Here is a 144179-nt window from a genome sequence, read left to right on the forward strand (position 1 = left end):
TTTTCCGCAAAGGTTTAATAAATACGCATTGGACTCAGTGTGCAAGGTTTCTGTGCGTGACAAATTTTAAAGCTGATGAACACGAAAAATGGTTTTAGTTTATTTGTAATCCTTCAGGACGAACAGATTAAATTGTTTCTTTAACAATTCCTTCAGACTCCAGAGAAAGGACCAAACTTATACTTTATTAATAGCTCCTACATGAGAATGGACCAAACCTCTTTCTTAAATGATTATGGATATCTTATGATCTTATTTTATCTTATCTTAATTTAATCAAATAGCATGTCTTAAATAATCTGACAAATCGTCACGGAATTCACTCCACTGCTAATACAAATATTAAAAGTGAAATCAGGATCATGTTTTGATAAAAAATACATTTTGAAGAGAGAACAAAAAATAAAATAAGATTTTTATATAAAAATTGCATTTGCTCACCATACTGTAACTGTCATGGTGTGGTTCAGGCAGAGGAACGAGGAGTCCGGAATATCGGTAAAGATCAGTTTTAATATATATAAAACAGGCAGGAAGGCAGGAAGACAGGAACACAGGAACACAGGAACACAGGAACACAGGAACACAGGAACACAGGAACACAGGAACACAGGAACACAGGAACACGGGCGCCACACGGGCTAACAACAAACATCGACCGACAATGACTGAGTAAAACTGAGGGAACTAAATACACAGATGAATCAAACATAATGGGGTGAAAACAGGTGAAACAGATGATCAAGACGAGGAACAGGTGGCTGATGAGGGTGTGAACACGGGATAGGGTGACGAGAGGATCCTGGGAAGTGTAGTGCTGAAGACAAGACAGACTGGTGCAGACGGAGGACTGTGACAATAACAGTGACATTATTTAAAAAACATGGACATTAGTTAATATTTTGCAATAATTTCTTTAATATTATTTTTTTTGTAAATCATGTATTACTTAAATATAATTGTCCAAAATTAATTGCCATCGAAAGTAGAAATATTGTTAGGTGTAACTAATTACTAAGTAATTAGTTACTGTAATTTAATTACTTTTCCCTTGAAAATGTAAAGTAAGGGATTACTCTTCATTTATCTGTAATTTAATTACAGTTACTTCTGATGTAATTGAGGTAAATACTGTGTATAGATGTCACGTTGTGGGTTTTGTTTTGCTTTGTGTATCACGTGTTTCCTTGTTTGTCATGTGATCCTACCATGTGTCTTGTCTTTTGTTATGATGTTGCTCAGTGTCCACAGGTGTTTCTTATTTACCACACCCCCTTGTTAGCTTGATTAGCTTGTTTGTCTGTGTATTTATACCCCTGTGTTTCAGTTGTTGGTTGTCGGTTGTTGTTTAAATGTTACTTGGTTCCTGTCTGTTTCTCTGTCCTGTTCTGAGTTCCCTGGATTATCGGTTAGTGTTATTAATAAAAGCTTGCGATTGGATTCACTCTCTGTTTCGTTCCTGACTCGATGTGACAGAACAACCGACCGCAAATGAATCCAGCAGCACAAATCCGGGAGTTTGCTGGTCAGATCGCGGCCTTGGCCCTGAATAGTTGTGATTTGTTCCAGTATACCTGGGGGTTTGTTCCTCTCGCTGCCTCCTGCTCTCTCGGTGATGAGGCTATTAAGCTGTGTTACCAGCTAGGGGCTAAGGAGGTCAACCCGAGGGAGCTCCCCAATCTCTCGGGTCTGAACTGGAGAGAGGCGATCTCCGTTTGTGAAGAGAGTTTCATTCCAAAGCTCACCGTCAGCCCTGCCGAGCCTGCGCTCACCGTCAGCCCTGCCGAGCCTGCGCTCACCGTCAGCCCTGCCGAGCCTGCGCTCACCGTCAGCCCTGCCGAGCCTGCGCTCACCGTCAGCCCTGCCGAGCCTGCGCTCACCGTCAGCCCTGCCGAGCCTGCGCTCACCGTCAGCCCTGCCGAGCCTGCGCTCACCGTCAGCCCTGCCGAGCCCGAGCTTTCAACACTGGTTCCGTCCAGCTCTCCAGAGATTGAAAGCTCTTCACCGCTGGTTCCGTCCAGCTCTCCAGAGTCTGAATGCTCTTCGCCGCTGGTTCCGTCCAGCTCTCCAGAGATTGAATGCTCTTCGCCGCTGGTTCCGTCCAGCTCTCCAGAGATTGAAAGCTCTTCACCGCTGGTTCCGTCCAGCTCTCCAGAGTCTGAATGCTCTTCGCCGCTGGTTCCGTCCAGCTCTCCAGAGTCTGAATGCTCTTCGCCGCTGGTCCCGTCCAGCTCTCCAGAGATTGAATGCTCTTCACCGCTGGTTCCGTCCAGCTCTCCAGAGATTGAATGCTCTTCACCGCTGGTTCCGTCCAGCTCTCCAGAGACTGAATGCTCTTCACCGCTGGTTCCGTCCAGCTCTCCAGAGATTGAATGCTCTTCACCGCTGGTTCCGTCCAGCTCTCCAGAGACTGTATGCTCTTCGCTGCTGGTTCCGTCCAGCCCTCCAGAGACTGTATGCTCTTCACTGCTGGTTCCGTCCAGCTCTCCAGAGACTGTAGGCTCTTCACTGCTGGTTCCGTCCAGCCCTCCAGAGACGGTAGGCTCTTCACTGCTGGCTCCGTCCAGCTCTCCAGAGACTGTATGCTCTTTACTGCTGGTTCCGTCCAGCCCTCCAGAGACCGTCCAGCCCGTCCAGCCAGAGACCGTCCAGCCCGTCCAGCCAGAGACCGTCCAGCCCGTCCAGCCAGAGACCGGCCAGACCGTCCAGCCAGAGACCGTCCAGCCCGTCCAGCCAGAAACCGTCCAGACCGTCCAGCCAGAGACCGGCCAGACCGTCCAGCCAGAGACTGTCCAGACCGTCCAGCCCGAGACCATCCACTCCCCATCTGCCCTTCACCCGGGGACTCAACCCAAATATTTTTTGGGGGGGGGCCCAGTGTCCCAGCCACGGCCGCCCGAAGGGCTCTCACCGCCGTGGCCGCCCGAAGGGCTCTCACCGCCGTGGCCGCCCGAAGGGCTCTCACCGCCGTGGCCGCCCGAAGGGCTCTCACCGCCGTGGCCGCCCGAGGGGACTTCACCGCCGTGGCCGCCCGAGGGGTCTTCACCGCCGTGGCCGCCCGAGGGGTCTTCACCGCCGTGGCCGCCCGAGGGGTCTTCACCGCCGTGGCCTTCGCCTGGTCCTGCTCCGCCCTGGCCTTCGCCTGGTCCTGCTCCGCCCTGGCCGTCGCCTGATCCTGCTCCGCCCTGGCCTTCGCCTGGTCCTGCTCCGCCCTGGCCTTCGCCTGGTCCTGCTCCGCCCTGGCCGTCGCCTGATCCTGCTCCGCCCTGGCCTTCGCCTGGTCCTGCTCCGCCCTGGCCTTCGCCTGGTCCTGCTCCGCCCTGGCCTTCGCCTGGTCGTCTGCTCCAAGTCTGGTCCTGTTCCCCTGCACAGACTTGGCCCTCCTTCCCTCCCCCAGGACCACCTCCGTCACCACCCTCCTGAACTTGTGTTTTGGGTTTTGTTTTGGGTGTTACACTAGGGGCGTCGGGAGCCGCCCATAGGGGGGAGGCTATGTCACGTTGTGGGTTTTGTTTTGCTTTGTGTATCACGTGTTTCCTTGTTTGTCATGTGATCCTACCATGTGTCTTGTCTTTTGTTATGATGTTGCTCAGTGTCCACAGGTGTTTCTTATTTACCACACCCCCTTGTTAGCTTGATTAGCTTGTTTGTCTGTGTATTTATACCCCTGTGTTTCAGTTGTTGGTTGTCGGTTGTTGTTTAAATGTTACTTGGTTCCTGTCTGTTTCTCTGTCCTGTTCTGAGTTCCCTGGATTATCGGTTAGTGTTATTAATAAAAGCTTGCGATTGGATTCACTCTCTGTTTCGTTCCTGACTCGATGTGACAATAGATCAATCCGATCTCACAGCGATTCATATGCATTTTATGAGGTGTCTAAATTGTACGACCACACTCGTACAAATTCGTATGAATTATTGTAAAATATGTATGAAAAAAGTGTGAAATGTCTTGAGATCAGACATAAAACAAAAGTGGGTTTAACATCAAAATGTATTGTCTGTTGTTAAAAAGTATATTTTTATAATGTAACCTTCTCCACCTTGGGCTGTTTAAGGATAATTCATGCACTTTTGTAGTATTTATTTGAAAGAATTAAAACAGATTCATGTCTATCCTTGTATTATTCAGCTGGTTGAGATTGATATGGGATTTTGAAAGAAATTAGTAATTAAAAGTAATTAAATACTTTTTAGAGAGAGTAATTAGTACAGTAATCTAATTACACTGTTGAAGAGGTAATTAGTAACTAGTAATTAATTACTTTTTAGAGTATCTTACCCAACACTGAGAAATACCATCTACTTTCAACTCCATTCCCCAATCCACTTATATTTACTTTTAATTAGTGTGTGTGCATATGTGTGTGTGTGTGTGTGTGTGTGTGTGTGTCCATCCTACATGTATACACAGACAGACAATTTCACACCTAAATATCTTTCAATCACATTATGTATACATTTATTTGCAGATTTGTACGATTGAGACCAAAACTTCCGTCACTCATTGTGTTTTCGAAGAAAATGCGATTGGTAAAAATCATTATTTTCATATATTCTATAATATCCTATGAGTTTTTGTGCTTTGTATGCATAAACAAAACATAGCTTTAATTCCAAATTAAATAATTGTATCTGTCATAAATAACAGAAACTCAATAATAAGCCTAGAATGTGGTGATTTGTGTTAACAGAACGCAGTGAGCTCCGCGAGCTCCGCGAGCTCCGGATTGTCCTGGTTGGAAAGACCGGCGTTGGGAAAAGTGCCACTGCAAACACCATCCTGGGAGAAAAAGTCTTCAAATCACATTTCTCACCTTCATCTGTAACCCGAGAGTCTGAAAAGAAATCGAGGATTATTAATGGAAGAAAAATTTCAATTATTGACACTCCTGGTCTTTTTGACACAAGCTTAAGTCCTGAAGAGATAGAGAAAGAAATTAAGATGTGTATTTCTTATTCTGCTCCTGGTCCACATGCCTTTCTTATTGTTATTAAATTGGAAAGATACACAGAAGAAAATGCTAAAGCAATAGAATACATAGAAAGATTATTTGGTAAAGAGGCATTAAATTATGCCATAGTGGTGTTTACTCATGCAGATCAACTAGAAGGCCAGGACATTAAAACATTTGTGCGCAGTAGTCCAGAATTACGAGAATTTGTCAAGAGATGTAGAGGACAATATTTTGCGATTGATAATAAGAATAAGGATTCAGAACAGGTTATGCGGCTGCTGTATAATATTGATGAAATGGTTCTTGATAATGGTGGAGAATATTACACTAATGACATGCTTCAGGAGGCAGAGAGAGCGATTGAGGAAGAGAAACAACGGATCCTGAAAGAGAATGAAGAACAACGACAGAGGGAATTAGAGGCTCTAAAGTACCAGTTTCAAGGGGAAGAACTAGAGAAAATGCGAAAAGAAATAGCAAAGAATCAAGTGGAAATGGCAAGAATGCAAGCTGAGCAAAACAATGGTTTCTTTCACAATCTAGTAAAGATGATTAAAGAGATCATCAGTTCTTTTAAATAAATGTTTAGTTTTATTGTATCATCCCAATTTATGCTCTTCACTAAGATATCTCAGTATAATAGCAGAGGTTTTAAAACTATTTTGTTTAAAAAGCGGTATTGATAATTTAAGATCTGATTCTGCTGAAACATCCATAAAGTGAAGATAATTCCTGACTTTTTCGATAGTACTGTATCCCTCACAAAGCTATAAATAAGTCTGTCTCTACTTTCAAATTTAGTGGAAAGAGTAAGCTTGTTCAAATGCATTTATAATGTCTCTTATTTTTTGTCCATCTATATCTGCTTTTAAAATGAGAAGGTTTTACACTGTAAAAATTGTACTCTTTAGCTTTTAGCTTAGCTTACTATGTGTATGTAAACAGTCATGCTGTGATAGTTGGTGTCTTTTTCAGGGTTTTTTATGTCTGAATATTGAATATGATTTTTCTGTAACACATGCAACAGTTATACATATTAAAACATTTTGACATTGTTATATATCTTTTGCTTTGATTAATGTTCCCCTCTTGGACAATTGTGTCACTGCACCAGCGGTTATCTAAAGCTTGAGCAGAAATATCCTGCATTGCTGAACTGATGGGTCCAATGAATGATCTGAGTCAAGTTAACAAGAGAATAGTTGTGAGATTTGCACATGCAACAACTCTGTGTAATTATATAATTTAGCTATGAGGTAGCGCTACCCAGGTGAAAAAAGTACACTAAAATACATTTTATTTAAGTGCACTTAGTACACTTCCAAATGTACTTAAAGGGGGGGGGGGGGGGGGGAGGGGGGGTTGACTGCGATTTCACTTTTTTCATTTTAAATAGTGTGTAATGTTGCTGTTGGTGCATGAACAGTATCTGCAAAGTTGCAGCGCTGAAAGTTCAGTGTAAGCAGAGATATCGTCTTTTAAAAATCAGGAAGTATATTGCCTACAAAATCGACTGGATTGGGACTACAGCTGGGTTATGGTACGTCACTAACCCACACATTTGCATCAACCACTCCCTCCGGAATAAGCAGAAAAGGGCATGGCCATATTTCAGCAGCTCCAGCTCGTCGAGTGTGTTGTGTTCACGCAGCTGTCAGGTCTTATGTCTTCGTACTTCATCAACAATGGATACAATTTATGTTTGATTATGTTCCTGAAAATGACGATCGTATAGCTCAATGTGCTGCGCATTTACGGAAGACTACGGTGGCCGAGAGAGCTCACCGCGCTGCAACCTGATGAAGACGAATGCAAATTCAAAAAAACGTGTGCAACTATGAAAACGCACTCAAATACAAAAATACATCTGCAAATTAAGAAAAAAAATCTTCATCAGTTCCACAACACACCTGTGCTCCAAGTAGCCTACTCACAACACAACCAAATACAGAAACGCGCTGCAAATAACACTGTCCACAACGGAAATGTTTCCGGGGAACCAAATAAGTGACGGACCCGACTGGGACTTGCTTATAGAGGGAATGCGCGTGACGTCACCGTCGGCCGGAGTGCCTGCAGTTCCTCACAGTGAGTGGCAAAAAGACTGAGCGGCTGTATGTGTTCAGCGTGAATGCTGCGAAAAACAAACACAACACACAAATTAAGTGGGAAAGAGCTTTGCGGTTGACTGTAGGCCTACAGCTAGATTTGACAAAACATCGGAGGTATATTTGTACAGACTGCTATGGAAAGAGGAGCAAATGGATCGCAGCAATTCACAGAAACAACTGGACTCCAGTCAGCCAAAGGTGGATTTGCAGTTATCATTTTGTGTCAATATGCTGAATTTAGCTGTAAAACCATACCCATATATTTTGTATTGTTATATACATTATCAGCTCATCAATTAAATATTTATCTTTTTTTTTTACATGACAAAGGGCCTGATGTTTTTGTTATTGTATTTTCAATATTATAGGCTTTATTATCTGTGCATAAACATATATCTGGTTATAGTAAACATACCGTTTGTTTGAAAACAACATATTTTGTCCTCCTTGCTGCAAGCTTACAAGAGCGATAATATCATTAAATGTGGAGGGGGCTCTAAAATATTTTTTTTGGAAAAAGGGGGTCTCTCAGGCCAAAAAAGGTTGGGAACCACTGCGTTACACGGACCATCTTTAGTGATGTAGTGCCACTATAAACCACGAGATGGCAGCAGAGCGCCTCATTTTCAATTCATTTAATTTTTTTTATTTCATTTCTATTATTAATCACTTTAGTGTCAGAGCAGTTTTTAGATTGCAAATAGTATTTTAATTTGGAGCGTGAAAACTAGTGTAAGAATCCCCTCTGTGTTCATATTCCCTAAGCTTTGTGGGGGGGCGTGATGTTTGATGATTGATCGCTTCCAGCAGCCAATCACAATACAGATCAGCGTCAGTGTGGGGACAGATCTCTCAAAACCCTTCCCGACTGTTCCACAAACTACACAGATTCACTCTTCTCTGGATTCTGGGGGAAAATACAAATTACGGCCTGTCTTTTGCATACTGTGATTTTAGAGCAATCACCGGTTCCCTCGTTTTATGGATTGCACGAAGTAGGGGCAAATCTTGCTGTCCGTTCTGCTGGGCCACGTCGTCATGTTTCAGCATTGAGTTCGGGTGGGGGATAGTAACGCCTTCTCCAGTCAAAGTAGTGGAACCGTGATCCCAAGCTATAGCTCTTAATCACTGTAGATAAAACCAAAGACATGATTGTTACCTTCTCACCCAAACAAAGACAATTAGCAGAGGCTGTCACCACTATTATTCAGCAGGAGCCAGTGGAGATAGTGGCGACATACAAATACCTGGGATCGACCTTCGATAACCTGTTAAGGTTTTCCACCAATACAGAGGAAATCCTTAAAAAGTGTCATCAGAGACAATATCTACTTAGGAAGTTGAAGTCATTCGGGGTTAACAAAGTTATTCTTAAGACATTTTATTATTCTTTCATTGAAAATGTAATAACTTTTTCATTTACTAGCTGGTTTCATTCCATCACTCTCCTAAACAGGAACCGTCTGTCGAGCGTGGTTAAGGTCTGTTCAAAGATCATTGACCAGCCTGTTCGTACTCTTAATGCCTTATGCGACCAACAGACTGTAAAGGTGGCACGTAGGATTATTAATGACCCCTCTCACATTCTGTTTTCGGAGTTTGAATGGCTACCCTCGGGAAGCAGACTCCGTTGTCCGCTTTGTCGGACACAGAGGAGGAAAGTAACCTTCATCCCGAGGGCCGTGCAGCTTATGAACTTGAATTTTAATAGGAGTTAATGATTTTTCAGGTTTTAGTTTTTTAACGATATGTGCTGTGTAGTGTTGGTTGTGCAATGTGCTTTGCTTATGTAAGCTACTGTAATGTGCCTTTAAATTTCCCCCTGGGGACAAATAAAGTTGAATGAATGAATGAATGAATGAATGAACTGTAGTGTATTTATCAGATGAAATGACTGATGTGACACGTTCAGATAACTTACGGGCTTGACTGTCATTATTGTTGGCTTCTGGTGGTAGCTATTATGGACATTAGACACTTTTTTAAAAGTAAAATAAAAAGTCATGAACGATACGAGGCGGATGAGAGGCAAGAAGAGTTATCTAACTTACTGGTGCCGTTCCCTCATCATTAAGCTCAGGTCAGTGAAGGCTTAGCAAACCAAACCCTGGTTGTCTAACTTAAGTTAGGCTACCTAAGTTAGCCCTGTACTCACTGTGGTATAGAGAGCCGGTAACACTTTAGAATACGGTTCCTTCGTTAATGAATAACTACACAAAAACTAATGAGTAACACAATATTAACAATCTAGTAACTATTATTAACTAACAAGAAACTCTGATTAATGAACTAGTAAGTAATAGCGCACAGACGAAAGTGGTAGTTCACGATTAAGTAATCAATAACTACTATTTTTTTAATACTTCCCAGAGAACTACTGAAAAAGTTTATTAAGAATCTAGTAACTACTATTAACTAAACTAAATTCTTATTAACAAAAGTAATAACTCACAGATGAAAGTATTACTAGATACTTCTGTGGGAGTTACTAATTATTTGGATTCGTATAATAAAGTGAAGATCATTGGAACTAACTAAATTACTCAAGTGTTACTAAAGACATTTTCTAAAAGTATACTAAAGTTCACCAAAAATCTCAAACGGTTGCACAAATCATGACTAGATCCACTTGAGTAATTACTAGTTAGTTCCAATAATCTTCACTTTATAATACGGATCCAAATAATTAGTAATTCCCACAGAAGTATCTAGTAACACTTTCATCTGTGAGCTATTACTTACTAATTATTTGGATCCGTATTATAAAGTGAAGATCATTGGAACTAACTAGTAATTACTCAAGTGTTACTACATGATCTAGTCATGATTTGTGCAAACGTTTGAGATTTTTGGTGAACTTTAGGCTATAGTATACTTTTAGAAAATGTCTTTGAGTAATTACTAGTTAGTTCCAATGATCTTCACTTTATAATACGAATCCAAATAATTAGTAATTCCCACAGAAGTATCTAGTAACACTTTCATCTGTGAGCTATTACTTACTAATTCGTTAATAAGAATTTATTTTAGTTAATAGTAGTTACTAGATTGTTAATAAACTTTTTCAGTAGTTCTCTGGGAAGTTTAAAAAAAATAGTAGTTATTGATTACTTAATAGTGAACTACCACTTTCGTCTGTGCGCTATTACTTACTAGTTCGTTAATCAGAGTTTCTTGTTAGTAAATAATAGTTACTAGATTGTTAATATTGTGTTACTCATTAGTTCTTGTGTAGTTATTCATTAATGAAGGAACCGTATTCTAAAGTGTTACCTAGAGAGCCTATGTCCCGCCCCTCCGCTTCCGGCTCATGGGACCTTATTTCGGAAAAAAATATGAATGGCGAGAGACAACTTATCTTTTTATTTCGTCTGAACTGTGCCCTAATTACACATATGATGTTTGTCAATTTAAAAGATAATTCTGAAAGTCAAAAACGTCGCAGTTTGTCATACAACAGTAGGGTAACATTTAGTTATATGAAAATCGCTGTATGAACTCTCCCGGGAAGAGAAACGATCCGCTGCTCGTGTGTGTGCAGTCTGGTACAAAACACTCACGCCCGTTTCACACATACTCCGTTTGCAGTGCGTATGCGGTCCGTATTTTTTTCCGTACCCATGTTAACAGGTTAGAGCTTTCACACTGCACGCGGATGCAGTCCGTCGATCCGTTCCAGTTGCGGTGCGTATACAGCAGTGCAGAGATCGTTTCCGTACCGAGTCTATTTCTGCTGTGCTGCAAACGCAGAAATAAAGTGACAGCGCACGGTTCATGGTCAAAATGAACTCAGATTGACCTCGAAATGTAGTAGTTTCACCATAAATGCATTTAATTCAATAAAATGTAGTAATTTCTCCATAAAGGTATTTAATTGTTTCATATTTTTACTTTAAGACATCTTAATATATGCATGGAATTGTATATTCGTTGTTTAAATCGTGTTTAAACGAGCATGCGTCCATTCAAGTTTGTAAAAGAGAATCGCAAAGCCATGGCAAAACTTTTATTTTAATAAAAGTTGCTGCATATGGTGAACATATTTTGATTACCAAAAACCAGGACACATGGCCAAGTTTACTCAAAGATGCCTTATTAATTTCAATACAATTAAAATAGGCTATGCCTCCTCTGTGGATAGAAAATTGTTATATAAAGACACAAATTCAGATAGCTTCTCAGAGGATACTCAACATGTTTTATTATGACAGGTTGGTTTAAAAAATAATGAATGAAATAATGATTAAAAAATAATGTCTCTTCTGAATTAGAAAAATAAATATATAAATATTAATTAACTAAAAGAAATACCTTCAAATTGAACAAAAATACCTCTCACAAACGTACAGAAACGAACTAGTTTTCTTCCTCTTTATCCTGTTTTTCTTCCTCATCCTTGTAAAGACTCTGGGTCGGTTCTGATCAGGGGGGGAAATTTGCATATCATAATTAATAATTGATAATTAATAATTATTCATACAGATTTGGATCAGACCGGTCTTACATATTAATTTATTAATTTTACCCATATGCATACATGTGCATCCCCGCAATCCACCACAACTTAATTGTTATTGATTGCAAGGACCACGTTTTACAAGACAGGCAAAATCAATTAGCTCAATTAAGTTATATAGCTTGTGAAAACAAATTCTGTGGCCACTAGAATCTGCCTTCCCTGCTCTATAACCAAGTACCCTCTTAGGTATTTATAGTTCTGTAAAGCGTGTAGCTTTAAATTGACATTTCATTGACCCGTATTATGAGCAAGACAATCAGTCAAGGTAAGCATATTTTGTATTTAATAAAGTTACTACTTAAGCATTTACTACGTTACAATGATACATGTATTTACAAACATTAAAACACAAACTAAGACGACGCAGAGCGTTGAGACAATGGATACGCGTAAGTTGAGTGAGTTGGAGAGAGAGAGAGAGAGAGTGTGAGATAGAGTGAGTTGTAGAGCAAGTGAGAGAGAGTGGGTTGTTTGCCACACAGTCAGTTAACCTTTCTGAACACCACGAAAACACTTTAATGCTTCTTAGAAGCTCTAAAAGAAGGTATACTTGCAGGACATATTTGGTCTGTGTGAGTCGCGGGCTCGTTGCTCGGCCCGTTCTGGCCACGTGTCGGCTGGAGGTGCGCCGTGAAGCGCGGCCGCGGCGTGTTTGCGCGGCCCGTCCCGGCTCGTTCATGGCTGCTTTGTTCCGTGGGGAGTCACGTGGCGTTCGTCGGCATTTAGCGCCAGTGTTTGAAAGGCTGAGAGTCTTTGAGGTGACGTTACCCGAGGAGATAGTTCGGTAAAGTCCACTACCTTTCCTGGAAGACGAACTTGGTAGTCCACTTGAGGAAAAGATGAAACTTTTAGACGAACAAAAGGAAAGATCCATGGTTGGATCAGAGTCCCGTGAGGTTTACATGTTGAGCGCTGGAAAGTTCAGAAGAGAGCGAGGGCGGACCTGCGTTCTCACATTTATCACCTTGGATAAATCCATCCCCTTCCTGTTGGCTTGAGCCAATCGGAGAGTGGATGTTACACGCGAGAAGCCTTCTTTTATGGTCCTTTGTTCCTCAGCGCGCGCTTCTCGTGGAAGGGGGTGCGTTCGATGAGGGTTCTATCATCACAATTTGATCTTCATTGGCAGTAAAATGAATTAAAAATACACTTTACTTTACATCTCTATGCATATTCGAGTGTTTCATTCAATAAGCATTCTAGAGATATCAAGGAACATTATGTTATATCAAAGGAATATACACTTATGTTTCAAATGCATGACGAAGGTATTTTTAATTCCTATTTAAACTGTGACCAAACAAAGTTATTTCACTGTGACATGGGGAAGACACATATACATAAAAACCATTGAAAACATTTTGTTGAATGTTTTTAAACACCAAAAGTCCTTCTCTTTGTTCAAAAACATTCCACACATTCCGATGTGTGGGGGAAGTGAAAGGTTTGTGTGTGCGTGTGCGTTTCAGAAATTCGCCTGGCCAAAATCCTTACATCCTCCTTGTTTGCTCATCTCCTATATTTAGCTGTAAAGCTGATCTTTTCCAGCGTTTTTTTATTTTATTATTATTATTTATTTATTTTTATTTTTTTTAAACCAGGACATCACTTTTTAAAAAACGGCCAGGACAGGACGTGAAAACAGGACTGGGATAACAGGACTGTTGGTCACTGTTCACGGTATTGCTGCATAACTTCTGATTTTGAAATAAAAATAGCCAGTGTTTGTGGTACAGCTCACGCACTGCAAACGCAGCATATGTGAAAGCACTTTAGCGCGTGCGGCTCCTGTACCGGATACGCACCGCAACACTCGCACTGCAAACGGAGTATGTGTGAAACGGGCGTCAGGTATGACGGCGTTACGTTACGATTATAACGGAAGACTGTAGAAACAATGACAGACATTAGCCTCAGTAAAGTTAGCTTCATTCATTGAGAGAAAATGTGCGCCTGGTTTGTAGTCTTTGTAATTACGTATTTTCACAGTCTTCTACCTCAATGGTTTTACATCAAACTACGACTTTCTTTACTTTAAAATGTTTCTTTTAAATTGACAAACATCATACGTGTAATTCAGGGCACAATTCAAACGAGATCAAAATATTTGTTGTCTCTCGCCATTGACTACCATACAATATTTTTCAGGTCCCATGGTGGTCGACCGGAAGGGGAGGGACTTACGCCCGTTTCACACATACTCCGTTTGCAGTGCGTATGCGGTGAGTGTTGCGGTGCGTATCTGGTACAGGAGCCGCACGCGCTAAAGTGCTTTCACATATGCTGCGTTTGCAGTGCGTGAGCTGTACGTACCACAAACACTCGCTATTATTTCAAAATCAGAAGTTATGCAGCAATAGCGTGACCAGTGACCAACAGTCCTGTTATCCCAGTCCTGTTTTCACGTCCTTCCTGGCCGTTTTTTATAAAGTGATGTCCTGGTTTTCAAAAAAAAAAAAAAAAAAAACGCTAGAAAAGATCAGCTTTATAGCAAAATATAGGAGATGAGCAGACAAGGAGGATGAGGAGGAAAAACAGGATAAGGAAACGAGTTCGTTTTTGTACGTTTGTGAGAGGTATTTTTGTTCAATTTGAAGGTATTTCTTTTAGTTAATTAATATTGATATATTTATTTTTTCTAATACAGAAGAGACATTATTTTTTAATCATTATTTCATTCATTATTTTTTAAACCAACCTGTCATAATAAAACATGTTGAGTATCCTCTGAGAAGCCTATCTGATTTTGTGTCTAATACAACAATTTTCTATCCAGAGGGGGCATAGCCTATTTTAATTGTATTGAAATTAACAAGGCATTTGAGTAAACTTCGAGTATCATTTGTTTTCTGGGCCATGGTTTTTGGTAATCAAAATATGTTCACCATATGCAGTAACTTTTTTAAAAATAAAAGTTTTGCCATGGATTTGCGATTCTCTTTTACAAACTTGAATGAAACACGATTTAAACAACGAATGCATACAATTCCATGCATACTTGTATATTAAGATGTAAACTATAATAATAAGTAAAAATATGAAACAATTAAATACCTTTATGGAGAGATTACTACATTTTATTGAATTAAATGCATTTATGGTGAAACTACTACATTTCGAGGTCAATCTGAGTTCATTTTGACCACGAACCGTGCGCTGTCACTTTATTTCTGCGTTTGCGTTTGGTACGGAAACGATCTCTGCACTGCTGTGTACGCACCGCAACTGGAACGGATCGACGGACTGCATCCGCGTGCAGTGTGAAAGCTCTAACGCCCATTTCACACTCTCTATTATTGCAGAACATGTAGCCTATAAAATACGTGAGAGCTTAATATTTCGCCTATAGCTATCCATTTTTATTCCCTTCAGATGGATAGCTAGCTAGATATCGGGCCGTACAGGAAAGATAGGATTTTAACCAAGTGGTATTACCGAAGCAAATACTAAATATCTTCAGGAATCCTATCTTGCCTCCTCCTATCTTATCATATCCCTAGCATCAACTTTTCTGTCTACCTAGCAATCGATGTCACTTTTCATCTCGCGAGGTAAACGGCTTTTAATCGGCGTTTTTTTTTTTTTTTAAAGAAACACACTGAAAATGAAGAATTAACATTGTTAACTGCTGCGCAGTCATGTGATTTAGTCAGCTTGATTAAGATTATTACAATATATTCCTATTTAACACAGATGTTATTTGCTTTTACAGAAACTATAAGAGCTCAATTCATATGTATAAATATATATTTAGAACATAATAATTTGTATGATCCTCGAATGTGTTCGAATATTTCACCAGGATCAGATTTTCACGGTTTGTATCACTCCGCTTGTCTGTGTTTGCCTAACTTGCATCATTAAGCCAGTAGGTGGCGACAAGCGACTGTGAGTGAACAATTGAACTTTATGAGTGAACAATTGAACTTTAACTTAACTGATTAGTGTCAAAAATATTGATTAACCTTAGAAAGAAACAAGTTGCTGAAACCAATCTTTAATGCTAATATATAAATTGCTAATTTTCCTCTGGACACAAAAATATTGCACTGGTGTTTGATTGAAATGTCACATCTATGTTACATAAACATTCTGCATTTGCATCCAAGCTTGGATCATTCATTTCAACATTTATCCTCATTCTCAAACTAAGAATCTGTCATCTTTTTGACAAATAATTTATGCTACTGCCCACTGGCATGCTTTTAAAGCTATTGTTATGCGATTTTATGACCTTCATACACATTATGCACACATGTAGGTCTGAGAAATCAAAATTTTCTCAGGGAGTTTGCCCCCGAACACCCCGTACCTCACATTTGAATGTGCGTGACTATTGTGGGCAGGTGAGGTTACAATGCCAGGGATGTTTTTTTATTAACCAGTCTGCTCCTGCATATAGGCCTGCAATATACATTATTCTCTGTATCAAATCATGTTATCTTATTACCCACCCCAGCCCCTGATGTTTCAGGTTTAGCCCCTGATGTTTTTAAAACCTAGAAACGCCCCTGCTGTAATGTTTGCGGAGTAACAGTGAAAAACTATAAAGATTTGAGTTGAGTTAGTGTGCCGTTCTTCTGCCCTGAAGGACTGACAGTAAATCCCAGTTCAACAAGATTTATTCATAAAAAGTGTAAATAAAGCAGCTCAAAAGGAAGTAAAATATGCTTCAGTAGGAGAGAAACAGCAAAAGTACTCTGTACTACTTTGTTACAAAGTAAAAATGCTATTGTCTAGTCAGAGAAAAGAAATGAACAACATAAATATTCACTTAATATTCACGATTCTTAGCTCAAATAAAGGGAATATAATTTTAATAACTGGTCATGAATATGTGTAGTAATCGCATACATAGATGCATGATTGTGTTTATGGGGTGCAATATAACATGTATTCGTGGTTTTTCTTTTTTTAAAAGTCTTATTTTTCATAAACTTCACCTCAGCCGCGCTCTCCTCTGTCCCCCGAACAAGCGGTTGACTTCCTGAGTCTATGAAACCACTCCCTCAGAAACAGGCAGTGGGCTCAGATTGGTTAGTTTGGGCCGGTGTGTTGTGATTGGCTAAACTGTCGCTCACGTTGTCCGGAAAGTTAACGCCCATTACCTTTACTGGCGAAACGTGCACGTCATGAGCTCCGGTCCAGATGTAAATATGTGTCAAACTGCAGTATCATTTTGAGGCATAATCAGACCGAGAAAGCGGCGATGAAGAGAGTCAAGCAGAACATCACCACACACGGCTCTTACTAAACTTTTCTGAATGATAATTTGCTACATTTTTTTTTTACTTTATACATGTTTGTTTTACACAATAGCATCAAACTGGCAACAATAGCAACTGCCTGGCTACTAATGTTAAACACAAACAGAGTGGGCATTAGTTTACGTTCTTGATCATATGGAAAATAACGTCATACATATATACATGAAAAATACATTTAAAACATTAGTACTTATAGAAAATTCAGGTCCATAATGTTTGTATGCTTTTGTCGTAGACACAAAATAGCATAACTAGTAGCCTAGTGGCTATAAAGCCAGCGCTGACATTTTATAAATCTAAAACACAAGGCTAGGTCTGGAATTATACATGCAAATACATTTAAAATGATGAAGTCTTAGCCTACTTACAGGTTGTGGCCCAACAACTGCTGCCTCTGGTTTTAAAGTTGGATCTGCTTCATGTTTCAGTAACAGTTTCTTGTTGAATCCGGTGTTGGAGATTCTGGAAGCTGTCGTCCGTAAAATGCGCAGCACAGAGAGCTAGATTACGATCGTCATTTTCAGTAACATAATCAAACATAAATTCTATCCATTGTTGGCAAAATACAGTGTCCGCGGGAAGCCCGAAGACATAAGACCTGACAGCTGCGTGAACGACACGCTTGACGTGCCGCAAAAATATGATTATGCCCTTTTCTGAATATTCCGGAGGGAGTGGTTGATGCAAATGTGTGGGTTAGTGACGTCTAAAACCCAGCTGTAGTCCCAATCCAGTCGTTTTTGTAGGCATTATACTTCCTGATTTTTAAAAGACGATATCTCTGCTTACACTGAACTTTCAGCGCTACAACTTTGCAGATACTGTTCATGCACCAACAGCAACATTACACACCATTTAAAATGAAAAAAGTGAAATCGCAATCAGCCCCCCTTTAAAATTACTCGTAAAGGAAATACGTTACTAACGGTCATATGAACAACTGAATACAGCGAATTATAGTCTCCAGACAGGCAGACAAAATTAGATCAATTGTATATGTAGTAGGATGAGTTAACATGTAACGTTTAACTAGGGTATGTTTGGCCAATCCCTGTGGGAGGCTCCGTCCTATAAATATACAACGCATTCTCATCCCAAGGCATCATATTCGACACTTTTGCAAAAGCGTAAACATCCAACGCACATGACACCCTTTAGTGTCAAATGAGACCCTTTGTTTATATGAGTAGGTTTAGGTCTGGGGTAGGGGTTAGACCTCTAGGAGGCGCCGCATATTTATCTGCGTCTCATATTGACGCTACAGGGTGCCATGTGCGTTGGATGTTTACACTTTTGCAAAAGCGTCAGTATATGACGCCTTGGGATGAGAACGGGCTCAAATATAGCGAGTAGTCCCTCTAACGCCCTCTCTCGCTCGTCAGTGACGGAAGTTGTGTTGTGCTTCCGGGTCGCTCTCTCCGTGTGCTCTGCTGTGCTAGCGGCTTCGTTGTCTCTACGGGAATATTATTGTTATTATCTGCTGTGATGGTTACTATGTGTTGGATATTCGTAGATCTCCGGTTGGAGGCCAAGTTTTCCATCTCATCATTCAATAAACAGACTCACTGCATTATTGGTGCCATTGGCACGCGTCAAGCTGTCTCCCTCGGGTGTGCATAAATGCTGCTTGATCGGTATGTATCACTGATCTATATGACTGGATAGCTTGTGACGTTCTAAACTGCCACCAGGCAGTGAATCCACCGGAAGTGTTCGAGCGGACATCTTACGAGTCCCTACCAGCAGAGGGCTCCAACGGCCGTTATACAGAGATTGGTAGCTAGGGATGGCAAAATGAGGCTTCCTGAATCACTGAGACCTCACAGCTAGTGATGTGAAATTTGAACCGAGGCGTCGGAGCTCATGTCGAGAAAAAATGTGAGTGCCAGATGAAGCCGTGATTCGAGGCTTGTGTTGTTAACGTGAAAATCATGTGACTAATGACAAACGAGGCCTCGGTTTGTGTGAAAATGTCATCGGTTCAGTCTGAGTGTCGCTTCCAGATAAAAGGGGTTCGAAACTCGCGCCAGCTTCTGGGTGTTGCAGGAGTAGCAGAAGGTGTGTAGTGTCAGAGAGTCAGAGAAATATCATTGGTGGTGTTGTTATTGTGTCATATAGGTGTTAGGGCTGTACATTATAACATTATATCAGATTAGAAGACTTAGTAGGCCTTTTTGTGACCTTTTTTTTCCTTTTTCCTCTTCATGGAGCCAACAAGAAAGAGGAGATCCTCACCGGGCGTCTGGGCTCAACAGAAGCATCAGTATCCTCATGTATACCAACTGAAACTGGCATTTTTATGTTCCTCTGTTCCTTGCAAAAGAGTTATCATCTAAACCCAAACATTTTTTGTTTCTTTATAAAAATATATTGAAATCCTTCCGTCTCCTTCCCCAATCTGCAGTGTTGCAGTTCCTGAATCCCCAGTGCCATAAGCACAAACTAGCCACAGTTCACTGCACAAAACACACCAGAAACTAATCTTAACTCTTCCCACCCCAGATTCTGTGCAGTTTACTTTATTACACTCCCTTCCCCATATACACTGCACTCAACACACAGTCATACTGTCACTATCCAAACAATTTATGAATAATTAATGAACTGTGTGTGAGACAGTTGTCGCTTCTCAAGTAAATTCAGACAGAGAAAGATACACATTTTATTTTATACCCAGACAATGGACAAATATCTACTCAGGTCTTTTTATTATTGAAAATGAAAGGTTACATACTGTGACAAGGTTCAAGGAGGTGATGGAAGAAGACAAGGGGTCGGCGAATACAGGAGCTTGTGTGCTTTATTAAGCAGAAACAAAAAAACTCTTTCCACAGTGTCTCAGCACTTCACAATAAAATGATGTCTACAGTCGGACAGCCTCTTTCCCGCTGATTCACAGCTTCCTTTTCTCACTCGAATAAATCGCTCCTTCCACAGCTTCTCCTCCAGCTCTGCACACACACAAGCTCCAGTCTCTCTCAGTGCGGTGTCCAACTGGCCCGCTCAAATACTCTCCCAACGCCAATCACTGGAATTACAGACAGGTGTTTATCATTTGAACTTGACCCGCTTACTTCCCGCTCGACTCCTCCCCCGCTCTCCCGCCGCAGACAGCGCTAAACCACACCCCCCATACCACATACCCCCACCGCCCGACTCAGGCCAGGGAGCCGTCCGGCCTGCTGCCTCCCCCCCCCCCCCTCCGGGAGAGAAAGTCAGCCACAGCCATCTGCGCACCCGGCCTGTGGATCACCTTGAATTTGAAAGGTTGTAGTGCCAGATACCAACGGGTGATCCGCGCGTTGGCATCTTTCATGCGGTGGAGCCACTGCAGGGGAGCGTGGTCGGTACAGAGGGTGAACTCCCGACCCAGGAGATAATAGCGGAGAGTGAGGACGGCCCATTTGATGGCTAATGCCTCTTTCTCAATGGTGCTGTACATCGTCTCCCTCTTAGAGAGCTTACGACTGATGTACAGCACCGGCCGCTCCTCGCCCTCTATCTCCTGGGTCAAGACCGCACCCAATCCTCTGTCTGACGCGTCTGTCTGCAGAGAAAAAGGAAGAGAAAAATTAGGAGCCTGTAACAGCGGGCCGCCACACAGAGCTGCTTTTATCCGGGTAAAAGCCTGCTGACACTGCTCCGTCCACTGGACGGTATCTGGCGCCCCCTTTTTAGTTAGATCAGTCAGCGGGCTAGCAAGGTCCGAATAATCTGGCACAAATCTCCTATAATATCCTGCCAGCCCCAGGAACTGTCTAACCTCCTTTTTGGTCTTGGGACTCGGGCAGGTCGCAATCGCTGCTGTCTTGTCAATTTGGGGACGCACCTGCCCGTGGCCCAAGTGGAAGCCCAGATACCTGACCTCCACGCGCCCAATCGCACACTTCTTCGGGTTGGCCGTGAGCCCCGCCTTCCTCAGCGACTTGAGGACCGCTCGCAAATGCTGCATATGCCTCGGCCAATCATTACTATAGATGATAATGTCATCCAAGTACGCCGCAGCATATGCAGCATGCGGCCGTAGAATCCGGTCCATCAAGCGCTGGAAGGTGGCAGGTGCCCCGAACAAGCCGAACGGAAGGGTGACAAATTGGTGTAATCCGAACGGCGTCGTGAAAGCGGTCTTTTCTTTGGACATTGGAGATAAGGGGATCTGCCAATATCCCTTCGTTAAATCCAGTGTCGAATAAAAACGAGCCGTGCCCAGCCGATCGAGTAACTCGTCAACCCTTGGCATTGGATATGCATCGAACTTCGATACAGCATTCACCTTGCGGTAATCCACGCAGAACCGGACGGTGCCGTCGGTTTTAGGCACTAAAACTATCGGGCTTGCCCAGTCACTGTTGGATTCCTCGATTACTCCCATATCCAGCATCGCCGCTAATTCATCCTGAACTACCTTTTTCTTGTGTTCAGGTAATCTATACGGCCGGCTGCGAACCACCACGCCCGGCTCCGTCTCAACGTGGTGCTGTATGAGATTCGTTCGGCCAGGGAGGGGCGAGAACACATCTGCGAAACCCGCTTGTAACTGCTGAATGTCAGCGACCTGGGACGGCGAGAGGTGGTCTCCGCAAGTGGCCAGAGGGAGGGATTGCACTTTTACATTCGCCTCTGGCCGAGATCCTCCTCCCCACTCACCACCGTCGCCAGCATCGCTGACTCCACCTCATTCCATCTTTTAAGGAGGTTGAGGTGGTATATTTGATGCGCTCCCCCCCTATCTGAACGAGCGATTTCATAGTTAAGATCATTAACTCGCCGTGTAACCACAAACGGTCCTTGCCACTTGGCGAGTAATTTCGAGCTGGATGTGGGAAGTAATACGAGCACTTTATCTCCCTGTGCAAATTTACGTAGCTTAGCCCCCCTATTGTACAGCCGACTTTGTTTGTCCTGAGCCTGTAACAAGTTCTCCATAGAGAGCCGCCCCAAAGTGTGGAGTTTTGTTCGCAGGTCCAGGACATATTGAATTTCGTTTTTGCTATTAGAAGGTCCGTCCTCCCAAGCCTCCCTAAGGACATCCAAAACCCCGCGGGGCTGGCGGCCATAGAGAAGCTCAAAGGGGGAAAACCCCGTGGAGGCTTGGGGGACCTCCCGTACAGCGAACAAGAGGGGTTCTAACCACTTATCCCAATTTTTGGCGTCTTCCCGCACGAACTTACGAATCATGGATTTTAACGTGCGATTAAATCGTTCCACCAGGCCGTCTGTTTGTGGGTGATAGACGCTGGTGCGAATCGATTTAATGCCCAATAATTCATACAGTTCGCGTATCGTACGTGACATAAACGCCGTGCCCTGATCAGTGAGAATCTCTTTTGGGATTCCCACCCGGGAGATTAATTGAAACAGCGCACTCGCAACGCTTTTAGCCGAAATATTGCGTAGTGGGACTGCTTCAGGGTATCGCGTTGCATAATCCACCAGGACTAATGCAAAGCGATGCCCCCGTGCTGATCGCTCTAATGGCCCGATGAGGTCCATGCCAATTCGCTCAAAGGGGACCTCGACTAACGGCAGGGGGCACAATGGTGCTTTACTATGGGCCGGAGGGTTCACTAACTGACATTCATGACAAGACGCACACCACCTGCGCACATTCTCATGAATGCCCGGCCAAAAGAATCGGGTCATTAAACGATTTAACGTGGCTGCCTGCCCGAGGTGTCCAGCCATCGGATTACAATGAGCCGCCTGGAAAAGCATTTCCCGACGGCTCTTAGGAACTAATAACTGGGTTGTATCTTGTTTTGTCTGGGTATCCTGGGTCACCCGATACAACCGGTCTTTAATCACGGCAAAATACGGGTACGTGAGCGGCTGTTCTGGCCGAACCTGCTGTCCGTCGATGACGCGGACCTGCTCAAACGCGTTTTTCAGCGTGTCATCTCGGGACTGTTCCAGAGGAAAGTCATCACGGTCTGAAAAGATGTTATTTTCAGCCCCGCTCTGTTCCCCTGAAACAGCCGCCGACGGTCCCGGCACAGCTTCGCCCACCTGAACGGTCGCCCCCGCCCGTTGCCGTTGTTTTTGCCCAGGAGCACCCGCACACAAATATGCCAATAAAGATTGAAACCCCGGCCAATTAGTTCCCAGAATCAGCGGGTGCCGGAGGTGCGGATTAACTGCCACCTCCACACTATGCTTTTGTCCCCTGAATTGGATCATAACTGGCACGACGGGATATCCCATCACCTCGCCGTGCACACACCGCACCATAACCTCGCGGCTCTTATCCAATGCCCCAGGCTGAATCAAACTTTGGTGGATGGAGGTTTGGTTACAACCTGAATCCACCAAAGCTTGATACGTAACCCCCTCGATACTTACAGGTATCTGATACAGCCCAGTCTGATCGGGGGCAGCCTGTGGCGCATAGGGGACCCGAATGAAGGTGTCCACCTCCATCAGTGGACACCTATCAATAAAGTGCCCCGGGTCCCCACAACGCCAACAGGCCGGCCCAGGCCTCCCCGCCACTCCGGTGGCGGGAAACGGGTCAAGGGATTGGCGAGGGGAGAGCGCGGGGCCAGAAGACGGAGGGACGCTCCAAGTCAGGGTCCCACTTCGAGGCGGAGGGCGGGGCGCCGGGACCGCCTCAGCGCTGGGCCCGGACCTCCAGCGGGGCGCCGGACGCGGAGGACCTCCTCCTCGGGACCTGGGAGCGGGGACAGGGCGAGAGAGAGAGGGAGGGGGAAGAGAGAGAGAGAGAGAAGATGTTTGGGGTTCGCCGACCCCCGGGCACGCCACCAGCTGATCCTCCGCCAACGTGATGGCCTGGTCCAGCGACGTCGGCCGGTGGCACTGGACCCACTGCGCGGTCTTCTTTGGCAGTTTCGCAATGAACTGCTCCAGCACCACCAGCTCGATGATTCCGTTGACGTCGCGTCCCTCGGCCACCAGCCATTTGCGGCAGGCGTCCCGGAGCTGCTGCGCGAAGACGAAGGGCCGGCCGATCTCCCCCAGCTCTAGGGACCGGAACCGCTGGCGGCTTTGCTCCGGAGACCGACCGACCCGCTGCAGGATGGCGCGTTTAAGGTCCTGGTAGACCAGGAGGTTACTAACGGCCAGGTGTTGGGCGGCGAGCTGCGCCTCTCCGGACAGCAATGGAATGAGGCGCAGCGGCCAGTCATTTTCCGGCCATTTCCCGGCCGCGGCCGACCTCTCGAAGAGGTCCAAGAAGGCCTCCGGGTCATCCAGCGGCCCCATCTTGTGCAGCATGGGGGCCGCGGCCGGGGCCCGGACCCCCTGGTCCACCCAGCTCCGGAACTGCTCGCGGGCCTCCTGTTGTTCCTTGAGGAGCGTGTCGAACCGACGTTCCTGTCGCTCCTCCATCTTCAACAGGGCTGCCTGGTGTTGTTGGTGCAAGCCCGCGAGTCCCTGGATGATCTCCGCAAACGGCGAAGACAGAGGATTCCTGGCGGCGGCTGCTGCTTCTTCCATCCCGGGTTTCGGCACCAGTGTGACAAGGTTCAAGGAGGTGATGGAAGAAGACAAGGGGTCGGCGAATACAGGAGCTTGTGTGCTTTATTAAGCAGAAACAAAAAAACTCTTTCCACAGTGTCTCAGCACTTCACAATAAAATGATGTCTACAGTCGGACAGCCTCTTTCCCGCTGATTCACAGCTTCCTTTTCTCACTCGAATAAATCGCTCCTTCCACAGCTTCTCCTCCAGCTCTGCACACACACAAGCTCCAGTCTCTCTCAGTGCGGTGTCCAACTGGCCCGCTCAAATACTCTCCCAACGCCAATCACTGGAATTACAGACAGGTGTTTATCATTTGAACTTGACCCGCTTACTTCCCGCTCGACTCCTCCCCCGCTCTCCCGCCGCAGACAGCGCTAAACCACGCCCCCCATACCACACATACATTAACAATTAAAAGAAAATAATTAATTAGTCTTTATACTGCCACAAAAAAAATGGCGTGTTGTGGTTCCGGTACACCAGCTCTGTCAACGAAACGAATGAATGAAAATTTGCTTATCAATGTATTGATTATCAATTGACGCCTACATCTTTGTAGAACTTCAAAAAAATAAACAGAAAAGATTCTGTCACACAATATTTTATCACACAATAACTACTCAAGACTTTGCTATTTTGTAATTTCGAGACAATTAGGGCCGGACTCGGGACAACAGCTTAGATTTCGGGACGTCTGATCCCCCATGTGGAGGCGTGCGCAGTCTCCACTCGGACACGCTCCCGTTGGATCACGCGGTCAGATTGTCTTTTCCGAGACTCTTCCTACCACATTTTCTTTGCTTTTTCCATCGTCGAGTATCACATCTGAAATGCACACAAGTGTTCGTGCTTCATATATTGTTGTTGATGTGTGTGACGTCATTGCCGTAAAGCATGTCATGATTCTCACGAGATTTGTAAGGGAAACTTGTTTTGCCAGCGGCGTCCCCCCCCCAAGCTTTACTACCAGGATGATTCGCCCTACTATGAGTTTGTCTACCACCGAAACGACTTTGAAGGTGTTATATTAACGTAAAAATCTTGCATAATGTGACTTTAATGAGCGTGTTAGAAAGGCCGACTCATGTGCGCATGCGCAACTTACTTTCAGTCATCATCAGTTCAGAGCGGGACTGTACGAGCGGCACTGTACAAGCAAGACTGTGTGTGCGAAGTGCGTCAATTAATAAATGTAAGTTGACTGTTCACCTAGTTTGTTTATCAATACTTGCTAAGGAGCTGTAAAGCCTTGATGTCTTACTTTCATAAAGTGATGCATGTTTAAGAGAGATGAATCCGTTAATCGCGTGAGGTTAAGGGCTCGTCAATGTGCCGTTTATGTTTGATATTACTTGTAATTTATAGTATTGAGATGACACCCAGTGTTTGATTGTGCATATGTATGTGTGATCGTTTACATTAGTGTATGAAACTCTTTATATTTCGAGTTTAAGGACGTGATCTTTATGATTATGTGACGTTCGTTTAGATTACCTCAGATTTGGTTTCGGTTTTGAATGTTATGCCATTTCTGACCGCTAAGTGGCGGTGTTGTATAATAATATCCTTGAGTATGTGTTTATTCCTTTATCTTACTCAAACTTTAACTTGAGAATTGCTTTATTTGAGAAATATGTATCTGTTTATGGAAACTATGTTTGTGTAATAATACTCAAGACATATTGTTAATATATATCTTTATTTTTCCTTTGTAGACCACACACGTACGCACAAATACCAGTAATAAGTAAAGCCTGTGTATTGCTGTGTTGTGTACAGCCCAAAAACTGTTAACAAATAAACCTCCTTTGCATGGAACTGATCTGAATCCAGTGTGTTCTGACCAACACCCCATTGAGGAAAGTTAGATCTGAACCATCACCTTATACAGTCCATTTTTTCCAATCCTCCTATCGAACAAATGGTCCTTCGAGCCGGAGCTGGCATTTCTCATGGACAAATAATTGATCAGCATCAACATGCATCCTGAAGAAGCACATGCACAAGACCAAATTGTAAGACCAAAACGTCTAGTTCATCCTACTGCTTACCTCAAAGATTGTGATCTTACAACTGTACATCGTAGAGCAGGCAGTCAGCTGGTATCGCCTCACACAACACAGCATACACAGTGGCTTGGAGATGCAGCAGTGAACATCTCTTCACCTTCTACCAGAGGAACGAGTCCCATAAGTCAAGATCCATGGGACACAGTCGATGAATGGTCGCCTATAGCTGAGGAAAGGGATCCTTTTATCCAAAGGATAAGGAATCCATAATTCCTCTCCCTGGCAGCATTCACCTAGACCCAATTCTCCTCATTATCAGAGAATGACTCAGTCAATGCCTGGTCTTTATGAGGATACTCCTGTCCCTCACTGGCATTCAAGAACATTATACGAGTCCCCTAGAGAGACCTTGGATTATCCCAAACCACAGGTGCATTATCAGTTCCCACAAGCCTCTGGGCCAGAGTCAGCACATAGAGCTCCTTATTCCTCTAATGTGAATCCTGCAAGGCAAGAAACCACATATCGAGGTCCAATGCCAACCATACCCAACTTCTACAATAAAGACCCCAGCGAGTTTAATCGGTTAAAGATAGCCCTTGAGAACCTTCTACCATCGGATGCTACAGAACTGTTCCGGTACCAAATCCTGTTGGACCATCTGAAGTTAGAGGAAGCTCGTTTGGTGGCAGATTCCTACCTCAATTCACCATTTCCCTACTCAGACACCATGGCTGCTCTGAATGAAAGGTTTGGTCAGCCACACAAGTTGGCACTCAAGAAGATCGCCAAAGTGATGGATTCACTAGATATCCGACGAGGAGATAATGAGGCCTTCGATAATTTTGCTCTGCACTTTAGGGCTCTTGTTGGTATGTTGGAGACTCTTGGAGATGAAGGCGAAGCTGAACTTCGATGCGGGTCGCATGTAGAGAGACTGTTGAGTAAGTTACCAGCTGAAATTAGATCAGGATTCCGAAGACAAATGTACCATCGTCCTGGCTCTGTGTATAACCTTCGTGAATTTTCTGAGTGGCTTCAGTATGAGGCCTGGTGCCAAAGCAGTGAAACGCAGATCAGTTACAAGAGCCAGAGACCAGAACGCCGGCGAGAAACCAAACCCACTGTACGTTCAGCCACCATTCTTCATGGAGTGGATGATACTGCCACAAAGGTACTCTCAGCACCAGTTCAGGTTAAGCCAGTAAAAGTGGAGAAACCTAAAGTTCCACCTAGAGCCTTTTGTCCATACTGCGATAACGAGGATCATTATCTCAGTCAATGTGCCACCTTTAAGTCCTTCGATAAACAGCAAATGATTGAATGGATCCAGACCAACCATCGTTGTTGGCGCTGCGGTCGCGCACACCAAGCAGCCCAGTGCACACTCAAGAAGCCTTGTAGCATCTGCAAAGGGAAGCACTTACAAATCTTGCATGAGGTCAACACAAAGAGTCCCAGAGAAGGTTCCTGCCTTGTTAGTTCAACCACTGAGACACTGTACTTGGACAGACCGACTGACTGCAGGCGTGTTCTCCTAAAGGTCATCAGGGTCTTGCTGCGCTATGGAGACAAGACACTCGACACCTATGCTGTCATGGATGACGGGTCCGAGCGCACTATTCTTCTTCCTGATGCCGCCCATGAGCTCGGTATACAAGGTCAAGCCGAAAACATAGCCTTGCGGACCATCCGCCAAGATGTGCAGACCATCAGTGGTACAACGGTTACCTTCCACATATCTCCTGCCACTCAACCACAGAAGATCTTTAAGATCAATGCAGCATTCACTGCGAAACGTCTTGGTCTGGCCGATTACTCTTATCCTGTCAGTTTGTTGGAGAAGTACAAGCATCTTAAAGGTCTCCCCCTGCAAGCCTTTGAAAGAGTGAGTCCTTTACTTCTCATCGGAGCCGATAATACCCACCTGATCACACCGATTGCACCTGTCCGAATTGGTCCACCTGGTGGTCCGGCTGCTATAAAGACCAGGCTAGGATGGACACTGCAGGGACCAGCCAAGATCTTGGAGACCAAATTGCAGCGACAGCAATGCCTTTTCCTGTCTCTCAACCCTGCGGATGATCTTACCCGTGGTAAGAGCCTAAATGACCTTGCTGAACCCAATCGGTGGACGCAAGGACCAAAATTCCTCCTCCAACAGCAGAGTACTTGGCCAACACCACCAGATATGCACAGCTTTTTGCTTGATGACACAACGGAATTAAAGGGAAGTGCCTTCTGTGGCGTGATCAACTCAGCACCACCGACAGCAGATGGTAGCAAGTTTAGTAGCTGGAAAGACTTGGTCGAAGCTGTAGCACAGGAGTTGCATGGGGCGGCAGGAAAGAGCGGCTCCCCTTCAGCTAGCGATCATCAAAAGGTAGAACTGACCATGCTGAGACAGGTCCAAATGGACAGTTTTGCTGAGGACTACCAGCTGTTGAAGAGCGGGAAACCTGTTCATTCTAGCAGCCGTTTACTTTGTCTCTCCCCAGAGTACGACGAAACCAATGATCTGATACGAGTTGGAGGACGACTACGACGGGTGGAAGGACTAGACCCAAACACAGTACACCCTATAGTATTGGATCCCAGTCACCCTAACACTCAGTTATTCATAAAGGATTATGATGCTCGCCTTTGCCATCCTGGGCCAGAACGAGTGTTTGCAGAGCTTCGACGAAAGGTGTGGATACTGAAAGGGCGAGAAGCCGTGAGAAAGTACCAGCGAACTTGTCTCGAATGCTGCAAATGGAGGTCGAAGCCAGCCTCCCAGAAAATGGTTGATCTCCCTCCACCACGACTTCGGTTGTTCAAGCCTGCTTCGGCGGTCTGGGGATCTCGCGTATAGGTGGCTGGTACCTGCGACTGATGTGGATGATGGGGATTATGAGCCTCCTGCTAGAATCTATCGGGCATTCCATTCTAAAAGAGGTGTGGACTCAACTCTCCATCGGTCTCTGGCCCGTGAATCTCCGTCACTGAAAGACTCGACGCAAGTGAGGTTAGCCTTGGTGAATGCCAGATCACTAGCTAACAAATCCTTCATTTTGAACGACTTTTTTACATCCAAGGACTTGGACATGTTGTGTGTGACTGAGACCTGGATTGGTGTTGGTGAGTCAAGTGTCTTTTCTGAAGTTTTACCTCTGAACTGTACCTATTTTAACTCTCCAAGACTCACGGGACGAGGAGGCGGAGTAGCAACTATTTTTAAAGAACATTTAAACTGTAGGCGTCTGCCATCGTCCTCCTACTCCAGTTTTGAACTTAGTGTTTTTGAATTAAGCCTGAGTTACCCTGTGTTGTGCACGGTTGTTTATCGTCCACCTAAACATAATAAGGACATTATCGATGATTTTTCGGATTTCTTAGCCGGAATCATGACGAAATATGACCGGGTTTTAATTGTGGGGGATTTTAATATCCATGTGTGTTGTCCCGCCAGGCCTTTGTCCAAAGCTTTTTTAAATCTTATGGAGTCTTTTAACTTAACCCAGTTTGTTGCTAGTCCCACACATATAGGTGGACACATTTTAGATTTGGTTTTGACACATGGCTTACCTATCAGTAACATTGATGTCAGTGATGCTACCTTTTCTGATCATTTGCCTGTTTTATTCGAGATATGTATTTCTCGTGATTCCAAACGGACTATTCCACAACGTCGCTGTCGGGCGATTAACCCCTCAACGGCTCAATTATTTTCTGAAGCCTTCAATGCAAATGAAGTAGATTATTCACCGCCCCTATGCGGGTTTAATACTGAAGATCTAACTTCATCGTTTCTCTTAACCTGTCAAAATATTTTGGATGCAGTTGCCCCTTTCAGGACGACTCGTGAAAAAATTAGAGTTCAACCGTGGCTGAACGCTACTACTCGAGCTATACGGCTGGAATGCAGAAGGGCTGAACGCCGCTGGAAGAAGGATAAACTACAGATCTCATTTGATGTTTTACAGTACAATTTGTCTAAATATCAAAAAACTGTTAGATCAGAGAAATCTAAGTATCTCTCCAACGTTATCGGTAACAATTCCCATAAGCCAGCGGTGCTGTTCAGTACTATTAATGCTATTTTGAACACTCCCCAAGCTACTCGTTTAGAGCCTTCTGTCGAATTATGTGAACATTTCTTGCACTTTTTTATTGATAAGATCGAAGCTATTAGATCTAATATATCCCCCCCTCTGTCTTTTTTTATCTGTTTCCTCTGAGTGCTCTGCTGTTTTCGAACAGTTTGTGCCGGTGTCTCTTGTCTCACTGAGGGAGATCTTTGGCGAAATGAAATTGTCGTCTTGTTGTTTGGACATTGTTCCTCCACGTCTTTTAAAAGACTCGTTTGATGCTATTGGTCCTATTATACTTACAATTATTAATAGCAGCTTGGCCTCGGGAGTTGTACCCAAGTCTTTTAAACATGCATCAGTGGAACCAGTAATTAAGAGATCTAACCTGGATCCCACAGTTTTTGCTAATTTTAGACCTATCTCGAAACTTCCGTTTCTGTCTAAATTACTGGAGAAGGTTGTACTTGGACAATTGAATGCTTTCCTGGATCTACATGGCATCCATGAAGTGTTTCAATCTGGTTTTAAGTCCAAGCATAGTACTGAAACTGCACTGTTGAAAGTATCTAACGATTTGTTACTTGCTAATGACTCAGGGAACTGTGCGATACTAATCTTATTAGATCTCTCCGCTGCATTTGATACCATAGACCATAAGATCTTGGTTACACGCTTAGAGAAAAGTGTTGGTATTGAGGGTACTGCATTGGCATGGTTTAAATCATATCTGTCTGAAAGAACTATTTCAGTTCGCCTTGGAGAATTTGCCTCTGCAACGGCTTCTGTTACGTGCGGGGTCCCTCAGGGTTCCATTTTAGGGCCTATTTTATTTGCCTTATATTTGCTCCCTCTGGGACAGATTTTTAGGAAGTTTGGTATCTCTTTTCATTGTTATGCGGATGATACGCAAATTTATATGCCTTTGAAAAGAGGAGACACTTCTTCGTTAGCTCCTTTATTACAGTGTCTTGAGGAAATTAAGCACTGGATGGCACTAAATTTCCTAAGTTTTAATAAAAGTAAAACAGAAGTCATGTTGTTCACGCCAGGTGGCACTTGTGAATCCTTACAGTTGGATCTTGGGGAATTGAATCCACTAGTGAAGCCATATGTAAAGAATTTAGGTGTTATTTTGGACTGGGATTTTAAGATGGATAAACAGATTAACCAAGTAGTTAAGTCAAGTTTTTTCCAGTTGAGACAACTCACCAAGGTCAAATCTTTCCTGTCTTATATAGACTTCCAAAGACTCCTTCATATTTTTATTTTATCGCGTCTGGACTATTGTAATGGCCTCTATGTTGGCATTAGCCAGGCCTCTCTCTCCAGACTGCAGAGGGTCCAGAATGCAGCAGCTCGCCTGTTGACGGGTACACGGAAGTGTGAACACATTACCCCTGTTCTCTCCTCTCTTCATTGGTTGCCTGTCCATTTTAGGATTAATTTTAAAATTTTGATGTTTGTTTTCAAATCTCTTAATGGTCTTGCACCGAAGTATCTGTCAGACCTGATTACGCTGTATGCTCCATCAAGAGTCTGCTGACCATTTGCTCTTAGTTGTCCCTCGGGTGAAGTTGAAAAGCAGAGGCGAAAGAGCATTTGCAGTAACAGGACCAAAGCTCTGGAACAATCTGCCCCTGTACATCAGACAGGCTCAAACTCTTGCTGCTTTTAAATCTAGTCTTAAAACCTATTACTACTGTTTGGCTTTTGAAGCTAGGTGAGTGTTTGTATTGTCGATTATTTGTTTCTGGCTTTTTATTTTGTGTCGTTGACGGTTTGTAGTTGTGAAATAGGATACAAGTGTACAGCACTTTGTCAAACACTTGTTGTTTTTAAAAGTGCTTTATAAATAAACTTTGACTTGACTTTGACTTTTCACTACCCGGGGCTCAGAATCAGTAACTGAAGAAGTGCTTCGAACTGTCCTCATAGAGATTGAGGCCATCCTCAACTCGAAACCTCTTGGTTACGTTTCAGCGGACATTGCTGATGCAGATCCGATCACCCCAAATTGCTTTCTAATGGGGCGGCCAGATGGGTCCCTACCCCAAGTCATCTATCCAGTGTCTGAGCTCCTAGGAAGACAGCGATGGAGGCATTCACAAGTATTGTCTGACAGATTCTGGACGGCCTTCATAAAGCATTACTTACCTGACATGCAAGCCAGAGGAAAGTGGCAGAATCCATCAGTAAACATCAAACCAGGGACAGTCGTCATGCTTGTTGACCCGCAGTTACCCCGTTCATTCTGGCAGATTGGAAGAGTATCTAATGTCTTTCCTGCGGTTGATAGTCGAGTTCGAACGGTCGAGGTGCAGATTAACCTCCTGAGACCCGAGAGTTTGCCTGGTGTGCATTTTATAATTTTTCTTGCTATTTGGGACAAGTAGGACCTAATAAGTATAATAACTAAAATTTGTTTTTGTACAGGAAGTAGTTTTTGCATAAAATGATGTCCTCATGCAAGGACAGTGGGTCTATCTTAACTACTTGAGACCTGAGTTTTGGTTTGGTGTGCTTTTAGATTTCTTAGCTTTTTGGGGTTAGGAGGGAGCAAGAAATATAACCAGATATTATATTTGAACATGAAGCACTTTTTGAAAAAACAAAAAACAAAAAATTGTCTGTATGCACAGAAAACAATCAATACACCATTGTGTAAAAAAGTGCAAATCTATTTTTTTTTACAGCATGAGCATTGTGCCTGAACATTTTTCATTGTTACTCTTGCATGCATAACTTCTGAAAATTGATATGGAAAAACAAAATAAATATAATAATGAAATATAATATCCATAATAATATATAATATCCACATAAAAAAAAATCCAAAACAAATTGAAAATTTGATTTCTTTTTTGCAATGCTCCAAAATTTCTGCTTCTCCAAACTAGAAATGTTCTTTTTATCTGTGGGAACAGTGGATCACACTTAACCGGTGTGAAAGACTGTGTAACTGTTGCCCCTGAACCCTCCATGGGCTTTATTCGTGCCCAGGAGAGGTGCACCATTGGATGCTCAATTCTAAAAATCAGCCCATCTTTTCCAGGGGATTTTTTGATTTTCAGAGCTCCACCACGGTGGAGATCGAGCAAGAGAGAGCGTATGTGTGTGTGTGTGCGCGCGATCGCGAGTGAGTGATGTGTGTGTAAGCGATAGCGAGTGAGTGAGCGAGCGAGAGAGAGTGCGCGTGTGGGTGTGTGTGTGTGTGTGTGTGTGTGTCCTCCAGAACGCAGAGCTGAATGAAGCTGAAACTGAGGCGTCACCACTCTCCAGTAATCCTGCGCCGCTGGTAAGAGACTCAACATGTTCATGTCATGTGAAGCCCTTTACATAATAGATCATCAGTCCTCATATACCTGCACTGACACTGCAAAATACACACAACTGCAGATTTATCTAAGATTTTACTTTTGTTTGTTTAGATTTTTTTGTGTGTATATTACACAATAATATACAAAGACTCTATAGATCATACACACAATATACAAGAACAAATGGTAACACTTTATAATAAGGTTCATTAGTTAACATTAATTAGTTAACATGAACTAAGAATTTGTTATGAAGTGGATGGCGGATGAACCCAGGCGCAGACAGAATGCAATCACAGATAGTTTATTGTAGACAAAAAGGGGAAAACAAAGCCCACGAGGGGGCAAAACAAGACTCTGACAAGGACTATAATGACTTACTAGACAAGGTACAGACAAAATACTACTAGATAAACGACTGACACGAGCAATAGATTAACAGGACAAATACTCTTGACAGGTACTCACAAACTTGACACGGATTAACAATGAACCGACAAAGGACAGCAAACACAAGGGGGATAATAAAGAGAGACACTAATGACAAGGACAGGTGAGACTGACTAGACAATAATGACGAGACGAGGATAACAAGGGGGCGAACGAGACAACACAAGCACATGGCCAAAACAGCTGGCCATGCGCTTGCACACAAAACATGGGTCTGTCATGATCCTGCCACAATACTAGGAAAAACCACGGACATGATGGCAGAATCATGACAGAATTAACAATATTAGCTAATATTCATTTCAAAATGTACTAATACGCTATTAAACTTAAAGGTTGTATTAGTTAACATTAGTTAATGCACTGTGTAAAACATGAACAAACAATGAACAGCTGGATTTATATGAACTAACATTAACAAAGATTCATAAATACTGTAAATGTATTGTTCATTGTAAGTTCATGTTAGTAAATACATTAACTAATGTTAACTAGTGAATGTTATTGTAAAGTATTACTGAATAAACCATATAGGCATGTTTTACTGGAACAGTTTTAATGTAAATTCAGTTTTTCATTCTGTGCAATTATGAAGAATAGAGACTGGACTGTGTCAGGGAAATATATCTTCAGTCATTACTCGATTATCAACTCCAGTGTCCCGTTGTTCACAGAAAGTACATGAGAATCGGTAACACTTTATTTTACGACCCGCAAACAACTGGGTAAGTACACAGAAATTACGGTGTGCGTTTCTGTAATTATAGTGTACTTCTGTGTAAGTATAAGGGAACAATATGTTAAGTTTGGGGTAATAAAGGGGTAACAAGCAGATATACAACCTGCAAATAACTTCGTAAGTACACTGAAATTACGATGTGCCTTTCTGTAATTATAGTGTGCTTCCGTGTAGGTATTAGGGAACAATATGTAAGTTTTGGGGTAATAAGGGAGCAAGCAGATATACAAGCAAATTATTTAATTAGTTAAAAAATAACAGGTACCTATTCTTTTAATATTTTCCAGGCAAAAAAATGTACGTCTGTTGTTAATAAAATGTATCACATTTTTGGCTAAATATGTTCTTGTGCAATGTTACAGGGTAATTTTGACATCTGTGGGTTGAAAATTAAACATATATATATATATATATATATATATATATATATATATATATATATATATATGTTTAATTTATTGGCTTTTCTTACAAGATTACTTAATGTTAAATCAAAATAATTATTTTCTTTTATGATTTTAATTTAGACTTTACCTTGTGGTAATTAGTACTTACCTTATCCCATTGAATTGCAATGACACTTAAATGTCAGGGCAAATATACTGTGTAATTAAAACTTTTTTTGTTGTTGTTTTATTTTCTTGATAACAGTACCGTTCTCTGTAATTACAGTGCAAATAGTGTTGTTTTGTATTGCTACATAGTAAGTAGCGTTTGTTACCCCCTCGTTCTGTGTAGTTACAGGGTAAGTGTAACCATTGCGGGCTGTAAATTAAAGTGGTGCTTGTTACCCCCTTTTTACCCCAAACTTACATATTGTTCCCTTATACCTACACGGAAGTACACTATATTTACAGAAACGTACATCGTAATTTCAGTGTACTTACGAAGTTATTTGCAGGTTGTATATCTGCTTGCTACCCCTTTATTAACCCAAACTTAACATATTGTTCCCTTATACTTACACGGAAGTACAGTATAATTACAGAAACGTACACCGTAATTATTGTGTACTTACCCAGTTGTTTGCGGGTCGTAAAATAAAGTATTACCTGAGATTTTTTTATTATATACAGTACTGTAGAAGAAATCTCAGCCATGTTAGTATTTTCAGGAAAACAATGTTTTTAAGGGCCGGTTCACATATCGCGTCTTTTGCGCGCTCAAGTTCGTTATTTCAAATGTAGGTGCGCGGTATGCACACTCATAATGGAAGCGGTGCGGTCGCGGTGCGACGCGCTCCTTTTTTTCCATGCGCATCCGCGCCGCGTCGAGATAAAAACATCTCAACTTTTCAGAATACCGCCATGAAGCGCAACCGCCCTGGCGCTTTGCAAAATAGAGAATGTGGCGCGCCCAGCGTTTTCTACGCGTTTTTAGGCGCTATATGTGAATCCGGCCTAAGCCAGTTATTTCTATGTTTTGCCGTAGTGTGTGTGTGTTTGTGGGTGTGTGTGTGTGTGTGTGTGTGTGTGCGAGTGAGCAAGTGTGTGTATGTGTGCATGCGCGATCGTGAGTGAAGCCCCGCCCCGTTGAGAGTGTGTGTGTGTGTGTGTGCGCTCGAGTGTGTGAGCCTGCCACGAAGCTCAATGCAACTACAAATTTTCATTTTTTTTGCAAGTTTCAACGAAGCTTAGTCCCAATGTCCACATATGGGGACATCAACTTTAGCAGCTTGGTAAATCTTTATTTTTACAAAAGTTTGTCAAATGTGCATGCCGTTTCAAACATACAACACTATTATGCATAACTTAACAAGAATCAACAATGAAATGTTATTAGATTGTTTACCTTGTGGAAGTTTTGGTCTGGAGTGGCTGCGTGACATGTGACCTGTTTTCTCTGCCATCTTTAAATTATTTATGTTAATTTTTTTCTCTTCTGACGCCACCAGATGGCAGTGTAAGTGTCCTCGTTTGTGAAAAACATGTTCCAGTCACACAGAATTAAGTATTATGCTGCACAGAACCAAAAATGTGATTAAAATGGCTATAACTCGAGAAGTAAATGAGATATTTTCACCAAACTTGGTACACATGTGTACGAGTTCAATTTGAGGTCACGGTACAAAAATCGCGTCGATTGAACACTAGGTGGCGCTATAATATGAAAAAAAATAAAACCACCTGACCGTAAGTCCGATTGACTTGAAAATTGGTATGTGGTGTCTTGGTCCAAGGCCCCATGTATGTGTATGAGGACATTGGTGTATCTCAAAAAACATGGCCGCCATCGGCCAATGAAGTTTGAGCACCCATGAAACAAGGTTAACGAAGGCCGATCGGAACGAAACTCGTTGGGAATGTTCGACTCATGGCCCTAGACGTTTGTAAGAATTTTGAAAGAAATCGGCCACTAGTTGGCGCTAACGAGTTTTATGGCTCTGTAATCATGTGGTTTGCCCACACCCCCACAAAATGTACATCATTTGATAGATCTCCTCATGATGAACAACTTTGTCTCTAGAACCATTGCTGTCAATCAAATTGTTCGTTAAATATTCACGAATATGTTAAAAACCTATTTTTACGAACTAGTCCCTGGTTTTTCGCCCGATCGGAATCAGACCAGTTTTGGACAATTCTCTGAACTCTCTAGATCAATAATTATCAAAAACATGTTGAAATTTTTAAATTTGCGCATGGTGTTAAATGGTTATTTAGAAAAGGGGCGTGACAAAATGCACCCAAAAGCCTATAAATCCTAAATGAAAACTCAGAACTTCACAGAAATTGATGAGCATATGTGTCATAACATGCCGAAAAAGCATGCAAAGTTTCATTGAGATCAGACTATAGGTGGCGCTATAACTGTTAAAAAGCTTTAAAACCATATGTTACCTAATGGTAAATTGCCAGTATTGGCTGTAAAAAATTTGAGCACCTATGAAACAAGGTTAACGAAGGCCGATCGCAATGAAACTCGATGGGCATGTTCAACTCATGGCCGTAAAAGGTCTGTAACAATTTTGAAAGAAATCGGCCATTAGTTGGCGCTAACGAGTTTTATGGCTCTGTAATCACGTGGTGTTGCGCACATCCCCACGAAATGCAATTTCATTTGATAGATGTCCTCATGTTGAACAACTTTGCCTCTAGAACCATTGCTGTCCATCAAATTGTTCGTTAAATATTCACGAATATGGTAAAAACCTATTTTTGCGAACTAGTCCCTGGTTTTTTGCCCGATTGGAACCAGACTAGTCTAGGACAATTCTTTGGACTCTCTAAATCAATAATTATCAATAAAAGTTGAACTTTGTCATTTTTTTTGCTTTCACAGGGTCATTTACAAAAAGGGGTGTGAAAAAATGCACCCAAAAGCCTATAAATCCTAAAGGAAAAGTCAGAACTTCACAAAAATTGATGAGCACATGTGTCATAACTTATTCAACAAGCATACACAGTTTCATGGAGATCGGACTATAGGTGGCGCTAAAATTGTTAAAAATGTTAAAAACAATGTATACCTTATGGTAAATTGCCATTATTGAAACTTAAAACTTAATGTCTTTTGATCCTTTTGTGCTTAAAGGCCTTAAAGGCCTAAACTGCTTGAACCCCGCTAAATGCTGCTTGCAGCTTTAATTTGAATTGAAATCGGAGTGGGGCCCACCATTTTGGGCCCCACTCCGATTTTGGGACTCCTTAGGTGGGTGTGCTCCCACCGATGGGGACCCACACCGACGTATTTGTAAGTACACACCCACACACACACACACACACACACACACACACACACACACAAACACATACAGTCTCTTAGTACAATATGAAATAATTATGTGAAACAACTTTACATTGGGAGGTGGTTAAAAATATATTTGTCATGATGTAAAACAAAATGAGCTCAGACCAACCAAATCAGTACAGTGTTAAAAGCTGTAGTGGGGATCAGCGTCAATGATAAAATATCTGGGTAAATCAAGTTAGAAAAGTATTAAATCTTACTTTACTCAGATATTCGGAGATGAAACTGTAGATCAGACTGGTAGCACTTGAATGAAGCTGAAACAGAACACACACACACATAGACATCACTGTATTTTGGCCACTGGAATACACACTGAAACGAATTAAATACTGATTGATTTTAAAAGAAAGTTTAATTCATTTCATAAGACACCATATTTGATGATACATTTGAAAATCATAAAACATAGAATCAAGAAAAATATCAATAAAAAAAAAACCACACACTTTATGGAAAAATAAAACAATGTTGGGCCCTAAATTGAAAGGTAGCTTACTCTGTGAAGTTCAATTGTGAACAAACAAATTATGATGATATTTTTGGCCATATCTCCCAGCTCTATTTTTGAATCATGAATAATTTCCTAATATAAAACTAAAGGATTAAATGTATAATAAATACAAACCTCAAGATGTCAGTCATTTACAATATCCAGCATCTTAGATTAGATATACATGTGGTATAATATCCCGCTCCAGTGCAGTAGGGGTCGTTGTGACACTGTTCAGCTGTTGCAAACCCTCCTGTAAAACACACGAAGAACAGCAAAACTAAAGGAACACCTGTCCACACCTTAAACTGTCGCTCACTGAATTTGATTTCATCTATGATTCAGAAAACATGTCTACAAATGTCGATTTAGCACAATGCCTACCAAATATAAGACTGCAAGTAAGTTTATTACATTCTCCATTACAGTCATTTGTAATTATTAGGAACTTCATATTGTATATTAAGCGAGATTTAAATGTGAAGTTACAGAAGGCTGTTCTTCTGCTACTCCGAACAGAAGAAGAATCTGACAGAAATTACAATCTTTTGAAGTAAAAACACAAAAAGTTTTATTGAGAAAGGTTTATTCAACATGAATATGTTTCTAAAAAGTTTTCTCCCTTTTTCTCTTCCGTGTTAGGCTGTTGTTGTTGTTTTTTATGTGAAATCGAAAGTATTTTTGAAGCAGACATTTACAGTAGACAGACAGATGAAGCCTAACGTCAATCAACAGCAATCTGCTGTTATTAAACTGAATATATTTCAGTTCATATATAACAATTATGATTAGTAGTATTACAGTATGTGTATTATAATTTAGGTTACTTTTACTTAATCGTCATTGTGAACTTGAAGTAACGATTGAATGAATGGCATACGATTCAACAATTAATAAAATTTAGGTAAATATGATTGTAAAATTATATTTTACTGCAATAGAGAATATAAACAAATTGGGTTCAGTTTTCCCAGCACAGTGTACATTTCTGTCCCTCGATGAATTCATATTTAGAGTCAAACTCATTAAATAACCTAACCAGAAATGATTAAGACCATTCGGTTATTTTACATGGCAATATATTTGTTTGTAACTCACTTTATTTGATAGATTGTTTTTTCTGTTGTTGATGATAAGTCTTTATTCTCCAATAAAATGTTGTTGATGTGTGTAAATGTTGTGATTTGCAGGTGATGCTGAAGGATTGAGTGTTTTCTGATCAGTTTTCAGGGTCAGTTTAGCTGCAGTATGTCAGAGGAAAGAGGAAAGGACTCTCTCTCTCAGATGAGTCTCTCAGAGAAACACAGGTGAGACTGCGTCTGTTTTCACACTCTCACTTTAAACTCCATTGGACTTTGTGTTTCCCTGTCTATAACATGTAACGGGACTTTAAGTCTCGCTTAGTAGGGGAATATTTGGAATGATACCCTGGGATATTAATTAATATATAATATTCTGATCCAATCACTTTCATTCTTATTTAGAAACACAGAGATCAATAATCAGCCTGTCTATCTCAACTGTGGTGGCGAAATTAATCCTCTTTGCCACCAATCACAACTCATTAATGGCTCCCATCATGCATTGCGGTTTGAATAAATTATGATCTGAATTGTCTATGTAATTTACTTTTCCTACTTGAATATTCTACTCGTCACCGTTGTTGAGAAGCATTGACTGAATCTTGAGGTCTGTGTGTGCCTAAAGGAAAGGTTTTTTCTTTTAAGCAACTTTTGAGAAAACTGTCTATTATATTCAACATCTGGACATTTATTCAGAATCTAAGTCATACACTAAGCAAAAGAATAAATTATATGTTATAAATTTTATAAATAAACTTTATTATAAATTATATATATATATATATATATAATTACATACATTTCAAATGATAAATGTCATTATATGACCAAAATCATTTTATTATTGTTTATTTTTGTTCATCTGATAGATATAACTCAGATGCAACAGCAAATTAAAATATAAAGTTAATAATATAAGGGTCAAGAGCCCAACTAAAGCAAACACTCATCTCCATAACGGTGGCTTAAAATTTTAGATTTTTTCCTTGTGATTCTGCTTTAGGTGTCTTCAATAATGCTCAATCATCACTCATTTAATCACTTAATTATCTCATTAACTTTAACACTCTTGAGTGTGGACTCATATACACTCCCAGGTGTGTTAGTTTAACATGGGAGATTTTGTCCTGACGAAGAGCCGTAGTTCACTGACCAGCTGAGCCATATCGCATTAAATATCGATATCGATATGTCCTCGCTATTAACGCGATATGGCTCAGCTTGTCAGTGATCTACGGCTCTTTGTAGTGAATGCCGCTCCATCTGAAAGCAGGTGAAGGAGATTTACTGCTAATCAAGGAACCGGCTTTACTGATTAGATGCGCATTCAATATCGTTCGATATATCGCCCAGCCCTACTCCGGGAGAATTTTTTTTTTAAATAACCCCTTCAACCATGAGTTTGAAAAATGTATAAATACATTTTCCATACACATTAGATCCATCTGCATGACAAGTTCCATCATTATGCTTATTCACTGCGTCCTAAACCTACGCCTTTGTTATCGTAAGAGGTTAGCGACCCCTAGCGGAGGAGAAAAATACATAATGTAGCTTTAATGATATTTTGACAGTTAAGAGGTCGTTATACTATAAAAAATAACCTGTAAATTTTAAAACTCAAACTAAAATGTAGAAATTGATAGGGGAAAAATGAAACGTCACAACCCAGAAAAAGATTATTTACAATTTATTGAACATTTTTTCTTAATGGCAAAGGCCACGCCCAATTTGTGAGCACTTAATTTTTCTGGGTTTTTCAGATGTGTGTGAGTGACAGTGATACTATTTTATGTTTTTGCAAGAAGCCTTATGCTCATCTAGCCTGCATTTATTTAATCAAAAATACAGAAAAAACAGTAGCCTGATATTGTGAAATACTATTACATGATGTTATTTTTTAATAATAAAAGAATCTTTAAAAAAAGAGCAGATATCATCATATTAGAATGTAGGGCTGGGTATTGACACAAATTTCACAATTCGATTCGATTTCGATTCATAAGCTTGCAATTCGTTTCGATTCCGATTCGATTCAATATTAATTATTTTGGATATCAGACAGTTACAATAAATGGCTAATTTTCTCAAGGAAATCAAATCTCTTAACTAATGCTGTAAACTATGGGAGTCTAGTTGTAGTAGCCTGCTAGGCTTCATTAGCCTAATATGAAGGTAATAATGAACTGTTTTGTAGCTATACAAACACTTAAATTTACACTTTTATTTATTTTTATAATAAGAAGATTATATAAACATTTAAATGGTGAGTGTCATAAAAAACTTGCCAGATTTATTCAAATATGCATTAAATATTGAAGAACATTAAGATTATAATGCATATGTAATATGGTGTATATATTTAGCAAAATACTCCTCTCTAGAGTTATTTTTCTAGCTGACTAACGAGTTGATGTGGGTTTTCTGAGGTAAATATGACGATACATGACATTGATTACAAGCTGTTTAACTGACGTCTTTCCACGGTTGAAACGCTGATTGAGCGAATCAATGTGACATGATACGGATTTCGATAAGTTGTACTCTATCTTTTAACACACTTTCAGATGCTCATTCATGTTTATTTCGCGCTGTGACTGGTATTATTAAGCCGGAAGAGAGATCAGGACTATGAGCAGTAGGTGATACTTCCTCGTCCGGCTCATGGAAACAGTTCGTACCGCTTTCTCCTTTCCACAAGTGCTCGCTGTCCCGTGGAGTCTCTCGTTGCTATGCAACCTTGAACAGAGGCGCGATTGGATAAACGAGCGCGCCGCCACCGCGTCACTTCTATTCTGAGTGGAGCGCGTATGCCTTATTTAAATTAACGAACGGCCCCTTATGGCAACATTAGCCTAATTGAAAATATTTCCATATATGGCTCTTTCCTCCGTTCTTGTCAACAAGTGGATTCAGAGCCACATTAGCAGCGCTGCCGGTCGCCATGTCTGTGTTTTTAGGTGTATAAGTGAATGAAGTGAATGTCATGATATTGCTGATCATGAAAAGATTTTGCAGCGGCGCTGAAAATCCAGCGGCGGCGCTGCGCCGCTGCTGAATACATTGTAGGGGAAACACTGAACTTAGTCACCCTTCTTCTTTCCAGACGTCTTTGCATCCCGCGCGAACACTCCGGAGGAAGAAAAACACATCAAAATAAAAGTCCCCATAGAGAAAAATACCTCCATTACATTCCCCTCTGCTAAACCCTGCCATGCCATCGACATCTCCAGACAGCCTGCCCCTGGAACATTAACAGAACACAATTTAAAAGTGCCACATTATACAAAACACATTTTTTCAAACTCAAACAAGTTACATACATACATATTTCTCATCACAGCCTCAGTTTTTTTTTTTTAACCTTATTTCATCAGATAATCATCTCTATACCTCACAGGTAATTTACCAGATAAGGTACTTGATGATGACAAAGGAAAGGTGCAGTGACGGAGCTGATCCCTGTGTAGTACTCTGGGCTGACCCCCCTTTTCAGGTTTTATAGTGAATACAGGTGTGTCAGGGTGATTCTGTTTCACTACAATGTAAGGTGTATGTTCCCACTTGTCTTGAATCTTATTTCTGCCCCTACGTTTGTGGTTATGTAGCAGCACACGATCATCAGGCCTTGCAAGCTCTCCAGAGGGTCATACACTCTTTCCCGTCTCTTAGAGGCTTCCTGTGCGGCCGTATTTGCGACTTCTACAGCAGTCTTTAACCGATGATGATGACTCTTCACCCAATCATCCAGGTTTTCCACCTCACTTTCATCCAAATCCTTGCCACCCAAGACATCTAATGGAAGGCGTGCATCCCTCCCGAACATCAGGTAGAATGGGAGATAACCAGTAGATGAGTGGACATGATTGTTGTATGCCATTACTAGCTCAGGTAAGTGGGTGTCAACGTTCTCAGCATATCATGCATGGTGCGCTTGAATCTCTCACACTGAGAGTTTCCTTGGGGATGGTAAGGACTTGTACGACTTTTTCCAATAGCATATACTCTACAAAGTTCCTTAATCACTTGTGCTTCGAAACATCTTCCCTGATCCGAATGCAGATGAGCTGGGCACCCGTAGTAAACAAACAATGCTTGATAAGGGCCTTTGCAGTGGTACTTGCTGTTTGGTTCTTGGTTGGAACAGTGACCGTAAACCGTGCAAACATATCAGTAAGAACCAGTACATTCTCATACCCTCCTGAGGACATTTCTAGCTGAGTGTAATCCATCGCCAGCACTTCCAAAGGAGCAGTGACATTGCTACAGGTCATCAGAGCTCTGATTCTTGGAAAGACATCCTTTGCCAAAGTACACCTCTTACACTTGGATATCCATCCTTGAATATCCTTAGACATGTTCGGCCAGTAATAGCTTTGTCTCATCAGTGTCAAAGTACTCTTTTCTCCAAAATGACCTCTATGATCATGTTGACTATCATACACTGAATGCTGTAAAAGGGTTGGAACAACCAGCTGCCTCACTTTTTCTCCATCCCTTGGATCAAGAAAACACCTAAACATTACTCCATGGTGTATTTGAAGACGTTCAAACTTACTTGGCTTTCTGTCTTTGGATACTCTACTGTATATTGGACCCAACAAAGCATCACTCCTTTGCAGCTCCCTTATTTCATTCCAGCTGAAACCGTTCAGTACTTTAATGGTCGCTTGTACGGCCACTTAAACATCATCCTCGCCGTGCTTGGACTCTTGTGCAGGCCACATGCATGCACGCAACTTCCTCAGAGTTCAGCTTGATGAAATCCTTCTCTGTGTCCTCTTGTTCAGGAACTTCACTGGAGGGAACCCTCGATAAAACATCCGCGTTGGTGTTCAGTCGTCCTGGCTTATACATGACCTCGAAATTAAGCTCTGCTAACTGGGCCACCCAGCGTTGTTCGGGTCAGTGATTACTGTGAAGCAGGAGAATATCAGATACTCTTTAAATTTTTCCATTGCAGCCCACTTAGGGGCCAACAGCTCCAGTTTAAACGCACTGTAGTACTTGTCATTTTTATCTGACCCTCTCAAGCCTCTGCTAGCAAATGCAATGACGCACTCTGCTCCCCTTTGCTTTTGGCTCAATACAGCTCCGAGGCCCTGTTGACTTCCATCGGTAGTGAGGATAAATGGAAGGCCAAAGTAGGGGTAATCAAGGACTGGTGGTGACATCAAGCATTGTCTCAATTTGTCAAATGCAGTCTGGCATTTACTACTCTAAGTGAACAGTTCAGAGGCTCTCCTTTTGTCTTTGCTGCCCATCAATGCATGCAATGGTTTTGCTATTTGAGCAAACTGTGGTACGAACCATCGGTAATAACTCATGAATCCAATCAATTGTCTCACTTCCTTCACATTCTTAGGCACAGGCCAAGCATCCAAGGCACTAACCTTTTCGCTGTCAACTTTGATTCCTTCAGTGGAGATCACATGGCCCAAGAATTTTACCTCTGATCTGAAGAGGAAACATTTGCTTGGCTTCAACTTTAGGCCATGATACTTCAGTCGATCAAAGACCACCTCTAGTCTCTCACAGTGACCCTGGAAGTCCTTGGAAAAAATGATAATACCATCAAGGTATATCAAGAGTACATCAAAAGACAAATCCCCGAGCACTACTCCCATGAGGCGCTGGAAGGTGGCTGGCGCGTTGCACAGCCCGAATGGCATCCGTGTCCACTCAAACAGTCCCAACGGGGTAGTGACTGCTGTCTTTTCACAATCACGCTCACTCACAGCTACCTGGAAATAGCCGTCCTTCAGATCTAGGGTGGAGAACAGCTGAGCATTCCCCAGTGCATCCAGAGATTCTTCCACTCTGGGAAGTGGATATGCGTCTTTGCATGTGACTTGATTAAGCCTTCTGTAATCACAACAGAAGCACACACTGTAATCACAACAGAAGCACACACTGTTATCACAACAGAAGCACACACTCTCCTTAAGGATGCCTCGTGCCACTAGATCCTGCACGTGTTTCTTGAATTCTTGGAAAACATGGCGGTACTCTACGTTGTCTCTGTTTCATTGGCGGAGCAGCACCGGTGTGAATGTCACTTTTGGAGAATATGCCTCTGTACTTTGTCAACAACTGGTTATGTTCCTCTCTTTGTGCAGGGGTGAGCTTTTCGTAATTCACCTGAACCAGTACTGGAGGGTTGTCAGAGATTTCAACTGCTTGAGCATGCATCACTCGTTTAACATGAAGCGTCCCTTCCTCGTCCTCAAACTCCAGCGTATTCTCAGTTAACACCTCCCGTGTTTTAGACACTACAGCCGCTCTGCATCTTGGGTTAAGTCTGATTGTCTGCTCGTTCGAATTCATCACACATACAGAAACTTTACCACCCTCAGTTTTTGTAAGCACATTGGCCACTAGGAGCCCCTTAGGTAGACTCACACTAGTGGTGCACTCAATTAATACTTGACACTTCACTTTAGGTGGCACTCTGCAGCGACCTTCGAACACTTTTTCACTCAGAGGAGGGATGGTGATAGCTTGTTTTCCACCAAATTTGACAAACCCAATCTTGCCATCAGGACCCAGGGTTTCAGTTTTCTCAACACTGGCTAACACCCTTTGTATCTTTGCTTCTGCGGGTTGTCCATATTTGTTGGCTGACTTTACATTCTCTCCTGTGACGAACACTGACTTGAACTCCCTGATTATGTTCATTCCAATGATTCCTGAGAGTCCCTTCATCTCCTCTGCTTGTGGGCTGGTGTCTGTCAGCACACAGATACACTTCCCAGGGAGAACCTTCCCCATGCACTCCACATCAGCTTGCAAACCTCCTAGGACAGGAATGTCGAGCCCATTCGCTGCAATAAGTCTAACCCGGTGAGCAGATGTCAACCTCAGCTCTTGTTCTTCGAAGTGCTTCCTAAAGTGTGACTCTGTAATAGTGGACACTTCTAAGCCTGTATCCAGTAAGCAGCTTGTCTTGACACCAGCTATTCTAACTTCAACAGTCAGGCAATCTCCAAATGCGCCACTTTTCAACGTCTCCGTCACTTCATCAGTCCATTCAGCTGTATGGCTTCTTATCATAGATGGGCCAGGGCTGGTTTGTGCTGTACTTGTTGGAACGTTTCCAGTGTAAGTTCCAGGCACCCCCATAGAACGTCGGGCCCGATCAGTCACTGTAGCTGCTTCAGTACCTTGTGGACATTGCCTGCTAGTGTGCCCCGGTTCACCACATAAATAACATATGTATCTACCATCACTGTCCTTCAGGGGTTGTCTTTTTGGACGGCTCTGTTGAAATTGCACCCTGCTATTATCGTGTACTGCTTGGTAAAGTTCATCTTGACGGGCGGCAATCTTTTGTATAGCTTCATGCAGTGTCTCCAGTGTTAACGTAGAGGAAGCTTGTTCTGCATCAACACTTACTACTCTGACCCGCGGGCTGGGCTTTGGAATATGTGGGGTTTGAATCTCTTCTTCTTCAGCCCAAGTGATTGCAGCTTGCATTACCTGAACAAAAGTTAACCTTGCATAACCTTGCAGTTCTCTGTCCGATGACGCAATCGAACACAGAAAGAAAAACAAGTTAAAATAAAAGTCCCCATAGACAAAAATACCTCCGTTACAAACACAACCAACAAAAGCATTGTTCTATATTAGCAAATGCTTTGCGCAACTTAAATTTTAACTTCTTAAATAACATTGACATTGTCTGTAAAGCTCTGTTTGCTGTATAGAAAATATAATGGTTAATAATTTTTAAATAACCTTCTATACGCTGAATTAATCCAAATAAATAACTAGATTTTAGATCATAAAATTATTGAAAGACATTAGAATACAACTATACACGTAATTTAATTCAATTTGCATCAATTTGCACTGACATTTCTGTTCTCCATTTTGGTCAATCAACAAACACTTGACATGTTCTCTTAAATTGAAGTATTTTTTAACATGTTAAATCTAACTCATGTATATTAAAGAAATTGTTAAACTAATGTGAGCCAGTGAATAAATGATGGTTAACTATAACAATGTAAATTGTGTGTGTGTGTTTCTGTGGAGGATTAGATAAAGACACAGATATGTTTCAGACACAGTTGATCCTCCTTTACTAAAATGTTTTTTCTCTCTCTCTCTCTGTTCTTTGTGTCATCAGTGTAAGATCAGGCTCACATGTGTCCAGCTCTGTGTCTCTGAAGAGTGATCGGTCTAATGATGGAGAATTACCAGACTTCAGTGAGAAAACACCATCATCTAATGAAAGGTATTTTGTGTTGTTTACATTACATTATAGGGTTGTATTATTTGTCCACAGTGGTGTGTGTGATTGAACTTGACTGTGTAAGGGGATTTATGAAGCTCACTCCAGTAACACAGTTACACAGGCAGACACAAGGAGGCATAAATTCACTGTGGAAAATAGATCATGCAACTAAACATGTCCATCCATCCAACTGTAGTTATAAATGAACAAATGCACAGCTATACTGCATTTAATTACTATTAACAATATTAAACCTTTTCAAATTTTCTTTGTGTCAGCAGTGTAAAATCAGGCTCACATGTGTCCAGCTCTGAGTCTCTGAAGAGTGATTCGTCTAAAGAAGGACTTCCACCAAACTTCAGTGAGAAAACACCATCATCTAATAAAAGGTATTTTGTTATGCTCATTTTTTGTCACGTGTTGACTATTTATTATCTATTTGTGAATACCAATCACGAAACATGTTCAGGTCAAATATTTGTCAGAGTATTCACAGCTAATTCTTATTTCTTTTTCTATAAAATATCAGTTAGTATTTTATTTTACTAATGTGATTACAGGCTTCAATATGAGACATTAGACTCAGATCTTCAGACTCACAGGAAACACAAGAATTTCAAAGACAATCTTCTTGGGATCTTCCAGGTAGGAAAAAACATGTTTATGAATGTTTAATATTTCTAATAAACAAATATATTATTGAACAAAAAAATTTAACTTCCTCTACTTTTTTTCCCTTTTAAACACAGTTTAGCACAACTTGGTTAGCGTGTTATTCTTTTTTAACTGTATTTTGATTATTGAATAAATAGTGTTGACTAAATGTAGATGTAGAATTTGGCTTAAATTGTTTTATTCTGTCTTTTCTCTTACTTTTGTTTGTAGGATCTTGAGAGCAAAATAATCAAATTTCTGAAGAATGAACTGGAGAAGTTAAAGAAAATATTACAACATGAGAACCCACAACACTTTGTGAAGGACTTTAATGAGAACAGATCCAGTATCAAATCAGCAGCTCTTGATCTCACACTACATTACCTGAGAGAGATGAAGCAAGATGAAGCTGCTGATGCTCTAGAAGGCAAGATACTCGTGATCATCTGTCTGATTGTCTCTTATAAATGTAGGAGAGAAAATGAAGACTAAAACTATCTATTTTCTGTTCCTGTGTTTAGGTAAGCTGTTCCTCATTCATCAGCTGAAATGTGGCCTAAAGAAGAAGTATCAATGTGTGTTTGAAGGAATGGCGAAGCAAGGTGACTCCACACTCCTGAATAACATCTACACAGATCTCTACATCACTCAGGGTGGCAGTGAACAGGTCAATACTGAACATGAGGTGAGACAGATTGAAGTTACTTTCAGACGTCATGAAGCACAAGAGATACAGGTTGAATGCACACATTTGTTTGAAGCGCCTGAACAAGACGAGGAGATCCGAACTGTACTGACAAAAGGAGTCGCTGGCATCGGGAAATCAGTCTCTGTGCAAAAGTTTGTTCTGGACTGGGCTGAAGGAAAAGAAAATCAAGATATCAGATTCATATTTCCTCTTCCATTCAGAGAGATGAACTTAAAGGAGAAAGAAAAACTAAGTTTGATGGACCTTATAACTCAGTTTTTCCCAGAGACAAAAGGACTGAACCTTACAAGAAGGAATCAGTTCAAAGTGCTGTTCATCCTTGATGGACTGGACGAATGTCGGCTTCCTCTGAAGTTTGATTGTAATGAGACGTGGCGTGATGTATCATCACCAGCCTCTCTGGATGTTCTCCTAACAAACCTCATGAAGGGAAATCTGCTTCCTTCTGCTCTCGTCTGGATCACCAGCAGACCAGCAGCTGCCAGTAAGATTCCTCCTGACTGTATCGACCGGCTGACAGAGATACGAGGATTCAGCGACGCACAAAAGCAAGAGTACTTCAAAAAAAGATTCAAGGATGATATTCAAGCCAACACAATCATAGATCATGTTAAACAGTCAAAGAGTCTCTTTATCATGTGCCACATCCCAGTCTTCTGCTGGATTTCAGCCACTGTTCTCCAGAACATTCTGGAGGAGAAGAGAAACAATGATGTGAGAAACACTGAGGCTGATGAGATCTCTAAAACACTGCAGGAATCAAACACTGAAGACACTCCCAAGACTCTGACACAAATGTACACACACTTTCTCCGCTTTCAGATCCAACAGAGCCGCCGGAAATATGATGGAGAATACACACCAGATGTTTCCTGGGATAAAGACGCCATCCTTTCACTGGGGAAACTGGCATTTCATCAGCTGGAAAGAAACAACCTGATCTTCTATGACACAGACCTGGAAGCCTGTGGTCTTGACGTCTATAAGGCATCAGTGTACTCAGGCATGTGTACCCAGATCTTTAAGGAGGAAACAGGGATCATTCTTGGTACCATGTACTGCTTTGTTCACTTGAGCATTCAAGAGTTTATTGCAGCCCTTTATGCACATCTGTTTCTAGACATCAACAAGACAAGTGTGTTTGATCATGAGTCTACAGAACAGGAAAACAGAAATGAAACCATGATTGATTTTCTCAAGACTGCAGTGGACAAGGCGCTGGAGAGTGACAATGGACACCTGGACCTTTTCCTTCGCTTCCTCCTCGGTCTGTCACTCCAGTCCAATCGGCGACTCTTACGAGGTCTGTTGACACAGCGAGACGACACTGACCAGAGCAACAAGGAAATAGTTCAGTACATCAAGCAGAAATTAGAAGCTAATCTTCCTGCAGAGAGATCCATCAATCTGTTCTACTGTCTGAATGAACTGAACGACCAAACTCTGGTGAACGAGATTCAGACCCACCTTAGCAAAGGAAGTCTCTCATCTGGTGACCTTTCACCTGCCCAGTGGTCTGCTTTGGCCTTTGTGTTGTTGACATCAGAGGAAGAGCTGGAGGAGTTTGAGCTTCAGAAATTCAAGAAATCAGACGAGTGTCTCATTAGATTATCGGCAGTCATCAAAACCTCCAGAAGAGCCCTGTAAGTCTTTTAATGTATTTTGTCATGTTTTATTCTCATCTGAAAAATGCAATTATCTTCATTACTCTAAAGTGATTCCCCATCATAAACATGAACCATCCCTGTAAAGCCTGACATATAAAATAATAGTTTTCAAAATATACTATTTTTAATGGAGACAGTTTAAAAACTTTTAGACAAAGTATACACTTTGAACATTAATAATAACCATTCATCATTAGAGTGAAATTGACAGCTATACATGTTTTTTTGTTGTTGTTTTTTTACTTTTATTAGGCTTAAAAAATAGAAAAACTTTTAATTTAAGTGAACTTCAAACAATCCTCACATTAACCCATAATAAATGTCATATTTACCTGTTGCCTCCCTTCCCGTCTAACATATACTGAACACTATACTGAAATTTAATAAACTTATCAAACAGTCTGCACTGAATTAGATTAAATATCGACTAATCCTTATTAAAGCTACAAAGTTCTTTAGTCAAGAGCAGGGAGTAATTGTCTCTGTTCCCTTTGTTCTTGATAAACTTTATTGACAGAAAGCTTTATTGGCTGCTGTCCCTTTAAATCCAGCCGCTGCTGACAGAGACATAGATCTCACATGCGCCTCATTCTTTCACAACTCTTTACGTTCATTTAAGAATTTTATTTAACTAATTTAACACTGCTCTTATGTTATGAGGTTACTCGACAAAACAGACAGTGTGGGATAATAGTGTGTGTTATTGTTCGCTCAAGCGTGTAAGCGAACAGTATTCTGGCGCAGTATCTGTGCGCATGATACTGGCGAGGGGCTTTCTGTGTGTCGTGTGTGTGTCACATAGACAGGACATTCACACGCAGCACGTTCTCATTTGTCTTGTCACTCTTGAATGTTTAAAAGTTGTGTTGTCAAAATATTCGGTACTTCGGTACCAAGTCGGTACTAAAAAAAATTAAACGTCACGGTACCAAATACCCAGTCAAACCCGGTTCTGGATGCGCATGCCCGAAGGGCATGAAGTTTCGTCCTCTTCATGAAAGTGCTGAGACATGGCGACCGGCAGCACAGACACACACACGCACACACACACACACACACACACTGAAGCACGAGTGACGCTCGCGCTGTTTTCAGTCTCTGCATGATTCCATTCATCTCCGAGAGTCACTTCATGAGCAGTTCACCGTTTCATTTGAGAAAAACTATCGAAATATCATACACACACAGAACTCAAAGGTCTTCACAGCAACCCGTCAAAATAAAAGTTTGGTTTAACTTAAAGAAATTGACAGAAATAATTAGGCTACTGTACAATATATTTAACCACGTCTCCATTAATTAAAAATACTATTACTAATCATAATAATGTCCCAGCGGGCAATTGATGTCAAATAGAGACATCAAATTGACATCAAACATTGACATCAAAGAATTGGTCAAAAATGCAAATCAAATCGATGTCAGAAGTTGCCATTAAATTGACGTCAAGTTTTGACGTTTCTTTGATTTGCTATTTTTCATTTTTTTAACAAATTGATGTCCTATTCTAGACCACAAGAATGACACAACAATATTAAATGTAAGACTTGTTTATTATTCAATCAGCTGCAATTAACATGGGGTTTTCATGTTTTTTTATTTATATTTATTTTCAAGATCAAATCACATGATCGTTCTTGTGTAAACAGGGCCTGAAGGACCCCCAACACTGCATGTTTTCTTGTCTCCCTAATCAAACACACCTGATTCCACTCATCAGCTCATTATGGGGATGTGATAATGAGCTGATGATTTGAAGGTGTGTTTGATTAGGGAGACAAATAAAACGTGCAGTGTTGGGGGTCCTTCAGGCCCTGTTTACACGAAAACATGTAAACCACTCGTGTGTAAACCGTGTAAACCGCTCGAAACCGCTCGCGGGTGAAAACGTTAAAATATTTTATTGGATGTGCCTTTCGTTTACACGGCGACAGAGTTTTTGAGGCTTAAAAACGCTAAAAAGTGAAACCACCCTCCAGAGTGGGAATCTTAAAAACGCTCCACCTGCGCGTTCCTGTGTAAAGGGTAAAAACGAGTCTGCTTGACAGTGAAGGTTGTACGCAGGCGCGTGGACTTGGTGTTGTTGTAGTACGCACTCCTAGCCGCCTGAAGTGCATACTACTTTGAATTTCACACACTTTTGCGTCACCATTTGCACACGGGTTTCCCACACAAAACGCTCGTCTAAACGCAGAATAAAGAGTGATGATGCAACGCCACTTTTGCGTTTTCTCTTCAGAATCGTTTCCGTGTAAACATAGCCTCAGACTAGGGCTGGGCGATATAGGCCAAAAAAATTATCACGATAATTTCACGATAATTTTTTTTATATCAGTCGATATCGATAATTATCACGATATATGTCAAATCTTTATTTCTTTCAAGTTTTAAGGCAGATTTTTGCTCCTAAGTGAAAGTTGTATAAACCAGAGTGTTAATTGTGTTCTCAAGCTACTCTTTAAATGTATATTCATTAACAAAAACAGTAACATCTGTTTTTTTGTTTTGTTTTTTTAATGTAACGACCACATTTTTATTTGGTAAAAAGTAATATTCTGACTGTTTGAGTTTTATTAAAATTAACCACTGGTCACACAGTCTCATGCATTTAGATCATGATAAGCACAGATAAAACCAGGTATAGCCTATAACTTAGCACCTAACTATCATGGCATAACTTTATGGTTTCTGTTGTTTTTGTATGAAAAACAGTAGCCTAACAGTTAAATACATTATTAAATACTGTACTTAAATTCCATTAGTCATTTAATACATTGTCTACATTAATAATATTATACAATTAAATATGTATATCCCACATTTCATGGTGTAGTTAAAGGGTTAGTTCACCCAAAATGAAAATTCTGTCAGTATTTACTCACCCTCATGTTGTTCCAAACCTCTATGTGTTTATTTGTTCTGCTGAACACAAAGGAAGATATTTGGAAGAATGTTTTAATCAAACAGATCTCCTTCCCCATTGACTTGTAGTCAATTGTAGAACAAATAAACACATAGAGGTTTGGAACAACATGAGGGTGAGTAAATACTGACAGAATTTTCATTTTTGGGTGAACTTACCCTTTAAACCAAACAGCACATAGAGGCTGATCACATTGAATCTGGGTTTTATTCATTTTTATTTTGACGATAACTGTCTGTTGCTTTAGCTTGTTGCGTTTTTCATCTTTTGTAAACGTGATGCGTTACCTAACATTACTGTGGTGTGTGTGGTGGGGGGTGTCAGGGCACGCACGTCATACTGATCTCCCAAACGACGAATTTGTATTGTAAAATATTACTGATAGGCCTATCATACCTTTAAGTGGCTTAACCAAAGTGACTTAAACTTATTTTTAATAAAATTAGATGAAAATTACAATTATTAAGTTATAAGTTATATAAAACATTACTTTTATTCAACCAAACAGTAATGTTCTTTTAATCAAATAAAGCTTTTTATCATCTTTAACTAACTTTTCAGCCAACAATGGCAAACAGAATTAGGCGGTCTTATAAATGATCAAAGTTCGTTAACATCTTGCGTTCTCTAGGGTTCACTTTATATTCGCTTTAGTGACTGCATATTTCAATAACTTAAATGAAGCGGTTAACGAGTCATTCGTGTGCGAGTCGTTCTGAACGCAATAACTATAGTTATTGCAGTTGAATCGTCATGTACACAACGATTCAACGATCCAACTGCATTGATAAAGACATTACAATGATGTACTTCATGTTAATGTGAGAAATTTCAAGAAATGAAAGTTACTTGAATGCAAAACACACAGCTGCGAAAAATAAAAAGCTCTTGTTCTGCAACTGTAAAGCGCTTTGTTGAGCTGAGAACGAAACAGCTGCCGCAACTGCAGCTAACGTTAGCTACAAATGATTATAATGGCTTATGTTGCGTTTCACACATCGGCAATTAGGCCTAGGTAATTTTTAGTAACCTACGAACAAAAATTATAAAAGAAACTAACATTACTTGCGACAAAAAACAAAACAATAGTTACAAGATTAATGGATGGATCTAAATCTAACTTTACCTCAGAAACCTACACAGTAATGTTAACGTTAACTACATTAACCGGCGGGAAATTTAAATTCACCAAAAAGAACAAAATACTCATTGCAACGTCAAATGTTTAATCAAAACACAATCTTCTAAGTTTTCAAAGTTACCCACTATTACTTATGTTTTATTTAATGAGATGTTTAGCTATTACTCACCTGATAAATAGCTGCAACCGTCTCCAGCTGCTTCAACTTCACCTCGCGCGCACTACGCAAGGTAGCATGATGACGTCCGTTTCAACGGTCATCAACATAAATCCTTCCCAAAAAAAACACTTTCACTAAGTGTCCACTGTCTGCTTCGTTCTTCTCCAATGATGTCTGCTGATTGCAGAACCTCGTTAAAATAAGGTAAATACAACTACTAACCACATAATCAACATTATTAAAAAAAAGTCCGCTGGTGCTTTCAGTGACTACCTCGCACAGAGAACCTGTCAATCACAGCTGTCAATCATGATGTCAGAGCACCGTTTTTTATCATCACATAACTAACTAAAAACAAACTTATTTTAAAAACGAACACTTGAAATTACATCAACGTGATAGAAACTACAGTAAATGACAGAAACTATCTTTGGAAAAAGGATATGTGAAGTGTAATTTAATTGTTTAGTTGGTCTCGCGTCCCATTTAATAACATGGGGAGGCGGGGGTTATGAGCTATACTAGGACCGGTCACAGGGGGGCGATCGAGACGTTTTGGCTTCACTTTTGAGGGCTTGTGCGGCACGCTTGGCCTATACATGTATAACATTGTCATACTAGATTTGCATTTTGCATCAAGATCAAGAATCAAGATCAAGATCAAGAATCACTTTATTCGCCAAATGCATCAGCAGATACACAGGAATTTGATATGGCCATCAGTTACACACAAACTCACACACAAACATGTCTAAAACAATCAATAATAAAAAAAAAAAAATAAAAATAAAAAAAAAAATAATAATAAATAATAATAAATAGGATATTACAATTTCATTATCAATTAATTTTAATGTATATAATATCACTATAAAAATAAAAAAATATATACTTTTAATAAAATAAACCCAGGATTTGCTTAATAAAATAAAAATAGAAAACAATGAAAAACAAATGCAACATCTTTGCTGTACTTACAGCAAAGATGTTGCATTTGTTTCTCATTTTTTTATTGTAATAAAAGGGTTAGTTCACCCAAAAATGAAAATTCTGTCAGTATTTACTCACCCTCATGTTGTTCCAACCCCGTAAGACCTTCGTTCATCTTCGGAACACAAATTAAGATATTTAAGATATTAAGATAATTCCTGCATACTAGTCCATAGGCTTCTTGAGGGAATGACTCTTGCTGTCCTCAAAGTCATTAAAGACATCGTTAAAATAGTCCAAGTGACTACAGTGGCTCAATCTTAAGTTTATCAAACGACGAGAACACTTTTGTGCGCAAAAAACAACAAAAATAACGACTTTATTTCAACTATTCTTTTATTTCTCCCTCTGCGCGAGTCAGGTTACTAGTTTAATAGCGTAAGCTTCTGTTATTGTACGTCACACGCATCACACACACATGACCAGCGTCGGCCAATAGTGAGCCTACGTGTGACGTAGCTTTATGCAATCACACTACGTTAACTGACTACAGGCCCATGGAGAAGGAAGTGAATAGTTGAAATAAAGTCGTTATTTTTGTTTGTTTTTGTGCACAAAAAGTATTCTCGTCGTTTGATAAAGTTAAAATTGAGCCACTGTAGTCACTTGGACTATTTTAACGATGTCTTTAATGACTTTTCGATGCCAGCAAGAGTCATTCCCTCAAGAAGCCTATGGACTGTATGCAGGAGCGATCTTAATATCTTAAATATCTTAATTTGTGTTCCGAAGATGAACGAAGGTCTTACGGGGTTGGAACAACATGAGGGTGAGTAAACACTGACAGAATTTTCATTTTTGGGTGAACTAACCCTTTAAGCAAATCAGTATATTTTTGTAAAATATAATAATTACTGTTCACCTTTTATTTCATACCAGTAATTTACAATCTTTAAATAGTTTTTTGTTTATTTGTTTTTAACCACATAATTTACAGAAGTCCACTTTCATGCAGAAATCCAACAACTGATTCAAAAGATTTGTCATATGGATGCATTTTGAGGCCCCAGTAAAAAAAATATAATTTACTTTTTCACACATTGTTTTGATATACATTTCACATCAAATTGACGTTTTATTTCCTGACGTCAAATCAACATCGATTTAATGTCAATGAAATTGACCTAAGATGTAGGGAACAGAAAAAAACATGTCAGATTGATTCCTTTGTTGGGCCTCTTTACAACCACAAGGAAATAATTACGAAATATAATGAAAATATGCATATTCATGCATGTTATACACGGTGGTCAAAATCTTGACAATTTATTGATGTCCGCTGGGGTTAACATAACGTTAACGTTATTTAGTTACCATCTAGAATGTTAGGCAAATGAATATCTTGAGTATTTTTTACAAATATTTCTTCCCGAGCGCATCCGGTAACCAGTTGTTATAAAGTGCAGTAATGTTACTAACGTTAGTGTTTTTGGAGCATGTGAATGCCTTCAAACAAAAGCTACTCGTCAATAAAAGTAAAGGCCACCCAGCTAACAGGGAACGTTCTCAGAACTTTGGCTAACATTCCCTAGAGGTTTGGTTAATGTTTTAAATAAAACATTTGAATGCAATGTTTAAAGAATGTTTTAAGGATGTTTTCTCATTTCAAATAATGTTCCTATAAGGTTAAATGTAAACTAAGATATAACATTTTCACTGTAACATTTTGAGGATGTTTTGGGAATGTTGCTGAGATAACAGATTAAACAATGTTCTCAATAAAACATTAGCACAATGTCTCATAATAACAGAGGAGGAACATTATCAAATCAAAGTTCGCAAAATGTTTTGAGGATATTATTTAGGCCTGAGATGATGGAATGTTTTTATAAAACGTTCTTGTAATGTGACTTGTTAACAAAACTAGAACATTGTCACTGTAACATGTTGAGGATGTTTTGGGAATGTTGTTGAGATAACAGATATTACAATGTTCTCAATAAAGCATTGGTACAATGTCCCATAAAAACAAAGGAGGAACATTATCAAATCAACGCTCGCAAAATGTTATGAGGATATCATTGAGGCCTGAGATGACTGAATGTTTTTTATAAAACATTCTTGTAATGAGACGTGTTAAGAAAACTAGAACGTTTTAAATTTAACATTTTGAGGATGTTGATGAGGTAAAGGTTTGTAGAATGATCTCTTATAAAACATTGAAACAATGTTCCATAATAACAGAGGAGGAACATAATCAGGTTAACGTTCGCAAAATGTTTTGAGGATATTATTTAGTCCTGAGATGATGGAATGTTTTTTATAAAATGTTCTTGTAATGTGACTTGTTAACAAAACTAGAACATTTTCACTGTAACATGTTGAGGATGTTTTCGGAATGTTGTTGAGATAACAGATATTACAATGTTCTCAATAAAACATTGGTACAATGTCCCATAAAAACATAGAAATAACATTATCAAATCAACGTTCGCAAATGTTTTGAGGATATCATTGAGGCCTGAGTTGATGGAATGTTTTTTATAAAACGTTCTTGTAATGCGACGTGTTTAACAAAACTAGAACGTTTTAAATTTAACATTTTGAGGATGTTGATGAGGTAAAGGTTTGTAGAATGATCTTTTATAAAACATTGAAACAATGTCCCATAATAACAGAGGAGGAACATAATCAAATTAACGTTCGCAAAATGTTTTCAGGATATTATTTAGTCCTGAGATGATGGAATGTTTTTTATAAAATGTTCTTGTAATGTGACATGTTAACAAAACTAGAACATTTTCACTGTAACATGTTGAGGATGTTTTCGGAATGTTATTGAGATAACAGATATTACAATGTTCTCAATAAAACATTGGTACAATGTCCCATAAAAACGAAGGAGGAACATTATCAAATCAACTTTCGCAAAATGTTATGAGGATATCATTGAGGCCTGAGATGATGGAATGTTTTTTTATAAAATGTTTTTGTAATGTGATGTGTTTAACAAAAGTAGAACGTTTTAAATTTAACATTTTGAGGATGTTGATGAGGTAAAGGTTTGTAGAATGATCTTTTATAAAACATTGAAACAATGTCCCATAAAAACATAGGAATAACATTATCAAATCAACGTTCGTAAAATGTTTTGAGGATATTATTTAGTCCTGAGATGATGGAATGTTTTTTATAAAATGTTCTTGTAATGTGACGTGTTAACAAAACTAGAACATTTTCACTGTAACATTGTTAAGGATGTTTTGGGAATGTTGTTGAGATAACAGATATTACAACGTTCTCAATAAAACACTGAAACAATGTTCCATAATAACAGAGGAGGAACATTATCAAATCAACGTTCGAAAAATGTTTTGAGGATATCATTGAGGCCTGAGATGATGGAATGTTTTTATAAAACATTCTTGTAATGTGACGTGTTAACAAAACTATTAAATGTAACATTTTGAGGATGTTGATGAGGTAAAAGTTTATAGAATGATCTTTCATAAAATATTGAATGTAGGCCTACCATGATAACAGAGGAAAAACATAATCAAATTAACGTTCGCAAAATGTTTTGAGGATATTATTTAGTCCTGAGATGATAAAATGTTTTTAATAAAACATTCCTTTAAATTGACTTTTTAACAAACATTTTGCATGATACATTTTGAGGATTTTTTGTCGAAATGTTGTTATCTTTTATAAATCATTGGCACAATAACAAAGGAGGAACATTATCAAAGCAACATTCATCAAATGTTTTGTGGACATTTACCTGAGATGACAAAATCTCATAATATATGTTAACAAAAGCTCATAAAATTGTAAGGATATTTTAAGGAAGCTGTTTAGGTAACAGATTGTAGAATTATTTTAACCTATAGAATAATGGCATAATTTTCCATAATAAAAGAGGAACCTTGTCAAAACAGCATACATAAAGTGTTTTGAGGATATATTAGGCTACTCTGAACTGAACTGTTGCGACAAATGCGTTTACAAGAGATGAGAAGCTGATTGGAGGTCGCTGTAGATCGACGTTTAAAACCACCAATCACAGCGCGATGTTCCCTTGACGTAAGAACATTTGAACTCGACAAACAGCGCAAATAAAGCAACGTTGAACGTTTCTGTTGAAGAAATCGGCGCAGAATGTCCGTTGTCTAAATTGGCGACACATTGGCCCAAAACAACAGAACTCCTGGTCAACGGAACTCTTTCACAACTGTAAGTTTTTGTGTGTATTTTTCCGGTTTACATAGCTTTCTCTTATCCTTGATGTCTTTCAGTATTAGACCTAACTTTCTACTTTCTTAGAATTGTATGACAGTCGAAATAATCTGAGTGCATGCTACTTTTGAATAACAGCTAGATTTGTTTTAATGCAGACTCCAAACGGACTGTTTCAAGATGATTAACTTACCGATGACACAATAAAGTCTCCATTTACAACCAAGGTAGCCTACTATAATACCGGTATTGTGTTCTATGCATACGAATACTGTATTTTTACTTAAAAGTGATTGTTATTAATACATAATGTCTTTTGAAAGTAAAAGTTAATAATATTTCAGTAATTCATATAACGTTAGAGGTTAACGTTAATGAATTGGAAAGAGCGTTTCTCAAGGCTTCCTAGGTGTATATAACATTCTTCTTTCAGATGAATACTATCTATCTGAGTTATATTTAAAAAAATGTCCTGACTCTTCTGACTTTTAGAATGGCAGTGAATGGCCGGCCGTCTATCAAGGCGCATCCATCCATGATAAAAGTAATCCACCACATGACTCTGGCGGGTTATAAAGCCCTTTTAAAGCGAAGCATTTGTGTAAGAAAAATATCAATTTTTAAAACTTTATTGGATTAAGATATTGGATACATGGATTAAGTATGTTTTAAATTACAGAAACAAAAAAGATACTCATAATTTATCATATTTATACTTTCAATAAATTAGTCTTTACATAATTTCTGATTGCTAATTAGGCTGGCTAATTTTGAAAGTTTTCAATGTCAATATTGCTTGTGATCTTAATGTATGTGTATTCTTTATGTTTACACTTTTGCATGATCTTCTTTTTTAGGCTATGAGGAAAAACTCTACCGTGCACACAGAGAACAGAGCTCAATGCTGCTAACTGGGGGAGCAGCTGGACAACTAGAAGAGAGAACAGTAGAACACTATTAATACAGATTCCTGGATTATTTTTCTGCAAGAACCAAAACAAGCAAAGACTGATGAGTGCTCTGAGCAAACACCGGAGTCAAGACGCATGAGTGACTTTACTGAGTTCTTCATGTAATGTTGGGCATTTACTGTACGCAGAACTTTTAATAATTTATGTGGATGCCATTTATAAACCTGTTAGATTTTAAAGTTTTAGTTTTGAGATTAATAAAATTTTATGCTTTAACAATGTTATAGCTAATCATTTTTGAGGGGTTTTAAGAGAACATTTTGGGAACAAAAATAAACTTCCGCTAAAAACTTTATAAGAAAGTTAGGGGATAATGTTTTAAAAATGTTATGATTAAACCTTTATAGAAGGTCATCACAAAACATTTTCAGAGTGTTCTTAGAGAATGTTATGCCATCTTTTAAGAGAACATTCTGGGAACAAAAAGAAAACTACCCGCTGAAAATGATATAAGAACGTCAAGGAATAATGTTCTAACAATGTTAGCATTTAACATATTTAGAATGTTTTTAGAGAATGTTTTTAGAACTTTTAAGAGAACATTCTGGGAACAAAAAGAAAACTACCCGCTGAAAATGTTATAAAAACATTAGGGAATAATGTTCTAACAATGTTAGCAATAAACATATTTAAAATGTTTTTAGAGAATGTTATTAGAACTTTTAAGAGAACATTCTGGGAACAAAAAGAAAACTACCCGCTGAAAATGTTATAAGAACGTCAGGAAATAATGTTCTAACAATGTTAGCATTTAACATATTTAGAATGTTTTTAGAGAATGTTATTAGAACTTTTAAGAGAACATTTTAGGAACCAAAAGAAAACTACCCGCTGAAAACATTATTAGAACACTGCATGGTAATGTTCTCAGAACATTTTTAGAACAAAAAAATCCTAGCTGGGCAGTTTTAAAGTTTTACAAAAATAAACCATGTTCAATTTGTATATATTGTTCTTGCATTATTTGAAGAAAAAACGACATACTAAAAACGCCAGCTTAAAGGTTGTGTTGGTAGTAATTTTATAAAAACCTTTTTTTCCAAATTTGTTAAAACTTTCTATATCAATGCATAATTAAAATGTAAGTACTCTGAAAAATAAAGTACAAAAATCGAGTGTCTGTAGACCTCTCACGACTGTTTTAAAGACAGCTCATTATTTCCATTCACTTCACCCCCTCCCTTCTGGGCTCCTTCCAAAGCCACGCCCCCAAAACACATGAACGCGCAACTCCGACAGCTGAGTTGAAGACGCATTATTTACCTGAGACAAGCGGAGAGGAGAGGAAGGAGTGCCCGAGTGACATCATGTCAGAATCACATGTAATAAAAAATCTAACTTTATAATTATGAAGATAAACAAATAAGATGTATTTTAGTACTCACTATCAAGTATCAAGCTATTGGTAAAGTTTTAAATATATATTTATTGATTCGATAATGAGCTAGTCATCTAAAGCCTAAGACAAAGCTAAAAACAAGTTGTATGATACACGTTTTTCCATTGCCATCATTTACACTGTGATGAAGATGTATTTCGTGTAAGATTCATAACATATATGGTGTTTGGCATACAAGAGTTTCCATGATGAAAGCATTGTTGACTCTGATAAGGACAGTGGGGTTAATAGCATTTATGAGTCTTCCCCTACCATACTAGGAAAAAAATATCGCTCCCCAGATGTAGATCTACATTTTGCTTCGTTTCGCTCGAACATTTAACGGTGTGTAGATACACGCAGATAGCTCAAAATGTGTATAGATAACACACCACTTGACTTGAAAGTGGCGTGTATGTTTACGCAAAAGTCATGTTGTCATGTTGACACTTCAGAGACAAGTAGCCTACCGCATCGTCAGCTCGAGGACAGATCCGTGGTCGAGGGCGAAGCAGAGGAGGTCGTGCAAGAGGCCTGCAACAAGTGTCCAAGGAAGTAGAGGCCGAGGACGAGGTGGTCGAAGTGCAGGGCAAGGAGCACTTCTTGGAAAAGAGGACCTGCGTCGAGTTTTGCATCTTCAAGCTCAAACAAGGGCATGTGAACAGGTATCTGGATACGCGGAAGTGGGCAGGTCCTATGTGGCAAAAGGGGGGTTGCCATGGTTGCGAGAGTGACAGTTGCCTAAGCCAATCCGTTGTTTCGTCCCGGTTCGAAATAATGAGCTGCGTTTAGTGCAGATTAAACGGTCTAGAGTCACTCGATTTTTATACACTTTTTATCAGAGTACTTACATTTTAATTATTCATTGATATATGTAGAAAGTTTAAACAAATTTGGAAAAAAAGTTTTTTTATAAAATTACTTCCTACACAACCTTTAATCTCAGGAGCTGCCTTGAGTTACAAGTGGGGGAGGGCGCATATTTGCATTTGAATGTTGTGTTACATTCTAAAACATTTAATGTGTGATGCACACACACAACAGAGAAACATTTTGATGTTATCATAAGCACACATGCACACACTCACACACACACATATACATAGGGCTTACATTCTTAACATTAGGCTACTTTGTGAAATTGTGATTCGATACATTCTTTTCAGTAGGCCCTAATAAATGTGTATGGGGCTGTAATTTCAGTATGCTATACCAACGCTATGTATTCAATTAAAGATCCAAGAGGTCTGGTCTCTATACTAGGGATGTCCCGATACCACTTTTTCACTTCCGATACCGATACCGATGCCGCACCTTTGGCTTTTGCCGATACCGATATTAGTCCGATATTTTTTTTTTCGTGGTCCGACGTGCCGTATACGGCCCACAGGGTGGTTTATAGGTTTAACTTTGTGAAAGACAAAACAAAACAAACACAAAAGTAAACATAATACATATCTTTGGAAAGCTGAGAAACTCGTGATTCGAACGACGTAAACCATTTTAAGATACAATCAACACAGCGGGCACAATCTGTCTCTTTGTCAGACCACCAACAGCCAAAACAAACCAACACAAACTGGAAGAAACTCACCAATTAGCCATCTGTTGGTCCACATTCCAACAAAAATGGTTTGGTTTCACTGTAAAGCGTCCATACAATCCAATTTGAAGAAGTTTTTAGTCCAAAACAATTGTATATATGAATAAACATCCATGAAATGTAAATAGTAGCATTTCGCGTTAGCCGACAGCGCTATCACAACTTCGACGCACTAATGCTACGTTCACACCGGACGCGAATAGGGCGTCAGGCGCGAATGATTTCAATGTTAAGTCAATGCAAGAAAAATTCCTGCGGCGCGAATGAGGCGTGGAGCGCGGCGCGGAAGACGCGAATACGCCTCATTCGCGCGTCAAGTTGGCGCGAATTGAGCGTTGTGCATTCACGCGTTTGACGCGAATTCGCGTCTGCCGCCCGAGTTGAAAAATCTGAACTTTGGCGTGAATTCGCGCCGCGTTAACCAATCAGGAGCCTAGCTGCTTGCTCACGTGGTGAAGTGTCTGGATGCTTCAATTAATTATTTTGTTAATATGACTAAATGCATGGTGGGATTATGCACAACAAAGCAAATGTTTCATCACTTAAAACATTATTTCTATATGGAGACATGTTCATTTTGTATTGAATGTTATTCATTCCATATCTAGAAATAGTATTATGTTGTAAAGACAATCAACATATGTGCATAAATTCGTGTCTGGACGTGAGAGAGAGAAAAAAATCACAGGACAGGTTAATAACTTTTGAAGGCTGGCTCTATTTATCATCAAAACAAAAATAAATGACAGCTAGATTAGATGGATGAGGGCGAGGGTGATCCTCGCTCAGATGCGGGACAACAGGTCATCAAACTGGGCGCGTGACAGGCGGAAGTACCACTGACAGCGGCCGTCATCCAGCGCAGCTCCTGGAGCGAGCAAATGGTGAAACTCGCCAAACGGTTCGGCTCCGAAGGGTCCGGTGGACACAAATATACGGCGACGATGATCCCCACGCCGCTGTTCTGCTATCCAGAGTAAATACAGAGCGGTAACTCTCTTGATGAATGCTCGGTTGACATAAAAACAATGACCGCCAACGGATTTTGATTCTGACGCGCGTCACGCGCGTAAATTTCGCTTCAAACTTTACGCGCGCCAGTTTCGCTCTTGACACGCAAAGCGAGAGTGATTCTCTGCGCGCGTGTGCGTAAACACAACATTCATCACGTGACAGGCTGCGCCGCTAAACTGGATATCGCTCATATTTTTTCTCCCCTCCGATCTCCGATCTAGCGTTCTGGGCCGGTATCGGCGCGATACCGATGCCGTGGATCGGATCGGGACATCCCTACTCTATACGGTATTTCCTTCCAGAGGTCTTTCTGTTGGATACTATTGGTTCCTTCCTTAGTGTAAAATGGAAATGCATGGTATTTTTAAAAATAAATATAAGCATTAATACCTAAATATAAAATTTAACTACAGGAGTCCGTGTTTGACCGGGCTTCGAACCCATGTCATTTTAATGTTCGAACAGTAATTTCTACCACTCGGCCATGTCTCAACTCACAGAGAAATGCCCAAACATTTCCATCTCCAGTAAGTGTTCGCTCAAATGAGTGAGAAAACGTTTTGTCGTTAGCCTATTGTGAGTGTAAGCCTACTTTACATGAAAGAAGTACACCTTTTACAGTTTTAAAAGATGATTTTGTGAGCACCGCCGTGTTTGTCGAACTCTAATTAATGCCAGAATAAAACCCGGTTTTAGAATAGGCCTACGCACTCTGCGTGGTGTGTCAAAAATACTCAATTATAAACTTCATTATTTCGTTCAAAACCACCTCAAAACACTTTTTATGACATTTTAAAAAGCCGTGAATCAATGTACTAAAGCGCGTATCGCTGGATCTCGTGAGCGAGACGATCAGAGTAATCACGTCTGCTCTAGTGAGCTGCCGTTTGGACTTTGAGCCAAGCAGATAAATGCTCCGTGTGGCGCGCGTGGTTCAAATGAGTTTCGTTCCGCTTTTGGCGCATAAACATTATCGAACATTTATCGACCTCTTGATATCGTTTTATCGAGAAAAATTATATCGCGATAATTATCGTTATCATTTTATCGCCCAGCCCTAATATATATACATATTTGATATTGTCTATTTAGGCTAATTATAGCATTGATTACTGTGGAGGGGGGAAATACCCCACAGGCAAATCGCAACTTGCTTAGCTTGGTTATGTTTTTTTTTTTTAAATCTACATGGAACCCCATTAAGTTTTATTTTCTATTTTTACTTACATAACTGCTTTTGAAGATGTAAATTCGGTCAATCTGTTGGAAGAGATTTGTTCCTTAGTGTAAAATGGAAATGCATGGTAATTTTTATAAATACCATATTTATTCTGGATTTGAAACAGTGTCATCAAGTTCTACCACTCGACCACAACTTTTCTCACTGAGAGATGCCCAGAAGTTCGGTTGTTCAGCAGTCAGTGTGCGCATGTGAGAGAAGCGCTCTTCAGTCTTCTCATTCCTCAATAACGTCATTGAAAGCACCCACTTTATTTTCACTGACTGCGAGATAGGCCTATTTAAACTTTTGATTCATAAAATGTTCTGCTATAAAAGTTTATATTCTAGTTAAAGCTATATTCTATTTAAAATGTAGGCTACTTTTACATAATTACATTTTGCTTTCGCTAAATGTCCCTTTGCGCCACCTGGTGGTCATTTTGCGAATGACTTTGAAATACGGCTGGTTTATTTTTACCACAGCGGTAAGGGTCATTCTGGTTGCCCACCTACTGTGTAAATCTTAAAACATTTTTTTTCCAAACATGCTTTATTGTATCTATAAAAAATCCTAATGTACAGGAAATAGTATTTTTTTAATGAGTAATGTTAGTTTAACTCTTTACTATGCTGAATAGTAAAGAAAAATAATAATAATAATTTATGAAAAAAATAATAATGCAACATAAATTTAAAATTTGTAAATAATATCTAGTTGTAATCTAGTTGTGTGATGTGATTAATTTCCCTTGTAGGTTAAATGATTGTAACTTAACAAACAAAAGCTGTTCAGCTCTGGCTGCAGTTCTTGGATCAGACACCAATCTGAAAGAGCTGAACATGAACAATAATAATCTGCAGGATTCAGGAGTGAAGCTGCTCTGCACTGGAATGAACAATATAAAGTGTAAATTGGAGATACTGAGGTAAGTTGAGCCACAGGAGTCACATGACTAGAGTGAGGTGCGATGACTGACAAGATGATCCCGGAAGCAAAAGCACAAGAGAACGTTTGTGAACGTTCTATTGTTTTGTTTTTCATTTAAAATAATAATGAACCACAAACTCAGCATTTGTTTTAAAATTCAAAAATCTTTTATTTATTTGTTAAAACGGGGGTATACCATATCCTTCTTATTCATTTTTTTAAATAAAAGGAAATAGCAAATTTCTCATTGTACTATTTTATTGTTGATCTATTTATTATGTATTTATTTATTACTATTTATAATGTATTTCCATTAATAATAATGAACCACAGACTAAGCATTTATTTTAATTAAGGGGAAAATCAAAAGATCGTTCATTTATTTGTATTACAATGGGGTATACCATGGCATTAGTCCTATTTGTGTGGTTGATAAAAGTTGTCATTGTGCTATTTTATTGTTGTGTTTTTTCATTGAGTGAAATTTAATGTGACATTAAAGCCAGAGGTTTTTTCCTAAAACGTTCAATTTTGACATCTTAATTTCAAAAGGCTATATCTTAAAAAGTAATAAAAGATAAAGACTTTCTGTAAATTAGAGAAATATTAAGGATGACCCAAAGTTTATGTAGGGATTACATTGTCCCATCTAATTTGCATATTATGATGTCATATGGTGGCGGCAATCATGGATTATAGAATTTTCATGAAAAGTCACGTGTTTAACCCTTGTGCATTGTTCAAATTCACTACCCTTTCGTTATGTTCGTGGCTGAAAAAAGCCACTACTTTAAACTGCTGTAAAAATGTATCAGATAAATATTTTTTTCAATTTTTTTTGCATAAATCTATTAACCGACCTCAGTCCTGATCAAAACTACTAAATTTTTTTTAAAAATTCAGGATTTTAACTCTTTAATTGCCAAATTCATAAATGATGTCACTGATTTGGGGGGGAAAAACACAAAATGACTTATTTTCAATATAAAATATGATTGTGGACTGGATTTTTTTTTACCTTTTATCACAGTCTTGGACATGTCAAAGATTAGAAACAACATTGGTTCCCTTTCGTAGTCACTTCGAGTTACGTCAGAAGTGACGGAGATTGGGGGTTTCGCATAGAAAGCCAATCCTCTTCGAGTATTTAAACACGAGCCAATGGCATGCAATGCCTTGGGGCTGCGGAAATTTGCATAGCGTACTCCGCCCTACTCCGTGAGTATAAAAGGAGGAAGTGAACGCAACCGCAGTATGTTTTCGCTTCGGAGCCAAGAGAACCTCTTCACTCCTGAAAGCTATTACAAGACTCTTCGAGACGAGCGTCCTCTTCAGTGTTGGTGTGACGGCGGTACCCAGCGAGTTTCTGCATTGCCTGCGATCTGTGCAGTGGTCTGCCAGACTTTGCGCTTCTCCCTGGTCGCCTCAGCGCTGAAAGAGTGAATTTCCTCCTCTCTGTAAAAGAGCTACACGCGGCACGTCTTTTTAAAGACGGTTCGCCCGTGTTCTTCTGGATGCGGTCGATTTCTGTCGTCATCTGATGGTCGCGATCGCTGCTCTGTATGCCTGGGCATTCAGCATGCAGCAGCAGCGTTCGTGGATGACTCATGTTCCTGCTATGGGGACATGACCATCTCCACACTGAGGTTAAAAAATATATATATATATATATATATAAAAAGATATGTATATATATATATAGATTAAAAAAAATCTCACTAGAGTGAGAGCCCCGGTCCCCCTTACTCGATCGGCTTCCTTCACGAAAGGGGGCCCGTCGACCGGGGACCCGGCGAATTAACGGTGACGGTGTGGCATAAAGCCCCGACGATTTCTCGGGCCACACCTCCCGCCTCAGTGCGTGAGCCAGCGAGCGTTAGTTCGATTCAGTCGGCTGCCTCTTCAGTGGTACCGGCTGCTTCGAGCAGCGCTCCAGATGATGATGTGATGTCGATCGCAGCATCACTAGGCGGGCTACAGTCCTCGGGAGATGAGGATGCGGCTGCACTGCCCCCTTCGGGAGAGCCAGCGCTGCCCGTGTCGGATCCCGAGCTGACGGCATGCTGTCTCAAGCCGCTGGGAGTATTGGGTTAGAGTGGCATCCTCCATTCTCCCCCGATCTCTCACGGAGGGATAATTGGTTTTTGGACAAAGCTGCCGCCGCGAGGCCACGGCCAACTCCATTGCCTTTTTTTCCCCGAGCTGCATGCGGAGTTATCGCGCTCTTGGGGGACTCCTCTGTCCACTCGAGAGCGCGATCTCTCCCCCGCCTTTCCCCCCTCGATGGGGGGGCCGCCCGTGGGTGCACTGGGATGCCCCCGCTGGAGCGTTCTGTTGCGATACAGCTGTGTCCACGGAGCGCCTCCTCCGGGGTCCTCCTAGGCACCCATCCAAAGCCTGTAGGTTCTCGTCTGCCATGGCGGCGCGTTCCTATAGAGCGGCGGGACGGGCGGCCTCCGCTTTGCATGCGATGAGCACTGTGCAAGCGCAGATGCTCAGAGATATGCTCGAGTGCGGGACTGATCCAACGGCATTCGAAGATTTGCGGTCCGCCACTGACCTTGCTCTCCAAAAGGGCAACGAAAGTGGCCGCTCGCGCCGTTGGTCAGGTGATGGCCACTAGTGTGGTCCAGGAGCGTCAACCTGGCAGACACTCGGAGCGCTGAGCGGATTCGTCTGCTCGACGCCCTTCTCTCCCAGGTTGGCCTTTTTTGGCGGTGCAGTCGAGAACTCTTGCCCAGCAGTCTCCACTGCCCAGGAGCAGACAGAGGCAATCAAACATGTTCTGCCCCGACGACCAGCTGCTGCCTCCACCCAGTCGTCGGCACAGATGCCTCCCGCTGCTCGCCGCCGAGGACGCCCCCCCGCGGCTCCCCTGCCTCCCGCCCCGCCCCAGCAGCAGCCTTCATCCGGGCCACGGCGTGGAGGAGGCCGCCGGCAGGCGTCACAGCCCCCTCAGGCCGCACACCCCGCTAAACGCCAGGTAAGCGATGATCCTGATACGGGCTGCTCAGTGATGGAGTTGAGTTTTTCCCCAGGAGGCGGGAGCAGGCCCCCTCCTGCCCCCGGTGGAGGGCCGGGGGGAAAATCTTTCGTTTTCAGTTCCCGCTGCTCGCCCACGGGTGGGCAGCGCCCTGAGTTGGTTAAGAAAGACTTGACATCATCACTGAGCCCACAGTCTGGAAGGGGTGCGCTCGACGTTCCAGTGCGTCAGCCCACACATTCCTCTCTGTCTCTGAGGGTGCGGAAGGGTGCGAGTGTCGTCCCCGGGCTACGCCAATCCCTTCCCCCTCTGTCGCCAGACCCCCGGCGGAACGGACCCCCGTGGAACGCTCCGCTTTCCCTGGCCCCTTCCGTCGGGGAGCGGGCTTCGACGCATCCGAGCTGGGTCATCCCTGCACGCGTGCCAGTCGACCCGCCACGCTGCCCCTCCGGGGGGACGTCTGTGATTCACATGACCCCGTTGGCTCACTTCCTGGAAGCCTGGCTAGTGCTTCCCGGGATATCCCGCTGGGTCATCAGAATGATCAGATTCGGCTACGCGATTCAGTTCGCACGGTCTCCTCCCCGCTTCAGGGGAGTTCGCTCCACGATAGTTGGTGGCAATGCCCCAATCCTGAGAGCGGAGATTGCGACCCTGCTGGCGAAGGGTGCAATCGAGACGGTCCCTCCAGCCGAGGTGGAGTCCGGGTTTTACAGCCCCTACTTCATTGTCCCCAAGAAGACCGGTGGGTTACGACCGATCCTGGACCTGCGCATTTTGAACCGTTCTCTCCATCGACTACCGTTCAAGATGCTCACGGCCAAACGCATTTTCGAATGTGTTCGGTATCAGGATTGGTTTGCAGCGATCGACCTGAAGGACGCGTACTTCCATGTGTCCATCTTACCTCGACACAGACCGTTTCTTCGGTTTGCCTTCGAGGGCCAGGCATATCAGTACGCCGTTCTCCCATTCGGGTTAGCTCTGTCCCCTCGCGTCTTCACGAAGATCGTCGAGGCAGCCCTTGTTCCCCTTCGCGAACACGGGGTTCGCATCCTGAATTACCTCGACGACTGGCTGATACTAGCACACTCTCGAGCTCAGCTTTGCGAACACAGAGACTTGGTGCTCCGGCACCTAGCCCGTTTGGGCCTTCGGGTCAACCGGGAAAAGAGCAACTTTGCCCCGTGCAGAGGATCTCTTTTCTCGGCATGGAGATAGACTCGGTCGCCATGTCCGCGCAGCTCACGAACGAGCGCGCGCACTCACTGCTGGCTTGCCTTCGTCAGTTCGAGGGCAAGAGTGCGGTTCCACTGATACTTTTTCAGAGGCTCCTGGGGCATATGGCATCCGCGGCCGCGGCAACGCCGCTCGGTTTGCTTCATATGAGACCGCTTCAGCTGTGGCTTCGCGATCGAGTCCCGAGGTGGGCATGGCATCGCGGCTCGCTCCGAGTCCCAGTGACTCCGGCATGCCGGCGAACCTTCTTCCCGTGGTCGAACCTCAGCTTTTTACGGACAGGTGTCCCTATTCAGCGAGTTTCCAGACATCTCGTCGTCTCCACGGATGCATCTACCACGGGTTGGGGTGCCATGTGCAATGGGCATGCAGCCGCCGGTTCCTGGACAGGAGCCCAGCGCCTCATGCACGTCAATTGCCTCGAGCTGTTGGTAGTACGGCTCGCCCTGCACCGCTTCCGAGCGTTGCTCAAGGGCCAGCATGTGCTTGTCCGCTCAGACAACACTACGGCAGTAGCGTACATCAACCACCAGGGGGGTCTACGCTCACGCCAGTTGTCGCAGCTCGCCCGCCACCTCTTGATATGGAGTCAGAAGCACCTGAGGTCCCTTCGTGCAGTTTACATTCCTGGAGACCGGAACTGGGCAGCCGACGAGCTGTCCCGGGTCCGTCCCCTCTCCGGCGAATGGCGACTCCATCCCCAGTCGGTCCAGCTGATTGGGACGAGTTCGGGGAGGCACAGATAGACCTGTTCGCCTCTCGGGACTCGTCCCACTGCGCCCAGTTTTATTCTCTGACCCGCGGCACTCTCGGCTCGGATGCGCTGGCGCACAGCTGGCCACGGGGCCCACGCAAGTATGCGTTTCCCCCAGTGAGCCTCCTTGCACGGGTGTTGTGCAAGATCAAGGAGGACGAGGAGCAGGTCTTGCTGGTAGCCCCTACTGGCCCACCAAGACGTGGTTCTCCGATCTCTTGCTCCTCGCGACAGCACCTCCTTGGCCTATTCCTCTGAGACAAGATACTCTCTCAGAGACGGGGCACTCTGTGGCACCCTCGTCCCGATCTTGGAGGCTGCACGTGTGGCTCCTGGACGGCACGAGGCAGGTTTGAGTTCGCTGCCACCTGCGGTGGCGGCAACCATCACTTCCGCAAGAGCGTCGTCCACGAGACACCTTTATGCGTTGAAGTGGAACCTCTTCGTCAATTGGTGCTCTTCTCGCGGAGAAGACCCCCGGAGATGTTCGATCAGTGTCGTGCTTTCCTTCCTGCAAGAAGGGTTGGAGCGCAGGCTGTCGCCCTCCACCCTTAAGGTTTACGTCGCGGCCATTGCCGCTTCTCATGAAGCAGTGGAAGGTAAGTCCTTAGGGAAGCACGACCTGGTCATCAGGTTCCTGAGGGGAGCGAGGAGGCTGCATCCGCCTTGTCCTCCCCTCGTACCCTCTTGGGACCTCTCGGTAGTTTTAAGTGCTCTGCAGAGGCATCCCGTTGAGCCTTTGCAATCGGTAGAGTTAAAGTTTCTGTCCTTGAAGACAGCACTCCTGGTTGCATTGGCCTCCATCAAGAGGGTGGGGGACCTGCACGCATTCTCCGTTGACGAAGCGTGCCTGGAGTTCGGGCCGGCTTACTCTCACGTGATCCTGAGACCCCGGCCTGGATATGTGCCCAAGGTTCCCACCACTCCCTTCCGGGACCAGGTGGTGAACCTGCAAGCGCTGCCCCCGGAGGAGGCAGACCCAGCCTTGGCACTGCTCTGTCCGGTACGTGCTCTCCGCACCTATGTCGACAGAACGCAGTGTTTCAGGACCTCAGACCAGCTCTTTGTCTGTCATGGAGGGAGCCAGAAGGGAAGGGCTCTCTCAAAGCAACGGCTGTCCCACTGGATTGTGGATGCCATTGCTTTGTCTTACCAGCAGCAAGGCCTTCCGTGCCCCCTTGGTGTGAGGGCCCATTCCACTCGGAGTGTGGCCTCCTCTTGGGCTTTAGCGCACGGCGCCTCGCTAACAGACATCTGCAGAGCTGCAGGCTGGGCGACACCCAACACCTTCGCCAGATTCTATAATCTGCGAATTGAGCCGGTATCCTCTCACGTACTCGTTTCGGCCAGTTCTGGATCCGCTCAGGTGTCTTCGCTTGCTCGCCACTCCACTCCCCGGACTGGATAAGTGCGATATTTCCTCAGTTCTTCCATTGAAGCCTTGAGTCCTCCAGCACCGACGATGCGGGCACCACTGCTGTGGCTCTGGATGCTGGCTAGGTGCCTCCATGCGTACGGTTCCCCCTTGGTAACCGTCTCATGTGTATTATCCACTGTAAGCCTCTCTGAGCATGTGTCTTCCCTTGGCAAGCCATCTGCCACCCCTGGAGCTGAAATTAGTAGCCACCTGCGGTTGGTGCTCCAGTGATTCCATATGTGTTCCTATGTGGCCATATGTGTATTCGTAAGTCCTCCCTTCGGTAGGCAGCTGGTAGCATGTCCCCTTCGGGATATGTTTCCCAGTGTACCTTGGTAATCCTGTGTCTAAGTCGGATCCCCTAAGGAAAACAGGTAAGGCTCGGGGGTTTAGACTTTCGCAGGGCACTGGAAGACAGCCTGAAGTTGGCGTGATGGCACAGACCCCCAATCTCCGTCACTTCTGACGTAACTCGAAGTGACTACGAAAGGGAACGTCTCGGTTACGTATGTAACCCTCGTTCCCTGAGTAGGGAACGGAGACGTTACGTCTCCCTGCCACTTCTGCTGTATCGCTGGGTAGATGCCGAGTTCAGTCTTGGCTCCTCAGCGAAGACATACTGCGGTTGCGTTCACTTCCTCCTTTTATACTCACGGAGTAGGGCGGAGTACGCTATGCAAATTTCCGCAGCCCCAAGGCATTGCATGCCATTGGCTCGTGTTTAAATACTCGAAGAGGATTGGCTTTCTATGCGAAACCCCCAATCTCCGTCACTTCTGACGTAACGTCTCCGTTCCCTACTCAGGGAACGAGGGTTACATACGTAACCGAGACGTTTTGATGCATTGTTAGTTTTTGTGTAGCATCAGATTTTAACTTTTTCTCCCTCATTTACTGTTCGTGGCTGTTTTTGCCCCATTGACTTCCATTATAACCACATTTTTTGATTGCAAAGCCATGACACCATAAAATCATGTATTTTTGATTGTTGATGGTTTTCCCTGTTGGGAAGAGGTAAAATTTGTAATTTTTACTGTTGATAACCAGGTGGAACCATTTAACCCTTTAGACAGGCCTGTGCAAAAAAAAGCTTAGTTTCTGGCTTTTACATGCAGTTATATGGAGTATAATAGCATATTACAGTGTGTATATGTGTGTGTGGGTGTGCGTGAGTGTGTGAGAGAGTGTGAGAACTCACCTTGATGCGTCTGAGAAAATAAAAATATACACTTCAGCTCTCAAAACTACATGGAGTAAACAAAAACAAAGTAAGTGTATTTATGCATCTGCTGCCTTTTGATGGTGAGAAATGCAGACTAAACAAAAACAAAGCAAGTGGATATAAACGCTTGTCAATTGATGGTGAGAAGAGCAGCAAGCAACATGAAAGAGGGCTTGACTTGTAGTGAAGTTTTAGAGATGATTATGCAGTCTGACCCCTCCAGCGAGCTGCAGGAGGTATTGTCTTCTCACTCTGACTGCAGACTCAGGACAGTCAGATCCTGGTTTGGATGTGGCACTATCATCATCATCTCAAGCTTCCACTGAAGGCGAGGAGGATTTAGATGATCCTGGATCTGGATGGACTGGGAGAATCTTGAGAGGGACATGGTGGTTCTGAAAATCGCACGACCACTGCGATCATCCCACAGGCAACGTGTGGACTCCCCTCTGGATCTGTAGACGCTGGCCAAAATCAGTAGCCCCATGCACAGAGATCTGTGGAGTCCACAGATCCAGGATCCTCTGAATCCTCCTCGCCTTCAGTGGAGCTCTAGCTTCCACTGAAAGCAGGAGGATTCTGTGGATCCTGGATCTGGGTGGATTGGGAGAAATGGTGAAGTATGGTTTTCCACCAATGCGGAGACAATTCCCTTTCTTCAGCCTGCAAGAGGCGTGAGTCGAGGGCCGACACGCAATGCTATCGCAATGGTTCAGAACATGGATTCTGTGTTCAATCTGTTTTTTTACGGAGGAGACGACTGACCTCATTGTCAGCATGACCAACCTCCATGGGCACCGCACAATGAGAAACTGGACTGGGGTGGACTCCACAGATCTCTGTGCCAACATGGGGCTACTGATTTTGGCCAGCGTCTACAGATCCAGAGGGGAGTCCACACGTTGCCTGTGGGATGATCGCAGTGGTCATGCGATTTTCAGAGCCACCATGTCCCTCTCAAGATTCTCCCAGTCCATCCAGATCCAGGATCATCTGAATCCTCCTCGCCTTCAGTGGAAGCTTGAGATGATGATGAGGGTGCCACATCCAAACCAGGATCTGACTGTCCTGAGTCTGCGGTCAGAGTGAGAAGACAATACCTCCTGCAGCTCGCTGGAGGGGTCAGACTGCATAATCATCTCTAAAACTTCACTACAAGTCAAGCCCTCTCTCATGTTGCTTGCTGCTCTTCTCACCATCAAATGACAAGCGTTTATATCCACTTGCTTTGTTTTTGTTTAGTCTGCATTTCTCACCATCAAAAGGCAGCAGATGCATAAATACACTTACTTTGTTTTTGTTTACTCCATGTAGTTTTGAGAGCTGAAGTGTATATTTTTATTTCCTCAGACGCATCAAGGTGAGTTCTCACACTCTCTCACACACTCACGCACACCCACACACACATATACACACTGTAATATGCTATTATACTCCATATAACTGCATGTAAAAGCCAGAAACTAAGTTTTTTTTTGCACAGGCCTGTCTAAAGGGTTAAATGGTTCCACCTGGTTATCAACAGTAAAAATTACAAATTTTACCTCTTCCCAACAGGGAAAACCATCAACAATCAAAAATGCATGATTTTATGGTGTCATGGCTTTGCAATCAAAAAATGTGGTTATAATGGAAGTCAATGGGGCAAAAACAGCCACGAACAGTAAATGAGGGAGAAAAAGTTAAAATCTGATGCTACACAAAAACTAACAATGCATCAAAACCAATGTTGTTTCTAATCTTTGACATGTCCAAGACTTTGATAAAAGGTGAAAAAAAATCCAGTCCACAATCATATTTTATATTGAAAATAAGTCATTTTCTGTGTTTTTTTTCCCAAATCAGTGACATCATTTATGAATTTGGCAATTAAAGAGTTAAAATCCTGAATTTTTTTTAAACATTTAGTAGTTTTGATCAGGACTGAGGTCGGTTAATAGATTTATGCAAAAAAATTTGAAAAAAATATTTATCTGATACATTTTTACAGCAGTTTAAAGTAGTGGCTTTTTTCAGCCACGAACATAACGAAAGGGTAGTGAATTTGCCCAGAGTGTACTGTTGAGTTTTTGAAAAATTTCAAAGCATTTTCCCAAAATATTTGTCAAAATAAGATTTGTCACCAAAAATCATTCCATTTGCTGAAACAAAGAAAAAGTTACGGCCAAATTAAGACTAAAAAATACCCCTTAGTGGCTGAAAAAAGCCACAACAGCACATAAGAGTTAAATGAGAAAATGCAGCCCTTCTTCCCCCCCCAAAATGAACAAAATAAAATTCAAGTTTAAGGATTTATGTTGTTCAGGTTTAACTGACTAATCAGCTGAATGTTTTCCTCTCTGTTCTAGACTGTCTAACTGCAGTGTAACAGAAGAAGGTTATAAAGCTCTGGCTTCAGCTCTGAGATCAAACCCTTCACACCTGATAGAGCTGGATCTCACAGGAAATGATCCTGGAGAATCAGGAGTGAAGCAGCTCAATAATTTACTGCAGGATCCAGACTGTCAACTGAAGACGCTGAGGTGAGACAGGATCAAATAATTAACAAAATTAGCTACATGCAGGCGAAATATTCATAACTATTACCTTATTTTAATTATACAAAAAAACTGGACAATTTGTTGCATCAAAATGATCAGATCAGATGCTGCAGATTCTGTCATAATGATGATAACCGTCAACACATTTAGTTGTGCTATGAGCTACAGGTCAAAGGCTGCAATTACACTGCAAGCCTTAATGAACAGATTCAATCTTTTGACCATATTACATTTTTCTCGCCCATCTGTTGACATTAACTTTAGACAGTGTGTTTTTGCATTAATCCCCCCCCCTGATTTTCGGTGATCGTTTTACTATGTACATGGTAGATCCTTGTTTTAAATGGCCATGCTATTCAAATTATTTATATAATTCATATCAGGTGGTCGTGATAATTTGCCAGCATGGACGAGATAACAGCTGTCATGACTCATGAATATTTTACAATGAAAAATCTGACAAAATAGATTTATATTCGAGAAATGATTTTCGTTTATCCACTGCTTAAATTTACTTTATTGGTAAGAGGAAAACCCCTTGAGATGTGGCATCTCGTTTTCGAGGGGGCCTCAAAAAAAAACATACTTCATATACATACATACATACTAACAGAACAAAGACAAAAGACAAAAGCTCTCCATCACACCGAAACCACCCATAACTTCCCCAGTCCAACCAATGTATATTAGGCAATAAGCAATAAAGGTCAATCTTATAGACAAATTTTTAGAAGGAAAAAATAAATAAAAAATACAATACTGTATACATACATACCAACATACATGTGTATACACACTTATACACATGCACACGCATACATATATTTATATATGCATACACACACGTACATACATCAAGCATGAGGAAAACAGTTGCACCTTGTATGCAAATAATTATTAAGAGACATCTTAAATTGGTGAAAAGAGGAGATCGATCTAAAAGACCTAGGTAAATCATTCCAGTCAGAAGGGGCTTTACATTTAAAGGCTCTCCTCCCACTTTCTTTAGCTATATTTGGTACAGAAAAGAATAGATGATCAGTGTCTCTTAGACTGTAAGAAGTTTGATAAGGAATCAAGTATTGTTTCAGATAGGGTGGGTAGTTTGAAAAAAATGCATTTATGAACAAACTGCAACCAATGATACTGTCGTCTAGCACTTAGTGTAAAAAAATTCAATGACTGATACATTTGACAATGATGAGTTCTAAATGGGCACCTCAAAACAAATCTACAAAGACTATTATAAATCACATTCAGAGGTTTAAGATTAGTAACGGCTGTGTTCTGATAAATAACATCCGCATAATCAATAATAGGTAATAATAGTTGGTTAATTATTTTTAATCTAATCTGCTTTGTAAAACAGTTAATTGAACGATATAAAATTCTTAAGCTACAGTTGATATTTTTTACAATAAAGTCGATATGAGGTCTGAAAGTAAGTCGGGAATCAAGCCAAAGCCCCAAATATTTAATCTTATCAACATTCATTAGAGGTGTACCATCCAGAAATTTAACCTGAAAATAATTATTTTGCTTATGGAGTGCAGACCTGGTTGCAAAAAGAATGTTATAAGTCTTCTTTTTATTCAATAAAAGCAGATTAGAAGAGAACCATGTTTGAATAAGATTTAAATCAAGTTGAAGTGAGGACTGAATCTTAGATATGTCGTTATTAGATGTATATATAACTGTGTCATCTGCATATAAGTGAATTTGACTGTCTAGGCATATTTGTGGGAGTTCATTTATAAAGATAGAAAATAAAAGGGGCCCCAGGGAAGAACCTTGAGGGACACCTGTTTCCATTATTCTAGGCTGGGAGAGAGCAGTACTAAAAGACACACTTTGACGTCTGTAATGAAGATATGAATTAAACCAAAGAACTGCTGATTTAGAAAGACCAATAGCATATAGTTTGTCAAGAAGAATATAGTGATTGACCATGTCAAACGCCTTAGATAGGTCAATAAAGATCGCACCAGTAGACTTGTTAATATCATGAGCAGAAAAAATATCATTAGTAAACTTTGTAAGGGTTGTTGTTGTATTAATATATTTAGACAGTTGCCTAAAAATAAGTTTTTCAAATATCTTAGCTACATTACTAATTATAGAAATTGGCCTGTAATTGTTGACATCAAGTGAGTCACCACCTTTATGAAGTGGTATTACTTTCGCAAATTTCCACATGACTGGAATTACACAGGTTAAAAGTGATAAATTAAATAAATCGCAAAGAGGAAATGCTAGTACATGAGAAGCAAGTTTAATGAACTTAATGTCCAGACCATCAGGACCAGCTCCTTTAGACGATTTTATTTCTGAGATTGCCTGTTGAACATCAGAGGGATGAATTAAAGCAAAGGAGAAAGAAATATTGTTTAATGTATTTGTTATGTTAGAATAAAAGAGCTCAGATGATTGAGAACAACAAATCGAAGAAAAGTGTTGATTGAAGGCATTGGCCATTGAGATAGGATCGCTGATAATGTTATTATTCACTCTAAGTTTGGAAGGAGGACTTGTATTGGTTTTGTTAATTAAAGAGTTAAGTCTCTTCCAAAATTGCTTAGGATTTTTGTGTGATAACGAGTGCTTATAATAATTTGATTTTGCGTTCCTTGTTTTAGTTGTGCAAGCATTTCTTAGTTTCTTATATTCAGACCAATCAGCAGTTTCCTTTGTCAATCGATATTTAGCCCAGGCTTTATCTCGTAATTTAAATGAATGTATTAGATCACCGTCTATCCAAGGTAAATGACTACCCTTGACCTTAACAGATATCCAAGGTGAGTGTTTGTCTATGACTTTAAGAACCTCAGAAAGAAAAAAATTCCAAGCATCTTCAACATAAGGAATTATCTGAAATCTGGACCAGTTTATGCTTATTAAATCTTGGATAAACGCCTCTGAGTTCAGATTATTACACTGCCTTATCCTAATAACTTTAGGTGGCAGACTAGGTAATCTTATTTTCCACACACAAAAAACAATTGAATGATCACTAAAACAATCAGGTAATACACCAGATTGCAAAATTCTGTTTGGGTGAGTAACCAAGATCCAGTCCAGAAGAGACTTAGATTTATTAACTACTCTAGTAGGATCAGTAATGAGTTGAGTAAGATTTAAGCCATTAAATAAATTTTTCTCATAAGTCGACGAACGATCCAACCAATTACGGTTAAAATCACCAAATAAAATCAACTCATTTACATGGTCTAAAGAATTAATAGTAGCAAGAATACAGTTTGTTGATTCAACCGGGGAATTCGGAGGTCTATAGATGTTACCTATAGATATCTGCTTGTTCTCATGAAAAACAATATTAACAAATAAGCATTCAAAATGTACAGCTCTCTCCTTAGGCATAATGAGTTCAGAAGATAAATGAGACGAGATATACGTGGCTACTCCCCCACCACGAGTAGCCCTGTCTGCTCTATACAAAGTATAACCATCAAGTTTAACATCTGCATCGGATATACAGTAGGTAGACAACCAGAATGTGTTTTTTACCGCCGCCGGTTTGCCGCGAGGTGTAGTTGCTGCCTTTGGCCGCTAAGAGGCGCAACAATCACAGACTTTGAAAAGTGTCCGTTTTTTGTGTAATCTTCAACTGCGCCACGGCTCTTTCAGAGCGATTGAAAGATGGTAACAGATTAATTCAAGTGAAACGTAGTTAAATTAATTAATTAATCACAATACTGAAATTAAATTGAAAAAATAATGAAACCTTAAAACATTGCAGTCAAAACATATTAGGCTACATCAATGAGGCTTTACAATTGTATAAGACGACAGCGCATTAGAAGACCAGCGATAGCTGTGTGGTTAACGCATCATCCTCAACCTCATATACCTCCAAACGACGCAAGATCGAACCTCGTTACATGCTCTTGGCCGACAGCTTTTATGTTTATCCTACCGTTCTTGAAGCTTAAATAGGTAGCTTTTGCAATCCGTTCCCTTAATTTATAAACTGTAGGCTACTCACGGATTCTTAAACTGTTCCCTCGGTTTAACAATTCGTGCCCACGGATTAATAAACCGTAGCCACGAGTTCCTAATCCCTGCTCTCAGATTTGTAAACCGTGCCCTCAGTTTTAGAAATGTACCCACAAATTCATAAACCGTGCCCACGCTTTCGCAATCCGTAGGCTACTTACGGGTGTGTAATCCGGACTCGCGGATTTGTGGCTCGTCCCCGAGAATGTGCCGCATGATTCAACCAGGCCTCCTGTTTAGATGCGGGATGCATTGTTTTTAAAAGGACTTCACTTACAAAAAAATAAATAAATAAATATAGCCTAAGACAAACACAAAGTTATAGGTCTATAAAAATAAAACATTCACAAATTGTTTTACATATTCCTGTCTTAAGTGAACTCATTTAAAGTTATAAAAGCAAATAATAGGCCTAATAATAATATGCTATTATTATTACATTTAGGCTACATATTTAGATATAAGACGCTTTTATAAAAAAAAAAGAAACAAAGCAATTCGTCAAATCATAATAGGCCTACTGGTTAGACAATAATAAAACAGGGCTGAGATTATCACAAATAGGCCTAAACACAAGATTTTGACGAATAGGCTGACTTTTTGCCTTTATTAAACATTTAAAATATTCGCAAATTAATATGAAAAAAAAAATAGATTTTGCTTTCTAAAAACTATATTTTGCCCGCAGTGCTAAATGAGAAGAGCATGTGAGAGATGATTTATAGGTGATTTATAGGCTTGTGTCTGAAAAATAACGATCGACGTTTTCTTGTTATTGTGAGTTTACACAAATAAAAGTAGTTGCAAATAATGTATTATGTATTATGTATTTTTTTTCCGTATGACTAGAAATGCTAGATTATTTTAAATTGTTCCACTGTTGATAGGAACATGCAAGTGTTTGCGGCCGCGGTAGTGACATGCACACAAACAGTTGGATATACGTTAAAACCTGTGTTTGTTTGTTAGAATCGTAGCCTATTATTATTGTCTAAGACTGACATTTGACGAATTGCTTTGTTCTTTTTTGTGGATAAAAGCGTCTTCTAAATAGGCCTGTAGCCTAAATGCATTTTTATTTGCATTACTACTATGAATGAGTTCACCGACGACAGTAATATATTTAACATAAAATAATTTATAACTTATAACCAAACCTTTTACAGTTTTTGAACTGTGTTATTATTATTATTATTATTATTTTCGCTTATTATAGTACTGAGCTTTTTCCTCTAAAAATTTACTTTAAAGATAAAAGTATCCTAAATGTATTTATTTTTTTTAAATGCAAGAAATTATCCATTTTAAAAAAGGATTTTAAAAACAATGCAATGCATCCCGCATCTAAACAGGAGGCCTAGTTGAATCATGCGGCACACTCTGGGGGACGAGCCACAAACCCGTGAGTCCGGATTACAAACCCATACGGATTGCGAAAGCGTGGGCACGGTTTATGAATTTGTGGGTACAGATTGCAAAAACTGAGGGCACGGTTTACAAATCTGAGAGCACGGATTAGGAACTCGTGGGTACGGTTTATTAATCCGTTGTGATAAAGTGCAGTTATGTTTCTAACGTTAGTGTTTTTGGAGCAACTGAATGCCTTCAAACAAAAGCTACCGAGGAATCGTCAAGAAAAGTAAAGGCCAGTTTTAAAGTTTTACAAAAAAATAAACCATGTTCAATTTGTAGCCTATATTGTTCTTGAATTGTTCGAAGAAAAAAAGGACATACTAAAAACGCCAGCTTAATCTCAGGAGCTGCTTTGATTACGCTCATGGCGTTTAAAAAAACGCGGCGCTCCCATTGAAAACAATTGAAAACACGCCAGGCGTGTGGAAAAACGCTTTGGTGGACACACGGGCTTTCAAGTGGGGGAGGGCGCATATTTGCATTTGAATGTTGTGTTAGATTCTAAAACATTTAACGTGTGACGCACACACACAACTGCACATGCACACACACAGGGCTTACATTCTGTTTGATTGTGTTATTGTTGCAAACATGCTGCTCTAAACTAAACTAGTGTTATCTGTCTGTCAGCAGCAAAGATAAAGTTGATGATGCTGACTCGCCTTCACAGTGAACGCGCATAGGCCTAAACGCATTCGAATTAGCCTACTTACGCAGAGAGTTGCCAATTTATTTTCGTTTTTAAATGTTTTGTTTAAAAGTAGACATTTAAAGCTTTCTAGTTCATATCGCGCCTCTGTGTCCTGATTATATTGTCCGATATTTACTTCTAATGTGTTAATCCAGTCAATTTGTTGATGAAACATTTATTATAATGAAGATAAAATTTATCCGAAACGAAATTTACAAGCTTTCTACAAAACAAAACTTAATTAGTGGTCAAAATCATGTCTGACCCACTCAAATATTTTCCGATATATTGGGTAGCTTTTGATCCTATCTTACTCATCTCATGCGGTTCACTTTTTATATAGCCTCAACATAGACGAAATAATAAAAATAAGTAACATAATATTATTAAACATAAATGTGAAACGTAGCCTATATGTTTTGTTTTTTTTTTACTCATATTTAAGCGTCACGCCGCTCCGCTTTGCTCACATTCTATGTAGCCTATACAGTACATGCATGTGTGTGTGTGTGCATGTGCTGGAGGGGGGCCCATCCCTACTTTTGAATATCGTTATCATTATTGATCATTTAATAATGAGTTTTTTTCATGCAGAAATTATACTATTTTTTTCAGGTTTGACACTTTACTAAAAATGACTCTGAATGTAGGCTATTACTAAATAACTTTACATAACATTACTATCATTACTTTTTTCAGGTTGTTGTACTAAATTTAATTTATATTAATTTATAGCATGAGCCCCTGATTATGTTGCATGTTCTCTTGTTTTTTTTTTCTTCTTTTCTTTTAAAGACAAACCTTATTTTTACAAAAAAAATTGATGGATTTATATAGCGTTTTGAAAAAAAACTTTTAATTTATCATTAACAATATTGTTGTTTGATTTAATAATCATGGTTCAACATGTTCAGACTGAACCAATAAAACATTTAATTTGAATATTCACAAAATGTGTGGGTCTAGGTAAAAAATTTAGTTTTCCTGAAAACTATTGAAATGGATTTATAGCGTTTTGGAAAAGAACTCCTCATATTTTTTTTTTATTTTTTTTTACGGAACTGCTTTTGAAATTACGATTGGTATTATTATAGATGTAAAGAAGTCATTCTGTTGGATACTATTTTGTTCCTTCCTTAGTGTAAAATGGAAATATATATATTTTTTTTTATAAATACAAGCAAAAAAAAAAAAACTAAATGGTGTAACAGTTTTAGAACTAGACAAATCTTTCTGCATAAATACCTAAATAAAAAAAACATAACTACAGTTATCCACGTTGAATCGGGCTTCGAACCCATGTCATTATCATGTTCTAACCGAAAGTTCTACCACTCGGCTATGTGTTGACTTAGGGGAGAATGCCCAAACATATGTGCAGTGAGTATTCGCTCATGAGCAGGAAAACGTTTTGTCGTTAACCTATTGTGAGTGTAAGCCTACTTTACACAAAAACGTACACCTTTTACAGTTTAAAAGATGATTTTATTTTAGCTGTTATGAGAAAAATAAATTCAAGTGAACACCGCCGCGTTTGTCGAACACAATTAATGCCAGAATAAAACCTGATTTTAGAATAGGCCTACACTGGGCGTGGTGTGTCAAAAAAATACTCAATTATAAACTTCAATATTTCAATATTTCGTTCAAAACCACCTCAAAACAATTCGTGACATTTTAAAAAGCCATGAATCAATGTATTAAGGCCACTGAAACTGAAACTGACATCTCTCAAATAGAGGAGCAGAAGCGCTGGTTCAGATTTTATTATGTGTTGTTTAAACATGCGTGTTGAATATTTAAAATATTGCATAACTGCTTTTGAAGATGTAAATTCAGTCAATCTGTTGGAAGAGATTTGTTCCTTAGTTTAAAATAGAAATGCATGGTCATTTTATTTTATAAATATAAGCAAAAAAACTAAATGGTGTAACAGAGTTTTAGAACAAATCTTTCTGCATTAATAGCCTAAATATAAAATATAACTATAGTAATCCATGCTTAAGCAAGCTTCGAACCCATGTGTTTGTAATGGTAAAACCGAAGGCCTATGCTCTACCACTCAGCCATGTGTTCGGTCTAATGAATGATAAATAAATTCAATTCACCACCGCCGTGTTTGTCGAACAATAGGCTATTAAGGCCACTGAAACTGAAACGCGCGCTGCATGTTATCTGTCAATACAGGCGCAGAAGCGCTGGTTCAGATTTTATTAGGCTATTTGTTGTTTAAACGTGCGTGTTGCATATTTAAAAATATATATACACATATTTGATATTGTCTATTTAGGCGAATTATAGCATTGATTACTGTGGAGGGGGAAATACCCCACCGGCAAATCGCAACTTGCTTAGCTTGGTTATGTTTTTTTTTTTTTTTTTTTTTTTTATCTACATGGATTTTTTTTTATCATAACTGCTTTTGAAGATGTAAATTAAGTCAATCTGTTGGAAGAGATTTGTTCCTTAATGTAAAATAGAAATGCAAGGTAATTTTAATACATGTTTATGCGGGATTCGAAACAGTGTCATCAAAACAATTGTACCAATGTTCTACCACTCGACCACGACTTTTCTCACTGACGAAAGCCCAGAAGTTCGTTTGTTCAGCAGTCAGTGTGCGCACGCGAGAGAAGCGCTCTTCAGTCTTCGCATTCCTCAATACTAGCGTCATTGAAAGTGTAGTGAAGTTTTTCTTCTTCAACGCAACAGACCAGGAGACTCTTGAGGTATCTTACACGCAGAAGTTCTTTATTGCGTAGCTGTAGTCATCTCAAAGATAGTCTAAGATAGTCTAACTAAGGGAAAATATTCCCTTACAATTTATACATTTAGAGGGGAGGAGTTTACATTGAGGGGGGAGAAACTGAAACAAAGCATGCAAATGAATTAGGAACACACCCTACTCTGAGGCCATTACCAATCCGATTGAATCAGCATAACTTTTCAAATGCTGATGGTGGCAGGAACTCTGGTTCCAAAGAGCCATCCCAAAGCCATTAAAGACAAAAGGTGGAAGTCTCCCTTATAGCTAATCCAATCAAAAACAGGACTATCAGGAAAGGAGACTCTCGCTGGAGACTTTGTCAGTTTTTATACCATTGGAGTGGAAACCTAAATTAAACATTTGACAAATTTGTATTTCTCCAATTCCCCCTTTGGGAGTTCTAAATAACTCCCACACTATATACAAATTTAAACAATTAAAAGTTCACTCTTGTAACTTTTGCTAGTTACAGGCACATACTCATGTTCTGTGTTTGCTTTTTCTGTAATTACATGCTGACACAGAAAACAAACATGCAATTAGGGTCCGTGAAGTTCTTACGGATAATAGTCTTTACTGGTTGGAACGGTGATTTTCTCGTGAGAGGTGTAATTCATTTTTTGGATGAAACACTTGATACTGTGGACACATAGATTGTACGCTAATAAGAGAAACAACAGCAGAATTGCTATTTCCTTCATCCACATCCACGGTTTACCAATCAAGTTTCCGAACCATGTCGAATTGTCTTCAGTCATCTTCTTTAATCCAGTTGAGAGATCAAGAATGTCTTGTTGGATTTTGGTAGTAGTACGACAATCTTGATCATGTTGGATGACTGAAGGTTCCGTAAGTCTTTTCTCTGCGTTGTGTATTTTTTTTTCTTCTTTTCTTTGATGCTAGTTGGCCCGGCAGTGGGTCTCGTTGTTTTTCTGGAAGTGGTGTCTTCCTACACAGGTGAAGGGTCGGTGTGTATGGGTCTCAGGACAGCCATCAAGTGGTATCTGCACAGAGGAAGAAAAGGAAAACAAAAGACAGGAGAGCAGTATTGGTTCAAACACAATGGTTGTAAACTTTTCAGAGTCTGCTATTGTTGTTCTGCTATGGTTATTCCTTCTTTCCCTGTTTCTTATTTTTAGACACCTAAAGAAAACACAGTGAGGTGAGGATGGACTAAATGGATGGGGGAAACCTATGAGGGAGTCTTCACCGAAAGGGTTGGCCCCCAAAGCCTGTTGCATTTGGTTCTTCCCTTGGCTCCTCACTGGCTCGTGTCAATATCATGTCCCTGTGGGTGGCAGAACTTTGCAGAACACTTTGCAATGTGACAGAACCCTTTTCAATGCGACACATAATACAAAGCTTTTTCTACCTTGACACAATACTGCCGATCAACATCCCTTGATGGGGCACATGCCACTTAGGCTCTAATGGCTTGACCTGTCCTGTGACATGTGTACTTTGATCTGCGTAACCCAATTATGAGTTATTTTTCCTTCATCCTCTAACAAAACATCAGTCGTTGTAGACATCATACGTGAGAATGGGTGAGGGTAGTTAAACCAATTTCCCCAATGGGAAAAGGTGACAAAATTGACTTTTGCTTCATTCCTTATTGCTACACTGCATGTGGGCATTTACAGTCTGACCTAACACTATTATTGATGAAAGGCCTGTGCTGTAGAATAACATTTAAGGCTGTGAGTTTACTTAAAGCAGTCCCCCAAAGGAAAAGCTGAGACAGTCACTTTCCTTTTGTTCCGTTAAACAAACATAAGTCTTTTATCTCTGTTGTAAGTTACTGGGGAAATTAAGCACTCACAGTCCAAATGGTTAACACGGCAACAAGCTGCCCCACCCGTTTAAAGACGTGGGGAATGGCGGCTTCAGAGTAGCAAGCAAACTGAGAAGTTGGGCAAAAAGGTTGCCTTCTTTAAAATTCTTTCTGCTTTTTCTACACTCTCTGCTCCAATGTCCCGGCTGACCACAGTAATAACACCTGCCCTCTCTCTTAGGACATTTACGTTTCTGTGGGTTTTCTGTGCTGACCTTAAAAGAGGCTGTTGCAATTTGTACTCTTGCCTTAACATCAAAATCTCTTTCCCAAGCAGTTAACCTGTCCAGGTTACTTCTAAGAGTTCTGTGAGACCAAGTCAGATCCAAAAATGGCAAAGCTCTTCTGTAGTCAGCTATAAGGCCATCTGACCAGATGCGGACCAGTGGTCCTTTGTCATTGAGTACACTTTCAGAATCATCCACTATTCCACTGTACGTTACAGCTGACTGACAAAACCTCTCAGTATATTCATTCACAGTTTCTTCTTTCTTTTGTACACAGTTAGTAATTCTAGACCAATCTATCTTGGGTCCTAGGATATTCTTTAGGATTTTCAGAACACCTTCTCTTGATTCATCTTTTCTGGCATGTTGCAGTTCAGAAGTAACAGCAGACTCAAAACTGTTGAATTCAGATTCAGTTAGAATTTGAGACATTAACTGTGTGATTTCTGTTAACGACATGTCGTAGAGACGCATTTTGCTGACCAATGCTCTTCTAAATTCAGTGAACTGTGTGCGTGCTGGCGGTAAACTCTGGGACAATCTCTCTATGTCTCTAGGTCCGAGCGTTGTAGCAACAGTTTGGATTTGAACAACAGAAGCACTGGAAGGGACACTTTCTGACTGTTCAATTCCCTGCTGTCTTTTTCTAGCAGCACACACCTTCACTGAATTTACATGCTTATCTGTTACTGATGGGATGTCTACATCTCTTTCAAACAATGCTTGTAAGTCAGGAAAAGTTTCATCTGACTGTTGGTCTTCAGTGTTACATTTGGCTGAGGCCTGGTTATGGCCCACCTTTGTCTTGAAACAGGACAATTGAGTCTGCAATTGTTTGTTCTGTTAATTTAACTTAGCAATACACCTAGTTTGCTCTTGTGCAATGGATAAACTGTATTCTTTGTAACAACAGATAATGGCTTTCACATTGTTCTTGCGAATACTTGCTCCAAGCACTTTTTTACAATCTTCCATCGACCATACTTTTTCTGGGTGAATGCCAAATTTCTTTGTCAAATTCACTCTGACTGACTGAGTCACTATGGAGTCCATGTGCTCTCCTAACAATGACTTAAATTCACTATCTGACCACAATGGAGCGGCAAGGCCACTTTTCTCAGTTGTAGGAACCAACCTAGCATTCGTCACAACCATTTTGTGAGTTTCTTTGTTATCACACAAAACAACTAACTTTCTCTGATCAACAGAGGCTACACTTGTTTACACAGATCGACTGTTGTAAACCTTCTTTGACAAAGCAAAGGAAATCCACAATATTACTAGCACTTTATGCTAACCTTCCCTGCTTGTACAGAGGATCAAACTTTCATCTCTAAAATACATTTTTTAGAGGGTAACACCACAAAACAACAAAAAACAAACACGAACTATTAGCATGTTACACTAATCTTCCCTGAAAGAAAATGGAAACGATATTTCACCTTCCTAACTTTTAGAGGATACGACCACAATAACTAGCACAAAAATGCTAATCCTTCTCTGTGAACAGAGGTTATCACCAAATATTAACACGTAATGTTAATCTTCCCTAAGTTTAGAGGATATCTTCTCTAGCAACGTAGAGGCACTATTCCGTTACACAAAACTTCCCTGACTTATTCAGAGGATCCCAAAATATTAACATTTAATGTCAATCTTCCCTGCCTGACAACAGAGGATATCCATCATCTTTAAAAGACAACTTTTAAAGGATAACTTTAGTTAATCAAACACTACAGCTTGTCTGATAACTCTCTGACGGCGCAGAGGCACAACTTTGGTACTGGTCTGGTTCTTCGAATAGAGTGAAAACTCACCGAATCGTTGCTTGTATGAAAAGATTCAGTCTGGAACTCAGTCAGAAGTTCTTTTTGTTCTTGTTCTGGAACTCAGTCCGCTTTGTTGATCTTGTTCTGGAACTCAGGTAAGATTTCTCTGTTGAAATCTTTTGTTGCAGTTCTTAACTCAGGTAAGATTTCTCTATCCGGGTCACAAGGCACCATCTGTAGTGAAGTTTTTCTTCTTCAACGCAACAGACCAGGAGACTCTTGAGGTATCTTACACGCAGAAGTTCTTTATTGCGTAGCTGTAGTCATCTCAAAGATAGTCTAAGATAGTCTAACTAAGGGAAAATATTCCCTTACAATTTATACATTTAGAGGGGAGGAGTTTACATTGAGGGGGGAGAAACTGAAACAAAGCATGCAAATGAATTAGGAACACACCCTACTCTGAGGCCATTACCAATCCGATTGAATCAGCATAACTTTTCAAATGCTGATGGTGGTAGGAACTCTGGTTCCAAAGAGCCATCCCAAAGCCATTAAAGACAAAAGGTGGAAGTCTCCCTTATAGCTAATCCAATCAAAAACAGGACTATCAGGAAAGGAGACTCTCGCTGGAGACTTTATCAGTTTTTATACCATTGGAGTGGAAACCTAAATTAAACATTTGACAAATTTGTATTTCTCCAAAAGCACCACTTTATTTTCGCTGACTGCGAGATAGGCCTATTTTAACTTTTGATTAATAAACTGTTCTCCTATAGCCTAAAAGTTTCTATTCTAGTTAAAGCTATATTCTATTTAAAATGTAGGCTACTTTTACATAATTACGTTTTGCTTTCGCTAAATGTCCCTTTGCGCCACCTGGTGGTCATTTCGCCACAGACTTTGAAATACGGCTGGTTTATTTTTGCCGCGGTAGATTTACCGCGGCGGTAAACGACATTCTGGTTGTCCACCTACTGTATCACTATTCAACCATGTTTCAGAAAGTGTGATAACACTAGGATTATTGTAAGAAAGCCAAGCTCTTAGCAGATCAATTTTATGTATCAAACTCCTAATATTTAAATGAATAACAAATAAACCTTTACCTATAGTGGATCTTCAAAAAATAAATAGATAGATGGAACGAGGAGAAAAGGGCGAAGGGGAGAGGAGAGCATATCACACAAATATTTACAAACATTTACCCACAAACATATACACGCGCATACCTCTATGCTCAAAGAAAATAAAAATAAAAATAATGCAGACTAAGACCGCAAAATATTAACTGGAGATGCTTTATATATATCCAAAATATCTCCCTGTATACAAACTTCATAGTGAGAAATTCAAGAATGAAAAGTTTACAATATAAGAATCAACAATATAAGAAGTTTATCAGTCACGGGATTCATTTTAAGCCAGCCCTAAAGCCGAAAGAGAGTCAAAAAAAAAAAAAAAAAATCCCGTCTAGATATTCTGATGTTGGAAAAATAAAAATAAAATAAGTCGTTTCCACATCTATTAAATCTTCAAGATGTAAACAATTAAGTCACAATTGCGCTACTATTAGCAAACACACATCAACAACAACAACAACCAAAACCTTGCTGTTCATAGACTAATGTTACCTTAAACAAAACAAAGCTAGTCAGTCATTCAGGTAAAAGTTGTAGTTCCTGAAGAAAATTTTCAGCTTCACCTGGGGTCTTACACAGCACTGATTTACTATCAGAGATAATCTTGAGCGTGGCAGGATAATGCAAGGCGTAATTCATGTCAAGTTCACGGAGTTTCTTTTTGATAACATCAAACTCCCGACGCTTTTGGAGAAGGCTGGTACTGAAATCCGGGAATATATAGACACGTTTGTCATTGTACTTGAGCTCTTGTTTTTCACGGGCAAGTCGTAGGATTTTAAACTTATCCTGAAGACTGAGGAGTCTCACTGAGGAGGTTCTGTGACTGTTGCATAGGGGAGCGGTGAGCCAGCTCTATAGCTGGGGGTACCGGAAAGTTATCCTCACCCAAGAGCTGTTGGATTAGGCCTCCGATGAATCCATGAATGTTTTTCCCCTCGGCTTTTTCAGGGACATGAATGAATCGAAGATTGTAGGCCCTGCTTCGGTTTTCGACAGCATCCATTTTATCCCGCAGGTAGGAATTCTCACCCTCAAGTGATTTCAGGCGTTTTTGTATATCGGATAAATTGTCCTCATTAGAGCTGACCCTGTGTTCAAGCTCAGCCACATGTTCGCCTAAAGTTGTAAGAGAGCCATGGATCGATGTTAAGCTTGACTGAATATTGTCCATTTTTGCATCAAAGTGTGAAAACATTTCAACTTTCAATTGTTGTATAGTATCCACGATGAACCTGTTGGTAACTGCCTGCTCCATGGTGGTTATAGACAAGTTTCCCGGGCACATCCGGTTTACTTCCTGATTCTGCCAAGAACTTCCGGCGCAGGTAGAGTAGCGGTGTAAACATGGCTTTGGAATGGCAACATTCGACCGAGGAGATCGTTAAAAATGTTTTGACCATTCCACATCCAAGTAAGATAACATCATGGGCGGACAACATGTCAATATGGCCCAGCATCACAACATCGAAGATATTTTCTTATTTTATTGATTCCATGGCGGTGGATGGGAATGCAATAAATAACCTGAAAAGCTCAGAGGCGTTTCAGTACCTCCATTCCAACAAAGTGGGCTGTGTACTTGTACACGATATGGGCAGTTTAATGTACCTAAAGGCCGACGTTCAACCAAGCCAGTCCGTTAATAATTCCGCGCATAACGCCTGGGTTTTGGTGACCAAGACGGGAGATGTGGAGACTGCAGGCTGTACCTGTATCGCCGGACCTGGACGTTCCTGTAGCCATGCTGCCGCCGTGCTTTGGAAGGTACGTTAGCCCATCTTATGCTTGTATTAAGATGTTTGTATGTATCCGTATGTTAAACTATAACAGAACACGAAAAGTAAGAAAAATAAAAAGTAATCCACTCTAGCCTGCCTGCACTAAAAGCATGGTTTAACCCTTCAAAGTCGAATGACGCTCTAGAGCGTGCACCCCTGACATATCTATTAATAGCTTCGGAATGAATAAAGGTATTAACTTACTTTTTTTTCTAAGGAAAAGCTAACATTCGTCTCCGTAATAATGAGTAGACTGTGTTGACTTCCGCGAATGATAAGCCTTCTGTATTTGAGTGCAAATCTATAGCATTTTACCGCAAAACAGAAATGTTACTTCAGCCTATCTAATGATAATGCGGTTGGTGTGTGAACCATTTACAGACACAGACCAATATAAAACAAACACTAGGAACGATACTTTGAAACAGAACAAATCAAAACAAAAGAAAACTGTAATCCGTATGAAATGGGCAAATTTGCAGCAAGCCCCTTAAACCCTTTATTTTATGTATTTTTATGAAACGGATTTATTTTATTTATCTGTTTGCTTTTACTCATTGTTTTATATTACTCACTTATCATTTATCACGTTATTAAATGTTATTTATTTATTAAATATGTCATTATATTTTCTTTTATTCTTTTATTATTCTTTTCATATTTTTTCCAGATTTGTTTTATATAAGTCTAAATAAATGCAGGCATTAAGGTGTTAAACATTGATGTTGATGGCTGCAGGCCGAGCTCATTAATTGTTTTGAAAAGTAACAAAAACGCTCTACCTTCATCATACCATTGTTATTTTGATTTACAAAATATTGTCTCTAAAAGAAGTCAATTGTGTTGTGATGCTCAAACCATTAAAAAGTGTGTTTTTATGTTTCTATCTGTCTGCAGGTAGAAAATGCTGTGAGGCAAGGGAAGACAGGGCTTGCCTGCACTGATGTGCAGAATTGCTGGAATGCCGGGACAAAAAGCAATACTGGGCAGCAAAAAATCAGAGATGTGTCTTTCCGAAGACACAGCAGAAATAATCTATACCAACCAGCATCACAGGCATCCACCTCCAGCATAGTCTCTACACCTGGTCGCAAGGTAAAAGTCCATGAGACACTGGAAGAATGGCAAAACTACTGTCTCTCCACACCAATAGCGGCACTTTTTACTGCACCTGGCAGTGGACTAATGCAGCTCACTTTTAACACCAGCCTCCCTGCTCAGTCTGCCGAGACATCAAAAGCTCCACTGCCCCTACATCATGGTGATCACAACACAAAACTTGAATGTGAGAAATGTAGGGCATTTTACACCACATACATTGACATGACCACAACCCAATGTATGTACATTGAGCAGCACACAAAAGAACAGAGCAGGGAACAACTGTGGCATGACATGCGACGGGTACGGATAACAGCAAGCACAGCGAAGAATGTGCCAGTTCGTGCTACCACAGCACCAGACAAATTCTTGTCTGAACACCTCCATCCTACCTTTCACGGTAACGCGGCAACCCGGCAACCCGGCAAGGAGCAGAGGGTGAAGAGCACGCCAGGCAATACCTGAAAGGCCAAGGTCATGACATCGATGTGAAAGGTTTGGTGGTTTGCCCAAGTGAGCCATGGCTTGCTGCGAGTCCGGATGGTGTCATGAACAGAGACACACTACTGGAAATCAAGTGCCCTGTCTTAGTCAAAAACCAGTCCCTTACTGAAGCACTTGCTGCTAAAAACAGTGAGATCAAACGCAGGCCCACAGGGGAATTCCATCTGTCCTTCAATGGGCCAAAGGGATATTACATGCAGGTGCAACTGGGCATGCACTGCACAGGCCTACGACAAGCCTTGTTGGTGATTTGGAGCAACACTGAATGTCTGCAGCTCAACGTGCCCTACGACCAAACCTTTGTTGAGGGACATATTTCAAGGCTGCACTCCTATTTCACCCACATGTTGCCAAAAGTTGTCGATGACTTCGATGATGGAAGGCTGCAGTTGTGCTCCAGATACATGAATGTTGTAAAATTAGCATGACCTGCTTATGTATACGGGTTGATTAGTCATTCCTTTTTACCCCCTTGTCCCCTGTTGTCACAAATTGGTGACCAATCCTTTCTAGCTTTTATTTATTTTTATCAAACTGATTTATTTAATTTATTTTCTTTTACTTACTCTTATTTATTTTCATTTATTTATTTTATGTATTTTAATTTATTCCAGTCTTTTTCTTTTTGTAATATTTTGAGAATTTTTTTTCCTGTATTTATTTTTATTATATAAAAAAAATGCAGCCATTAAGGAGTTAATGAAATTGTCCCTTTGTTATGGAATAGCATAAATAAAAATTAAATCATTTCTTCTCAAAAAACAAATTGTTTATTGTCATGTGTCAATATTTACAATATAAGAAAAAGAATAGCACTCACACAAGAGTTTCTTAGTTAAAACTCTGTTTTGGCTTATCAATAATCACACCAGAAAGGGTACAATAACAATAAATTTACACAGGTTTTTCTAGCTGAAATGTATGTATGTGTGTATATATATATATATATATATATATATATATATATATATGATAGTAACTTTATTTTAAGGATCAGAAATTAGACATTAATTATTGACTAATAACTGTATTTGTAAGTTGACAGGGCACTGTCTTAAGTAGTTACTTACAAATGCAGTTACTAGTCATTAATTAGTGTATAATTTCTGATCCTTAAAATAAAGTTTCTATATATATATATATATATACATACACACACACACATACATATATATATATATATATATATATATATACATACATAAATATATACATATTGTACATAAGGAATATGTACAATAAAAATAAAACCTGCAGGTAACCCAGGTTTTACTTTTCACAGGGACTTACGACTCATGTGGCAGTCGGATGAGTCTGGACCTCATGTTTGCTAAAGCAGCACATATGATGAGAATCTTGTCCAACCTCGGGGTCATGGAGATGGGGACAGTTTGGGACAGAATTTTGAAAACTTTAAGTCTTCGGATTGCCCTCTCCACATGTATATGCACATTGGCCACTCGTCTAGTCCGCGTTACCTCCTCATTAGTCAATTGACCACGCTTGTGGGTAAAGGCAGGAATATTCAATTTCACCTTCCTTTCATGTAGGACATCTCGAATCGTGAAACCCCTGTCAGCCATTACTTCATCACCAGGCCTTAGGGCCTCCAGAAACCCACTGTTTATAGTGATGAACTTATCACTGCTTTTACCAGCATAGGCCTCTGATATAAACATTATCAGCCCATGAGGTGACACAGCAACAAGATATTTGGCAGTATTGGTTCCCTTGTAATGACTGAAAGTGGCACTCCTACAGTTAAGGTTTGTAGCTCTCTGAATGGCCGTTTCAGCACAATCGATGATGCAAGTGGTGTGGGGGTGGTTCTTTTTAAAGGATGGTGGCATGTTAGCGCGAATAACACTTCTTGGCAGCCAGGCAACCATGGGTTGAAGCTGCTCACCCAATGTATCAATCCAGTGAGCAATCACCTTACTTACTTCACCTTTAGACACTTTAAAGCGCTTTGCCACATCCCCTAACACAAGGTTCAGTCTCAGTTTCATGAGGGTCATCAGTATTTGGTCAACAACAGGAATAGTACATGATGATTTACTAAATGGCAACATCGTTTTCACTAAAGTAAAAAAATATAATAGACGCAGTCCTGTGTACAGCAATGATGTATCATCATCCAGGAGCATGTCATCAGCCACAGTCTGACCCCCAGTCTGCGTCGATTTGTTCACGTGGTCCAACTTTGCCGCATAGCTGTGGTCAGTTTTTGTTAGGTCCTCCCATTGTGTAGCAGCATCTTTAAATTTCGGCTCGATGCACACTTCTAAAAGACAAACAGCATCAACTATAAATATATGTACCCTACTAAGACAGGACAAACACACATATATCAACAGTCGAACTTATGCTGCAAACTTTAGCTGACCAGAAAAATATCAAGACACACTTACCATCCGATTGCGTGTCACTTGTGTTTCTGTCGAGTTTACGTCTCTTTCGCTGGGGAGGTCGCTCGTATCCCAACCAAAGTTCCGGGAAAGGGTTTTCCTCTGTGGGCTTTTTATCAATGAAGTGATACGAACAAACAAACAGCCTTTTGGGTGGATTTTTCAACTTCAAAGCCGCTAGCCACTTCCGAGATTCAACCTCTGTTTTTGGTTTCTCATACAACGCATACGGGGGAGCACATCCACATTGGCGCCTTGTACATGGTTGATGGTCGAAACATACTCCTTCCGACCAAACATTCAGCAATCGCCACGAGTTGTTGCAACCGCGAACAGCACAATATGTCCCGGAGCCGTGTTTGCGTGTAACACCATCCATAGTTGACTTTTTCTGCAGGCTAACCACAGTAAATGACGCTAACTCGCTAACCGGAACTGCATGGCAGACACGGCCGGAAGTCGTTGGCAGAGTGAAAGGCTAATGGCGGCCCGCGCATTTCACTCAGGAAACTTGTCTATAGAAGAAGTGCTTTAAATTGAGGCTTTAAGGACGTTGTATAAAGTATCAGTTCACAAAGATAAATTACATTCGTAGCGTCAATTAAATGGTTTGCAAGTTATTTGAAGGCAAATCTATGCATTTTGCGGGCCAGTCTGCATCAAACGCTCACGCTCACACCGGCACCATCGCTCTAAATCTAGAATTCTTGAGTGAAATAAAGCCCTGTGATATGTATTTTTCTTAATGAATTTAAATGAATTAACTAGAAAGAGTCCAAGCAATTGCTAGGCAAGGATGACCCGTTTATTCACAAAGATAGCTTTTTAAAGTTTAATTATGAGTTGACGACGTGCCTGCATGCACTCGCTCACAGCTTTTTATTGAGGTGGGAACTATATTTATCTTTGTAAAGAAATAGAGCAAACACAGAAATATTCAGGAGCTGATGTTCAACCTCTGCCCGTGACTTTTATAAATAAAACAGCTTCGCTACTGGAAGCTACATTATATTTTTCAGCAATGAGGTGATAACTTCACTGTAATTAAATAGACGGTGGTCGGATGTCCAGATATTGGATATGTATCTGATTTAAAACCACATTTGGAAGCGGCTCATATCGGAAATGAAAAAATCAGTTCTCTTGCGGATTTTTATGTTTACACGTGTGCAACAAATTCCGATCTTCATACTGAAAAACCATGATCTAGTGAGACCTTTCTGTTCTTATGAGTTTGCTTTAGGGCTGAGTTTTGCTCTAGTTTATTTAACATTTATATTTATTTGTGTATTTAAATGTTAGAAGAATTTTTTTACATCTTAACTAACTAACTAAAGCTTGTCTATAGAACAATAATTAAATGAAACTGAATTGACTGTTCTGCAGGTTTTTGAGTCCTGCTGCAGAGGAAGCCTGTCAGTATGTGAATAGAGTTAAGGGTGTAAACCCGTTTCTCCAAAGAAAGCTGAATCTGAGTAGACATAAACTAGGAGACACAGGAGTGAATCAGATCGCTGCTCTACTGCAGGATAAACACTGTCAACTCAACACACTGACGTGAGTATTGCTCATTTATTTATAATATTACTTTACTTTATTACTAATGTTAGATGATATATATCCTGACTTGTGAGTCAGAGCAGTTTTTCCTCACACAGAGCCACAAAACTGTGAAGTAAAAAACTGAAACAGCCAATGAAAAACATAATTAACATGTGATTTCAAGGTTCAAATATTTGACAAAGACAGAAATTTTGATCATTTGTCAATAATTATTTCAGTTTCTGTAGAGGCAGAACAAAACTGTTTATAACTGCTTTCAATTCAATGTTTGTATTTCACAAAATATAAAATGTCTAATTTTGGTGCAGCATATACCGTAACTTGTAAAAATTGAACAAGTGCATTTTAAAAGTCTGTGATCAGTATCTGCCTGTAATAAGATCCACTGAACGCTAGTGATGGGCACTTTCGCAACACGCCTCATGAAGATACGAAACCTTTCTGATTCTTTTGTTTTGAATCAGTGGTTCGGAGTGTGTATCAAACTGCCAAAGTCACATGATCTCAGGAAACGAGGATTAGTTACGTCATAACTGTTTCAAAACGTTTGGAAATGTCAATGGTTAAAGGTGCCATATGTAATAATTGAGGTAACAATATCCGAAAAATGAGCTACACGCATCAAAAGAATGAGAAGAAATAAGTGCAATGGTGTCATTAAAAAACTGACAAGTTATAGTGCTGCCGAGATATTAACCTGAATTAGCATGCTAAATTACTAGCCCCGGCCCGGCAGGTGTCGTAATACCAGTTCCGGCCATGGGAGGCGGTATGTGGACGGGCAACGTTAGCACCAGCCAAACTGCAATACACGAGTGAGTCGCGCTCGCGCCGGCTTGTGTGTGTACTTGAACCTGATGTCAGTCGTGTGGAAATACAGCCCATTACTACATTTCAGTTCAGGGAAGAGTTCAAAAAATTATTGGTCGACATTATGCATGAGGAATACATTTTGGTAAGTTGTAGCATACCGTATCTTTTAACAGAGTTCGTGTTCTTTTACCATTAGCTAGTAGAGACGATCGGTTCACATGCGCTAGGGATCTGTCGTGTAACATGTACAAGCGCCAAAACGGTATTTATTCTTTGAATTGCATAATAAAATTGACAGAATCTGAGAGCTTAACTAACCTGCTTGCTAAGTGTCAATTGCGTGTGTCTCACGGTGAATTCACGGCGCTAGCTTGATCAACATCAGCGAATGCTGTCTGTCAAATTAATTCACTAACAATAAAAGTGTAATATGAACAAAACGAATACCATAAACTTCAAATAATTGCCCAAGCTTTTATTTTCCCATATCGTCGAAATGCACCAGCTTGTTTTTGAGACAGGCGTCTATGAGGTGGTCTTCATCATTTAGTGTTGAGATGTTGTTCATTGAGTCTCTGATCTCTAAAAATCTCCAAATGCTTCATGTGAAACTGCGATCTTCCAACATTTTACTAGCCTGGTTCAACCAGACTCTAGTACATTTCATTTGTACATAGAGTCTGGCCTCCCTCAATTGAGAAACGTTTCCTTCCTTGTAGGCGGGTTCACTATTAAAGTTCAAATCTATTGGATCTGCCCAGAGTCACTCACGATCTGCCATAGCCAATCGCTAATGTGTGGTCGTGAGTGACGTATGTCATGCGCCGAAACGGCTGGAAACAGACAGTAAAAGAAACAACAAGTCCGAACTCCAAATGATCAGAGGATTAAATTTACAATAGGATTTCAGTCAACGAGAGCTGCAGGTTTTGTTAATCTAGAAACAATTATTAATTCGAAATGTATATTTGACATGAAGGACAGTGATTATTCAGTCAATGGTTGAAGCTGTGTCTAATCATTACAAATACGCCGCTGTGGTCGTTTTCTGATCTGCCGCAAATGCTGTAAGTTACAGTGAATGATCAGTCTGTCTGCAGATGTGTAATAAACAACAATTTTTCATATTACGTATTTTTTTTCTTAATTACCTTAATTATGGTCTTCAAAGTATGTGTTTGTACATTTTTATATGGCATTTAGTTGTTTTTTTTATTAAAACAAATTAACCATTGACATCTAAAACTGAAAATCAGATATAGTCTCCAAAGTATGGGTTTTCAAATTTTTATTTATGAATTTTTTTTTTTTTTTTTTTAAATCACAACCAATTTGTATGATTTACAACAACCAACCTCCTGCACGAGTGCACAAAGGGGCTCAAAATGTTCATCACAAGAATCAGTAAATTTACAGTTGGGAATATGAGCGACTGACATGACTCCTGAGCGGATCTCCAACAATAGTTTAGCAGCCAGGACTCGGGGCTTCCAAACACCGCGAACACCAGGCTAAACTTAAGTCCAAAATGTCACGGTCATTGTGCACGAGCTGCCCAGCACAAACTTCCAACCTTTCTGCCTCCTTCACTTGGTCCTCCGTTGTGCAACAAGAGGTGAGATGATAACAATCCGGCTTTAAATTCTGTATATTCGGCAGTTTCTTTACCAACAACGGACCGACTGGCTTTTCTCACGTCTTTCTCCGCTGCCATTACTGCACTCAAACTGACGCACTACATCAACGTCATCGTTCTCAGCCACTTCCTCTATTCGCTGATTGGTCCTACAAAAAATTGATTTCTGGAAACCTAAGGATATGGAGCGGTCCCAGACGTAGTACTGAAGTAAAATGAAAGCGGAAGTGCGTAGGAGGGCGCAGCCAGGCTAACATTTTACTATCATGTCCAATGATTTGAATAACATGTGCGGTAGGAGCACACAGTGGTGGACGAAGTATACATACCATGTACTTGAGTAAAAGTAAAGATACTCAAGGTAAAATATTACTCAAGTAAAAGTTGAAGTGCTGCCTTTGAACATTCACTTGAGTAAAAGTACAAAAGTATTTGCCTTCAAATGTACTTGAGTATCCAAGTACTTTTATTTTTTTATGGTTATAATGTCCTATTGTAATTTGTCACAAGACTCTTGCTTAACTCAATCTAAGTGAAGACTAATGACACTTTTGGCACACCAATCTATTAATGAAATGACATTAATTAGTCTGATGTACAGTGCCCTCCACAATTATTGGCACCCCTGTTTAAGATGTGGTCGAGGACTTTTAAAAATTCTCCCTTTTTTTTAAACAACATAGAATCCAAATGCAAAAAAAGAGAAAAATCCAACCTTTTATTTAAGTACATTACTTTGGTGGTAAAATTTTTTTTTTAAATTTAAAAAAAATAAAAACTTCAAATCATGTGTCCCACAATTATTGGCACCCCTGATGTTAATACTTTGTACAACCCCCTTTTGCCAACAAGACAGCACTTAATCTCCTCCTATAACATTTCACAAGATTGGAGAACACAGAGAGAGGGATCTTTGACCATTCTTCTTTGCAAAATCTTTCTAGATCATCCAGTATCCTGGGCTCTCTCTTGTGCACTCTCCTCTTTAGCTCACCCCACAGGTTTTCGATTGGATTGAGGTCTGGGGACTGAGATGGCCATGGGAGGACCTTGAGTTTGTGACTGAACCATTTTTGTGTAGATTTTGCCTCACGTTTTGGATCATTATCCTGCTGAAAGACCCAATGACGACCCATCCTCAGCTTTCTGGCAGAGGCCATCAGGTTTTTATTTAAAATGTCCTGGTAGTTCAAAGCGTTCATAATGCCATGCACCCTAACAAGGTTCCCAGGGCCTTTGGAAGAGAAACAGGCCCACAGCATCACAGATCCTCCACCATACTTCACGGTGGGCATGAGGTACTTTTCGGCATACACATCTTTTGTTTTACACCAGATCCACTTAGAGTGTTTGTTGCCAAAAAGCTCAATCTTAGTCTCATCCGACCAAAGCACACGATCCCAGATGAAGTCCCAGTGCCGCTTGGCAAACTCCAGACGTTTACGTTTGTCAGTGTTAGTGAGAAAAGGCTTTTTCCTAGCATGCCTCCCAAACATCTTGTTGGCATGTAGAGAGCGTCTGATGGTTGTTTTGGAGATTTTGTGACCCCAAGATGCCACTATTTGATGCAATTCTGTGACAGTGAGCTTAGGACTTTTTTTACTTTTCTTAGCATCCTCCTCACAGTGCGTTGTGGCAAGATAAACTTGGGACCTCTTTCAGCCTTGTTTGTCACTGTTCCTGTTGTTTTAAACTTCTTAATGATTCCTCTAACTTTAGATATGGGCAATATAAGGTGAGTGGCTATTTTCTTGTAGCCATTGCCTGACTTATAAAGGTCATCACACATCTGCCTTACTTGAATGGTGTGTTCTCTTGTCTTTGCCATGTTGACAAATGGGTAAGAGAATTAGGCCTCTGTGTCATGTCATATTTATACCCCAGGGAAATAGGAAGTCATGAATTACTAATTAAAAGTTCCTAGATACCCTGACCAACATTAGCAACTACAGAAAATATATTTTTTTAAAAATCAATTACATTTTTCAGCAGAATTGTTAGGGGTGCCAATAATTGTGGGACACAGGATTTGAAGTTTTTATTTTTCTAAATTTAAAAAAAAATTTACCACCAAAGTAATGTACTTACATAAAAGGTTGGATTTTTCTCTTTTTTTGCATTTGGATTCTATGTTGTTTAAAAAAAAGGGAGAATTTTTAAAAGTCCTCGACCACATCTTAAACAGGGGTGCCAATAATTGTGGAGGGCACTGTATGTATAAATATATATATATATATATATATATATATATATATACACACACTACCGGTCAAAAGTTTAAGATCGGTAAGATTTTTTATGTTTTTAAAAGAAGTCTCTTCTGCTCACCAAGGCTGCAATTTTTTGATAAAAAATACAAAAAAAAAAACAGTAATACTGTGAAATATTATGACAATTTAAAATTACTTTTTATGTTAATATATATTAAAATGTAATTTATTCCTCTGAAGAAAAGCTGAATTTTCAGCATCATTACTCCAGTCTTCAGTGTCACATGATCCTTCACAAATCACTCTAATATGATGATTTGCTGCTCAAAAATGTATGATTATTATCCATGTTGAAAACAGTTTTTTTACATTTTTATTTCAGGATTCTTTGATGAATAGAAAGTTCAAAAGAACAGCTTTTATCTGAAATGGAAAGGTTTTGTTACATTAAACACTACCCTTTAAAAAGTTTGGGGTCAGTAAGAATTTGCATTTTATTTTTGGGGGAAATAAATAAGAAATCAATACTTCTATTCATCAAGGATGAGTTACACTGATCAAAAGGTACAGGAAAGACATTTATAATGTTAGAAAAGATTCTAATTAAATAAATGCTGTTCTTTGAGGCCCTGTTTACACGAGAACGCTCGCGGGTGAGAACGTAAAAATATTTTATCGGATGTGCCTTTCGTTTACACGGCGACGGCGTTTTTGAGGCTTAAAAACGCAAAAAAGTGGAACCCTGCTCCAGAGTGGAAATCTTAAAAACGCTCCACCGTCAGGTTCCCGTGTAAACGGTAAAAACGCAAAAGTCTGCTTGACAGTGAAGGTTGTACGCAGGCGCGTGGACTTGGTGTTGTTGTAGTATGCATTCCTAGCCGCCTGAAGTGTATACTACATTGAATTTCACACACTTTTGCGTCACCATTTGCACGCGGAGTTCCCACTCAAAACGCTCGTCTAAACGCAGAATAAAAAGTGATGACGCAACGCCACTTTTGCGTTTTCTCTTCAGAATCGTTTCCGTGTAAACATAGAACTTTCTATTAATCAAAGAATACTGAAATAAAAATGTAAAAAACTGTTTTCAACATGGATAATAATCATACATGTTTTTAGAGCATAAAATCATCATATTAGAGTGATTTGTGAAGGATCATGTGACACTGAAGACTGGAGTAATGATGCTGAAAATTCAGCTTTTTTTCAGAGGAATAAATTACATTTTAATATACACTCACCGGCCACTTTATTAGGTACACCTGTCCAACTGCTCGTTAACACTTAATTTCTAAGCAGCCAATCACATGGCGGCAACTCAGTGCATTTAGGCATGTAGACATGGTCAAGACAATCTCCTGCAGTTCAAACCGAGCATCAGTATGGGGAAGAAAGGTGATTTGAGTGACTTTGAACGTGGCATGATTGTTGGTGCCAGAAGGGCTGGTCTGAGTATTTCAGAAACTGCTAATCTACTGGGATTTTCACGCACAACCATCTCTAGGCTTTACAGAGAATGGTCCGAAAAAGAAAAAACATCCAGTGAGCGGCAGTTCTGTGGGCGGAAATGCCTTGTTGATGCCAGAGGTCAGAGGAGAATGGCCAGACTGGTTCGAGCTGATAGAAGGGCAACAGTGACTCAAATAACCACCCGTTACAACCAAGGTGGGCAGAAGAGCATCTCTGAACGCACAGTACGTCGAACTTTGAGGCAGATGGGCTACAGCAGCAGAAGACCACACCGGGTGCCACTCCTTTCAGCTAAGAACAGGAAACTGAGGCTACAATTTGCACAAGCTCATCGAAATTGGACAATAGAAGATTGGAAAAACGTTGCCTGGTCTGATGAGTCTCGATTTCTGCTGCGACATTCGGATGGTAGGGTCAGAATTTGGCGTCTACAACATGAAAGCATGGATCCATCCTGCCTTGTATCAACGGTTCAGGCTGGTGGTGGTGGTGTCATGGTGTGGGGAATATTTTCTTGGCACTCTTTGGGCCCCTTGGTACCAATTGAGCATCGTTGCAACGCCACAGCCTACCTGAGTATTGTTGCTGACCATGTCCATCCCTTTATCACCACAATGTACCCAACTTCTGATGGCTACTTTCAGCAGGATAATGCGCCATGTCATAAAGCTGGAATCATCTCAGACTGGTTTCTTGAACATGACAATGAGTTCGCTGTACTCAAATGGCCTCCACAGTCACCAGATCTCAATCCAATAGAGCATCTTTGGGATGTGGTGGAACGGGAGATGGATTCGCATCATGGATGTGCAGCCGACAAATCTGCGACAACTGTGTGATGCCATCATGTCAATATGGACCAAACTCCCTGAGGAATGCTTCCAGCACCTTGTTGAATCTATGCCACGAAGAATTGAGGCAGTTCTGAAGGCAAAAGGGGGTCCAACCCGTTACTAGCATGGGGTACCTAATAAAGTGGCCGGTAAACATAAAAAAAGTCATTTTAAATTGTTATAATATTTTACAATATTACCGTGTTTTTTTTTTTTTTTTTTTTTTTGTTTTTTAATCAAATAATCAAAAAGCCTTGGTGAGCAGAAGAGACTTCTTTTAAAAACATAAAAAATCTTACCGATCTTAAACTTTTGACCGGTAGTGTGTATATACTGTATATATATACTGTATATACTATATATATATATATATATATATATATATATATATATATATTCTATGTTATGGGAGCAGCCAATTTCCCTCCAAAATTAAACACAAAAACGTATTAATGCAGTGTTTCTGCTAGGCTATTCCCCAGAAAAAAAGTTATTGTATGCAAGTCATTTTAGTGGCAACGTAAGCAATGTACATTATGAGTCAATACTTACCGATATTGCTCCAATAATACTGCTCTTTGTCCCGCTTAAAATCATTGTCAACGCGATTTGTTTGGAACTATTGAGAGCTACACGAATAAAGTGACCACGCGGCGGCGAGATCACTGTCACAACCATCTATGTACGCAACTCTCATATTAAACGGCTCTGGTTTGCGCTTAGTAGTTAAAGCCAAGGCAAGTTCAAAACAAAGCGCATGCGCTGTACTGTGATTGGTGGCTCGTTTGACCAGTTACGTTTTTATCCACTCATAAATAAAAAGGAACGACTGATTTTGAAAATGTAGTAGAGTAAAAAGTAAGATATTTGACTTTGAAATGTAGTGGAGTTAAAGTAAAAGTCTCCCAAAATTTAAATACTTGAGTAAACTACAGATACGCAAAAAAAGCTACTTAAGTACAGTAACGAATTACATTTACTCCGTTACTGTCCACCACTGGGAGCACAAGTCATTTTCTGGAGGTATACTGCCTCCATCTGTTATGGAATATGGAGTAGGATTTGATTTATTATGTCAGATGGCACCTTTAACCAATGTAGCTGATGATCTCTGTGAACTCATGAATGACGCAGATTCCCTGAGATTGAACAAGTGTCTGTGGGTTTAACCTGATCTCAGATCAGTTTTATACATTTGTAAATTTTTTAATGAGACATTATCATAATTAAAAGGAATAATAGTAGTTAATAATCTCTTATTGGCCTTTTTAGCTGAGCCATCCATGAAACAAACTAAACAAGCCCTGAAAATTGATAGCACATATTATACAGACACTTGATATTTAATCGTATTGGACGATTAGTTGCATTTGACAGATCGGACTAAAACAATAGAAAGGGTTTGTAGAAGGTGTTTTTATGCAGTTCTTTGCCAGCGTGTGTCTTTTCAAACGCTTCAAAACTGTGAATAATTTTGCGTAGGATGTGTTTAATTGATTTGAAGCCGTAAGCACAATTTTATAAAAACTGTCCCAAAAAATTGATGTTGCTAGGGGGGTTCAGGGGAAATTTAGATTTTCCTGATCTACACATGTGCAGGGTGTTTAAAGGACAACAAAATTGGATATCAATAGCTTTAAAAGCACGTCAGTGGGCATTAGCATACATTATTTGTCAAGCAGAAAACAGATTCTTAAAGGGTCACTTCACCCATTTGCATTAAGCTTTGTATCTTTAGAAACCCAGTCATATTTTTGAATGGTCATGGTTTTTTCCCTTATTTTCCCCTGAGAGAAGTGTTTAACTTCCTGCTTATCGTGACGTAAATATCGTCATTTTGCGTCACGATAAGCAGGAAGTCATATTTCATTAAAATCTTTAGAACTACATATGTTAGCTCATTATTATTCCAGGGTGTTGGACCCACTCACCCTACAAGCCTATTACAGATCAGTGGGTGGGACTTCACTTGCAGAAACTGAAATCAATATCCGCCATCTTGTTTGGAAGCTAAGCTAACAAGCCCTGTGGAGATCGTAAGTTATGACAATGACGGAAGAAACTAAACATGATATGGAAGAAGAGGATTTTGAAATTCTGCTGCTCGAATCCGATGTTCGTGGCTATCTTTACGAGTCGCAGTATAGTTTAGAGCAGCTGAGGCTGATGGAGGAGCAGGAGACGCCGAGGCGGCGGCCTGTCGCGGTCGAGGACCCCGCACTGACTCTGGCGCTGGGCGGATTGCTGTTGCCTGTACTCTCGCTACGTGTCACGGCCTACAGAGTCCGTCTGCTGCAGAGAATTTCAACGATGGCAATTTCTCCTGGAAGAAATCTCTGAATCAGACGAGCACACGGACGTTTGTGTTGTGATAGTTTCGTCTGACTAAACATCTAGGTAACATGCAGTAATTCACCAAACAGAAATAAATACAAATGAGGCGTAATTCACTAATGAGTTTGCCAATGTAACGTTAACGGGGTTTGTTGTTGTGGGAAGAAGGAGGCAGGAACCGGCGAACATTTAAGCATTTTAATAGTAAAATGAACAAATACAAAATAAGCCAGCAGGCCCTCATTGGCGACTGCTGTAACGTTACACACAACAGAAACAAAACACAGCATAAAATCAGGCCTGTTTCTCTCTCGATCTGCCATCGTCGCTCCCCGTTTTATGCTTTCGGTTCTCCGTCAGAGACGCGGGACCGGCGCGCGGCTCACATGTGTCTTTCATTATCAGTCTCTGTTATAACTCACGCCACCGGCCTCGCGCGGAGCGCCGTCCTCTTAAGTTATATCCCTCGCCCTCGATCGTCCTGCTCGCCACAGCCAACTAGACATTTTGTATGAAATGAATTTCAAACTCCGGTGACAGCTAGACGGAAGAATGGATTCTCTGTTTGCGCCGCTGTTCCTTAGTGGGTGTGGCTTGAGGAGCTGTGGATTGTGGGACATGTAGTTTTTTCATATATAGGCCCCCCTTGGTTATTTTCTGTCTTTTCTCGGTCAAGAGGGCACCAAATTAAAAAATTATTTTACATTTCGACTACATATCCACTTTCAATAAAGATTAATGTTGCAATGGGTGAAATGCTCCTTTAAACATGAGAATCAGGTTAAATGTTGCAATGAATGATCCACACTACAAAATGGAAATGTTGAAATGTTATGCTTATTGTTGACAAAACACAATCACTTATTACAAACAGGAATGAGAAATGATTTAATGATTATTTTGCATAGACGTTACATTGTATGTTACATTTCAGTCAAACGCCAATGCAATCCTTCATGTGTCCAGAGGCATATGAGCAATTGAGCATCAAAGATCAGTTTCTTTCTTGTTTCTTTCCTGAATTAATCTTTTTTTTTTGGACTAATCAGTTCAGTTAATGGTTCAGTTGCTCACTCATAAAGACAGTCACGTATCGCCACCTAGTGGCTTTTGAGATGCGTTTTTTTGCCAACCTGGGGAGAGTTGGAGAAGCTTAACTTCAGCCATGAGTAAAAAAATATTATGGCCGTAGCATTAGCTTATAATTTTCCATCAGAGCTTTAGCTAGCTGGCTAATGTTGTATTCTCTCCTGCTGTGTTCAACTCAATTCATCAAGCTCTAACTAACATTAGCTAAGCCTATGTTAACAGAGCTCCTGAGTAAAATATTAGGGATGTCCCGATACCATTTTTTTCTGAACTGATCCAGTCCGATAAAAATTGTGAGTATCGAATTATACCAATTCGATACCAGCGCAGTTTTTTTTTAATCAAGAAGAATTTGTCTCTCTGTGTTGAACTGATAATCACTATTTTGTGTTGAACACAATCCTAATACAAACAACTTCATTATAAAGAAAAACAAATCAAAATATGTATATAATATAATATATATAATATACAATATTTTATTATATAGACAAACATTTTATTATAAACTAGATTAGTGGGGAACTCAGCAGTAAAATTTAGTCTAGAAAATTCATAACTGCTCAATAATTGTATAAAATCTGAACATTTAGTGAAAAAAAATCATTTAGTGGGGAACAAATAAGTGCAGCACTAAAGCGTTTTCATGTATTAAGTTTAGCAGAGCTGCTTCTTCCTTGATTTTGCGCAAACAAAGGTGTCAACTACATCCCCAAAGTCCATTTCTTTGTTACCGTCTCCACAGTTCGCTCCACCTTCGTCAGACTCAGCGCTGCTTGTGATCGCAATTCCTCTATGTTCTCACAAAAAAACTAGTGATGTTCTCACAAAAAAACTATCGATCCCTGAATTGTAGCTAAACATCTAGCATCCTTGTCTTTCTTTTAACTTTCTTTTTGCAAAACCACTCAATTGACGTCTGTCTACTTTTGATTTAGATTCATTTTCTGTAGCCATTAAAAAAAATATTGCCGCTGGGCACTCACCCAAGTGTCCTTATGGAAAATCCGGCTCTGATCACACACTTTACGAGTGTTAACTGAAGCGTGTTGTGAAGCGTTGCGCTGGAATTCACGCTCGACTCGTATGGAATTAATTTTGAGCCAATAAAAATGAACGTAACTTTTCAAGAAACGAATGAAAATATAAATTGAAACTGAATAAAATATCTTTGAAACTGAAAAAGAATAAACCGCAAGCAATTTTTTTGACTTTGTTTTTAATACACTACATGTTTTGCTAACTATTCCTCATATTTCGTTTACTGCTACACTTACAAATGCGCTTCCAGAGTTTTCATTTACGCTTCTGAAGTTTTCGTTTACACTCCCTGAGTTTGCGTTCGCTGTTCTGACACAAATCTCTCGTGGGGGCGGGGCTAGTAGCAGTGTATTCTCATTGGCTACTGAGTTTTTGATTGACAGCTTCTTGACCTGGAAGTGAAGACGTCAGTGAGTGTTGTGTTTACACATGTGGATGTGAGCGTCTGTAAGCGCAGCTTTCTATTTAATTTTAGTAATATTAAGTTATGTTTGTTTTTTAATTTTATCTGTATTTACCTTCTGCTGCGATTACTTTGTCAACATAAGCTTTTAGGTTCACAAGAGATCAGTCTATTCAGGTGTAATTGTACATCAAAGTAGGCCCACTGTATATGACTACTTAAAATATTTTGTCCAATGTTTTAGGAGAATATTTGTTTATTCTTGATGATTCGTTTGCATGTTAGGCTCTGAATAGGTTGTGCTATTACAAGAGAATAGCCTACTAGTATACGTGTGTGATATATTCAGCAGTCAAAAAAGTTTCACTTCAACCAATTAATCAAGGTTGGCAACCATGGCCATCAAATTTCTCATTGTTACCATATGCATTTACACCATCAAATGATCATGTATGATCACTTAAATAAGAGGAATTTAAACTATATGAAAATTACAATCGTGGGTTGCTGTCAGATGATACAGACCTCAAAGGGCATTTCATTACATATTTCACACAAAGAATATTTTTGTTGGTATTTTTTTATGATCATGCTGATCATTTTATTTATTTCATTTTGTTAATATTATTTTCTAACATTTAAAATGGTAAATATATTTGAACAATCATCAACAGGTTCAATTATGACTTATAAAATCAGTTAAATGAATTTAAATAAAAAATCTAATAAATTTATTCATTCTTTATTGTCACTACAGCATATACACAAGTACCAAAGTGAAAGTCTTGGATGCAGTTATGACAGGAAAGACCAGAATCCACAAAACATTAACTGCATACTATACATTTAATGCACAGTATTCTCATAATATAGATAATAAAATGTATAATCACAAAGATTTTTAATGAAATAATACATCTCTGTGAGCCCACATAACACAAGTGGATTGTACCCATGTATGGCAGTTGGTCGGAAATTATTTTTAATAGTTAAAACAGTTTACATTATTAGTATTTATTTTTTTTTATTCTATTGTTTCACTTCAGTATTGATTCATCCACTGAGGTCACATGGACATCACGGTCACTGTGTGTGGTTTTTGAAGCATCTTTAGGGCTTGCAGAGATGGATTACTTTCCTTAAAATCTTAATTCGTATTTATCTGTAGAAAGAAAGTAAAATGCATCTGGGACAGCATGAGGGTGAGTAAAATAAGTGAGAATTTTATTTTTGGATGAACTATTCCATTCATATGCTGTTGGTATGCTAATCCATGATCAGCAGAGACTAATAAGAATAAACTGCAACCTCTTGTGTACTGTGTTTGTTTTAATCTAGAGCTCCAAAGAAATTAAAATATTTGCTATTTTATAATATTAAAATAAAATACAACAGGTGTCTGAAGATAAGGATCCCAGTCATTCAAAGGTGATATGTCTGAACAAAGTAACATTATTGTCTGATGGAGACAGCTGATCTCTGGTATTATCACTCCATCCTCTGTGTCAGCATCAGAATTTTGTTTGTGGAAAAGTCTCCTGGAAAATGAGAAAGGAAATATATTATAATCTAACAATACAAACTGCTTTGAACTCCCACATGCAGTAACCATTTGCAGACTTAAAATAATTATTTCAAACAAATTATATAAATGTCAAACGTGTAAACACAACACTCACTGACGTCTTCACTTCCAGGGCAAGAAGCTGTCAATCAAAAACTCAGTAGCCAATGAGAATACACTGCTACTAGCCCCGCCCCCACGAGAGATTTGTGTCAGAACAGCGAACGCAAACTCAGGGAGTGTAAACGAAAACTTCAGAAGCGTAAATGAAAACTCTGGAAGCGCATTTGTAAGTGTAGATCAGTAAACGAAATATGAGGAATAGTTAGCAAAACATGTAGTGTATTAAAAACAAAGTAAAAAAAAATTGCTTGCGGTTCATTCTTTTTCAGTTTCAAAGATATTTTATTCAGTTTCAATTTATATTTTCATTCGTTTCTTGAAAAGTTACGTTCATTTTTATTGGCTCAAAATTAATTCGATAGACTCGCAGCTTCTGTGACCATAAAGCCCGCCTACGGTTATTTGATTGGTCATCTCAAACATTTTGACATTGACGAGTGTTATTAGTCCGCTGAATCATCTCAGATGAGGTTGTTTATCGTGGTGATGTGCAATTTCATTACAGCACCAAAGTAGAGTTAATATTAGACAATTATTTCATAACCTTCATTATATACATTTTGAAAAAAATAATTTATGGTGTGTACAGCCCTGCATCTGCATGAGGGCTATATATATATATATACACACACACACACTTAAAGGGAAACTTGGCAACTATTTCAACTTAATAAAACTGCTTAGAAATCATAGTTCAATAACCTGTTCTGGAGAGAATGGTGGCTCCCCCCGCTCCCCCCAGCGTTCCCAGGCGGAAAACCAACCTTGGGGACTAACGTCCTGGTAAGTTGGAAATAGAAGTCTCGTGAGAAGCGAAAACGAGCAAGAAACACAAACTGCTTTATGGCAATTCGACATAATTCTATGATACTGTGTATGATGTATTACCCACTCGGTAGACTGAACTCCACACGATAGAGTTGGCCAGCTCTGATAATAACAGAAGCACATGAGCAGCGCTAAGCGGGAGGCAGCTGCCGCAAGTGAGTTTCTTTATGACAGTGTTGTAAAGACTCATGGGCGGATCTGACCCATGGGGAATTTGCATATCATAATTAATAATTGTTAATTAATAATTATTCATACAGGTTTGGATTAGATCAGTCTTACATGTTAATAAATCTCCCGGTAAGGGATGATATGTTTTTTTTAGCTGCATGCATTCATGCATGTGTATCCTTGCAACTAGCCACAAGTTGATTGCAATTAATTACACAGATCACATTTTACAAACAGGTAAAATTTAATCCTAGCGAATGAGCCGCTGACACGAGTTGGCAGTTAAAAAAATAAATAAAAAAGTTTGAGATGTATCGGCCCACCGGCCCACAAAGCACGTCGGCCACTCCAGCCCTGACAGTCACCCTTCTGTAACAACACGAAAAACATCATCTTAATGCTTCTTAGTTTGCCTAAATTGATCGTTTTGTGGTGAACAATTCATTCATGCAAATCAATCCACACAAAAACATTTTTGGGCTCCGTAATCTTTAATAAAATTTTGAAAATGCCCCTCTGCATTAGAGGACCTTGCCCGATGACGTAGGCTTTACGGTTTGGGTGTCTCCTTAACATCCATAACCACGCCCCTCCAACTGACAGCTGCTGTGTGTTTGCGAGCGCCGAGCGAGCATTGATTGACAGCGTGTGTAAACTTGCGTCATCCTCCATTTCAGAATGAAACACCCATTTTTCTAGATCCAATCAGTCTAGAAAGTTCTAGATCCAATGCTAGTTGGAAAAAAAGCCACGCCCACTATTTTGCCTCATTTAGTATTCTGTTTCTCTCGGAAATACGTCACAACACTGGAGAAAAATCGTTTGCAACTTCCGGTTCACGGGGACTTTAAAGTCTTTGAGGTAACATTAACAAAGGAAATAGTTCGGCTAATTTCACTTTGTGGAAGTGACCCGAGTCGAATACAGAAAACAAAACTTAGACTAAAGAACAGAAAAGATCCAAGATCTGATCCGGATCACGAGATAGGATTACATGGTGCAGACGCGACAAAGGACAAAGAGAAGGCGTAGCGGAGCACTCTGATATTTATCACTTTGGACAAAACCAACCTTTTCCTGTCGGCTTGGCCAATCGGAGAGTGGGGGAGTTGCATGCTGGAGCTTTCATTTTATTGCTCTTTGTCTAGAACGCGCACCCTATGGGAGGAGTTATAGTCTAAACAGTTTGATCTTCAATGATGGTAAAACATATTAAAATACACTTTACTTTATATGTCTATGCATATTCGGGTAGTCCATACCATGTGCATTTTGGAGGTATCACAAACATTATGTGAAAGTCAAAGGAATATACAGTGATATTTAAAATGTGACATGGAGAAACAATGTGACAAGGAGAAACAAACACACATAAAAACACATTGAATATATTTGGTTAAATGTCTTTAAAGTCCCCGTGAACCGGAAGTTGCAAACGATTTTTCTCCAGTGCTGTGACGTATTTCCAAGTGAAACGGAATATTGAACAGAGGGCAGGGTTTTACTCTAGCGCTCCTCCTCTCCATCTCTCGCTCATAGGAAACTAACGGTTTGAGGGGAGTGGTTAAGCGTTTCCCCACCCAAACTGTGAAACCTACGTCATCAGAAAAAGAAACCGTTCCAGACCGGAAGTAACTTTTCAGATTTTGATTAAAGATTACTAAGGTAAAACATTTTTTTAATATATATTCACTTGCACGGATTAATTGTTCACCACAAGACTAGTAATATGCGCTAACAAAGTAAATAGGTTCAATTTTGATTTCACGGGGACTTTAAAGAAAAGAAATGTCTTTCTCTGGACAGACTTCAGAGAGAGCAGATGCCTCTCTGAGCATTCCTTTGTAAGATGTCGTTTGTAACTCAATACCACTGGGGTATGTGTGTGAGTGAACAAGGTTCAGCAATGTGTGTGTGTGTTTGTGTGTGTGGTGTGTAAGGATCCTGTACATAGGGGATGTTCAGGAACAGTCTCATCCAGCCATGCTGTGGCTGATGTCACTAACTTACATTCGTTCTGAAAGCGTTTAGGTTTTAGGAAGAATGTATTTAGTTATTCAGATGATTCATACTTCGCCCAGACCTTATAGTGTTGTGAAATATACACCGCACAGCTGTAGGGGGCGCTGATGAGAACACATGCCACAACAAAAGTGGAAATCTGCAAAGAAATACCTAGAGTTACCAAGTGCCCCTTTAAGCACACAAGAAACACCCGAACACAATAAACCACATTTGTCTCAGTGAGCAAACCAAAGGTGACATTGACATGAAAGAAGCTTAAAGTGTCATGAAACCCCCTGTTTTAGCTGGCCGTTCACATCTATATAAAACCATATAATTATATGTACTATATATATAAATAACTATATAACACTATAACAAAAGCAGGTGTCGAGAGTGTGCATATCTTTCCATGGAGTAAATGTCTCCCATGTCAGCCCAAGGATTGAGATTGGTACATGGTGTCCCCGTCAGGAGCAGAGGATGCTGGGAAAAGAGCCACTTATAGGCCCGATGAAATCAGCTTTATTTTTATTCAGGATTTTTATTTTTTTTCAGTTTTCATTTTTCTATATTCTGTTGTTGTTGTTGTTGTTTTTTTTTTTTTTTTCTTTTCATTTACATTTTTTGGACTCCCATTTTAATGGTTAAATTAAATGTAAGTAAACAAAAAGCATGTCTACTTAATTGAAATCACGAAACTTATGCAATTTAACAATAATTTATCATACTGACTGACATGAACCAAGAGAAAACATTACTGTCTACAGCCGCGAGAGGGCACTTGGATTTTGTAAAATACATTTCTATATAAATGTGACTTTATATAGTCCAGTGCGGCGTATGTTTTTTCCGTTTCATGTCCCTTTAAAATGTAAACATAAATACATAAACAATTGCAACCTTTGTATTGTTACAATGTTATTAGTATATTTAAATGAACAATATGTCTTTCTCCATGTCTCTGCACCTGGATATCACTGTTTATTCTTCAGCAAAAGTCTGCTGGATGAAGCTGAACGCATACTGTACATCTGAGTCATTCTCTCTCTCTCTCTCTCTCTCTCTCTCTCTCTCTCTGCTAATGTAGTTTAAATAATGTAGTTTTAAAACTAAATGCTGCTGTATCTCTTCAATAAAATGATCATCATAGATGTGAACTATTGTTATTTCTCTGTCTTCAGTCTGTATAGATGCAGTATTACAGAGAAACAGAGTCTCATCCTGACTTCAGCACTGAAATCAAACCCGTCACACCTGAGAGAGCTGGACCTGAGCAGGAATAATCTAGGAAACTCAGGAGTGAAGCACTTATGTGCCGTACTGAAGGATTCACACTGTAAACTGGAGAGATTGAGGTCAGTCACATTCACATACAATAATCAAAATGCTTAAAGGGGTCATATAATGCCATTTTTGTACAAGTTAATATGAATGTTTGGGGTCTAAATGAAAACTTTGTAATATACTTTTATTAAAAAAAGCGGGCATGAACGCACGTGGAGTGTTGCTTTGACAACAGTTGAAGGTTTTGGTGAGAGAATGGCAGCGCGAGTCTCTGAGGACACATCGGTGCAACTGTATCAGTTTGAACTGGAGTAACTGTTCACCGGAACAAGATGACGGCCGCAAAGAAGTTCGACAATTAAAACTTGAGGACGTTTCTGAATGGTTGGTTAACGTAATGTTACTTTGATCAATCTTTGTATGCACTGGCAGGGTAGAGTAGTGAGATACGAACGCTGTGTTTACTAGGGCTTAAAGTACTCCGGCACCGTGCCGGATCTCCGGCGTACGGGCGTGAGTGGAAAAAAAATTTTAAACTTGCATGCGGTTTAATATTTTCGAGTCAATTGATTTCACCTACCAATCATATGAGAGGAACCCAGCTCTAACACGTTACAAGCCTATCAGAAGCAGAGCGGGGCGGGTCCTAGCAATCAACAACGTGTGATTGAGATCCATACTTCACGAAAGTGTCGTCGATGAAAGCCGGCGCATGTTCATAAAGCCCGGGATGATGTCTTACTTTCGGGTGTAATTTCCTATGCGATAATTTCCTACTGTCAAATTCATTTGTTCTGATTTTTAACCGAACGCTGTCATCGCATGTCAAGATTAATAAAACTTAAGGTGCAGAGGGAACATAAATTTTCAGGAGCAGCTTCTTAGCAAAACCAGCTTCATACTGATCCTCGCTTATAAAGCAGTCGGGTGAGAAATGATTCGCGCAAACATGAAAGTATTGATGTTACTCGTGGGGAATATTCCCTTCGGAAACAAAACTCAGCCACTGCGTCTTCAGCGGTTCAAATTTAGGAAGATCAAAATGATTTCTGTGTTTGTTATTGCACCCAAGAACCGAACAACACAATCGCTTAAACGCCATTCTGTTCCAGCGGATCAACGATGACGGACTATAGTCTATGATGACAGCTCGCTCAGGGCGGGTCTGTGTTGAAACACTGCTGTCAATCAACAACCGCAGGAGGGGCGTGCGACCGTGTGACGTCACACGGTCGAACAGCTCGATTTGAGGCGGGGGAAAACAATATAAGGAGATTAAAACAAAACCACTGGATGGATTTTTATCATTAAATGATGGTTGTGTACAGGCACTGACAACACACATTGCAGTACAATCAACTTGTAAAAGTGCATGTACCATTATATGACCTCTTTAAAATCACTTCAACAGTTTAAACTAGAACACACAGTTTAAACGTGAATCCCACTAATCTCTGGCAATTATTGGACGTTTTCAGTGTCGCGCGTTCGCCTGTGCAGAAAATCGTCGAAAACGTATAGGCGCCCCCACCCCCGCTCGCGCCTCCGCCCCCGCGCGGGATTAACAATTCTATTACCATATGAAAAGCAGCAGCATCTCAGCAGCCCGACCAAGCTTCTCAGTCAATGGGTTAAACAAATGACATCCTCAAATCATCAATCACATCTGATTGGTTGGTAGATATGTCGCTATTGGTCGCCCTGGACCTTTAGAAAAACAGGCTTGGGTAAACCCCTCCCCAATAATAATGATTATTATTTATAAATTATATATATATAATCCTTTATTAAAAATACACCTCTTACTGGAGACAATATTCATGTGATAGTCATATGATGTTACATTTTGTATTCATGTTAATAACTAGGACATACATTTATGAAGAACATGAAGAATTTCTGAGACAAATGTTGATTAACTTTTTTTATTTAAAAAAAAAAAGAAAGCAAATGCATAATCACAAGCAATAACAAAATACATCAAATGCGCAGCTTGGGGATGAAATGTCTGTCTCTGTCCACCTCTGGGCCATGTGGTGGTAGCTTTCTGTCCGAACATGATCCACTGTACAGACGCCTGTGACGCATGCAGCTGGAAAACAATATTTGTGTGCATTGTAAATAAATAGCGTGACCACAGCACATACTTAAAAAACAATATTAACATAAAAACAATATACACACCCCACAGTAACAAATACACACAATCTTGCATGCAGAGCTCCGACCAAAAACGATGTGACCGCCGCATTATAAGGTGAACACAGTCTGTGAAAACTAATGTGAGATTAAATAACAGTAAAAGAAATATGAATCCAAAATTATTCGCTTTCTACACAGTAGATCACATGATTTGTATGTCTTACCCCTGCCCAGCATCATAGCGCCTGTGATTCGTCTCGGAGTTGTGCAGGCGACGGACGGCTTTCTATGAAACAAACATTAGCCGCTTTCCGACCGGAGGGACTTTTGCAGTTCCTAGAACCTAACGTTCCTATAACCCTTTTTTTCTCGTGTTCCGACCGGACTAAATGGAGTTCCTCAGACTGTAGTTCATATAAGACCTTTCAGTACCTAGTCTAGAGCGAGGACTTTTTTAGTTCCCTTTCCCTAGGTCTACGTTGATTGGTTCAACTTATAAGTCATGCCCACTGTCAACACGGAACTTGTAGCGCGCTGTCTGCCATACGCTGTGTGTTTTTGCAAAACATTACAACGAGGATTAAGACAAACATAACGCATTCAGCCAGCTAATTTCTAATAATAGCTAAACTTACCCGTCATTTTGTTTGCCTCCTGCGCTCTGCTCTTTTATCTTCTTCCATTATATTACTTAATATCATATTACACTGGAGCCTTCGTCTTCTATATGTTTCTCTCTACAGAACTCAAGCATAATCTTTAAACGGCGCCGTTCGTTCTCCGTTATTAAGGTCCCGGCCATGCTGGTTTGTTGTTGTTGTATGTGGCCGCGCTATGTCTAGTGATGACGTCGCCATGCTTGCGTTACCCCTCCTACCAGTTCCTATAGCCACTTGGACAGTGCGAACTTAAGCAGCAAAACTGAGTTTGGGGGAGAGTAGTTCTTAGAACTGTTTAGAAGTGGACAGTTCCTATAACTAAGTTCCTGTAACTACTTGGTCGGAAAGCGGCTATTGTGAACTAACTTAATGTGAACACAGTGATTCTTATTGTTTTTAGTTTAGAAATGACCATGTCTTAACGCAATTTTCGGACTGTTCTTTGGATGCTCCTGCTTGACGCTCACGCGCTGCTCCTGCTCACGGTGTGAACACACTCATTGATTAACATGCATGCCTAAAAAAACACGCGCCGCTCACGTGCCGTGAAGGCTATAAACAACTGCAATAATGTGATACTGACCCTATTCATCACTATCATCATAACCGCAATCCTCAACTACAAGTTCATTGGCGAATTCCTCCTCCACTTCTCCCTCTCCGGCTTCCGCTAACAGATCTTGCCCAGATGCGCAGGGCTCTCTTGCGTGCAATAAAACTGGCTTGAACAGACGATCTGATGGATTTTAGAAGATTAAATACAACCTGAAACTAAAAAACAGACCAGACCTCTATTTGAGACCGGTCTTTATTTATCTTTTAACTTGTCGCCACACCAGGCGTGTAAAAGACACCCAGGTGAAAAAGACGTTGTATTAAATGTATTAAAAATATATTTGAAATACAAATAGTGTGTTTATAATACATTTGTATTTACAACATGCTTATTTAAAGTGTACTAAAAATTTATTTTATTGCATTTTAGTATATTTCTAAAAAGTATACTATAAGTACATTGGTAATAAATATACATTTAATTACACTTTTAAGAAATATACTATAGAAAAGCATACTTTTAATGTATTTATAAAAAGTATATTAGTAATATATTGGTAATAAATGTATGCTTTATTATATTTTTAATAAATATGCTAATGATAATTATACTTTAAATGTATTTCTAAAAAGTATATTAGAACTACATTGGTAATAAATATATGTTTAAATACACTTTTAAGAAATACGCTATAGAAAAGCACACTTTTAATGTATTTCTAAAAAAGTATATTATTAGTACATTGGTAATAAATGTATGCTTAATTATATTTTTAATAAACATGCTAATGACAATCATACTTTAAATATGTTTCTAAAAAGTGTACTAGAAGTACATTGGTATTTAATTACATTTTTAAGAAATATGCTAAATACAAACACATTTTAATTATATTTAAAAATGTTTTACTAGAAACGCAATGCTAATAAATATACACTTAATTACACTTTTAGAAATATGCTAAAAACAAACATAGTTTTAGTGAAGTTTTAGTGTATTTACAGAAAGCATACTTGTTGCTAAATTAAAGTATTTTTTGTGTTTACTTTGTGTTTTGTGTTTACTTTTAATTTATAACCTTATAACTTATTTAACCTTGTATAGGACTAGAGCAATATATTTTTAATATTTATATTTATATTATACTGTAGCATGTAAAGCATACCCTGCTTTAAAAAAATATTGTGAAAAACAAATGAGACATATATATATATATATATATATATATATATATATATATATATATATATATAATGTTTAAAAATTAAAAAAAGAAGTTTAAAAATTCAAGTCCCTTTAATTCCCTTCCTAACATGAAGGCAATTAAACATGTATCAAAATAAATTGTAATATATTTCTACAAAGACTAGAAGTAGCACTTTAATTAAAAATATGTGCTCAGTTAAGCTTTTAAGAAATATACCAAAAACTATACCACTTTTTGTAATACTACCAACACTTAACTCAATGCATATGTATTTCACACTTTATATTATGTGTTTTAGGTTTAACTATTTTTTTTAATTAATTTGTTATAATTATGAAAAGCAATAAAATTTGACTAACAAGTAATGCACTTCTATACTTCTGCATTAATTAATCAAATAGTCTTTTCCACAAAACGTGCATACCAGTACTTGCACACATCAACATAAAAGATCAGGTGTACATACTGGAAAAACAAAATAAATTTGTTAAAGCTTGACTCTTACATTTGTTTCGCCAAAATGAATAAAAAACCTGTTTATGAAGCATGTTATGTTTATATTAACAGAGTTGTCGTTAGTTAGTATTTCCAGTTGCATTCATTTGGACCAATCAGAGCCAATCTTTTCAAAACAAGCTTGCCGGCAATTGTCCAATCACACACTGCCATTTGAACTTACATGTTGGGCGGGGCGCAGACAACGGATACTGTGACTGTCTGTGGTATTCCATATTTTAACAGAAATCATGTATTTTCTAAATTTTGCTTTGTTATTTCACTGACTCTGACCTATTTAATGTGGATAGCACCGATTTAATATTAAGAGAACACACGAGCAGATTACCAGATCGTCAGCTCCCGCGAACAATTTAGCAGTGAAGAGGACAACGCAGAGCTGCGCCGCCACGACATGGACAGAGCAAGATACTGCCAGAAAAGATCTTACTTCTTGGTGGTAAGTTTATTAGTTTAAGTGATTAGTATAACTTGCTTTATTCTCACTTTGGGTTTAGTTTAAAATATTTTCAGAAGTTGATGACGATGTTCTGTGGATTACTGGCGTTTCTGTTGATTTGACAATAAAGCGAGTTAATCCATTGACGTCTATCAACTTAATTGTTATAGATCTAGACAGTGACATACAATAACTATAAAAACATTGCACACTGTGTTTGCAGAAAAAAGGTTATTAATGGTGATTACACGACAGGCTTGATTGTCCCTATAAGTAACTTCTTGTGTTTTAAATAATATTATAATATTTTTTAAGCTCTAATAAAACTTACACATTTGTGATATTTAATTCATAGTAAAATCCAATTAATTATTAGTAGGCACTAGGCTGTCTGTTTTCATGTCAATTCGATAAATAAATTAAGTGTAATCACCAACTATAAGCTTTCACAAAACCAATTATTAAATATCTTGCACTAGAAATTAAAACGATGTTAAATAATTAAATGAGAGCTTTTATATTTAATATTTAGCCTAACCAAAGAATTTGCACATTGCAAAGACATTTTTTTTTTATTAAACCTAACCGTGAGTAGATGAGGTCAAGTCGAGTAAGTAGTAGTTGATCCTCTTGATTTGTAACTTTTTGTTGGTGAAAAACAACAAAAACAGTCAATAGTGTGTCATGTAGCAGCTAAGTAGCTAAGTGACCTATTATATATTAACACATATTTGAAAAATTGCGTCCCCCGCATGAATATGTATTTTGCCTGATTATGCATTGAATTATGCAATCGCATAATCGTGTTTTTCTCGAGGGACTGATTTATATGATTTTATGTGTGGTATTCAGCTTTTTTACATTTAATCAAGTCGTTATCAGCTGTCACCAACTTGTAACTTTCAATAAAATGTTCTGTCTTTATTAATAATGAATAATTACTTTAATAATAGCGTGGAAGTTACAGTAATGGTTCATTAAATATGTTTCACCATTTAAACAAAAGACAAATTATATATGAGGAAGAACACAAACTAGTGTTTGTTCTGCCCTAACTTTGTATAACATGCGAATTTATTTTTCCAGGAGCTTCCAGGGATATTATCATCTCTCAAAGAGGCCCTGGAGTCCATGAAACGAGGTTCATTCAGCTCAAGCCCAAGATCATCTGAGCTGTGTCTTCCTGAAACCTCAGAAATGGTTAGAAAATTCTTTATGATAAAGAAAAATCCTATTTGTTATAATAATTATATCTGACTTTTTGTGCATTAATACTTCAGTAAGTGTTCTGAATTAAGTAACAAAGTGACAGCTTTTTATTAGAACTATAAATGAACAAGTTTATACTAATGCTTGTTTTGTTTTTTTTATTCTTTCCAGATTTCCCTCGGTGGTTCTGATGTCCCCAAAAGAGTCTATGGCAGACTGAACAAGTCACGAACTTCTCTTTTTACTCAAGATTTGGCCACTTTACTTTTTGCTATTGTATTTCACTTTGTTTGACTTAAAGGATTAGTTCACTTTTTAAAAAAAAAACTTTTGCTGATAACTTACTCACCCCCAGGCCAAGATATCCATGTCATTATTTCTTCAGTTGAAAAGAAATTAAGGTTTTTGATGAAAACATTCCAGGATTTTCTCCATATAATGGACTTCATTGGGAACCAAACGGTTCAAAGTCCAAAAGACAGTTTCTGTGCAAACTGTTCAAAGGGCTTTAAACGATTCCAGACGATGAATAACGGTCTTATCAAGCGAAACGATCGCTCATTTAAAAAACAAACAAAAAAAAAACGTTTAAGTTTTATAAGCTCAAATGGTCGCCTTGCTCTGTTCTGTGATGCATGTTCATGACTCTCCTATTCGAACTCGTTCATCAAAATTAACAAATATTTTTCTGAGTCATTAGGTTCATTCAACGAACGAAATGAATGAATTGACTCGAAAAAAGATTTGTCAGGGCTGCCAACTCTCAAGCATTCAGCACAAGACTCTCACAGTTGAGTCAATTCTCATGCTTTCACGACAAATTGACTGTTAGCCATTGGACCCTGAACCGTTTGGTTCCAAGTGAAGTCCATCATATGGAGAAAAATCCTGGAATGTTTTCATCAAAAACCTTAATTTCTTTTTGGCTGAAGAAAGAAAGACATGGACATCTTGGAAGACATGGGGGTGAGTAAATTATCAGCAAAAGTTTTTTTTAAAAAGTGAACTACTCCTTTCAGTTAGTTTATTTATTTATTTATTTTTTATTCTGTTTTAAACCTCTGCAAATCAATGCATTTTATGTTAATGTATTTTGTTTAGTTTTCATAATGCTTTACTGATGTAGTGCATTAAAGTTTATCTTTCAAAGAGAGTTTGTGTGTTTTGTAGAAATATTTTTTTACTGGGTTTTGTTGAATTAAAATGTTTAACTGTATTTTTAATACATTAAAATATATTATTTTTATATTAAATGGTTTTTGGAAAAAATATATTTTTAATATGTTAATAGTGGGTCCTATAGTGTTCTACTAATACATTATTAATAAGCTGAAATTATATTTAAAATATACTCAGAACGCATTAATGTGAAGCTAAAACTATACTAATTCTGTATTTCTAAAGTCGATTTAAACTGTATTAAAATACACTTTAAATAAGTGCTATTATATTACATTAAATGTACTTAAAATGGTTCCATTTTAGCACAATTTAGTATAATAAAATATATTACTATTACCTTAAAATTGAACTTAAATACATATTAAAGTACACTTAATATACTTGAAGTTGTTTCAATTTAGCACATTTAATACATATTTAATACGGTACACTTAAAATACATTAAGTATATCAAAATAAGTACAATTTAAATACATTTCCTTTTCACCTGGGCAGAGGTGTCTATTTGGTACACAGCTATTATTTAAAGTTTTACTATGACATGGATGACTTATAATCTTTCCAGACAATACGCCATTAAACTTTCATCATTGCCTTAATATTGGTCAAATGTTTCCTCTGTATTATATTTCATCTGTAATCACATATTTGATGGAAAATATTACAAAGAATTAGGCTATTTAAAATTAAAGAAAATGAAAATAAGTTACTTTAGTTAAACATGTTGTAGTCACTTGCATGAACAAATCATTGTTAAAATGAAAGCATCTGGTTACAGAAAGGTAATCACACCTCCACCACTGCTAACTTACTTGATTTGCATTTGTATGGCTCACAGCGATTTCATTTACATGTGAAAGCCAACCCTAGACCTGGGGGTAGGGGGGTCATGGGGGCAACACTGACAAACAAAGTCCACGTCAATTCCTGGCAGTTATTCCCGTTAATAGCCGTTAACCTCAAATTCCACAACAATTTTATGTGCCATTAATTGCCAAAAATCCCACTTTTCATGCAGTGCTCTCTCTCTCTCTCTCTCTGCTAATGTAGGTTAAGCTGGTGTGAAATGGCAGATGAAGGTTGTTCTGATGTGACTTCAGCTCTGAAATCAAACCCGTCACACCTGAGAGAGCTGGACCTGAGCGTGAATAAACTAGGAGACTCTGGAGTGAAAAACCTCAGTGATCTACTGATGAACCCACAATTCAAGCTGGAGAAACTACAGTTAGTGTCATTATACTGTCCAGCAATTACAGTGTGACTGAAGTTTATTTATTTGAAGACAGCAGGGCTTATGTTTCATTGGTTACAGCAGTGCACTTTCTGGGTTTTTTTATCTAGTTAATATGCTGGAAGATCCAGCCACATCCAGTTTCATCTTCAAGGCTCTCAGTGATGGAAGGAGGTTTTGGCTTAAAATCTCACAATACATGGCCCCGTTCAGTCTTCCCTCAACACGCATCAGTTTTCCTGTCTCTTTTGCAGAAAAACATCCCCAAAGCATGATGTTTCCTCCCCTATGCTTCACAGTAGGTATGGTGTTCTTGGGATGCAACTCTGCATTCTTCTTCCTCCAAACACGACGAGTTGAGTTTTTACCAAAAAGTATTTTGGTTTCCTCTGACCACATGATATTCTCCTAATCCTCTTCTGGACCATCAATATGCTCTCTGGCAAAATTCAGATGGGCCTGGACATGTTCTGGCTTAAGCAGGGGACACACCTGGCACTGCAGGATTTGAGACCCTCTCGGTGTAGTGTGTTACTTATGGTAGCCTTTGTTACTTTGGTCCCAGCTCTCTGCAGGTCATTCATCAGGTCCCTCCGTGTAGTTCTTGCTCACCGTTCTCATGATCATGATGAGATGAGATCTTGCGTGGAGCCCCAGATCGAGGGAAATTATCAGTGGTCTTGTATGTCTTCCATTTTCTTACAATTGCTCCCACAGTTGATTTTTTTCACACCAAGCTGCTTGCCTATTGTAGATTCGCTCTTCCCAGCCTGGTGCAGGTCTACAATTTTCTTCCTGGTGTCCTTTCACAGCTCTTTGTTGAGTTTGGAGTGTGACTGTTTGAGGCTGTGGACAGGTGTATTTTATACAGATAACGGGTTCAAACAGGTGCCAATAATACAGGTAACGAGTGGAGCACAGAAGAGCTTCTTAAAGAAGTTGTTACAGGTCTGTGAGAGCCAGAAATCTTGCTGGTTTGTGGGTGACCAAATACTTATTTTCCACCATAATTTACAAATAAATTCTTTAAAAATCCTACAATGTGATTTCCTGGATTTTTTTTTCTTCTCATTTTGTCTCTCATAGTTGAAGTGTACCTAAGATGAAAATTACAGACCTCTCTCATTATTCTAAGTAGGAGAACTTGCACAATCAGTGGCTACTAAATACTTTTTGGCCCCACTGTATGTGAAATTTAAGACTTTTGAAGACCAAAAAAAAAAGGATAATAAATAGCTTTAAAAGCATGTCAGTGGGCATTAGATTATTTTGTCAATACCTGCTCTCTCCTCATCTGCATCTTTCTTTTTCTCTCTGTCTCCTTATCCTGCCAAATTTATCCCCCTCCTAAAGCTGAGCTTAGACTGATAGTCTTTTATTTTCGTCTGTGTCAGTGAAGTAAATAGGCTTAACTGATAATTATATGTTTTATGAATCATTATCTTAAACAAGTTAATTTACTCAAGGCTACCAGGTCAGTATTGCCACCTTCTACAAGCTTTAGAATTTGAAAAGTAATTTTAAATAATACAAATTATAGGCTACGTTTAACACAGTTGGTGGCAGACGTTCCCTCATCATGCGCTGTGCAAACGCGTCAAAGCATTCTCAGGTATAAATATGCAGCATTAATGCACATAGGTGATTTTGAACGAATATTAATGTCGATATACAATGGTTACATAATGTTAAAACTAATCCTGCTATTGATCTCTTTGTAAGACCCTTTAGAAACGTGGCTTCCCACATAGCAAACAGATCCGGAACGGATCTGCCGCGGAGGTAAGAACCAGGTCCGGAACGGAGTCCACTTGCACAGCGCAACGGATCCGGAACAGATCCGGATTGCGGATCCAGACTAGATCCGCGGCAGACCCTATCCGGATCCGATCTGGACCCGTTCATTTCGGTCTGAAAACCTTTCAGATCACTCATTCAAAACTAGTAATCTGGCCAAAACTACAAAAATATTTCAAATCTATTGGTGGGCCAACATTAGATAGACTGCCCACTAAACAACACGATGTCCAAAAGATGTCTTTTCAACGTCTGTGTCACAAAAGTCGGATGCTGAAAAGACGTCCACTGAGGAGCCAGAATTAAAGTTTTTATGACGTGTTTTTTTGACGTGTTCTGCACGTCCGATGTAGACGTTCATCGAACCTTCGTACACGTTTAAAAACTAGGTCAAATGTGGCCATCGTGTTTAAAACTCATGTTTAAATCAATGTCATTACCTTACATTGTTTAGATGAGGTTTAGATGTTATGTTTCATTTTAAGAAACCATTGTGGTGATGAGTGTTTGCTTTAGCTGGGCTCTTGGTCCCAATTCATCTTACTTTAACTTTACTTTGGTTGTAGTAACTGTGTGATTGTATAACACTATTGTTGTTGCACAGAAAACCAAGAAAAAGTGAGATGCTGACATCAGCTTGTTGATGATGATTGCAAAGTCACAAAGTGAGCATTTGATGTTGTGTTTAGACTTTAGTCTTTATTTCTGCCATTTATAACCACCTCTCTTGTGGAATTGTGTTATTTGTATACCATTAAAATTAGCACTTATTAGAAGCTGAATAAAAAAAGCTTGTTCAAACAATTTTATTAGGAAATTTACCTTATAGTCACACACAGACATCAGGATTTTACGTATGTATCACAAGAACGGTGACAATAAAAAAAGCTTCATGCTGCAATGCATGATGGGTAGTTTTCAAAGTACAAAAGATCCTTGATTCCCAAGCTTTTTTGTTTTGGTTGTCACCGCTGTTGAGAATCATATGCAAAATCGTGATGTCTGTGTGTGACTATGTGATATATTTGCTCAAAACATTGAGTACACATGATTTTTATTGACCGTTCAAATAAGTGTTCATTTTAATTGTACTTGGCCAAATAACACAGTTCCACAAAATAGGTGGTTATAAACTGCAGATATAAGGACAAAAGTCTACATACAGCATTAAAAATTCGCTTTGTTTTTTCGTCATCATCAACAAGGAGCTGATGACAGCCGATCTTACTTTTTCTTGGCTTTTATGCAACAACAATAGTGTTATACAAACACTCAGTTACCACAACCAAAGAAGTTAAAGTAAGATGAATTGGGACCAAGAGCCCAACTAAAGCAAACACTCATCACCACAATGGTTTCTTAAAATGAAACATATCAACATCTAAACCTCATCTAAACAATGTAAGGAAATGACATTGATATAAACATGAGTTTTAAACACGATGGCCACATTTGACCTAGTTTTTAAAACTTGTACGAAGGTTCGATGAACGTCTACATCGGACGTGCAGAACACGTCAAAAAAACACGTCATAAAAACTTTAATTCTGGCTCCTCAGTGGACGTCTTTTCAGCATCCGACTTTTGTGACAAAGACGTTGAAAAGACATCTTTTGGACATCATGTTGTTTAGTGGGCAGTCTATCTAATGTTGGCCCACCAGTAGATTTGAAATATTTTTGTAGTTTTGGCCAGATTACTAGTTTTGAATGAGTGATCTGAAAGGTTTTCAGACCGAAATGAACGGGTCCCGGATCCGGATAGGGTCTGCCGCGGATCTAGTCTGGATCCGCAATCCGGATCTGTTCCGGATCCGTTGCGCTGTGCAAGTGGACTCCGTTCCGGACCTGGTTCTTACCTCCGCGGCAGATCCGTTCCGGATCTGTTTGCTATGTGGGTTGGGAAAACAAATGTCAGGCGACTTTACCGCGCTCAACTACCGTGAGTGCATTTCAAGCATTTGTAATCACTCAGCGGGGATGAAGGGAAATTGGTCCATATCGGAAGAAGCGAGATTTGTTGAGATGAATGAATCTATTTTTTAATTTATCTGAGGTGCTGGAATGCAGTTGTAACGGTCACCATCTGGAGTGCCCTTGAGAGCCACCAGAGGGCACTCCAGATAAGACTATTATCAAACTACATTTACCATAACTCACTGCCCGGACTCACCATCACTTATCACTGATCGCATTCACCTGTACCTCATTAACTGATTGCATTCACCTGTGTCTCATCATCGTGTTAGTCTGTTCTATTAATACCATGTTCATTCATTCACTCACCACAACGTCTTGTTTAAGTGTTACACTGCATATCTAAGCATTCTCGTGGTTTTCTTGTCTCTTGGTTTTGTATATCTTGCCCTGTTCCCTGGATTACTCTCTTGCCTCTGGTCCCTGCCTGTTTTGTTTGTTTCTTTGTTTCTCTGTTTTGGACTGCCTGTCTGTGTATGACCCTTGCCTGTACACTGGATTACGCCTCTGGAATGCCCTCAAATAATGCTGCGTTTGGATCTCAACCCTCTTCTCAGAGCAGTTCGTAACAGAAGACTTCGTCACAGATGTATCCAGCAGCACAGATCCTGGAGTTTGCTGGACAGATCGCGGCCTTGGCCCTGGATAGCCAAGATCTGTTCCAATGGGGTTTTGCTTCACTTGCTGCCTCCTGCTCCCTTTGGGGACGAGGCGATCAAATTGTGTTACCGGCTGGGGGCTAAGGAGGTTAACCGGAGGGAGCTCCCCGATTTATACAGTCTGAACTGGAGAGAGGCGCTCTCCATTTGTGATGAGAGCCTTATCCCAGAGCTTCACGTCAGCCACGTCCAACCAGAGCTTCACATCCGCTACGTCCAGCCAGAGCTTCATGCCAGCCTCGTCCTTCACGTCAGCCACTTCCAGCCAGAGCTCCACGTCAGCCCTGCCGAGCTCGCGCTCCACGTCAGCCCTGCCGAGCCCGTGCTCCACGTCAGCCCTGCCGTGTCCGCACTCCACGTCAGCCCTTTTGAGCCCGTGCTCCACGTCAGCCCTGCTGAGCATGAGACGCTTCACGTCACTTCTGCCGAGCCAGAGATGCTTCAGGTCACTTCCTTCGAGCCAGAGGCTCTTCATGTCACTTCCTTCGAGCCAGAGACGCTTTGTCACTTCTGCTGAGCCAGAGACGCTTCACGTCACTTCCTTCGAGCCAGTGTCTACGAACAAGATGGCCGTTTCAGAGACTGTTTACGTTACTTTTGCCGATCCAGTCTGTTCACGTCACTTCCTCCGATCTTGTGTCTCCGGACAAGTTGGCCGATCCAGTGTCTCCGGACAAGATGGCCGAGCCAGTGTCCCCAGAGTCTGTTAATGTCACTTCCTCCGAGCCAGTGGCCACAGACAAGATGGCCGATCCAGAATCTGTTCACGTCACTTCCTCCGAGCCGGTGTCTACGAACAAAATGGCCGAGCCAGAGACTGTTCACGTTCCTTCTGCCAATCCAGAGACTGTCACGTCACGTCCTTCGAGCCAGTGTCTACGAACAAGATGGCCATTTCAGAGACTTTTGCCGATCCAGAGTCTGTTCAAGTCACTTCCTCCGATCCCGTGTCTCCGGACAAGATGGCCCAGCCGGTGTCTCCGGACAAGATGGCTGAGCCGGTGTCTCCGGACAAGATGGCCCAGCCGGTGTCTCCGGACAAGATGGCCGAGCCGGTGTCTCTAGACTAGATGGCTGCGCAGGTGTCTCCGGACAAGATGGCCGAGCCAGTGTGTGTGTTGTCTGTTCCCGAACCAGTGTGTGTGTGTTGTCTTTTCCCAAACCAGTGTGTGGGTTGTCTGTTCCCGAACCAGTGTCTATGGTGTCCGCTCCCGAGCCAGTGTGTGTGTTCCACTCCCGAGCCAGTCTGTGTTTCCGCTCCCGAGCCAGTGTGTGTGTCCGCTCCCGAACCAGTGTCTGTGGTGTCCGCTCCCGAGCCAGTGTGTGTGTTTCCGCTCCCGAGCCAGTGTGTGGTTCCGCTCCCGAGCCAGTCTGTGTTTCCGCTCCCGAGCCAGTGTGTGTCCGCTCCCGAGCCAGTGTGTGGTTCCGCTCCTGAGTCAGTGTGTGTTTCCGCTCCCGAGCCAGTGTGTGGTTCCGCTCCCGAGCCAGTCTGTGTTTCCGCTCCCGAGCCAGTGTGTGTGTCCGCTCCCGAGCCAGTCTGTGTTTCCGCTCCCGAGCCAGTGTGTGTGTCCGCTCCTGAGCCAGTGTGTGGTTCCGCTCCTGAGCCAGAGTGTGGTTCCGCTCCCGAGCCAGTGTGTGGTTCCGCTCCCAAGCCAGTGTGTGTGTTCGCTCACGAGCCAGCGTGTGTGTCCGCTCCTGAGCCAGTGTTTGTTTCTGTGTTTGTGTCTGTCCTTGTGACTATTTCTGTTCTAGTGACTGTTCCTGAGCCGGTGTCTGGTCCCGAGCCAGTGCCTGGTCCTGAGAGGGCATCACCGCCCTGGCCACCCAAGGGGTCTGCTCCGCCCTGGCCGCCCGATGGGTCTGCTCCGCCCTGGCCGCCCGAGGGGTCTTCACCGCCACGGCCACCCGAGGGATCTTCACCGTCCTGGTTGCCTGCACAGCCTGCTCCACCCTGGTTGCCTGCACAGCCTGCTCCGCCCTGGCCGCCTGCACATCCTGCTCCACCCTGGCCGCCTGGACATCCTGCTCCGTCCTGGCCGCCTGCACAGCCTGCTCCGCCCTGGCCGCCTGCACAGCCTGCTCCGCCCTGGCCGCCTGCACAGCCTGCTCCGCCCTGGTCGCCTCCACAGCCTGCTCCACCGCAGTCTCCAGGTTCTCTTCCGCTCCACGGGCCTGGCCCTCTATCCCGCCCCCAGGTCCGCCTCCGCTCCACCTCCCTCCTGGACAATTTGAGGAGTGTCTGGAATCCGCTCCTTAAAGGGGGGGCTATGTAACGGTCACCAGCTGGAGTGCCCTTAAGAGCCAGTGCCCTTCTCAGAGCAGTTCGTAACAGTAGTTCCGGACCATTCCATCCCACTTTAACCCCTGGGCCTACATGAGCACAGTATCGGACAGTATCTCTCTTTCTTTCTCTCTCTCTCTCTCTCTCTCTCTCTGCTAATGTAGTTTAAATAATGTAGTTTTGAAACTAAATGCTGCTGTAGCTCTTCAATAAGATGATCATCATAGATGTGAACTATTGTTATTTCTCTGTCTTCAGTCTGAGTGATTGCAGAATTACAGAGAAACAGAGTCTCATCCTGACTTCAGCTCTGAATTCAAACCCGTCACACCTGAGAGTGCTGGACCTGAGCAGGAATTATCTAGGAAATAAAGGAGTGAAGCACTTATGTGCCGTACTGAAGGATTCACACTGTAAACTGGAGAGATTGAGGTCAGTCACATTTACATACAAGAATCAAAATGTTTAAAATCACTTTAACTGTTTAAACTTGAACACATTAACATTATATTTGTACAAACATTTTCACCTTAGTATTTTGTGATCTGGTGAAATAAAGATGAAGATCATCGCTCTTCCTCTGTCTGTTTTATTTGCTGATGAAGATGATGTGACTTTACAGAATAATAGAGTCTCTTATTTTCTTCATTCTCTCTCTCTTCTAATGTAGGTTAAGCTGCTGTTATATGACAGATGAAGGTTGTTCTGATGTGACTTCAGCTCTGAAATCAAACCCGTCACACCTAAGAGAGTTGGACCTGAGCTGGAATAAACTAGGAAACTCTGGAGTGAAAAACCTCAGTGATCTACTGATGAACCCACAATTCAAGCTGGAGAAACTACAGTTAGTGTCATTATACTGTACAGCAATTACAGTGTGACTGAAGTTTATTTATTTGAAGACAGCAGGGCTTATGTTTCATTGGTTATAGCAGTGCATTTTCTGGGTTTCCCTATTGCTTACATGTTTGTGTTGTTGTTGTTGTTTTTTATCTAGTTAGTTACTGTTTAATTTCCATGCTGCTATTTAGCCTACTACTAATTAATGCCTATTGCACTTTCTGTTTTTTTGTAAAAAGAAAGAAAACTAGAAAAAAATAAAATTAACTCTACGCACTGTCATGTCAGGGTGACGACTTGGACGAGTCTGAAGACTCCCGTTAATTATCACATGTGTAGAGAAAGAGTCTTTTTCAGGCAGACAGTGAAATTCATTTTATACCAGCAGGCCTAATAATCATACAAGAAACTAACTATGGAGCCTCGATATTACAGAGACGCCGACTCTATTCATTCTGAAATATGCTGCAAGTCCACCGCACAACAGTGCAACATGCATGTTCACATTTTTAATTGTCCTTAACAACCCAATTATTTTTCTTACCTTCTTTTTTTTCTGTGGATGTTCTTGAGCTTTTAGTAGTTCAGCTCTTTCGTTCTTCTGAACATCTCGCGCTGCCATTGCCCGATATCATTTCTGAATCTTATCACTCCATAATCTGTCTCTCTTGTAAATGCCTATTCCCCGAGTGGTAGGCTACAATGACTGGCAGTTTTAAAAATAGAACTAATATCGAAACAAAATAACCCAGGCAGTCTGACTATTTCAAACTTTGCTCTGTTTTTTTTTTTTTTTTCAGATGTAGGTAGCAATATTTAACAATGCATATTTTTTCATTTGATTGGTTCATTCGCCGAATTTAATTCAAATATTATTTTCCGTCACGTCATCCGTCCAATCCGTGTCTGTAACCGCCAACTGCGCATATCTATTGTGAACCAAACATCTACTCTTCTGTTAATAGTTAATAAACACAAATTAACTATAGGTGTGTTGAAACGTACATTACAACTTACCAAAATGTTTATGCCTCATACATAATATCGATCAATCATTGTTTTTGTTTTTTTCTGTCCGCGGAAAGAGGTCAATAAAATATCTGGAGAACAATGTCACATAACAGTACATTCACTTCAGGAAAGCCATTTGATGATAGCATATTAGTTGGCCAGATAATCTATATAGAGAGGAGTATTTTGCTAAATATGTTTAAATATATAAATTATATTTAATATTATTATTTATTATATTTTTACTTACATCACTAAAATATTATAACATTGTTATTATAGCCTAGTAAAAACCAAATTATATTTCATTTGAGTTGTTATTTTTAACCTTTAATAATAATACCAGCTGACAGGGCTCTCTGTATGTTTACTGCATTAGGTGAGATTTTCTTTTCTTGACAACAATTAACATGCATGTACTGTACCTAATATTTATCCAAATGCATCGATATTGAATCAAGGTCAGAATCAAAACACAAGATCAAGCAATAATGACAACAGTAGCTAGAGATGTTCCGATACCATTTTTTCCCTCCCGATACCAATTCCGATACTCGTGCTGTGGGTATCGGCCGATACCGAGTACCGATACCAGTGTGATTAAATAAAAAAAAAGATCATACTACGCTTGCATGACTGTGATATGATTATCATTGTGGTAAGGCCTGGCTCAGGTTAAACCCTTTGTAAAACATTAATGAATACCGCAGATGAAATGTATTTCTTTGTTTATTTATTTTTAAATAGAACAGTATAAACAGTAATGCAACAGAAACTTAACTAAATAAATATAGGAATATTTTTTTTTTGTATTGTAAACAATATTGTAAACAAAAGGCATTTCGATTTTTAAATAGAACAGTATAAAACAGTACTGCAACAGCAACTTAACAAAATAAATACAGGAATAGTTATTAAAAAATGAAAGTGCAGCCATTACGTACTAAAATAAAAGGCATTTAAATCTTTAAATAGTGCAGTATTTAACAATAGTGCAACACCAACCTCTAAAGTAAACATAAAAAAAAAATACAAATCAAAAGAGCAGCAGCTACACAGTAAACAAAATACTTTACAACAAGTAGGCTACAAATTGCAGTAGCATTTAAGCAATTTAGTATTGCTCATAATTTTAAGAGCAAGGACAGATTCTTCTTCAGGAAGATGAGCATGTCTGCTCTCTCTCCTCCTAGCCTATTCCTTTTTGCATCAACAATGTTGAACACTACACTGAACAGTCTCTCACTGTCAACACTGGTACAGGGAGCACAGAGAAACTTTGCAGCAGTGGCAGCCAGGGTGGGAAACTGAATTTGGTTAACTCCCCAGTAGTTAAATGGACTGTCTGAGCGTGGGACTGTTTGCTCTGTCAAATATGTCTGTATTTGAACTTTTGTGCTTGTGCTACTTGCCCCACATTCCTCATCATGCTCCTGCAGTATTTCTTTAAACAGGCCTTTCAAGCTGCTCTTTCTGCTGCTACTGGCTGCTGTCTGGCTGTGCTTCCATACGTGGGGCTTTATGGGGGTTTTCTGGCACTGTCTCTGCTCCCTCAGGTGTGGTCCTGCTCAATAACACCCCCATCTTCTCCACCTCTCGAGTCAGAGCATCCTTGGCATGCTTGATGCTGTCTGCTCCTGTGAAGTATCTAAAAACAATGAAAAATAATAAATAAATGTCTCTTATGTAAAATAAAAAAATAAACAACCTCCTACATAGTAGCTTTTGTGATAACATATTAATGCAATAGTAATCAATAAGAATGCAATATCTTGTCATCCAAAACAACATTTCAAAATTGTGTTTAAAATATAGACATTTGAATAAAATTAGACATACCTGTCTTTGAATCGTGGATCTAAAAGAGTGTCAACTGCATACAAGGGCTCATTCTCGATGTTCTTGAATCTTTTCTGGACAGCCTCAAGAAGGGTTGTTGTCATGGTTTTTATACCCGTGTCCCCCTCATTCTCCCGAGCAAGCAGGCGTTTCAGCACTGTGACTGAGGGGATGACTTCAGCTGAAGAAGAGGTGGAGGAGCTAATCTGTCTCATCAGTTCTTCATTTGGTGCCAGAACAGTGATTGTTTTCTCCAGTAAAGCCCACTGGTTAGCCGTAAGGGTCACTGGCAGGTCGTGGTCAGCTCCATATGCTGAAATTGACCGTTTCTGCTCCAGTAAACTCTCAACCATATAGTAGCTACTGTTCCACCCCATTGCTACGTCTTGGTGCAGATGTTTGGTGGGCATTTAGAGATCTTTTTGGATATCCTCCAGTCGTGTAGTAGCCAGTGGCGAGTGTTTGAAATGCCCGACTATCTTCCTACCATTTGCCAGTGCATCTCTCACACTTCTCTGTGACAGTAGCCCTTCATGCACCACCAGTTGAAGAGTGTGGGCGAAGCATCCCAAACTTGGAACATCCATCTCATCCATCGCTTTCTTCATGTTGCTAGCGTTGTCGCGCAAAACAACATGAACGTTGGACTTTGGGATTTTCCACTTTACTAGCATCCCCTTAATTGCTTTGGCAATTAATGTGGCAGTATGTGACTCTCGGAACTCGCTGGCGTGCAGCACTACACTTCGAGGGGTAAATGTTGACTCTCTGTCCACCCAGTGTGATGTTAAACTTAGCAAACACATGGGGCACACGTCGGAGCTCCAAATGTCTGTGGTAAAGCTAATTGCATGCACGTCTTTCAGCATACACAAAATTTGTCCACTAACTGTCTCGTATAATTTGGGTAGCTATGAATACTTCGACCTTGTCTAACATACCTAGTGATAATGACAAAGTCTCCACCACAATACTGTCGGGGGGTGGATTCGGCGACTCAAAACGGGGGTTGGAGGTAAAACCTGACTTTTCAAATGAGCGTGAACGTGAACTGCGCATGCTGCAGCTGCTCGTTCATTCCTGACAGAGTGAGCGCCGCTCTCGTTCGCGTTCATTGTATGAAAAAAGTGATTCGTTCAGTTCATCGTTCGGCGGAAATATGAACGAGTTCAGTGAACGTCGTTCATTGAACTCGTTCATGCACAAAACTGCTCACGTGATCAATTGTTCTTCGCCCCTCTAAAACAGCAGCTGCTGATCACAGCACAGCGCAACTGTTTTAAGATTGACGAAGAAGAACTGTGTCAGAGCTAACGGTGTTAACTAGAAAATAGATTCATATTTCTAATAAATTGCGTGGTATCGGATCCGTGCCTGGACTCCAGTACTTGCCGATACCGATGCCAGCATTTTCGGCAGTATCGGAGGCATTTCCTATACTGGTATCGGAATTGGAACAACTCTAACAGTAGCCTACCAATCATTGTACCATGTAAACATTGTTACTAAACTTAACAAAATTCTGTTTAGGTACCAAATGTTTTGACAATCACAATACAAAAATTACCCACAGACTGAGAGATTATAAAGCATATGTTGCATCATAAATGCTTAAATGTCCCTGCTTGTCTGGACCGAATGTTCAAAATATCTTATTTTCACGAGCATACAAATGCCCTCATTTATTGTTCTATTTATTTTATATTATTGTGAGACAAGAAGAAGTTTGCAGTTATGCAAAGATGTCAATCATTATCTAATATAAGAACAAAAAAAAGCATTAACACTAATCTGTGTGTGCATTTTCTTCGAGAACTAAGCAAGTTGACTCATGAAACCATCTGTTTATTATATACCAATCGCATTATTGACCTCAATAGTAACAATATGAGATTTTCCCAAAATCATACAGCCCTAGACACCAGTGTAATATCAATTCTTTATTTCCATTTTGATACCAATGGTAGTTGTAGCATTGTCAAAAGACCCGGTTCTTTGGTACCGGGATAATCCGGTTCTCAATGCGCTGTCCCAAGTGGTCCTCTTCATAAAACACTGAGACATGGCTGCCGGTGGCGCTGGTAATGCGGTGGCTCTGAATCCACTTAAAGCTGATCGGTTGGTTTTTGTCACATGACCTGTTGAGATGGGATGTTGAGATGTTTTCATCTCGCCGCGGCATAGACGCGCCTGGAAGAACTAGTGTGCCGCTTCTATTATGAGCCTGCCTGCTGCGCGCCTACAAGTGAAATAACGAATTTACTCATTTGCAAAAAACGCGATATATGAACGGCCCCTAAAGTGGTATCGTGCGGTTGTATCGGGATAGTTTCACGAGTACATGAGCACAGCATCGGCCCGAGACCTGAGGACTGGAATAAGTTTCAAGCATCCCTGTCATTAATATCAGTCCGTCAGAAAAGTCCGTCTAGGCTTATTCTTAGGAGGATAACTCTAGGTTTACAAAGCCCCCTCCTTGAACTGCCACCTTAACGTAGTGGAGGGGTTTGAGTACCCGAATGACCCTAGTCTCCCAAGGCAAACAGGTCCTAGGCGACGGGTCAGACTAAGAGCGGTTCAAAAACCCCTTGTGGAAGAAATATATTCAAGGACCATGACGTCGCCCGGTTTGGCACAGCCGGGGCCCCACCCTGGAGCCAGGCCCGGGGTTGGGGCTCGTATGCGAGCGCCTGGTGGCGCCCACGGGGTCCGGCCGGGCTCAGCCCGAAAGAAAAAGTGGGACCGTCTTCCCGTGGGTTCACCACCTGCAGGAGGAGCCGTAAGGGGCCGGTGCAGAGAGGATCGGGCGGCAGTCAAAGGCAGGGGCCTCAGCGACCCGATCCCTGGACACAGAAACTAGCCTTTGGGACTAGAACGTCACCTCGCTGGTGGGGAAGGAGCCCGAGATTGTGCGTGAGGTTGAGAGGTTCTGACTAGAGATAGTCGGGATCACCTCTACGCATGGCTTGGGCTCTGGAACCACACTCCTTGAGAGAGGATGGACTCTTCACCACTCTGGAGTTGCCCATGGTGAGAGGCGGCAGGCTGGGGTGAGTTTGCTTATAGCCCCCCAGCTCAGCCGCCATGTGTTGGAGTTTACCTCGGTGAACGAGAGGGTCGTTTCCCTGCGCCTACGGGTCGGGAATAGGTCTCTCACTGTCGTGTGTGCCTACGGGCCAAACGGCAGTGCAGAGTACCCGGCCTTCTTGGGGTCTCTGGGAGGAGTGCTGAAAAGTGCTCCGACTGGGGACTCCGTCGTTCTACTGGGGGACTTCAACGCTCACGTGGGCAACGACAGTGACACCTGGAGGGGCGTGATTGGGAGGAACGACCTGAAACCGAGTGGTGTTCAGTTATTGGACTTCTGTGCTAGTTACAGTTTGTCCATAACGAACACCATGTTCAAGCATAAGGGTGTCCACCAATGCACATGGCACCAGGACACCCTAGGTCGTAGGTCGATGATCGACTTTGTGGTCGTTTCATCTGACCTGCAGCCGTATGTCTTGGGCACTCGGGTGAAGAGAGGGGCGGAGCTGTCAACTGATCACCACCTGGGACTCGTGGGACTCTGGAGGCAGCTGGCAGGTACCGGAAGGCCAAGCGGACTGCGGCCCGGGTGGTCGTGGAGGCAAAAACTCGGGCCTGGGAAGAGTTCGGTGAGGCCATGGAGAAGGACTATCGGCTGGCCTCGAAGAGATTCTGTCCGGCGCCTCAGGAGAGGGAAACAGTCCCCTACCAATGCTGTTTACAGTGGGGGTGGGCAGCTGTTGACCTTGACTGGGGATGTCGTTGGACGGTGGAAGGAATACTTTGAGGACCTCCTCAATCCCGCCGTCACGTCTTCCATTGAGGAAGCAGAGGCTGAGGGCTCGGAGGTGGACTCATCCATCACCCTAGCTGAGGTCACAGAGGTAGTCAAGAAACTCCTCGGTGGCAAGGCACCGGGGCTGGATGAGATCTGCCCTGAATACCTCAAGTCTCTGGATGTTGTGGGGCTGTCTTGGTTGACACGCCTCTGCAGGGATAGTGCCTCTGGGATGGCAGACCGGGGTGGTGGTTCCTCTTTTTCAGAAGGGAGACCGGAGGGTGTGTTCCAACTACAGGGGGATCACACTTTTCAGCCTCCCTGGGAAAGTCTATGCCAGGGTACTGGAGAGGAGAATACGGCCGATAGTGGAACCTCGGATTCAGGAGGAACAGTGTGGTTTTCGTCCGGGCCGTGGAACACTGGACCAGCTCTATACTCTCTACAGGGTGCTGGAGGGTTCATGGGAGTTTGCCCAACGAGTCCACATGTGTTTTGTGGATTTGGAGAAGGCATTCGACTGTGTCCCCCGAGGCGGCCTGTGGAGGGTGCTCTGGGAATATGGGGTCCGGGGTCCCCCTTGGTGTCCCCCCAGAAGAGCTGGAGGAAGTGTCTAGGGAGAGGGAAGTCTGGGCATCTCTGCTTAGACTGCTGCCCCCGCGACCTGGCCCCGGATGAGCGGAAGAAGATGGATGGATGGATGGAGGTTTACAAAGCCGTTTTAAAATTAAATATGAACGCTGTTTTGGATTAAATAAAAGTACAGTCACGTCAAATAAAACACGTTTATCTCCTTTGGCAACACTACAATAAGACACCATTCATTAGCATTACTTAGTGCGTTCTCTAACATCAACACATTGAGTGAACAATATTTTTACAAACTGAATTAATGTTTGTGAATGTTATTTAATAGAAACACATGATTGTTCCTGTTTGTTTACTTAATTCATTGTGCATTAAATAATGTTAACAGATAAAACGTTTGATTTTAAAAATGTGAAAAAAATGACAATAATTGCTACAGTATATTGTTTATTGTTAGGGCGTGTTATCTAATGTTATATAACTATTGTGCAGTGTTTTTAATACTTAAGTTTCCATCTTTGTAATCCTGATATACACTTTAATATATGTAAATTTAATCTAAATTAAGCTTTGGTACTGAAATTGCTACAGAGAACCGTGGATCTTCACTGGTATTGGTACCGAATACTGAAATGTTGGTACCGTGACATCACTAACTACAACAAAACCTACCAGCTTAATTAATGTGAATTTAAAACATTATTAAAAAAAAAAGCAGTCAGTAATAAAATAAGAACAAATAATCAAATTACAAATAGCACAAATAAATGCAAAATAACAAAGAAAGGCTACAAATGAAATAAACAGTGTTTTGGAGTTTTTTGGGTAGATCTAACAGTAGTTTTCAGGTACAGAAATTTGAATAAAGTTATCACATAAGACTGCATATTCATTACTGTATAAATTAATTTTGTTTTTATTTTGTATTTTGTTGTAAAGTTAAAAGGTAGGCTGTTTAGTCAAGAGCAGTGATAATTTCCCATCAGAATATACGTTTCATTTGAAATAAAACCCACTTGTTTACTAGAGGATACTCGCCAAGACGGGCGTTTTTACATAATTTTGTGTGAATTTGTCCATACAAGCACAAGACGTGAAAGAGAATTCAGTTCATTATTCGCTCGCTGTCTGAGACGTTGGTTTTCGGGGCGCGCGCTTTTGATGTTTGTGTTCATGAAACTTCTTGACCCCCAAACGTCCGGTAATAATGTAGAGAACCACTCGTTATACATAAACAGGTAACAGTTTATGTTTTACTCACATATACGATTTAGTATCGCTCTCTTGTCAGTGAAAGTTAATAATAATCTACATACCTCGTTTTACTTTCTTTGCCATTGACGTCCGACTGAACAACAACAAAAAGGGATGCACTGGATAAGCTTGCGCACCACAGCTATATAGGCCTTACTATATTTCCTTTAATATTGCACTAATTAGATACATTTACTTCATACACAGCCTTCTTTATTAATCGCATTATACTCTCTGTTGTCAGTGTTTCTTCGTCTGGACACACACTGTACACAAGCTAACTGGTATCTGTTGCTGGTTTCAGAGCATTTTTATAAGTACGAGTAGATGAGCTCAGTATCGGTGCATCCCTGATCTCTCTTCCTCTGTCTGTTTTATTTGCTGATGAAGATGATGTGACTTTACAGAATAAAAAGTCTCTTATTTTCTTCATTCTCTCTCTCTTTCTCTCTCTCTGCTAATATAGGTTAAGATACTGTGATATGACAGATGAAGGTTGTTCTGATGTGACTTCAGCTCTGAAATCAAACCCGTCACACCTGAGAGAGCTGGACCTGAGCGTGAATAATCTAGGAGACTCTGGAGTGAAGAACCTCAGTGATCTGCTGATGAACCCACAATTCAAGCTGGAGAAACTACAGTTAGTGTCATTATACTGTACAGCAATTTTAAAAGTTTATTTATTTGAAGATAAATTATTTTCTCTTACGAAAGGCTCTCTCGTATTGCGTAAGCTAGCTTATACGCTATGGGAAAGATTAATCTTTTCTGAGATATTGAAGCCAAAAAATTATCCTTAATTTTTGTATCCATTGTCAGTGCAGTGCTGCAGACCTTGAGCAGGCTAGCTAGCGAGCTCATTGGTTGCTCTGCGGCAAAACTTATGCAGCCTATAGACGAACTCGAGTGAACTTGCGTCCAATGAGAGGCACTCGCGCCGTCATTGCATCATAGTCTGCTAGAATGAGCGTAGCCAGAGTGTATATAAGTGCGGTTCGTAGGCTACAGCCCTGATTTTCATCTCTTCAGCGAAGCTCTTTGCATCTCTGAACTGCAGAAGCCACGTCGCCGTTGATGGCCATCTAGCAAATCTGGACAGCAACTGAAGAAGCCGGCTGTCTTCGCCACCTTCAGCCATCCTGCGAGCTACGCCATCTGGTTGACGTATCCTTTTTAGAGCATAAGTTCCAAGTGAACTTCACAAAAGAGCAAGCGAGTGTCTTTTTAAGGATGCCTCGCACCACCTGCGGCTCATGCCGTGCCCCTCTCAGTGCCGGAGACTGCCATTCCTTCTGCGCTCTCTGCCTGGGACAGGAACACGCAGAGCTCGCTCTCGCCGATGGCGGATGTAACCTCTGCGAAAAGCTTCCATTGTCGACCCTGCGGGCTCGACTCGAAGCGTTTAAAGCCGCTACCCCCTCACCGACGCGCAACTGCCGCTCACCAAACTGCATTGTCGTCACACTGAATGGGGGACGCACCGCTTACAGCTGTGCCAACTGCGGATAGCTTTCTTTACGTTATAAGAAAGCTCCCCCCCCCCCCCCCCGTGCATACGCTTCACCGGCAAATGGGGTAATAGTGTGTTAGTTCCGCCGAGGCCAGACCAGTTCCCTACTATGGTGCCCTCTTATCTGCTCACGTTAGTAAGATTGTGCCTTCACCCCTGTGGCTCAGTGGTGAAACACAAAGCTTTTCGCACCAGAGACCAGTGTTCGATTCCAGCTCTTGCAGATAATTTTATGCAGCTCTGAGCTGTCCCGCGCACATGCGTCAGCGGCGACATGAGAAAG

The 144179-nt window shown here is 40.5% G+C and overlaps 3 protein-coding genes and 2 long non-coding RNA genes across 7 annotated transcripts in view; all 5 read left to right on the plus strand.

Moving 5' to 3' along the window:
* LOC120486926 (GTPase IMAP family member 7-like) overlaps positions 1-5551 on the plus strand; it is a 7832-nt gene extending 2281 nt beyond the window's left edge. Inside the window, exon 2 of the mRNA XM_089131677.1 lies at positions 4692-5551. Coding sequence (XP_088987803.1) covers positions 4692-5536 — 845 coding nt within the window. The 3' untranslated portion in view covers positions 5537-5551. The remainder of the gene's footprint in view (positions 1-4691) is intronic.
* A 33907-nt stretch (positions 5552-39458) lies between these two features.
* On the plus strand, positions 39459-99388 carry LOC120461503 (NLR family CARD domain-containing protein 3-like). 3 transcript variants are annotated; one of them, XM_089130943.1, is made up of 7 exons: positions 39459-39562; positions 40352-40468; positions 48375-48482; positions 48764-48871; positions 49043-49127; positions 49368-49563; positions 49658-51492. In XM_089130943.1, the coding sequence occupies exons 2-7, from the start codon at positions 40410-40412 to the stop codon at positions 51490-51492; spliced, it is 2391 nt and encodes a 796-aa protein (XP_088987069.1). In that variant the 5' UTR covers positions 39459-39562; positions 40352-40409. The 3 variants fall into 3 exon arrangements, with proteins under 3 accessions (XP_088987069.1, XP_088987067.1, XP_088987068.1); XM_089130941.1 differs by lacking the exons at positions 39459-39562; positions 40352-40468; positions 48375-48482; ... (1 more) ...; positions 49043-49127; positions 49368-49563 and adding exons at positions 67845-68015; positions 77981-78154; positions 99210-99388 and having other exon boundaries at positions 49662-51488; XM_089130942.1 differs by lacking the exons at positions 39459-39562; positions 40352-40468; positions 48375-48482; ... (1 more) ...; positions 49043-49127; positions 49368-49563 and adding exons at positions 67845-68015; positions 77981-78158 and having other exon boundaries at positions 49662-51488.
* On the plus strand, positions 58218-62456 carry LOC120494068 (uncharacterized). The gene is made up of 4 exons (XR_005625810.2): positions 58218-60899; positions 61061-61129; positions 61395-61503; positions 61760-62456. It is a non-coding gene; the product is annotated as an uncharacterized LOC120494068 (long non-coding RNA).
* Positions 99389-122584: 23196 nt separating the features above from the next.
* On the plus strand, positions 122585-124260 carry LOC148981374 (uncharacterized). Its single transcript, XR_016168480.1, has 3 exons — positions 122585-122711; positions 123801-123911; positions 124092-124260. It is a non-coding gene; the product is annotated as an uncharacterized LOC148981374 (long non-coding RNA).
* A 1896-nt stretch (positions 124261-126156) lies between these two features.
* LOC148981375 (uncharacterized) lies at positions 126157-133927 on the plus strand. The gene is made up of 3 exons (XM_089130949.1): positions 126157-126326; positions 133305-133478; positions 133717-133927. Exons 1-3 carry the CDS (start codon positions 126169-126171, stop codon positions 133925-133927), a joined length of 543 nt encoding a protein of 180 aa, XP_088987075.1. The 5' UTR covers positions 126157-126168.
* Positions 133928-144179: the final 10252 nt, after the last annotated feature.

Source organism: Pimephales promelas, chromosome 5 (genome assembly GCF_988280905.1).
Source record: "Pimephales promelas chromosome 5, fPimPro1.hap1.1, whole genome shotgun sequence".
NCBI classification, from domain to species: Eukaryota; Metazoa; Chordata; class Actinopteri; order Cypriniformes; family Leuciscidae; genus Pimephales; species Pimephales promelas.

Bases quoted from the DNA above. Each gene is read 5' to 3' on its own strand.
- LOC120461503 (XM_089130943.1), top strand. From the start codon at position 40,410: ATGTCAGAGGAAAGAGGAAAGGACTCTCTCTCTCAGATGAGTCTCTCA. The intron at 40,469-48,374 runs GTGAGACTGCGT...TTGTGTCATCAG, and splicing joins AGTCTCTCAGAGAAACACAG to TGTAAGATCAGGCTCACATG. The intron at 48,872-49,042 runs GTATTTTGTTAT...ATGTGATTACAG, and splicing joins ACACCATCATCTAATAAAAG to GCTTCAATATGAGACATTAG.
- LOC148981375 (XM_089130949.1), top strand. From the start codon at position 126,169: ATGGCAGATGAAGGTTGTTCTGATGTGACTTCAGCTCTGAAATCAAAC. The intron at 126,327-133,304 runs GTTAGTGTCATT...CTCTGTCTTCAG, and splicing joins TTCAAGCTGGAGAAACTACA to TCTGAGTGATTGCAGAATTA. The intron at 133,479-133,716 runs GTCAGTCACATT...CTTCTAATGTAG, and splicing joins TGTAAACTGGAGAGATTGAG to GTTAAGCTGCTGTTATATGA.